Raw genomic sequence first — 117,340 nt, 5'->3', positions numbered from 1 at the left:
TTGATAATGTGCCACAGAGAACATTTAAGGGACAGTACTCAATGTATCATACCCAGAGACCGTAATACTTGGATGTGCTAGTCATACAAGACTTCTGTTGAAGTAAATTGCACCAGTATATATCATCTGCAAGTCTTTTCTAATTTTATCCTTTCTGAGTAAGGTGTAGGATATTGGGGGGAAATTGCAGTGGGTCAATCCAGAGTCAATCAATTAATGCACAGCAGACTTCAGTGAGGCAAGAATTTCAATGGGGTGAGATAGACTGGAGCCAAAAATTGTTAGGTAAAACAGTAGATGAGCAATGGTTAACTTGACAGACAAGATGGTTTGGGTGCAGTAAAAAGTATATTCCCTCAAAAGGAAAAAACAACAGCAATAAATTGAGAGCCCTTGGATGATGATTTTATTTATTCTTTTGTGGAATATCGGTGTCACTAGCTAGGCCAGCATTTATTGCCCATCCCTAATTACTTAGATGGCAGTTAAGTGTCAACCATGTTGCTGTAGATCTGGAGTCACATGTAAGCCAGACTGGGTAAGGATAGCTGTTTCCTTCCCTAAACAACATCAATGAACCAAATGAGTTTTTCTGATAAGCTACAATGATTTCATGATCATGGAGGTAGAAATTTAAGTTAGAGAAGAAAATGTGTGCTTATTATCAAGTGTCGGGTACAGTCTGAGAACCAATCTCAATACAGAAGCTACAGCAAGGAGTTGGAAAAGCAAGCGTAAAAACCAAAAAAGAATTAATGTGAAAAGTCTGGCAGCCAACAGGAAGGAAAATCCCAAAGTCTTCTACGAGCACATCAATTATAAAAAGGGTGGTGAGGAAAAGAAGTAAGGTAATTAGAGACCAAAAGCTGGACTTTTACTTCAAAGCAAGAGATATGGCTGAGGTGTTAATGAATGTTCTTGCCTTTCTCTCTGAGGCAAATGCCACTCAGACCACAGTGACAAGAAACTCAATCACTGGAAGGATTTAAGTTGATAAGGAGGGCCTATTAAATAAGCTGTCAGTACTTAAAATTGATGAGGCACCAGGATTGGCTGAGATGTGTCCAAGAATATTGAAGGGATATAAACACAAAAATTGCAGAGTCACTGGCAATAATCTTTTGGTATTCCCTGAATTTTGGGTGGTGCCGGAGGATTAGAGAATTGCAAACATTTATTGTTAAACAGTTGTAAAGAGCTGTACAGCAATTACAGACCAGTCAGTTTAACTTGTGTGATGGGGAAACCTCTGGAAACAATTATTCGGATATACTTAATCATCTTGAGTATTGATTTTTGGAAGAGTCAACATGGATTTGTTAAGGAAAACTAATATCTGAGCAACTTACAGGAACTGTTTTGAAGAGGTAGCAGAAGTTACCTCTTCAAAACAGTTCCTATAAGTTGCCCAAGATAATGAGGTTGACGAGGGTGATCTTATTGGTGTTATGTACATGGATTTCCAAAGGTGCACATTGCATGCCATACATTAGTTTTGTGAGAGAAGTTATAGATCACGGAATGAAAACTATGTGTGTACAGAATTTACTGACTGGGAACAGAGAGCAATAGTTAATAGGTATCTTCTGGACCGGGGGAAGGTTTGTAGTTTGGAGTTTCCAGTAACATAGAAACATAGAAAAATACAGCGCAGTACAGGCCCTTCGGCCCTCGATGTTGCGCCGACCGAAGCCTACCTAACCTACACTAGCCCAATAACCTCCATATGCTTATCCAATGCCCGCTTGAATGACCATAAAGAGGGAGAGTCCACCACTGATACTGGCAGGGCATTCCATGAACTCACAACCCGCTGAGTAAAGAATCTACCCCTAACATCTGTCCTATACCAACCTCCCCTTAATTTAAAGCTGTGTCCCCTAGTAACAGCTGACTCCATACGCGGAAAAAGGTTCTCACTGTCAACCCTATCTAAACCCCTAATCATCTTGAACACCTCCATCAAATCTCCCCTAAACCTTCTTTTCTCCAATGAGAACAGCCCCAAGTACCTCAGCCTTTCCTCATACGATCTTCCTACCATGCCAGGCAACATCCTGGTAAACTTCCTCTGCCCCGTTCCAGTGCCTCCACATCCTTCCTATAGTATGGCGACCAAAACTGTACACAATACTCCAGATAAGGCCGCACCAGAGTCTTATACAACTGCAACATGACCTCAGGACTCCGGAACTCAATTCCTCTACCAAAAAAGCCCAGTACGCCATATGCCTTCTTCACAGCACTATTTACCTGGGTGGCAACTTTCAGAGATCTGTGTACATGGACACCAAGATCCCTCTGCTCATCCACACGACCAAGTAGCCTACCATTAGCCCAGTAATCCATCTTTTTGTTACTCCTACCAAAGTGAATGACTTCAAACTTAGCTACATTGAACTCCATTTGCCACCTTTCTGCTCAGCTCTGCAACTTATCTATATCCCGCTGTAACCTGCCACATCCTTCTTCACTATCCACCACTCCACCGACTTTCGTATCATCCGCAAACTTGCTCACCCAGCCTTCAAGCCCCTCCTCCAGGTCATTTATAAAAATGACAAACAGCAATGGTCCCAAAACAGATCCTTGTGGAACACCGCTAGTAACTGCATTCCAAGATGAACCTTTACCATCAACTACTACCCTCTGTCTCCTTCCAGCCAGCCAATTCCTAATCCAAACCTCTAATGCACCCTCAATGCCATACCTCGTAATTTTTGCAGTAGCCTACCATGGGGTACCTTATCGAACGCCTTGCTAAAATCCATATACAGCACATCTACTGCTTTACCCTCGTCCACTTCCTTAGTCACCTTCTCAAAGAACAGTAGTTGCTATTGAGATCCTTGCTTTTTTAAACACATATTATTGAATTAGATCCTATTGTACTGGTGATAATTTCAAAGTTTGCAGGTTATTTAAGACTTGTAAAATGTCAGGAATGCAGTGTAGAACTCCTAAAGGACACAAACGAATTGGTGGAGTGGGCAAATAGGTGGCAATTTACATATATATAGCTGCATAGAATACAATACTAAGGAGGTCTGGTGGACCTGTATACGGCACTGGCGAGAGCCTGGCTGGAATATGAAAATGTGATATTAAAGAGTTAATTTGCTCTGCTGACCTGCAGGAAATTGAATATCCCGAGGCTAGGGAAAGATGCCTCTGACTAACAGGTAAATTGTAGGGAACTTACATTCTCCTTCCTTGCCATTCAGAGCCATTTACATGGCCATATCCTATTATTCAGAGATAATTTACATTTGCATCATCATCCTTTTCAGAAATCAATAAGAACATGACAGTTGGAAATTTGACTACATCTTGTTGTTGAAAAAAACGAATTGCAACAGATTTGACCATTTAAGGGATGATTTACATTATATTGTTCAAAGTTAGTGAGAAGATTTGTAGCTTGGGTGTTCGTTGTTGTGGTGGTTCTGTTCGCCAAGTTGGGAATTTGTGTTGCAGACGTTTCGTCCCCTGTCTAGTTGATATCCTCAGTGCTTGGGAGCCTCCTGTGAAGCGCTTCTGTGTTGTTTCCTCCGGCATTTATAGTGGTTTGTCTCTGCCGCTTCCAGTTGTCAGTTCCATCTGTCTGCTGCAGTGGCCGGTATGTTGGGTCCAAGTCGATGTGCTTGTTGATTGAATCAGTGGATGAGTGCCATACCTCTAGGAATTCCCTGGCTGTTCTGTTTGGCTTGTCCTATAATAGTAGTGTTGTCCCAGTCAATCTCATGTTGCTTGTCATCTGCGTGTGTGGCTACTAAGGATAGCTGGTCATGTCATTTCGTGGCTTGTTGGTGTTCATAGATACGGATCATTAGCTGTCTTCCTGTTTGTCCTATGTAGTGTTTTGTACAGTCCTTGCATGGGAGTTTGTACACTGCATTGGTTTTGCACAAAACACTACATAGGACAAACAGGAAGACAGCTAACGATCCGTATCCATGAACATTAACTAGCCACGAAATGACACGACCAGCTATCCTTAGTGGCCCACGGATGTGCCGTTGATTTGTTCATATATTTGGTTGTTGAATGTGAAGTGTGTTGTGAGGCACAGGTCCAGTAGTTTGAGTGTGCAGTCTTTGTTGATAGGTTCCCTGTCTTGTTGTCTGTTCTGTATGTCCAGCAGGTTGGCTATTGTTTCTCTGGGAGAAAGTGAGGACTGAAGATACTGGAGTACCAGAGTTGAAAAATGTGGTGCTGGAAAAACACAGCATGCCAGGCAGCATCCGAGGAGCAGGAGAATCGATGTTTCGGGCATTAGCTCTGAAGAAGGGCTTATGCCCGAAAAGTCGATTCTCCTGCTCCTCAGATGCTGCCTGGCCTGCTGTGTTTTTCCAGCACCACATTTTTCAACTATTGTTTCTCTGGCTAGGGTTTTGTTGATTAGAGATGAACAGTGCCATTACATCAAATGAGACCATAGTTTCTTCCTTGTCTATGTATATATTTCTGATGATGTCCAAGAATTCCTGTGTTGACTGACTGTATAGGGTGTCTGGATCTGCTGATCAGGTGTTTCAGTTTCTGTTTCAGTATCTGTTTCAGTATCTGGGTCAGATATGTGGATAACACTTTTGTAATCATTAAAAACACAGAAATAGAAATCACACACCAGATCATCAACGCCACACTCACAGGAATCTGATTCACTAGAGAGGAAGAAAAGGACAACCAACTCCCATTCCTAGACGTGATGGTACAGAGAACACCAAACGGAGAATTCACCACAAAGGTATACAGGAAAGCCACACACACAGACCGAGTCCTGAACAACGAAAGCAACCACCCCAACACACACAAAAGAAGTTGCATCAAGACACTGTTCAAAAGGGCCACAACACACTGCAGCACACCTGAACTGCAAAAAAGAGAAAGAAGAACACCTCTACAATGTATTCACCAAAAATGGATACCCCCGCAATTTCATCAACAGATGCCCAAGGGAAAGACAACAGAATGAGGACATGCCACAACCCAAAGGACTAGCCATGTTACCATACATCAAGAACATTTCTGAACTGACAGCCAGACTACTACGACCACTAGGACTCATAACAGCACACAAACCAACAGCCACCCTCAGACAACAACTCACCAGGACAAAGCACCCGATACCCAGCATGAGCAAAACCAACATGGTGTACAAAATCCCATGCAAGGACTGCCCAAAACACTACATAGGACAAACAGGAAGACAGCTAACAATCCGTATCCATGAATACCAACTAGCCACAAAATGACACGACCAGCTATCCTTAGTAGCCACACACGCAGATGACAAGCAACATGAATTCGACTGGGACAACACTACTATTATAGGACAAGCCAAACAGAGAATTCCTAGAGGCATGGCACTCATCCACAGATTCTATCAATAAGCACATCAACCTGGACCCAATATACCGGTCATTGCAGCAGACAGCTGGAACTGACAACCGGAAGTGACAGAGACAGGCCACTACAAATGCCGGAGGAAACAACACAGGAGCGCTTCACAGGAGGCTCCCAAGCACTGAGGATGTCACCTACACAGGGGACAAAACGTCTGCAACACAAATTCCCAGCTCGGCGAACAGAACCATCACAACAACATTTATATTGTTTCTGGAAATGATGTGGTCACTGCATTGTGTCTGTGACTGTGAAGGAGTGACTCGGGGGTTGTCTTGTGAGCATTAGTGACTGAGATGTAAAGATTTTGTATAAAGGAAGGACTTTCGTTTGTTCAGGGAGACCTCTTGACATGCTGTGCAAGAATTTCTCCACAGCTTTTACTGTACTGGCTTAATAAAATTTGGGTGTTGTTCACAGAAGTTGGCATATTACAGTTGCATCAAGTGTGTAAGAATCTCAGAAAAAACAACTTAACACACAGATTCCAGGCATCACACTATAGGGAGGGTGTGAATGAATTGGAAGAGATTATGAAAATGGTTTGAGGGACGAGAAACTTCAGTTATGATGAAAGACTGGTAAAAATGAGACTTTTCCTTGGAGAGGAGAAGGATGAGGAGAGATTAGATAGATATTTTAAAAATCATGAGCGTTATGGACAGAGTAGATGGAGAGAAACTGTTCCTATGGTAAAAGATCAAGTACTAAATTATACAGTGTGATGTGGATATTTTTAATATAATTTATTTTGGACTTTGAATTTTAAACTAGGATTGTAGGATTTGAGGTGCGTGTATATCTGTGGAGGAATTTCTTAGAAACAGGCCATTTAGCCCATTGGGTCTACACCAACCCTCCAAAGAACATCCACCTTCCCACCCACTTCTCACCTCTCATCACTGTAACCCTGCATTTCCCATGGCTAATCCACCTAACCTACATGTTCCTGGGTACTGTGGCAATTACGATTGGCCAATCCATAAAACCAGTAGAAGAAACCTGAGCACCCAGAGAAAACTCATGAAGACACGGGGAGAATGTGCAAACTCCACACAGACAGTAGGCTGAGGATGGAATCAAACCCAGGACCCTGGCACTGTGAGGCAGCCTTGTTAGCCACTGAGCCCTGTGCCACCCTAATGATTAACCTGCAAGTTATTCTGTAGTCATCATGATTTCTGTCCAAGTGCAGTATTAGAGATACAGTTTTTGGAGACTAATGGAAATTTGTTTGCACTGGAAGAGTTTTTACAAGTGAGCAGAGTAAACAGTGTAGGGCATTAGGCTTCAATTAGAAGCATCTGGAAATGTTTTATTTTGACTTGTGGGAAATAGCTTGAAGAAAGCATTTTGGTTTCAGTTTGCAGAAGTTTTGTTTGAAACTAGATATGTAAAATAATTTCTCCTGGAGAAAGGAAATCATTTAGAACTATTAAGAAATAGGCTACCTCAACATAAGAAATTTAGTTTGAAAGTTCCAGACAAGTATTTGATTACATCCCAGGAGGGCTTTATTTGAAGCTGAGAAAATTCAGTTGTATGAAGACTAACAAAAAAAGCTATAGGATTCTCAAGACCAGAAATTCAAGCATCTGTAGAGTTAAATTCTATTCATGTGATCAAGAATAGAATTCTCTCTGATGTGAATCCTGTAAAGGGATGCTGTTTGGACTAATTGAACGTATTTTACCACGTGTTTTGAAATCTTTGAACTGTGTTTCATATAAATAGTTTGGTTTATTTTAATTTTTTCTTAATTTCTTTTGCAAATTAAACCTCAACCTTATTGTTAAAACCAAATATGCAGCATTGCATATGTGTGTTTTAATGAGTGATTACTTCATTAAAACCAACAAAGAACAAAATCAGATCTATTGAGCCAGATTCCAGTCTGGGATCTGACTTATTCAGTAATGACATCAGCTGGAATCACGACAACAGTTGTAAAGTGTTTTGCAAAATAATCAAGTGCAAGGTGAGAGAAAAGTTTTCATACAGTGAGTAGTTATGATCTGGAATACACTGCCTGGAAATGTGGAGAAAGAGGTTCAATTTAACACTGGAAAGGGTATTAGATGATTATTTCTCTTTAAATAACGTGCAGTGTGACAGGGAACAGGCAGGAGATAATCACCAAGTTTAAAATACTCAGACAGCCAGTGTAGATATAATGAGCTGAATCGTTTCCTTCTGTACCTTCTGTCTTTTGATTCTGTGAAAAAGTTGCTGCACAAGGAGAGTTTATTTCAGGTAGTATATTAGTGTGGACAGAGAATCGCCTAAGAAAATAAGAGTTGTAATAGATGGATAGTTTTCAAGTTGACAAACCGTAAATAATGGGCTTCAACATGGATCCGAGCTGAGGCCTCAACTGTTCGTAATCATTTAAAGACTTGGATGAAGGACAGTCTGTATTGAGTTCTGAAATAAAAGTCACCAAACTAAGAACATTAACTCTACTTTCTCTCCACAGATGTTGCCAGATTTGCTGGGTTTCTCCAGTCATTTGGAGCAGCAGGTGGCTCAGTGGTTGCACTGCTGCCTCACAGCACCAGGGTCCCAGGTTCAATTCCAGACTCGGGCGACTGTACATTCTCCCAGTGTCTGCGTGGGTTTCCTCCGAGTGCTCCGGTTTCCTCCCACAGTCCAAAGATGTGCAGGTTAGGTGGATTGGCCATGCTAAATTGCCCGTAGTGTTAGGTGCATTAGTCAGAGGGAAATGGGTCTGGGTGGGTTTCTCTTTGGAGGGTCGGTGTGGACTTGTTGGGTTGAAGGGCCTGTTTCCACACTGCAATGAATCTAATCTAATCATTTATGTCACTGTTTCAGATTCCCAGCATCCGCAGTTTTTCTTTTATTTTGTATTGTAGCTATGTTTGCTGATGATAAACAATAGGTAGGAAAGCAATTTGTGAATAGGATACAAGAAGTCTACCAAGATCTATGCATAAGTTGGGCACAAAATTGGCAGTTAGAGTATAATGTGAGAAAATGTGAAGTTGCCACTTTGTGAGAAAGAATAGAAAAGCAAAATTATTAGTTAAATGGAGAGAAACTCCATGCTGCAAGGTAGTGGGATTGAGTGTCCTGGTACATGTGCCACAGGAAGGTAACAGATAGATAGAGCGTGTATTTAGGAAGGTAAAATTGGCTTTTATTGCAAAGGAACCAGAGTAGAGAAGTATTGGTACAACTGCACAAGGCATGAGCACATCTGAAGAACTGTATTGTTTTGGTCTCTTTACGAAAATGAGGGATATGCATGCAATGAAAGCAGTTCAGACAAAGTCCCCTTGACTGATTCCTGCAATGACGGGGATGTCTTATAAGGAAAGATTGAGCCTATGTTCGGTGAAGTTCAGAAGAATGAAACATGATCTTGCAGAAATGCTAATATAAGATTCTGAGGGGGCTTGACAGGGTGGATATTGAGAAGATGTTTACCCCTGTGAGGGAATCTAGAATTAGGAGACGCAACCTAAAGATAAGGGGCCCCCTATTTCAGTTGAAGATGGGGGCGATCAAATCAAAGCTGAGCTAGATTTTTAATCAACAATGGCCAGCATGGACAAGTTGGACCGAAGGGTCTGTTTACGTGCTGTACATCTCTATGACTATGACTCGAAGAACAAGGGAGTCAATAGTTATTAGGGTTGGGGAGGATGGGTATAGGTGGGAAAGTGGAGTTAACACCATGATCATAGTAGTTGCAATCTTATTCAATGCCAGGGCAGATTCAAGGAGCCAAGTAGTTTACTGCTGCTGTTGTTTATTACGTTATCAGGATCATCCTATCCAGAAAATGCTTTAGCAAATCTTGCAGAACAAGGAACAATGTCAGGATTTGTCTGCGGAAATCCTCCTTGCACCATTGCTCAAAGAGGAGGCAATGGGCCATGAGCTACTGAAGACTCTTCTTAGCAAGTGGTAAGTCCCACCCCCACAGCCTGGTGTATGGAACCATCAGGAGATATCACAGGGAATGCTGCAAACTTGCTTTTGCACTTTGTGAGATTCAGATGTTTCTTGCTTGCAGAGCCACTTTATTAGATTATGTCTATATATCTCAATGCTACTGAGATGGCTTAGTGTGTCCTTAATGGTGAGTTATAAAGGAGATGCTGGGGTCTTAGGGACAAACTCCAGTGAGCAGTGAGTTGCTCCAGGAACAGCGTATGGGAAGATGGGACAAAAATCAAACATGATTCTCACCGCAAGGCTAAATAATTAGTATGGCCAATTTGGTTACATACGGCAAAAGAACTTGGTGAGCCTCATGGCAAGTTGCTCCACAGAACTCAACAGCCTCACACTTTGACAAGAAACTGCAAGAGTCCGCATAAAATGGTTTGATTAAGGGGAATGGAAAGAAACAAATCCTGGAAGACTGCAGCAAATATTGCAAAGGTTTTTAAAAAGCATCATCTATAAAGTCATGATTATAGAATACAAATACAAGCATGTTCCACCAAATCTTTGTAAACCACTGGTTATGCCTCTGGGAAGCAGTGTACTCAATTCTGAACTGGATTGCCAGCTGTTGCTTCGTGTGTAGCATTCTCACTGCAGACTACACAGATCTGAGTTCAAATCCCATTCCACTGCTGGAGCACAGAAATCAAGTCTGATGCTTCAGTGTTGGACTGAGGGAGTTAAAGTGAAGATGCTATATTTTTGATATTACATTAAGCCATTTGTCAGCTCAGGCAGAAGTTAAAGATCCCAAGGCTCTGTGTTGAATACAAGCATGGAGATCTTCCAAAATGTATCCTTCAATCAAATCAAACAGGTTTTTTTGGTCATGATCACATTGCTGTTTGTGGGAATTTGACTATGACAATTGGCTATAATGTTTTACCCCAGTGATTTTATTACTTTCAAAGTGGACTGGTGAAATACACCATATTCTTGTTTTTCATCATACTTTTAGAGAGGATGACAGAGTCTTGAGTTGAAATCAGGACTATCAGGAGGACAGTGTGGAGCTTTGAAAGGACACAGAAGTCAGTGGAGTTGGGCAGATGAGGTGCAATGTACAAAGAAGCCTGATGCACTTTGTATTGTCTTTCAGTGTTTTTCCAACCAAAGAAAGAGGTACATTTCTAAAGGGGGTGCTGGAGCAGAGGAACATGGGTGTAAATGTGCATAGCTCATTGAAGGTGGCAAAACAGATAGCAAGAGCAGTTAAAGTATAGCGTGTCTGGGGCTTTATTAATGGGGAGCATAGAATACAAGATCAAGGAGCTGAGGTTGAACTTGTATGGGACACTTGTTAGATCTCAGCTGGAGTAACGTGTACAGTTCTGGGTATCTCATTATGGAAAGAACGTGAATGCATTGGAGAGAGTGTGGAAGTGTAGAAGTAATTTACACAATCGTTCCAGAGATGAGAAAGTTCAGTTATGAGGATAGATTGAAGAAGTTAGGACTACTCTCCTTCGAGTGGAGAAAGCTAAGCAGAGGAGGTCTGGTAGAACTTTTCAAAATCATGAGGTGACTGGATAGAATAGATAAGGAGAAACAATCCTGCTCATAAAACATTGATTTTAAGTAGAGAAATTATTTTATTTGGAGGGTTGTGAACCTTTTGATTCTCTCCCACAGAAGAGACTGTAGAAGCTCCGTCTTTGAGTATGCTTAAAATAGGGGTTGATAGATCTCTGATGGTATACATGGTTATGGGGATGGAGTAAGTAAAATGCATTGAAGTGTTCGATCAGCCTTGATGATATTGTATAGTGGGGCAGTTCTGCTAGGCTAAATGGTCTACTTCTGTTCCTATGTTCCTAAAGCAAATTTGTAAAATAGCAAATTTGAAGTAAGAGAGCATTATCCACAGTGAGTACTTTCAGTCTGAAATATATTGCCTGGAAATGTGGTGGCAGGTTGAATTGAGATATTCAAGAGGATATCAGTTGACAATTTGAATAAAAGTAATGTACAAGAGTATGGGGGAAAAAGCAGGAGATTGCCAATAGATGGTGATTCTTATTTGAAGAGCTGGAGTAGATATGATGGGCCAAATGGCCTCCTTCTGTGCTGTAACACTTCTGTGATTTGATGAAGTCTTTTGGGGACAGTGGGTGGGAGTGGTAGTGCAGAGGAATCAAGTCCCATTATTCCTGAAGTTGTTATCACAAAAGTTAGTGATTGTACAAAATACACAAAGTTTCCCCAATTTAACTGTCCTTTTTCCCTCCAGTGTCTAGATATCATGAACCAAGTTTCTGTACTGTGCAAGAATCGCTATTTGTTACAAGTAATTAGGTTTGGCTACAGTTCATATACTCTCAGCATATAACACTATTAATTAAAACTCTAATCCTCTTATCAGCTCTCAGAAAGACAGACAAACAAGGCAAAGTAGATTTTGGGCAGAAGTGTAAAACAGGAAAGACAGATCAGTGATCTCTGTTCCCAGGAGATGATCTTTATGACATCTACTGGCTAACACATTGTTTTAGTTGTCTTTCTCTGGATGCTTCCATTAGTTGGTAAGAGACACAGGACAGTTCATTTATAAAGAGTCTCTGACATATCAGTTAAAACTCACAATTTACAATAATTGTCAGAGGAAAGATAAACTGATTTCTTTTCCGGTTACAGCGTGCTTTGAGAGAACCCTTCCGAGCTAGGGAAGAACTTAACATTTCACTTTCTTTCTGCCTACAACTTGTTCCCAGCTCCAAACTGGGAACATGTCAGTCCCTGAGAACTAACCACGCAGTTGTTGGTGGGCAAAACGTTGATCTCATCAATACTGGTCTCTAGTCCTTGGACCAATCAACTTCTTGTTCCACGAAAAGCTGCATCTGTACATCCCCTTAGCACCTAATCATCTGCAAATCAAGTTTCAGTTACTGCCTGTTCCAGCAATTGTTTACAATACTTTCCATTGCATGTAAAGTCACTTGCTTCTTTAAACTGCAGCCACCTTTTTGAACACTGGTTTTTAAAAAACTTTCCCATCTCAGTCCACCATTTTTTTTTAAAAATCAGAGTAATACAGAGTGCTAACACATATTCAGTGTAGTCTGTTTACTCAGTTAGCTCTCTGTACAAAGTACACAGAAATAGGACTGTGTGCATCTGTGCTCTTGTAGCTGTGTAAATCTACTGTTGTAAGTGTTACGTGTAAACTTCATGATATTTGATTCAAAATGAACATTATTACATAGGCTAACGTACTGAATATTATCAGGTTCTACAACAACAAGACAGAATACAAGAAAGCGAGGGACAGCTTAGAGCATGACATCAAAAAGGAGCTGGTTATCAACTTCAGGGAGTGGAGTGGAGGACACACCTCTGTATCAATGGTGCTGAGGTGGAAGTGGTCAAGAGTTTTCAGTTCAATAGACAATAGACAATAGATGCAGGAGTAGGCCATTCTGCCCTTCGAGCCTGCACCGCCATTCAATATGATCATGGCTGATCATTCCTAATCAGTATCCTGTTCCAGCCTTATCTCCATACCCCTTGACTCCACTATCTTTAAGAGCTCTATCCAATCCTTTCTTAAAAGAATCCAGAGACTGGGCCTCCATTGCCCTCTGGGGCAGAGCATTCCACACAGCCACCACTCTCTGGGTGAAGTAGTTTCTCCTCATCTCTGTCCTAAATGGTCTACCCCGTATTTTTAAGTTGTGTCCTCTGGTTCGGCACTCCCCCATCAACGGAAATATGTTCCCTCCTGCCAGAGTGTCCAGTCCTTTCATAAGCCTATACGTTTCAATCAGATCCCCTCTCAGTCTTCTAAACTCAAGGGTATACAAGCCCAGTCGCTTCAGTCTTTCCGTGTAAGGCAATCCTGCCATTCCAGGAATTGACCTCGTGAACCTACGCTGCACTCCCTCAATAGCCAGAATGTCTTTCCTCAAATTTGGAGACCAGAACTGTACACAGTACTCCAGGTGTGGTCTCACCAGGGCCCTGTACAGCTGCAGAAGCACCTCTTTGCTTCTATACTCAATCCCTCTTGTTATGAAGGCCAGCATGCTATTAGCCTTCTTCACGACCTGCTGTACCTGCATGCTTGCCTTCATTGACTGGTGTACAAGAACACCCAGATCTCTCTGAACAGCCCCTTTACCTAATTTGATACCATTGAGGTAGTAATCTGCCTTCCTGTTCTTGCCACCAAAGTGGATAACCAGACATTTATCCACATTAAACTGCATCTGCCATGCATCTGCCCACTCACCTAACTTGTCCAGGTCACCCTGTAATCCCCTAACATCCTCATCACATTTCACCCTACCACCTAGCTTTGTGTCATCAGCAAATTTGCTAATGTTATTGCTGATACCATCTTCTATATCATTTACATATATTGTAAAAAGCTGCGGTCCCAGCACGGATCCCTGCGGTACCCCACTGGTCACTGCCTGCCATTTCGAAATGGAGCCGTTAATCACTACCCTTTGTTTCCTATTAGCCAACCAATTCTCTATCCAATCTAGTACTTTGCCCCCAATCCCGTGCGCCCTAATTTTACTCACTAACCTCTTGTGTGGGACTTTATCAAAAGCTTTCTGAAAGTCCAGGTACACTACATCCACTGGATCTCCCTCGTCCATCTTCCGAGTTACATCCTCAAAAAATTCAAGAAGATTAGTCAAGCATGATTTCCCCTTCATAAATCCATGCTGACTCTGTCCTATCCTGTTACTATTATCCAGATGTGCCGTAATTTCATCCTTTATAATAGACTCCAGCATCTTTCCCACCACTGAGGTCAGACTAACTGGTCTATAATTTCCTGCTTTCTCCCGCCCACCCTTCTTAAAAAGTGGCACAACATTAGCCGCCCTCCAATCCTCAGGAACCAACCCCGATTCTATTGAACTCTGGAAAATAATCACCAGCGTATCCACGATTTCCCGAGCCACCTCCTTTAGTACCCTGGGATGCAGGCCATCAGGTCCCGGAGACTTATCAACCTTCAGACCTAACAGTCTCTCCAACACCAAATCCTGGCAAATAGAAATTCCCTTAAGTTCAGGTCCTTCAGCCACTGTTACCTCAGGGAGAATGCTTGTGTCTTCCCCAGTGAACACAGATCTGAAGTACCCATTTAATTCCTCTGCCATTTCTTCTTTCCCAGTAATATATTCCCCTGCTTCTGTCTTCAAGGGCCCAATTTTTGTCCTAACCATTTTTTTTGCCTTGGACATACCTAAAAAAGCTTTTACTATCCTCCTTTATATTCTTGGCCAGTTTACCTTTGTACCTCATTTTCTCTCTGCGTATTTCCTTCTTACTAATCCTCTGTTGTTCTTTAAAAGCTTCCCAGTCCTCCGTTTTCCCGCTTATCTTCGCTAAGTTATACTTTTTCTCTTTTAACCTTATATGTTTCTTTACTTCCCTTGTCAGCCACGGCCGCCCATGTCTCCTCCTGGGATCTTTCTTCCTTTTAGGAATGAACTGATCCTGCATCTTCTGCATTATACACAGAAATATCCGCCATTGTTCCTCCACGGTCTTCCCTGTTAAGGTATTAAACCATTGAACTTTGGCCAGTTGCTCCCTCATAGCTCCATATTTCCCTTTATTCAACTGAAATATTGTCACTTCAGATTGTACCCACTCCCTCTCAAATTGCAGATTGAAGCTTATTGTATTATGGTCACTACTTCCCAATGGCTCCTTCACTTCGAGGTCACTGACCAATTCTGGTTCGTTACACAATACCAGATCCAGAATCGCCTTATCCCTGGTCGGCTCCAGCACCAGCTGCTCTAAAAATCCATCTCTGAGGCACTCCACAAAGTCTCTTTCTTGAGGCCCGATACCATCCTGATTCACCCAGTCTACCTGCATGTTAAAATCCCCCATAACAACTGTAGTAACATCTTTGCGACAAGCCAATTTCAGCTCCTGATTCAACTTACCTCCAACATCCAGACTACTGTTTGGGGGCCTGTAGATGACTCCCATGAGGGTCTTTTTACCCTTAGTGTTTCGAAGCTCTATCCACACTGACTCTACATCCCCTGACTCTAGGTCCGCCCGCGCAAGGGACTGAATATCCTCCCTTACCAACAAGGACACCCCACCCCCTCTGCCCGTCAGTCTATCCTTACGATAACACGTGTAGCCTTGAATATTCATTTCCCAGGCCCTGTCCCCATGAAGCCACGTCTCAGTTATCCCCACAATATCGTATCTGCCAATTTCCAAAAGAGCCTCAAGCTCATCCACCTTGTGTCTAATGCTTCGTGCATTCATATATAGAATTTTTAATTTGTTACTGCTCTCACCCTTCCCCTCAACCCTTATTTCGCTCAACTTTACAGCATGATGCCTTTTCCAGTTTTCTGCTAACTTGATACAGTTGTCTTTCTTGACTTCTCTTGTTCTAACTACCCCTTCAATTTCCTTTTTAAACATCCAGCTTGTCCCCTCCCCCCCGCTACTTAGTTTAAATGTAGCGGTGTTGCAGCAGAAAACCTGCCTGCCAGAATGCCGATCCCTGTTCTATTAAGGTGCAAGCCATCTCTCTTGTAGAATTTATGGTTACCATAAAATATACCCCAGTGATCCAAGAACTTGAAACCTTGCTTCCTGCACCAGTTCCCCAACCACACGTTCAAGTCCATTATCTCCCGGTTTCTGGCCACACTAGCCCGAGGAACTGGAAGCAAACTGGAGATAACCACCTTGGACGTCCTGCTTTTTAGCCTTCTTCCTAGTTCTGCGAAGTCTCGCTGTAGTATGTTCCTCCTCTTCTTCCCGACATCATTTGTGCCGACGTGTACCACCTAGGTGTAAATATCACCAACAATCTATCCTGATCCATCCACCTCGACGCTGAAGTCAAAAAAGCACACCAACATCTCTACTTCCTCAGAAGGCTAAAGAAATTCAGCATGTCCACAGTGATGCTTAGAAATTTTTGTAGATGCACCACAAGAATCGTCCTATCTGGATGCATCACAGCTTGCAACTGCTCTGCCCAGAACTGCAAGAAATTCCAGAGAGTCAAGACTGCAGCCATTCCATCACAAAAACTAGCCTTCCTTCCATTGACTCCATCTACACTTCCCTCTGCCTCGGGAAAACAGCCAACATAATCAAAGACCCCTCCCAACCTGGTTATACTCTCTTCTACCCTCTTCCATTGCATAGAAGATACAAAATTTTGAAAACGTACCAATCAATTTTAAAAATAGCTTCTTCCCCATGGTTATCAGACTATGAACAGACCTCTCTTACATTAGTTGATCTTTCTCTGCACCTTCTCTGCAGCTGTAACACTGTAGTCTGCATTCTGTTCTGCTACCTCAATATACTTACGTAAGATATGATTTTATAGAACATAGAAAAGTACAGCACAGAACAGGCCCTTCAGCCCACGATGTTGTGCAGAGGATTATTCCTAATCTAAAATAAAATAACCTAACCTATGCATCCCACAATTCACTGCTGTTCATGTGCATGTCCAGAGTCACTTAAATGACCCTAATGACTCTGCTTCCATCACCAGCGCTGGCAACGCATTCCATGCATTCACAACTTTCTGCGTAAAGAACCTACCTCTGACGTCTCCTTTATATCTTCCTCCTAATATCTTAAAACTATGACCCCTTGTGCCAGTCAATCCTGCCCTAGGGAAAAGTCTCTGGCTATTTACTCTATCCACGCCTCTCATTACCTTGTATACCTCGATCAGGTCTCCTCTCTTCCTCTTTCTCTCCAGAGAGAAAATTCCGAGCTTGGTCAACCTCTGTTGTTGTGGTTCTGTTCGCCGAGTTGGGAATTTGTGTGGCAGACGTTTGGTCCCCTGTCTAGGTGACCTCCTCAGTGGTTGGGAGCCTTCTGTGAAGCACTTCTGTGATGTTTCCTCCGGCATTTATAGTGGTTTGTCTCTGCCGCTTCCGGTTGTCAGTTCCAGCTGTCCGCTGCAGTGGCCGGTATATTGAGTCCAGGTTGATGTGCTTATTGATAGAATCTGTGGATGAGTGCCATGCCTCTAGGAATTCCCTGGCTGTTCTCTGTTTTTGGCTTGTCCTATAATAGTAGTGTTGTCCCAGTCGAACTCATGTTGCTTGTCATCTGCGTGTGTGGCTACTAAGGATAGCTGGTCGTGTCGTTTCATGGCTAGTTGGTGTTCATAGATACGGATCATTAGTTGTCTTCCTGTTTGTCCTATGTAGTGTTTTGTGCAAAACCAATGCAGTGTACAAACTCCCATGCAAGGACTGTACAAAACATAGGACAAACAGGAAGACAACTAATGATCTGTATCTATGAACACCAACTAGCCACGAAATGACACGACCAGCTATCCTTAGTAGCCACACATGCAGATGACAAGCAACATGAGTTCGACTGGAACAACGCTACTATTATAGGACAAGCCAAACAGAGAACAGCCAGGGAATTCCTAGAATCTGTGGATGAGTGCCATGCCTCTATCAACAAATACATCGACCTGGACCCAATATACCGGCCACTGCAGCGGACAGCTGGAACTGACAACCGGAAGCGGCAGAGACAAACCACTATAAATGCCGGAGGAAACATCACAGAAGTGCTTCACAAGAGGCTCCCAATCACTGAGGATGTCACCTAGACAGGGGACCAAACGTCTGCAACACAAATTCCCAACTCGGCGAACAGAACCACAACAACGAGCACCCGAGCTACAAATCTTCTCACTAACTTTGGTCAACCTCTCTTTGTAAGACAAGCCCTCCAGTCCAGGCAGCATTCTGGTAAACCTTCTTTGCACTCTCTCCAAAGCCTCCGAATCTTTCCTATAATAGGGCAACCAGAACTGGACACTGTATTCCAACTGTGGTCTTTCCAGGGTTTTGGAGAGCTGCAGCAAAACGTTGCAGCACTTGAACTCGATCCCCTTGTTAATGAAAGCCAAAACACCATATGCTTTCTTAACAACCCAATCCACTTGGGTGGCAACTTTGAGGGATCTGTGCACTTGAACACCAAGATCCCTCAGTTCCTCCACATTGCCAAGAATCCTGTCTTTAATCCTGTACTCAGTATTCGAGTTCGACCTTCCAAAATGCATCACTTCACTTTTATCCAGGTTGAACTCTATCTGCCATTTCTCAGCTCAGCTCTGCATCCTGTCAATGTCTGCAATATTGCAGCCTGCAATAGCCCTCGATACTATCAATGACATCTCCAACCTGTGTGTCATCAGCAAATTTACTAACCCACCCCTCAATCCCCTCATCCAAGTCGTTTATAAAAACTACAAAGAGCAGAGGCCCAAGAACAGAGCCTTGCGGGACCCCACTCAACACTGACCCTCAGGCAGAATACTTTCCATCTACAACCACTCTCTGCCTTCTGTCAGCCAGCCAATTCTGAATCCAGATAGCCAAATCTCCCTGTATCCCATACTTCCTGACTTTATGAATGAGCCTACCATGGGGAACCTTATCAAACTTTGGCAAAATAATACTTTTTATTTACATACATGTAAAAATAATACACCAAATAGGCAGGAGGGTTGGTAACCAGAAGATTCAGATTTAAAGTAATTAGCAAAAGAACCTGAACTAAGATGAAAATGTTTTGCACTGTCTGAGAAAGTGAAGCACAGTCAAAGGGGAATTGGAATAAAATTCTAATGAAAAGGAAACAAATTACAGACTTTGGGGAAAGAGGGTTTTTAATTTGTGCAGAAGGTGTAGATTTTGCTGGCTTGAGCAGCAATTGTTGCACAACCTTAGTTGCCCGAGGTGTTGGTGAGCTGCCTCCTTGAACCACTACAGCTATAGAGTCATGGAGTCAAGATTAGAGTCAAACTGGAAAAGTACAGCAGGTCAGACAACATCTGAGGAGCAGGAAAATCAACGTTTTGGGCAAAAACCTTTATCAGGAATAGAGGCCTACAGCACTGTAAAAGGCCCTTGACTCCATCAAGTCTGTGCTAGGCAAGAATAAGTACCTGGAGGAGGAAGATTGAGAAGCAATGTTCTGATCAGCAAAAGGATGATATCGGCAAACCCTATGGACAGGGACCACTGAACTGTCTCTCCCTCTGCCCAGAATACCCATGGCTTTTGTATTTGTCTGTGTCTGGCCATATGTATCCAATGGGGAAGTTTTACAAGGGGGTTTGAGTTTTGTATGTTAGAGTTATATGTCTATAGCTCACAGCTGTTTATCTGTAGTTAGAATCTGTTTATTTGTAATAAATAGGCACTATTGTTAAGGACAGAAACCTGGTCTATTCTTTCTGACAACCTGGGTCTAAATCACCAAGCAGATGAGGGAATTATATACTTCCTTAAAATCTTTAACTTTTGTGATGACTTTGGGAATAGGAGCTTGATTTCCAGCTTGCAACTCCAGTGAGGGATAACAGTGAAATTCAACACCTCCTGGAGAAACATCACCTCAATTTCCCCTTGGTACTTCACAGCCTTCAGGACTCAACACTTGAGTTCAGCAGTTTCAGAACAAGAACGCTGACTTTCATTTTGATGTGAGCAGAAGGCTGAACCAGACAGAGGCTGGCAGCCTCCAAGTATTGCTAAATTCAGTGAGTGCCAAGAAGGGATGTATGTCAGTGTCAGCATAAAAAAAGTCCTAATGAGGATGCATGAGATGTTTGTGTCCCCCTATGTACAATGTGATTTAGTAAAAGCATGCACGTTCCTGGTGTCTGTCATCTCTGAAATAGTGTTAAAGGCCTGAAGTGGTGTCTGAGTTGGTAGGAGAGCAAGCATGATGTGATGAAGATGTTGGTTTAACAACGGGGAGCTACATGGATAAAGGGTCGGGGAGGATTAAAGATCCTTAGCTTTCCTGCCAAATGCCAACAGGAACTTATTTAAATAAACAAACAATATTTATGAATGATTTTCAATGTCACCTTTTATTTAGGAAACATACAATAAACATTTCAGTTTGTGCTATAAATGCACAATGTGTTTTGTACAGCTTCCTCAATTTTCAAACAAAGCTGACTGTATGGTCATAGTTTAATTTTCCATGACAGACCAGAGCCAAGATAGCATCAAGACTGATGGAACAGTGCTTGGACACCTTAACAATGCACCTGAAGGTGCAGACCTCAGCAATTAATTATCTGATTTTTTTTGGAATAATTCACTGATGGCTTAGTGTCAATTGTGCTGGATGTAGTTAGTGCTCTGCTGACACCAGAAGTTTCTGCTATGGCACAGTTATAAGCAACTATGTCATGGAGCAGTCTGGTGGAGTCATACGTAGATGAACTGCACGTGCGAAGAACCAAAATAATATGTGATTGAAATGGAGTTTGTGAAGAATGAGGCACCTCTCCACCACCATAAACTCCACCCCTTCGGAGGAGAGAGAGAAAACCGGGAGAAAAGAGAGAAATCCCCAGGATCTGAAGAAGTGTATCTCCAGATTTTGTGGGAGGCTGGGGAGGAAATTGCAGGGCCCCTAGTGGAGATATTTATATTATTGACCGCTTCGGGTGAATTGCCCAGGATTGGAGGGTGGCTAATGTTGTGCCATTATTTATTAAAGGCTTGAAGGAAATGCTTGGGTAGTACAGACTGGTGAGCCTAATGTCTGTGGTGGATAGGATGTTAGAGGGATTCTGAGAGGCAGGATCTACAGACATTTGGAGAGACAAGGACTCATTTGGAATAGTCAGCATGGCTTTGTGTGTGGGAAATTGTGTTTCATGAATTTTTTTGAAGGGGTGAACAAGAAGGTAGATCAGGGCAGTGCAGTAGAAGGTGTCTATGTGGACTTTAGCAATGCCTTTTACAAGGTACCGCATGGTGAGCTGTTGAAGTAAGGTTAAATCTTATGGGATCCAGGAAGAGGTGGCCAATTTTGATGCAAAATTGGCTTGAAGGTAGAAGACAGAATGATGGTAGTTTTTCAAACTGGAGGCTTGTGACCAGCCACAGAGATTGGTGTTGGATCTACAGTTATTCGTCATTTATATAAATGATTTGGATGAGAATTTAGGAGGTATGGTTAGTAATTTTGTGGATGACACCAAGATTAATGGGGTAAGGGACAGTGAAGAAGGTTATCTTAGAATACCAATGAGATCTTGATCAACTCAACCAATGGACTGAGGAATGGCAGATGGAATTTAATTTAGACAAATGCAAGGTATAGCATTTTGGTAAGGCAAACCAGGGCAAAACTTAGTCAATAGTGGGGCCCTGGGGATTGTTATGAACCCATATCCCTTGATCTCTTTTTTTGTTCTACGTCTCCTTGAAAGTGGACTCACAGGTGGATAGGGCGGTGAAAATGCTTTTGGCACACTTACTTTCATCAGTCAGAGCACTGAGTGTAGGATTTGGAATGTCTAGTACAAGATGTCAGTAAGCTATGTTTGGAGTATTGCATGCAGTTCTGGTTGCCCCACCACAGAAAGGATATTATTAAACTAGAAAGAGCCCAGAAACTATTTATCGGGATGCAACTTGGACTGGAAGATTTGATTTATTGGGAAAGGTTGGATAGGCTGGGACTTTATTCCCTGCAGCATAGGAGACTAAGGGGTGACTTTATAAAGCTGTATAAGATTATGAGAGGCATAGATAAGATAGATAGCCAACACATGGTAGCAGAATCTAAAACTACAAACTAGGTTTAAGGTGAGTGGGAAGAGATATAAAAGGGTCCTGAGAGACCATTTTTTTTTTCACACAGTGTAGTGAGTGTCTATTTAAGAAATATTTGAACAGGTGCATGGATGAAAATGGTATGGAGGGATATCTACCGATGCAGCAAATGGAACTGGATTAATTGTGAAAACTAGGTGGATGGACAAGTTGAGTCTAAAGGCCTGTTTCCATGCTATAAACGTCCTACAAAATAGGAGGGGATGGTGGATGGATGGAAATGGTGAGGAGTGAGACAGGGATGTGGGGGTGAGGAGTGATGACTGGGTGTTGAAGGTGGTAAGGGGTTAGGGCAGGGGGTGAGGACTGAAGACAAGGGAGGTTGCCTCCAGTAAATATATATAGTGTCTGTGGGTATGGTGTTAGGCGTGGCCATCCAAATAATGTAACATTGAAAGTGTCACAATAATTGCATGGAGAGCATCCTATCATTGGCAGGGAGATAATTATGACAGGAGGTGGACAAAGGGTCCATTGTAGGCTTATAACAAAGACAAGTGTTTCAATGACTGGTACCAATAGTTGGACAAATGATATGATATTATCGAATTTGCTTATTTCCATTTCCACTTCCTCAGGTCAAGAAGAGTTTTGATATTTTTCAGACGTAATTTGTATAATATGTGTAAGAACTTGGAACAAAATATTACACTGCACCTTTCAGTTAAAACAGCTGTGATATGGTCATAGTACTTTAGAATTCTGTCACTGTACAATTTGGACTAACATCACTGCCTTGAAATGAATCACTTTGTATAATATTTATGTCTCAGAACTTAAATATGACATGAAATTATTTGGCTATAAAATTTCCTCTGTTTTTGATGTAAATAATAAATCATTCTTCTCAATGAAACAGCTATCTGTTGATGTTTCTGAATGGAAAATATTTGGCCTCAGTTGCATTCAGATTTATTTATTTCAATGTTATTTTCTGTTACCAGAGGCTGTTCAATGCAGGATTTGTGGAATTGACAGCATTAAGAAACCAGTCGTGAACAGCTTCCTTGTTTTCATTAACCCATCTGATATTAGCCTTGGTACTCTCCAAAGCTTGTTCTAGTGCCCGAGTCCCAGAACCAAATCCAACATCCTCGTTTTCTGTCTTAAACTGCTCAAGCTGTAAAGAATGAAAATAATAAAGCAAATGAATTAACATATGTTGATTTAAACCAAGCATGGACATTATTTCTCATTACAGCAGTCTGATGTCCTTCCAGAAAGTGTAATCCTTAATATTTAACATTGTTAAGAACTTTGGAAAATGCTAAGGAATGAGAAATTCATTAAATTGTTCACATTTTGTTTTCACAGATTTAAAACTTTTAAAATACAGACAATCCTTTTCCTAATCATGATAATGACATTTTTAATATAATATAGCACTTCAGATCTAAGGGGATATGGAAAGAAAAGCAGAGATACAGTGGTGCCAATGCAGTGATTTAGGTAATGGTTTGCTGGTATGATAATATGATCTCTACACTAATGTACTCAATAATATTAGATTAAGGGAAACTATTTCCTTTGCTGTGAATGTAAAAAACAAGGTCATACAATCTCAACACTACAGGCAGGCCGTGCAGTAATGAAATCAGAAAGCATTTATTTTCAAAAAGGTTAGTAAAAACCTGGAATTCATCTCTTAACGGGCTGTGGAAACTGGGTCAATTGAATATTTTAAGGCAGAGGCATCGATTTTATATTGGATTCCGCGTAAACGTAGAACTATGGCATTGAGATTCAGATAAACCAAAACTGACTTTCATTGAATGATGAAGGAGGCTAAGTGACCTCCTCCTGTTTAATTTGTGTAAATGGTGAAAATTGGGGAAATTTCCTTCAGACGTTTCAACTATGGTTTACAAAAATATTTCCAGTCAATCAAATGTTCTGAGTCCTACATAAAAGTGCAGTTAACTTATTTTCCTTTCTCTACTGAGTTTCTTATTCTAAGTTATTGTCTAGTGTGTTCTGCTAAATTGCTGATTTCTTGATGGAAATTTCAGGAAGTATTTTATAATTCCTGGACTTCTTAAAAATGTGAAGCCATATTCTAAGCAAAATGACTTTTTAATTTCAAATGTCCTTTACAATCCCACAAAATCCCAAAATGCTTCAAAACAAATCAAATACTTTTGAAATATCACTTTTGCAATGCAGGAACTATTTCATACAATCCGAATACAGCAAGCTCCCACAAGCAGCAATGTTATAATAAGTAAACTGTCTATTCTAATAATGATGATTGTGAGATAAATAAGTTCCTGAGATACTGGGGATAAGCTTGTTTTTCATAGTGCCAGAGAATGCCTGAACATCAAATTGTCTGATCAGCAGCTTGTTTAGCATAGCAACTGATTTAAACTGAATGATTAACCTAGTTTATCTGTGGTGTCGAAGTGAGTTTTACCCATGAATTGAGAGCAATTAAATTGTAACCAAGGAACCAACAAAGTTAACACCAACCTGGCTTAGTTCAAATTCTGTGGAAAATCGTTGTGTCACTCCCTTGATCAATGATGAGAATGAAAATGATCCACCACCATATCTAAACAGTGAAATAAGTCAAGTATTAATCCTGTCATAACAGAGAAATTATAATTGTACTGTGAATGAGGAAAATTCCAACAACACTGAAGAAGTTCAACATCATCCAGGTCAAGCAGCCCACTTGCTTGGTGTCCTAACCGCTTTAAACATTGACTCACTCCATCACTCATGCACGTTGGCAGCACTGTGTACATGTGCACACACAAATATAAGTGATAAGAGCAGAAGTAAGCCTGCTCTTACCATTCAATATGAGTTTGGCTGCTCTGTATTTTAGAATTCCAATTTCCCATCTACACACAATAATCCTCAATTCCCTTGACTAACAAGAATCTATCTACCTTTTGACTTAAAAGCATTAAACTATCAATTTCCCCTGTTTTTCATTCTTCTTGCTAATCTTCTCACCATTCTCCTTATCTCCAGATTTTTGTCCACTCAATCCATCTTAATCCTGCAAGCTCCGATTGTCTTCACAATATACTTTCCTACCTATGTTAATATTGTCTGCAAAAATATGAGTTTTGCTACTCCTACCTAAATCGTTAATGTTAAATGTAAAAAGTTGAGACCACATATCTTTTGTTGTGCTCCACTTATCACATCTTGCCAATAATAAAAATACTTATTGCCCATATTCTGTTTTCTGCCAGCCAACTAGTCCTCTGTCTATAATAATGTGTTACCTCTTATACCAAGAGCTGTTACTTTCCACAGAAACCTTTGCTATACACCCTATCAAATGACTTTTGAAAATCCAAGTGCAATCTGTCAACCAGCGCTCCCTTAATGTGCAAGGATTAATAGGCACAGGAGAAGCACCTAACTTGTGAAAGAGTGAAGGATTTATGCTAGTCACCAGCTTAGTCTTACTTTAACTTTTGTAATTTTACTATAAAGTAAGCTTAAGGTATGGCAGAGCAATTCAGCCAAGCAAAATTTCCTATCTTGTAGCATGTAGTGTGTCATGGACACTTAACGTGACCTAGATGGACCCTTGTGCAGGAAGTGTTACATGTTGCACAAGCTTGAGCTATGAATTTCAGAACTCAAGTGGTAAACGAAATCACTGAGGTGCATCTGAGAAGCAGAAATCTACATGTTTTCAGAGGTGGTCTGACCACACGGTAGTGGCATGCAGGCTGAGAAGGAATGGATGATTTCCCCAGACAGTCTAAGGGTCTGGATGTAGGTTTGCTCACTGAGTTGGAAGGTTCATTTTCAGATGTTTCATCACTCTACTACTTAACGTCTTCAGTGGGCCTCCAGACAAAGCACTGCTGGTGTTTCCTGCTTTCTATTTATATGTTTGGGTTTACTTGGATTGGTGATGTCATTTACTTGTTTTTCAAAGGGTGGTAAATGGGGTCCAAGTCAATGTGTTTGTTGATAGAGTTCCAGTTGGAATGCCATACTTCTAGGAATTCTCGTGCAAGTCTCTGTTTGTGTTGTCCCAGTCAAAATGGTGTCCTTTCTCTTCTGTATGTAAGGATACTAGTGACAGAGGGTCATGTCGTTTTGTGGCTAAAGGTTTTTCAGTTCTGGCCATTGATGAAGGAGATGGTTCTTTGAAGGATTACTCAAAAGCCAAGCACATAGCAATACCGATCCCTTAGGGAACAAAAAGAGATGGACAGCCATAGTGATGAGGGGTTCTTTTAGGTCGAGGAGCAGTCAGGTATTTCTGTGGCCATTACCATGACTCCAGGATAGTATCTTGCTTTTCTGGTGTTAGAGTCATGGATGTCACAGAGTGGCTGCAAGAGATTCTTGTGGAGAGCGGGTGAACAGCCAGAGGCCATGGTCCACATTGGAACCAACACATAGCTGTGAAAGGGGATGTGGTCCTGCAATGGGAATTTAGGGAGCTGGGACTGAATATCATTTAAATAGAGAAAGACTGTGGAGTAGAACGCAATAGAATGGAAGGAGTTTGGAGTCCTTATTCATGAACCACAAAAAGCTACTATCCAAGTTCAGTTGGTGAAATGGAGGGCAAATGGAATGTTGGTCTTTATTTCAAAGAGACCAGAGTATAAAGATAGGTTTGCTAAAACTATACAAGGCATTAGTCAGGCCACAGCTGGGATATTGAACAGTTTTGGACCCCTTTTATCTGAAGAAAGATATGCTAGCATTGGAGGCAGTCCAGAGAACATTAACTGAGCAGATAGTAGGTAGGAACGGAACTGCCTTATGAGGAGAGGTTGAATAGATTGGGCCTGTACTTGTTGGAACATAGAAGAATGAGAGGTAACCTTGGTGAAACAGTATTCTTGAAGAACTTGACAAGGTAGGTGCAGAGAGGTCATTTCCTCTTGTGGGAGAGTTAGGACCAGAGGGCATAATCTCAGCCAAAGCAGTTGCACATTTAAGACAGTTAAGGGAAGGAATTTATTCCTCAGAGTTGTGAATCTACGGAATCTTTTACTACAGAGGGCTGTTGAGGCTAGGTTATTAAGTATATTCAAGGCTGAGATAAAGTTTTAATCAGTAAAAGTGTCAAGAATTATGGGGGAAAGGCAGGAAAGTTGAGTTGAAGATAATCAGATCGGCCATAATCTCTCTAAATGGTGGAACAGACACCATGGGCTGAAAGGCCTATTTCGGCTTCAAAGGCTTTTGGTAGAAAACTAACAAGTAGAGCCTCTAAATGCAGTAATCCCAGTACTACAGGTAAGTATCTACAGAAGTATTAGGATAAGGTAGACAAATAAATACTAGAAAGATAGTGCAGGAGGAAGGGCTTTTTGTTAGGACACGAGTTGTGGGGAAGATGGACCCTGGACAAGCTCGATGGGCTGCATCTGAACAGAACTGGGATTGAGTTCCTTGTGCTGTTGGGGAGTTGGTAAGGAAAATTGTGTCTAACTAACTTGCAGATTTTTTTTTTGAAGACCTACAGCGGTGGTGCTGACAGCAATGCTTTTGATGTGGTGAACACTGAAATTCAAAAGGCATTTGATACAATGCCACATGAGAGAAGTTATCTTCTGAGAGAAGTTATAATTCAGGCAGTAAAAATACCAATAACAACGCACTTAGGGACAAGATAGAGTAATGGCTGATGGAATATTTTGAGAGAGCTGGAAGTAAATTTGTAGTGGAGTTGTATTGGAACTCTTGCTTTTTTCTGATATCTGTAAATGAATTGGATATTTGTTTACAGGGGACAATTTCAAAGTTTACAAATAATAGAAAACTTAAAAATGTAAACTGAGGAGAACAATGTAGAACAATGTCAAAAGGACATTGACAGGTTGGTGAATTGAGCAGATATGTTGCAGATGAAGTTCCATGCAAAGAAATTTAGGGTGATACATTTTGGTAGGAAGAATGTTCAAAAGACTTGGCTTTATTGGTCAATGAATTTGGTATAAGAATTGGGAGGTCATGTTGCAGCTGTACTGGACATTGGTTAGGCCACTTTTGGAATACTACGTTCAGTTCTGGTCTCCCTGCTATAGGAAGGATGTTGTGAAACTTGAAAGGTTCTGGAAAGATTTACAAGGATGCTGCCAGGTTTGGAGGGTTTAAGCTATACTGAGAGGCTGAATAGGCTGGGGCTGTTTCCCTGGAGCATCAGAGGCTGAGGAGTGAGATTATGGAGATTTATAAAATCATGAGGGGCATGGATGGGGTGAATAGCCAAGGTCTTATCCCCATGGCAGGGTAGTCCAAAGCCAGAGGGCAGAGGTTTATGGTAATACAGGAAAGATCTAAAAGGAACTTCAGGGGCACACAGGTGGTGGTGTATGTATATGGAATGAGCTGCCATGGAAATGGTGGAGACAAAATATTCTGCAGATGCTGGAATCCAAGGTAGATAAGCAGGAGGCTGGAAGAAGACAGCAAGCGAGTCAGGAGGTGGAAAAGTCAACGTTTCAAGTATAACCCTTCTTCAGGAAATAGTGTAGGCTAGTACAATTACAATATTTAAAAGGTTTCTGGATAGGTATCTGAATAGGAAGGGTCGAGAGGGATATGGGTTAAATGCTCGCAAATGGGATTAGATTAATTTAGGATATCTGGTTGGCATGGATGAGTTGGACCGAAGGGTCTATTTCCATGCTGTTCAGCTCTATGACTCTATGACAGTATCAAATAAGGGATACTATTCTGAAGGGTATGGAGGAGCAGAGGGATCTGGGTGCAGATGTACATTAGTAATTTAAAGTGGCGGGACAGATCGAGAAAGCAGTTAATAAGGCACACGTTTTTCTTGGTTTCATTAATATAATTATACGGCACAGAAACAGACCTTTTGGTCCAACTCGTCTGTGCCGACTAAGTTTCCCAAGCTAAACTATCTCGCTACTCTTGAACTCTACACCCCCTTGGCAAGTGGGAGTAATATTGATCCTAGGTAGGAATACTGGTTAGACCACAGCTGGAGTCTTGTGTGTGGTTCTAAGTATCACGCTTGGAAAGAAGGTGAACACATCAGAGTGCAGAGCAAGTTTATGAGAGTAGTTCCACTGATGAGAAACTTCAGTTCTGATGATAGGTTGGAGAAAAGAAGGATAAGAGGAGATCTGACAGAACATTTCAAAACTGAGGGGTCTGCATAGAATAGGTAAGGAGAAACTGATCATGCTTATAAAAGAAACTAGGTAGATGGGTAGGAGGTGTGGAAGTGTCGGAGCTGTTACAAGAACAAATATCAAAGATATAAAAGATTTTGCAAAAAAAGGAAGTGCAAGGTGGGGAAAAAATTGTTTTTAGACAAATAGTCCAGCTCTGGCATTTACTGTCTGGAAACAAGATGGAGGCTGGTTCATTTGAGGCATTCAAGAGGACACTGGCTGATTATTTCAATCGAAACAATGTGCAGGATACAAGAAAGAAGCAGGAATTTGGTGCTTTAAAGATACTCGGGGAGCTAATGCCTGCAGATTGAGCTGAATATTCTTCCCTTATATTGTATAGTTCTGTGTTACTTCTCTAATAAGTTGGTTCATTTTGATTTCTTCTTCTCAAAACCATGTGAATCCTCCTGATCACCTTGCATTTTTCTAAGTGTTTACTATAATCCCTTTAATGTTCAGTTTTAACACATTCCCACAATATTATCAAGCAAACTGGCCTGTAGTTTCCTGATCCCTGCCTCCATCTGTGAATAGCAGAATTATATTTGCTAGTTTCCACTTTGATGAACCTTTCTAGGAACTAGCAAAAGGCCATGTTTATTGTGAATGTCACCATCATGTTGAAAAATGAGAGCTCACACACATAGGAGCATTGCTTCACAAGCACTTTTGTATGAGCAAATAGATCCAGGCAAGGGAGAGCAGGGGTGGGATAGCAGACAGGAAAGCAGCCCTGGCTGCTGGTTTTGGGCTCAGTTGCAAGCTCTGGAAACAGCTCTTCCATGGCAGCATTGTGCTTGAGGTGCCCTACCCTACCAGACACCAGCAGGGAGAGAGACCTCCACCTTATCAGCCCCTGCTTCCACCTCTACTTCCCCCTCATCCCCTGTCCTCGCCTCAACCCGTGTGGTATTGAAACTGGCACATGTGTGCAATTTGGCATTATACATAATTACTCAATTTGGAAAATTAACATCAATGCATCTACTGCTTCATTAGCCACCAATGTAGACATGAAGAACATCTGGACCACCCCAGCAGCTTGCTTATGATTGTTCCCTTGTGATTGTAATTTCATCAAATTATTTTCTTCCTCACACCTCCTGATTGACAGCTATTGCTCTTTTTCTTTTGCTTTTTTTGTAGTGAATGTTTGGTCTTTTAATTGTCATTTCTTTATTATCTATCAGTTGTCCCATTCTAAACTCTTTAGATGCGCTGCAGTAATTCACAAAGTTTCCTTAGGTAGCACCTTCCATACCCACAACCATTTCTATCTAAAAGGTCAAAGGCAACAGATACATGGGAACACCACCACCTTCAAGTTACCCTTCAAGCCACTCACCATCTGGCTTGGAAGTACATCACCATACTTAGTGTCACTGGGTCCAAATCCTGAAAGTCCCTCCCTAACAGCATTGTAGGTGTAGCTATGTATCAAGGTCTGCAGCTTACAACCACTTTTTCCTGAGGCAATTAGAAATGGACAATCAATGCTACCCCAGACAGCAATGCACACATCCTATGAATGAATAACAAAAATCAAAACAAACCATGGACATTGGTAATTGCCATGTCATATGAGTGGTATTCCCTGCACAAGTTGCAGAATGTGAATAAACACAGTGATCATTCAGATGTTTCAGTGACTCACTGCTCAAAGATAAATCTCCAGTTTGCTCTGACAAAGTCCCAGGCCAGAGACTGACCAATCACGTTACTGGCAATGGAAGTAATGGTCGATGTAGCATCTTGCTTTCTAATCTTGGTTGAATCCAAAGTATAATGAAGATATCTACAACATGTTAAAGAAAACATAAAATAATAAGAATTCTTGCATAAATGACCAGCTCCTGATACATTGCATTTCATTTATTATAATATTGTTTAATTGCACTCACTGTGAAACTCCATCCAAATACTCATTTCTCAACCTGGAATCTCAACATGCTGGGGTTTGGTGGGCTCTTCCTGGGATAGTGTTTTGAGGGAGTGTGGATGCAAGAAGTTCTAAGAAATGCAAATGGTTTAAATCTACTTGGGTCACTTCTGACCTAGCCACTCCATGGTTGTGTTACCACGGTAACAGTATCTAAACATGCTAATTGTTATTTATTACAGTCTTGGAAGTGGAAAAATTATTGAAGAGGAAGTGTTTGCAGCGTGAGGAGTGGGGCTATTTGGAGCTCCTTCATCTTGAACCAAGTGACCTCTTCATTGCTCTAAGAGTGTAAGTGATCCCCCTGTGCCCGTTGCAATGCTGTGGGCATCAATTAATGACTCACTCACCTATCACCCAGAGGAGATACAGTGGAAAACAGGAGTGGAGGCAGGTAAACGAGTTTAGCTGAGGCAGGTTTTTAAATTATAATGTATTTTGTGCAATGTAGATATCACTGGTTATGTCAACATTTATTGGTGATCCTCACTTGACCAACAGGCAATTAAGAGTTAAATAATCCAAAGGGGTTTTACAAATATATTAAGGACAAAAGGGTAGCTAGGGAGAGAATAGGGCCCCTCAAAGATCAGCAAGGCGGCCTTTGTGTGGAACCACAGAAAATGGGGGAGATACTAAATGAATATTTTTGCATCAGTATTTACTGTGGAAAAGGATATGGAAGATATAGACTGTTGGGAAATAGATGGTGACATCTTGCAAAATGTCCAGATTACAGAGAAGGAAGTGCTGGATTTCTTAAAACAGTTAAAGATGGATAAATCCCCAGGACCTGATCAGGTGTACCCGAGAACTCTGTGGGAAGCTAGAGAAGTGATTGCTGGGCCTCTTGCTGAGATATTTGTATCATTGATAGTCACAGGTGAGGTGCCGGAAGACTGGAGGCTGGCAAACGTGGTGCCACTGTTTAAGAAGGGTGGTAAGGACAAGCCAGGGAACTATAGACCAGTGAGCCTGACCTCGGTGGTGGGCAAGTTGTTGAATCCTGAGGCACAGGATGTACATGTATTTGGAAAGGCAAGGACTGATTCGGGATAGTCAACATGACTTTGTGTGTGAGAAATCATGTCTCACAATCTTGATTGAGTTTTTTGATGAAGTAACAAAGAGGATTGATGAGGGCAGAGCAGTAGATGTGATCTATATGGACTTCAGTAAGGCGTTCGACAAGGTTCCCCATGGGAGACTGATTAGCAAGGTTAGATCTCATGGAATACAGGGAGAACTAGCCATTTGGATACAGAACTGGCTCAAAGGTAGAAGACAGAGGGTGGTGGTGGAGGGTTGTTTTTCAGACTGGAGGCCTGTGACCAGTGGAGTGCCACAAGGATCGGTGCTGGGCCCTCTACTTTTTGTCATATGCTCGCATCCAAATCATTTATGTATAAGAGGTACAGTTAGTAAGTTTGCAGATGACACCAAAATTGGAGGTGTAGTGGACAACGAAGAGGGTTACCTCAGATTACAACAGGATCTTGACCAGATGGGCCAATGGGCTGAGAAGTGGCAGATGGAGTTTAATTCAGATAAATGTGAGGTGCTGCATTTTGGGAAAGCAAATCTTAGCAGGACTTATACACTTAATGGTAAGGTCCTAGGGAGTGCTGCTGAACAAAGAGACCTTGGAGTGCAGGTTCATAGCTCCTTGAAAGTGGAGTCGCAGGTAGATAGGATAGTGAAGAAGGCGTTTGGTATACTTTCCTTTATTGGTCAGAGTATTGAGTACAGGAGTTGGGAGGTCATGTTGCGGCTGTACAGGACATTGGTTAGGCCACTGTTGGAATATTGCATGCAATTCTGGTCTCCTTCCTATCGGAAAGATGTTGTGAAACTTGAAAGGGTTCAGAAAAGATGTTGCCAGGGTTGGAGGATCTGAGCTACAGGGAGAGGCTGAACATGCTGGGGCTGTTTTCCCTGGAGTGTCGGAGGCTGAGGGGCCACCTTATAGAGGTTTACAAAATTATGAGGGGCATGGATAGGATAAATAGGCACAATCTTTTCCTTGGGGCCGGGGAATCCAGAATTAGAGGGCGCATAGCTTTAGGGTGAGAGGGGAAATATATAAGAGAGACCTAAGGGACAACTTTTTCACGCAGAGGGTGGTATGTGTATGGAATGAGCTGCCAGAGGATGTGGTGAAGGCTGGTACAATTGCAACATTTAAGAGGCATCTGGATGGGTATATGAATAGGAAGGGTTTGGAGGGATATGGGCCGGTTACTGGCAGGTGGCTCTAGATTGGGTTGGGATATCTGATCGGCATGGACGCGTTGGACCGAAGGGTCTGTTTCCATGCTGTACATCTATATGACTCTATGATTCTATATTGCTCTGGATTTGGAGACACCTGTTGGTCAGACCAGCAGATTTCATTCCTCAATAAAAGAATCAGTGAACAATTAGCATTAAGCTAGCTTCGTATTTCTGACTTCTATCAAATTCAAATTTCTCCAGCTGCCGTAGCTATATTCGACCCTGTGTCCTAAGAATATTAGCCTAGAGTTCTGGATTGTGAGTTCAGTGACATTACCAGTGCCTTTTCCAGAGGTCAAGGATGAAGGGGGTGAGTGTTATGGAACTTAAGGGTATAAGGACAAATACAAAATTCATTCTGTAACACGAGAGAAACATTGAGCAAACAATGGAGCAAGGATCTGCCTTCCGTACATGAGCTATTCTTTCCTATACCCACGTGCCCTCCCTGAGGTACCTCATCCACTAGAGATCTACAGACTTTAATCACTCCTTTTTTAATATTACTTCCTGATTTCTTTTCTTAATGTAAATTTCCACATATAGTGTAAAGCTATGTATTTAGGAACTTTACAATTTGTCTTTTGTCTTTGAATGGCACGCTATTAATTTAACTTAGACTTCCTGGAAGGAAATGGTTTCAATCTGGGTCAATATTCCTGACAAAGGTAACAATAGGTTTTCAGCATTCACAGAATCTGATTAATGACCACAATTCTTACCGATTGAGAAGCCAAGTATGTTTAGTACAAGCCATGGCTGATCGCAGTTTGTCTGCCTCTGTGGCTATTTTAGCATTTTGGAACATTTTCCATGCAAAGTTCCACTCTGCCTCATTCCCTGAAGCAATTGCACTGCAATAAATTGATGTCTTCAGATTCACAGGAATTCTATTTATCAGAAACAATGTTATAGTATTAGCAAAGAAAATGAAATAATGAATATTTACGTGAAAAATCAGATATCGTCAATATTTGATTTCTAGAATACAATGGCCCAGATCTTCCAGTTAGTATCAATGCTGCCTGGAGCAGGGCTGTGCTGTATGTATGTGTCAGTGTGTGTGTCCACGCGCACACAGGCGTGCATGTATAGGTTTGTTTGTTTGTTTGGACTGATCCTGACAGCTGCATGACCCTTTACAGCACTCGTATTGCTTTCCAATGGAGAGCATAGCCTAAGTCTCTGGTCAGTAAGGAGTGATTCCTGCTGTAAAAAAGGATTAGTGTTCATTCTTCATCAATTCCCACCCATGGGAGATAGGGGAAGGGAAGGGACTGAAGGAAGGGGAGATAGGGGTCAAACTCAACTCCTTCTAGCTCATCGTTACTACTGAAGTCACCCCTCCCTGCACAACAACCTGCACCTTCATCCTGGGTCATACCAAGTTTGAGGCATTAAAATAGAAAAAAATTGGGAAGTACTACATGTCTTAGTTGTAACTTCCAGCTGATATTTGTGGGTAACTCACTAGCACAGGTCTCTGACTCTGCTGGGCAATTTCAGCTATTATGCAAGCATAAAGGCCTCTATAGGGATCTAATGGGCGCCCCCAATTTACATCACATCGCCAATGATCAGAAAGTTGGACCTGTTATGTAAATTATTATTATTACATTTTATCAAACTCTGCTTTGATATTCCCATTTGTGCAAAACACTTACGGATTATCATTGGGGTTTGCCATCCATTGCGAATAAAATGTTTTTGCCATAGTTTCACAGTCCTGGAGACCATATCCACAAGCAACGCGCACTGCATTAATCTGATTATATCTACAAAACAACAGGTTTCAATATCTTTATTTGAATAGGGGTTAAATTACACAAAAACTCATGTAAAATGTGCACAATTATAGTCTTGACAGGTTGAAATTCAGCTGATCTAAGCTGATCCCTTTATTTTACTGAGGTAATTAAGTTCATCTGTACAGTCTAAATTTAAGGTGCTTATAGATGACATCCGTAGGGTCGAATTTCTCCCAATAATTACATTGAAGTGTTGGCAGTTTCTCTGGAGTTTCCTTGCACAGGATGTACAAGGAGAGTGGTGAGAAAATTTAATGGATCAGGACCCGAGAGCCACAAGACTAAAACTCTGATCCTTCCCAAACTACATGGAGATGGTGAAAATACCTCTGATACTCTTGGAGTTTTATCAAACCTTTCAGTCTGTAATGTCAAAGGTGGAAGAACAGATCTGAGCCTGATGCTAACCCAAGACACACTGAGAAGGAAATGGTGACCTGAAGGAGCACCTGATCTGTAAGCAGTGGCCAATGTGAGTGATGCTCAACTGGGTAAAGGCAAGACAAGTCATGAAAGTCAGATCGAAAGTCTGGAACGAGGAGAGTCAGACAGGCCGAAGTGATGAGGGCCATACTGAATGGAATGAGAGGGACATGCAGTCTGGAATGAGGAAGGTCAGACAATCCGGGCAACTATCGACATCACAAATATTTGACAGGCTGGAAAATTCTAAAGACTTTAGCTGCTAAGTGAAGGAGTAAAAGGTCTCTGCACAAGCAGGATACTTGAATTTTAGAGATATTATAATGAAGATTTCAGAGATGCAGTCAATATGCACTGGCCATATCACCAATCCTCCTATACTATTACAAATGCATCTCTGCACTAAGAGTGTGGCCATTTGGAATGGCTGTGTACACAAAGATGAATTAACCCTGAGCCTACAGGTCAAGAGCATTTGGATTGAAAATGGATACTCACTGATCCATGAGACTATTTGGATGTGTCCAGTTCTTGGTGAGATTTTCAAAGTACTTGTACAGTGGGGTCACCTGTTGCAACATGTACTTCTGCAATAACAAAATGTTTGTAATAAATCCAAGATCAATATCAGTGGCAGCTACTTCCAGAGATACACCAAATAAAATGTTAGAAGTCTAAGCAACACACAGCCTCCAGTAGTTCAAAACGGTGAATTCTCACCAATTTAGAGGGCCATTAGTGATGGGCAATAAATACTCACTGTGTCAGGTAGATAGATTAGATTACTTACAGTGTGGAAACAGGCCCTTTCGGCCCAACAAGTCCACACCAACACTCCAAAGAGTAACCCACCCAGACCCATTCCCCTACACTTACCCCTTCACCTAACACTACGGGCAATTTAGCATGGCCAATTCACCTAACCTGCACATTTTTGGACTGTGGGAGGAAACCGGAGCAGCCGGAGGAAACGCACGCAGACACGGGGAGAATGTGCAAACTCCACACAGACATTTGCCTGAGGCGGGAGTGCCAGCATGTCACCCCAGAAGATTGGCGGAAACAAATGTCCCCTTGTTCAAGAAGGGGAGTAGGGCAACAGGCCTCCATTTTTCGGGAGCAGCCAGGGGTGTGGGGCGTGAGAGAGAGAGATAGAGGACCAGGGGCTGCCAGGAAAGTAAATTTCCCACTTGAAAGGTGCTTACCTTGAGAGACAGGCCTCCTTTTGCAGCAGCAGTGGGAGCAGTGAGAGCGAGGAGCCAAGCTAGACCAGGGAGAGTAAGGAGCTGAGCTGAGCTGAGCTGGACCAGGAAGAGCTGAGCTGAGCGGGAGCGGGGAGAGCAAGGAGCTTTGTGGAAGCAGTCAAACTGCATTCTAGGAAGATGAGTGAACTGATATATTTGTGCAGTGGCTGAACCCAAGACACTGTAGTGTCTCCCACCCGCCTTCCTCCTCTAATAGAAAAAGGACTCTGGTGAATTGATAAAGTAAGGTTTTTCTTTTTTTTTATATTATTGTGTGATTAGTAAAAACTTTTTCTTTCCTTTTTCATTTATCTAAATTAAGCTTGAGATTAAAAATGGCAGGAGATCTCAGACCCGTGTTATGCCCCTCTTGCGCCATGTATGAACAGTCAGTTATCGTGGTGCATATAGGCACCAATTATATAGGTAAAAAGATGGAATGAGGTACTACTAACAGAATTTAGGGAGTTAGAAAACAAGTTAAAAAGTAGGACCTCTGTAGTAGTAATCTCAGGATTGCTACCAGTGCCATATGCTAGTCCGAGTAGAAATGAAAGAATAAACAGGATGAATGAGTGGCTTGAGAGATGGTGCAGGAGGGAGGGGATCAGACTTTTGGGACACTGGGATGCATTCTGGGGGAGGTGGGACTATTACAAATTGGATGGTCTACACTTGGACCTGACTGGAACCAGTGTCCTTGGGGGTGCTTTTGCTAACACTGTTAGGGAGGGTTTAAACTAATGTGGCGGGGGATAGGAGCCAAATGAAGAGGTTAATGGACAGTAAACAGGTAGTAACTAAAGCCTGTAAGGAATTAGATAATGAAGTCAGTGAGACGCAGGGGAAGAGTAGGCAGGGAGCAGATGATGAATGCAAAGGGACAGGTGGTCTGAGGTGCATTAGTTTTAATGCAAGAAGTACAGTAGGTAAGGCAGATGAACTTAGGCCTTGGGTTAGTACCTGGGAGTATGATGTTATTGCTATTACTGAGACTTGGTTGAGGGAAGGGCAAGATAGGCAACTAAATATCCCAGGATATCGATATTTCAGGCGGGATAGAGAGGGAGGTAAAAGGGGTGGAGGAGTTGCATTACTGGTCAGAAAGGATATCACAGCTGTGCTGAAGGAGAACACTATGGAGGACTCAAGCGGTGAGGCGATATGGGCAGAGCTCAGAAATAGGAAGAGAGCGGTAACATTGTTGGGCTGTCCTAGAGGCCTCCCAACAGTGAGCATGAGATAGAGGTACAAATATATGAATAGATCATTGAAAGATGTAGGATCAACAGGGTGGTGGTGATAAGGAGATTTTAATTTTCCCAACATTGACAGGGATTCGCTTAGTGTTAGAGGTCTAGATGGAACAGAATTTGTAAGGAGCATCTAGGAGGATTTTATAGAGCAGTATGTAAATGGTCCAACTCGGGAAGGGGCCACACTGGACCCAATGTTGGGAAATGAGCCCGGCCAGGTGGTTAAAGTTTCAGTGGGGAATTACTTTGGGAATAGTGATCACAATTCCGTAAGTTTTAGAATACTCATGGACAAAGGCGAGATTGGTTCGAAAGGAAAAGTTCTAAATTGGGGGAAGGTTAACTATACCAAAGTTCAGCAGGAGCTGGGGAATGTAGATTGGGAGCAGCTGTTTGATGTGTGGGAGGCTTTTAAGAGAGGTTGATTCAAGTGCAGGAGAGATATGTTCTTGTGAAAATTAGGGATAGAAATGGCAAGATTAGGAAACCATGGATGACAGGTGAAATTGTGATTCTTGCTAAGAGGAAAAAGAAAGCGTACATAAGGTCTAGGCACCTGAAGATAGACAAAGCTTTGGAAAAATATCAGGAATGTAGGATCAATCTGAAACAAGGAATTAAGAGGGTTAAAAGGGGTCATGAAATATCTTTAGCAAACAGGGTTAAGGAAAATCCCATATCCTTTTATTCATCTGTAAAGAGCAAGAGAGTAACTAGAGAAAGGGTTGGCCCGCTCAAGGACAATGGTGGAAAGTTATGCATGGAGTCAGATAAAATGGGTGAGATTCTTAATGAGCACTTTGCATTGTTATTCATCAAGGAGAGGGATATGATGGATGTTGAGGTTAGGGATGCATGTTTGATTACTCTCAGTCAAGTCAGCATAAGGAGGAAGGAAGTGTTGGATATTCTAAAAGGCACTAAGGTGGACTGGTCCCCAGGTCCAGGTGAGATCTATGCCAGGTTACTGAGAGAAGTGAGAGGAAATATCTGGGACTTTAACAGATATCTTTGCAGCATCCTTGATCATGGATGAGGTCCCGGAGGACTGGAAAATTGCTAACGTTGTCCCTTTGTTTACGAACGGTAGCTGGGATAATCCAAATAATTATAGACATGTGAGCCTGACGTCAGTGGTAGGGAAGCTGATGGAGCAGACAGTGGGAGATAGAATTTATTCCCATTTGGAAGAAAATGGGTTTATCAGTGATAGGCAGTATGGCTTTGTGCAGGGAAGGTCATGTCTTACAAACCTAATAGAATTCTTTTGAGGAAGCGACAAAGTTTATTGATGAGGGAAGGGCTGTGGATATCATATAAACGGACTTTAGTAACGTGTTTGATAAGATTCCCATAGTAGGCTGATGGAGAAGGTGAAGTTGCATGGGGTCCAGGGTGTACTAGCTGGATGGATATAGAACTGGCTGGGCAACAGGAGACAGAGAGTAGTGGAAGGGAGTTTCTCAAAATGGAGAACTATGACCAGTGGTGTTCCACAGTGATCTGTGCTGGGATCACTGTTGTTTCTGATATACATAAATGATCTGGAGGAAGATATAGGTGGCCTGATTAACAAGTTTGCAGATGAACTAGGATTAGTGGAGTAGCAGATAGTGAAGGGGAAATCAGAGAATACAGCAGAATATAGATAGATTGAAGAGTTGGGCAGAGAAATGGCAGATGGAGCCCAATCTGGGCAAATGCGACGTGATGCATTTTGGAAGATGCAATTTAAGAGCAAACTATACAGTAAATGGAAAAGTCTTGGGGAAAATTGATATACAGAGAGAGCTGGGTGTTCAGGGCCTATTGTTCTCTGAAGGTAGCAACACAAGTCAGTAGAGTGGTCAAGAAGGCATACGGCATGCTTTCCTTCATCAGATGGGGTATTGAATACAAGAGTTAGCAGATCATGTTACAGTTGTATAGGACTTTGGTTCGGCCAATGTTGGAATACTGCGTACAGTTCTGGTCACCACATTACCAAAAGGATGTGGATACTTTGGAGAGGGTGCAGAGGAGGCTCCCTAGGACGTTGCCTGGTATATGAAGAGAGGTTGTGTAGAGAAGATTATTTTCATTACAAAGGCAGAGGTTGGATGGGGGGGGGATTTAATTGACGTCGACAAAATTATGAAAGGTATAGAAAGGGTGGATACCAAGAAACTTTTTTCCCCCCAGAGTGGGGGACTCAATTACTAAGGGTCACAAGTTCAAAGTGAGGCGGGGGGGGGAAGTCTAGGAGAGATGTGCGTGGAAAATTATTTACGCAGAGAGTGGTGGGTGCCTGGAACGCGTTGCCAGCAGAGGTGGTAGGGATGGGCACGCTGGCTTCACTTAAGATGTATCAAGACAGATACATGAATGGGCAGGGAGCAAAGGGATACAGATCCTTAGAAAAAAGGTGACCGGTTGAGATAGAGGATCTGGATCAGCACAGCCTTGGAGAGTTGAACAGTCTGTTCCTGTGCCTTAATTTTCTCTGTTCTTTGTTCTTAGGGACAACCCTTGTAATTATAGACCAGTTTCTTTATTCAGAGAGCAGTAAAGGCATGGAACGTCCTGCCTATAACAGTGGTAAACTCTCCAACTTTAAGGGAATTTAAATAGCCATTAGATAAACATATGGATGAAAATGGAATAGTGTAGGTTAGATGAGCATCTGATTGGTTCGGAGGTTGGCACAACATCCAGAGCTGAAGGGCCTGTACTGCACTGTAATGTTCTAAGTTCTAAATGCCATAATTGAATTTCTTACAGCTGCATCAATAAAACTGCATTAGTCACACAACACCAGGTTATAGTCCAACAAGTTTATTTGAAATCTCAAGCTTTCGGAGTACTGCTCCTTTGTCAGGTTCACTATAACTATAACGTGGTGTTATGTGATTCCTGATTTTGTCTAACCCAGCCCAACACTGGCATTTCCACATTAAAACTGTATTAGAAACCTCTTGCTAAATTGTTTAAAAGCCTCTCAGATAACGACAGTACTGTAACTTGATTATATTTTTCAGTAAAGGCAATGAGGTGCATGTTGCGTATGGAAACATCCAAAAGGGGTTTGATAAAGTACCGCATAACAGGCAGACCAACAGAACTGATGCCCAACTATTGCATGTATCTAGTTTATAACATTGTGATGTTTCAGGGGCTGCCTCTGAAGTAATATGGAGGAATGAGGGATGTCACATGAACTGTTTCGAATTCTACCTGTAAATAAGCTTGGGTGATTTGGTTTTTCAAGGTTAAAGGATAAAGGTTTTTTTATTCATTCACAGGATATGGACATCACTGGCTGGGCCAGCATTTATTTCCCATCCCTTATTGCCCTTGAGAAGGTGGGGATGAGCTGCCTTCTTGAACTGCTGCAGTCCATGTGCTGTAGATAAACCCACAATGTCTTTAGAGAGGATTTTGACCTCGTGACACTGAAAGAACAATGATATATTTCCAGGTCAGGATGGTTAGTGGCTCAGAGAGAAACTTGCAGGCGGTGGTGTTCACATCTGCTGCCCTTGTCCTTTGAGATGGAAGTGGTCATGTGCTTGGAAGGTGCTGTTGAAGGATTTCTGAAGTGCATCTTTTAGACAGAGCACACTTCTACAACCGAGTGTCAATAGTGGAAGGAATAGATGTTTGTGGATGTGTTGCCAAGCTTTGTGACTGCTGTTGGAGCTGCATTCATTCAGGCAAATAGTTCGTATTTCAACATACCCATGATTTGTGGTCTTATATATGGTGGACAGGCTTTGGGAGTCAAGAGATAAGTTACTTGCTGCAAGAGACCCAGCGAGCTGCTGTTGTCACCAAAGTATTTATATGGTGATGAAGGGTTTTTGCCTGAAATGTCGATTTTTCCTGCTCCTCTGATGCTGCCTGACCTGCTGTGCTTTTCCTGCACCACACTCTTGACTCTAATCTCCAGCATCTACAGTACTCAATTTAGCCTATTTATATGGCTAGCCCAGTTCAGTTCCTGGTCAATGGTAACCTCCAGGACAATAGAAAATTGAATGTCAAAGGACAATAGTTTCATTCTCTCTTGTTGGAGATGGTCAATGCCTGGTTTTTACTTGTAAATTGTAAGCCCAAAGTTAGATAATGTCCAGGTTTGGCTACATTTGTACTTGAACTGCTTCAATATCTGAGGCTTCATGAATGGTGCTGAACATCGCACAATCATCAGCAAACATCTCCACCTCTGTCATTATGATGGAGGGAAGGTTGCTGATGAAGTAGCTGAAGATGATTGGGTCTAGGATCCTACCCTCAGGAACTCTTGCAGAGATGTCCTATTTCTCAGATGACTGCCCTCCAACAACCACAACCATTTTCCAGTGTGCCCGGTATGACTCTAAATGGAGAATTTTACTCCTGTTTTTCATTGTTTCCAATTTTGCTAGGACTCCTTGATGCCAAGGCTGTCATTCTCCCCTCCCCTCTGGAATTCAGCTCTTTTTTCCATGTTTAAACCAAGGCTGTAATAAGGTGAGGAGTTGAGTGGCCCTGGCAGAACCCAAACTGGGCGTAACTGAGCAGATGCTGGTTGATAGTACTGTTGATGACACCTTCCACGACTTTACTGATGATTAACAGTAAATGGGGTAGTAATTAGGTGGGTGAGATCTGTCCTGCTTCTTGTGTATAGGACAAAACTGGGCAATTTTTCACATTGTCAGGTAGATGCCATTGTTGCAGATTTATTGTAACAGCTTGATTAGGCATTCAGCTAGTTCTGGAGTACAACTTTTCAGTACTATTGACAGAATGTCATTAAGGCCAATGGCACTGGATGCTACCAAGGCTTTTAATAATTTCTTGCTATCTCATGGAGTGAATTGAATTGGCTGAAGACTGGTATCTGTGATGCTGGGGTCTTCCAGAGGAGGCCAAGATGGATCATTCAAACAGCACTTCTAGCTAAAGTTTGTTTCAAATGCTCCAGCCTTCCCTTTTGACTGATGTGTTGGGCTCATATGTCATTGAGGATGTATATTTGTGAGTTGACTAATTCTCCACAACTCCGTGTGGGAGGATTGAAGGTATAAAGAGCAGTAAATATGTATGTTGTGTAGGTATAATATGGGTTTGGTAATATAGAGATCGATATTCTGTAAAATTGGACATAAATAAGTCTATATTGTGGTATCATAAAATTGTCATTCAAGGCAGAGACAGAGATACAGCAGCCTCTGAGTAGGTACAACTAGACTCAGAGAGTAACCTCTATAGTGCAGAATAGAACTCTACACCAAGATATCATGGTCAGTAGAATCCATAGTGACAGAACCACGCCACCTTATATCAGTTACTTTACAATGCTCCCAACCCACAAAGCCTCAGTGTTTACTGACAGAGTGCAAAAGGCCTGGAAAAAAAATTACTTTTTCAGAATTCCATACCTTCATGGGCCCAAAAACCTCTGTACGGTCAAACATGAGCTCAAAATATGCCAGGTTATCGAGGGCAGCCTGCCATGGAATATATTCCAACTCACTGACCAGGTATTTTGTTGTGTCTAGTGCCGCTGTGGTTTCACGATATTTTGCTCTGTCAGGGACAAAAAATGTTCATCAATTAGATTTATAGGGAAGTGCCTTTGAAAGTCAGTTGGCTATAAAATATAATACTTTTCACTGTTTCACTGTCTTTGTATATCAATATGGAATTGATATACTTGTAAAACAAGACAGCTTATTTCAAGGCCAGAATCTTCTCAAGCCATGAATGACATGAGTTTTGGTGAGAAATATTGGAAAATCAGGTGAGGTGTCGAGCAAGGTCCTTCTCAACACTGAGATCAAAAGGTTGCATTTTCCAACCAAGTCTCAGACAGAGTTGATATTTTTGCTAGTGGGCAGTGAGGGACTTATTAACATAGTCATTATCACTCTCATTTCGAAACAACCTCAGCTCATTAATATGCACTCACCCACCCACCAAATAGAATCTAGATTCTGAGAATTCCCAACATAAAGGCCGAAGCAGGTACCTGGCGACTCCAGGTCACCAATTACTCCTCCGGGCATTCATTTTCAATACCTAGCACTAACATCTCAGGCCTTGCCTCATGAGCAGCATCTGCATGTACTCAACAAAAGTATTCATTGGCGTCTGACACACCAGCCTCTCTGCATCATCATGGCATATCTCTAGTCCATTTACAATACACTTCTGCAGTGCATTGCTGCACTTCACAGCTTAGCAGCATCTTTCATTGCCATGCTGCTGCGGGGATACTTTGTACACAGTTCGTGGACTGGACTAGGCTGCACCTCCAGGGCTGCATACTCTGTCTCTTTGCACTCCCTCACTTTTCAGCCTATCCAATGTTCAAAGCATCCTGACTTGGCGCCACTTTGCCCTCTGACCTGCACCTCATACACTCTGTTTGGCCTGGCTGGTTAGTGCAACACAAAGCCAGGAAGCTTGTCATGGTTATCAGCAGTTTTCAGTCAGTAGCAGAGGCAGAGTGACTGTGAGATGGCAGAGAGATGCCAGTAGTTACCCTGGCAGAGTGGAGCAGGTCTTTCAGAATTGCTGTGCATTCCTTCAAACCATCAACACGACCCTGATCCAAGGGGCAACTCGGATTGAGCTGGCAGGGTCCTTTTTATAATTCATTCTTTTATGTTCTCTTGGCTGTGGCCAGCCAGCTCTGAGTCAGTCCTCTAAACTGAGGAGATTCTAAATCTCCTGTGTCACAAAGCTAGTCCCTTTTTTTTTCTAAAAGCCGATCCTTAGCTCAAAGAAATCTATCCTTGATATTTTTCAGAGGGACAATAAACCGGGCTGGGCTCTGATCAGTCTGGTTTAGTACAGAGATGAAAAGGATTTTGAGAGGCCTTTTGTTTATATGTAAACAGATGAGACCTCAGACCGAACTGGTCATGTTTTAGAAATGACCTGTATAATGAAAAGGGAGTGGTCAGCTCTTTAGCTGGGCTGAGCAGTTTTAGTTTTGTCTTGAACTGGGAAGTTCAACAGGGAGCTGTGTGGAAAGTCTCTCTCTCTTTTCTGCCCTTCAACTTCAACCTGTTAGTATGTGTTCCATTTATACTGGTTTTTAAAGGGAGTTTGCTTATTGGGACCGTTGTGTATATTCGGAACAGCATAATTAAGTCTAGTTGGATAGGTCGAGTCCTCTAGGGGTTCTTTATTCTTTTGTGTTTCTTTGTGTTTCATTGTGTAATTTTTTGAATAAATGTCAGTTTTGAAATCTAGTAGTCAACCTAGCTATCTTACTCCGGGTAATTTTCACTGTTCACTTACCAAGATAAATTGCAAAGTTATAGTCTGGGGCTGTCTGTTTAAGAATGTTTTTTGAGTGGTCTGGCCTAGTCCATAATACCTGGTTATGTATTTTTTTAACTGGCTGTGGATAACCAGCTCAAAATTAGTCCTCTGAACATAGGAGATTCTAAATGCCCTGTTTATATTTTTGTTGTTGTCGTGTGTGTACAGGAGTAGGACACAGTGAAAAACTAGTGCATAAATCTTTATTCATATTCCACCACCAGGAAGAAAGGAAACATCTGAATGGCCAGTGACAAACATTGCCCTCCTCAACAAAGTGATCAAAAAGTGAAGGGGGATGCAGTGATTAAATCAGAATGGAGTCAGAGGGGGAAATAAAGCACTCCACACCTCGCCCTGAAAACCTTGAGGGGTCTTTTTATAATTCATTTGTGGGATGTGGGTGTGGCTGATCAGGCAAGTTTTTATTGCCCAGTCCTAATTGCCTGGAGAGGAGTTAAGATCAGCCATACTGCTGTGGATCTAGAGGGAGGCATCGGCCAGAGTGAGTAAGGACAGCAGTTTGCCTTCCTAAACAGTATTATTGATTTTAGATGGGTTTTCACAACAATTAGTAGTGGTTATACACGGTCGCCATTAAGTCAAACTTTTATTCCAGGTTTTTTTTTAAATCAAATTCATATTTCACCATCTGCTATGTCCCTAGAACATTACCCTTGGGTTCTGGATCACTAGTCCAGTGACATTACCAAAATGCCACCATAGTCCCAGAGGAGCATAGGGTTGCTCTGTCATCACCAAAGATTGTTGAGATATTTTCTGACCAACCTCTTCACAGATGGTATATTACACCCCGGAACAGTTGGAAGTTGAGAGGTAGAGACACTACCACTGTGCCACAAGAGGCCCCCTGAGGTTGGTTTAGTCTGAGGTTGACATGGATCTTCATGGTAATCTCAACAGGTGCGGGAATCAAATCCACAATATTGATCACTTTGTAGCAATAGCATGGCTTTTTGTAGGGGAAAGTCATGCCCCACAAACTTGATTTGAGTTTTTTGATGAAGCAACAAATATACTTGAGGGTAGGGCAGTGGATATTGTCTACATGAACTTTAGCAAGGTCTTTGACAAGGTCCCTCAAGGTAGTCTGATATAGAAGATGAAGTCACATGGGATTCACCGTGAGCTGCTAAGATGGATACAGAACTGGCTCGTCATAAAAGGCAAGTCATAACAGGGTTTTTCTGACTGGAGATCTGTGACCAGTGGTGTTTCACAGGGATCAGTTCTGAGACTTCCGTTGTTTTGTCATGCAAATAAATGATTTGGAAGAGAATGTAGGTCATCCAATTACTAAGTTTGTAGACAATGTATAGATTGGGGGAGCTGTGGATAATGAGGAGGATTGCCAGAGGATACAGGCTCGAGATTTGGATGGAGAAATAACAGTTGGAGTTTAATCTGGACAAATGCAAGGTGATGCATTTGAAAAGATCTAATGCAGGAGGGAATTATACAATAAATGGCAGAATCCTTAGAAGCATTGACATACAGAAAGATCCAGGAACCATAAGTGGATAGGGTGGTCAAGAAGGCATTAGGGCATGCTTGCTTTCGTTGTCTGGCCATGATGTGGAGGTGCCAGTGTTGGATTGGGGTGGACAAAGTTAAAATTCACATGACACCAGGTTATAGTCCAACAGGTTTATTTGAAAGTAGAAGCTTTCAGAGCAGTGCTCCTTCATTAGGTAACTGGTGGGGCAGAATACATGGATACCAAACTTGGCAAGTTACATCACATTGTAAACTTTTGCTGCAAATTCTGTGTATTGCAATCTTATACTCCACAACCACCTGACAAAGGAGCAGCGTTCGAAAGCTAGTGCTTCCAATTAAACCTGTTGGACTATAACCTGGTGTTGTGTGATTTTTAATTTTGTACACCCCAATCCAACACTGCCGTCTCCAAATCATATTTTACAACAAGAATCATATTTACAGCAGTGTTAATAATGTTACCTTTCACTGCATGATTAAATTTGCTGATTTTTAGATCCATGCAAGTTGTACGCGACTTACCTTGCAAGATTAAATGAGTCGGCCATTATCTGTGCTCGATTAATGACTGGTAAATGCTGTAAAAGAGAAATGTAAAACATTTTAAAGTTGAATGGTATCCCTAGACTGGGTATTGTGTACTAACTTACAATCTGAGTTGAGATGGAACATATAAGTAATGGTGAATTGTTTTGAAGCCCTTACTATTAAGGTGTCTGAAATATTAATCTTGAAAATAATTGACGTGACATACTTTGATATCTTGGACTTTTTGAAAAGAACACTCTATGAAGAGACCGGCTGCAACTGGGAAAACACTGGAATTGCAAAGAACACAATCTATTCGACTGAGATTGTTGAGCCTTATTCTGACCAGTTGAGAAGAACAGGGCTGGCTCCTTTCGGTTCAGTTTCTTCAGCTGGTCATAACAAAGGTTTCAGTACTTTTTTGCATAAGGTTATACTTCTCTCTCATTTAAAAAATTCAAGATTTTTTTTCAGGATCATGGGACACAGAATTTATAGTAAAAGATCAAAGTATCACAAAGAACAAAGACAGACACACATATACACACAGGGGTGTGAGGGTCATGGAGCAAGATTCGTCGGCGAAGAGGATGAGAAGTCCAGTGGGGCCTAGCATAGAATCCCTACCAGTTGTGTGGAAGCAGGTCATTCAGCCCATTGAGTCCTCGCAGACCCTCTGAAGAGCATCCTGACCAGACCTACCACTTCCTCCCCTATCCCTGCATTTCCCATGGTCAATTCACCTAATCTGCAAATGTTTGGACTCTGGAGGACAACCAGAGCACCCGGAGGAAACCCACACAGGCATAGGGAGGATGTGCAAACTCCACACAAACAGTAAAGTCCCTGGCGCTATGAGGCAGCAATGTTAACCACTGAGCCACCCTAGTAAATATCTTAACAAGATATTCAGTTCAAAGACCATGATTATTCTTTCTGATTACCTTGGGACTTTCCACATGTCCAGCCATAATCTCTTCAATGATCTATTCTCGCACCTTCCTGATGACAGATGTAAAACTAACTGGCCTACAGTTTCCCATTTTTGGCTTCCCTCCCTTCTTCAAAAGATGCTACTTTTGCTCCATTTGCTACTTTCCAGAATCTATCAAAGTGTTCTAAAATGCACACTTACATATCCACTATCTCATTAGCCACTGCTTTTTTTAATTCACTCATGGGACATCTGTGTCACTGACCAGAATTTTTTGCCCACACTTAGTTGCTCCTGAAAAGATGGTGGTGAGCTGCTTCTTGAACTGTTATAGTCCATTTGTTGTAGTCTGACCCACAATGCCATCAGGGAGGAAATTCCAGGATTTGATCCAGCAACGCTGAAGGAATGGTGATATATTTCCAAGTCCGGATGGTGAGGGACTTGGAGGAGAACTTGAAGTGGTGCAGGTATCTGCTGCTGGCCTTGTTCTTTTCAATGGAAGTGGTCATGAGTTTGAAAGATGCTGTCTAAGAAGTCTTAATGAATTTCATCAGTGCATCTTGTACATGGTACACATTGCTGCAACTGAACGTTGGTGGTGGAGGGAGTGGATGCTTGAGTATATGGTGCCAAACACATGGGCTGATCTGTCCTGGATGGCGTCAAGCTACTTGAATATTGTTGGAGTTGTATTCATCCAGGGCAAGTGGGGAGCATTTCATCACACTCCTGACTTTTGGTTTGTAGATGTGGACAGGCCTGGGGGAGTCAGGATGTGAGCTATTTAGTAAAGGATTCCTAGCCTCTGACCTGCTCTTGCAGACAGTATTTACATGGCTTCATACCATATTTACATTAATAATATAAATATTTAATATTTTCAATGTTGAGTTCAGTTTCTAGTTAGTATTGAAAGGCTGCAGCAGGGACATTTTGCACAGGGGACAGGCACCCGAGCGATGACCCACCTCATTAATATTCCACTTTCTAATTTACAAAATGTTCCAAATGAGCTCAACATTGAGAAAGCACAATATGGAAGTCAAAGCAGGTATCATACACACTGACTGTGAGGAGTGTCCATGTTGTTCAGTACCAAACAGCACTTCAGAGCACAATCTGCAACTGTACACACTCCTCGTCTGACTTTAACAACCTCTCATGCCCTTCAAGGCATCTCTGATCCACTTGCAGGATGCTCAGGAAGCATAGACCTGCATTGTAGGGCATACCAGAGCAAGCATTGAGAGGCTGCTGCAAGGATGCTGAACAGAGATAGGCATCTGACTCATACAGTGAACCAAGCTGCATCTTGGAGCCACTGACTTGCTCGCTTAATACTCACTTGTACCATGCCTACCTAGATGCTCTCAGGATCCTCCCTTGCCACACCAAGACTGTTAGCGCACTGGAGCTAAAGCCAATCAAAGACACCCAATAATGCCATTTTGATGTGCTCTTCAGTGCAAACACACAGGTAGTCTGGTTGTCCTGAGGGAGTAGTACTGGGTGCAGCTGACCATTGCTGTACAATACATTGAGACAGCAATCTAACATCTAAGGTATGTGCTAGCTGTCTCTGTGGCAACAAAACTACTCATGTATTCAACCAAATGACCATGTTGGACAATGAGTGGGTCATGACCTCGGCCAAGACAGAGGGCTGCAGGTGGGGTGAGACACATTTTCAATCCGTGGTTCCTGGTACCCATTAGTCACAGGCACGGTATATGGCCATGGTCACTTGTCCACTCAGGTTATTGATGGGCAGAAATCTGTCTGACTGCTGTCCCAGGAGTGGGCAGCAGTCAGTCCCGTAGGACCAGCAGCAGCATAGAGTCATGGAGATGTATAGCATGGAAACAAATCCTTTGTTCAAACTCGTCCATGCCGACCAGATATCCTAACCTAATCTAGTCTCATTTGCCAGCACTTGTCCCATATCCCTGTAAACCCTCACTATTCATATACCCATCCAGATGCTTTTTAAAAGCTGTAATTGTACCAGCCTCCACCACTTCCTCTGACAGCTCATTCCATACACACACCACCCTCTGCATGAAAGCATTGCCCCTTAGGTTCTTTTTAAATCTTTCCCCTCCAAATTTGGACTCCACTACCCTGTGGAAACGACCTTGGCTTTCACCCTATCTGTGCCCCTCTTGTTTTTATAAACTATCACCCCTCAGCCCACGACACTCCAGGGAAAATAGTCCTAGCCTATCCAGTCGTTCCCTATAGTTCAAACCCTCCAATCCTGGCAACATCCTTGTAAATCTTTTCTGAACCCTTTTAAATTTCACATCATCCTCCCTATAGCAGGGCAACCAGAATTGCACACGGTATTCCAAAAGTGGCCTAACCAATGTCCTATACAGTCACAATATGACCTCCCAACTGCCCATCAATGACCTGAGTGGACAAGTGACTATGGCCATATACTGTGCCTGTGACTAATGGGTACCAGAAACCCCGGATTGAAAATGTGTCTCACCCCACCCGCAGCCCTCTGTCTTGGCCGAGGTCATGACCCACTCAATGCACTGACCAATAAAAGCAAGCATTCAAGGAACTATGAACCTGCACCCCAAGGTCCTTTTGTTCAGCAACACTCCCTAGGACCTTATCATTAATTGTATAAATGCTGTCCTGATTTGCCCTTTCCAAAATGCAGCATCTCACATTTATCTAAATTAAACGGCATCTGCCGCTCATCAGCCCATCTGATCAAAGTCTCGTTGTACTCTTCAATATCCACTACACCACCAATTTTGGTGTCATCTGCAAACTTATTAACCATGCCTCCTATATTGACACCCAAATCATTTATATAAAATGAAAAAAGCTGTGGACCTAGCACCAATCCTTATGGCACACCGCAGATCACCGGCCTCCAGTCTGAAAAGCAATCCTCCACCAATCTGTCTCCTAACTTCAAGTCAGTTCTGTATCCAAATGGCAAGTTCTCCCTGTATTCCATTTGATCTAACCTTGCTAACCGGTCTACCATGCAGAACCTTGTCAAATGCCTTACTGAAGTGCATATAGTTCACATTCATCACTCTGCCTTCATGAATCCTACTTGTTAATTCTTCAAAAAACTTAGTTAAGTTAGTGAGACGTGATTTCGCACACAGCAGAGAGAAATCAAATAATCAGTTAGAGGGAGCTGTAAACATAGTGGTAGAGATCTGGTCAGTCATGACCAGGGGTTCCTTGTCAAGGTCAGTCAGATGTCTGGGGCAAATAAAGTCCGAGCGATTTTTTTTTCATTGATCATTCAGGAGGCAGCAAGGGGCTGTTGGTGCAGGGAGTGAGTGGTTTCACTGCCAAAAGAGATGGGGGAATTGAGACTGAGGGAGAAAGCATTTGTAAAGATGGGAACAAAGACATTAATGGGTTGAGCTTATGGTGTATGGCGGGAGGCTTTGCTGAACAGACTTGGAGTGCTTGGGACCCATTAGAAGGGTGTTATTGGCAGTGCCCAACTTCATGACCTCCACTGGGAAGCACAGAGAATCAGGGTGGGCGCCCTTAGGATGTAAGAGCGAGTTTCAGGGGATAGTGAAGAAAGTTCTGATGAAAGGTCACTAAGCATGAAATATTAACTCTGCTTTCACTCCATAGACACTGCCAGACCTGCTGAGTTTCTCAGGAAATTTTTGTTTTTGTTTCAATTGGAGGCAAAATTCAATATGATGCGTCTCCACATGAAGAGAATGAATGGAAATGGGCTGTCCGGGTAATACGAGGTAAAAGGGGACTTGCAGGCTCAGGTGGTGGGGACTACATAGTGACCAGGGTGAGCAAGCGCTGATGATGTCCACCACCAGCTCTGACCACTGTCATTATTTGCCGTTCTCACAATGTGAGGTGCAACTGGAAAATGGCTGAGAAATGTCCAGGGTCAGGACAAAAGACTGGGCTGGATAGTGAAGGAGCAAATACATGAAGCAGGTATGTGCAAACTCCAGTTACATTTAATTTGGAATTACTTAATTGCCCATTTGCAAAGCACGCAGAGTGAACATGCTTAGGGGTCAAATGCTGGTGAAAGGCAATTTGTACGAAAGGCAAGTTGCTCCTTGCAACTTGAATATTGGCATCTGAATGATACTGGGTTAGCAACAAAGACTTTACATGATTAATTGAGCAGCACTGTCATCTTTTAATGTCCAAGGATGCTGTGGGAGTCACATGCCATCACTTCAGTACCTATTGTGTAAGTTTAACTATGGAAATTTGCTAATGCTATTCAGAAGGGTTTAAACTAATTCAGCAGGGGAATGGGAACCTAACTTGAAGTTTCAGTGTCCAGGAGGTTGAGAGTAGTGAGATCAGAAATAAGGCTTCAAGGTCACAAGACTTCACCAGCAAGCAGGAAGGTGGTTTGAAGTGTGTCTACTTCAATGCCAGGAGCATCCAGAATAAGGTGGATGAACTTGTAGCATGGGCTGGTTCCTGGGACTTCGAAGTTGTGGACATTTCGGAGACATAGATGGAGCAGGGACAGGAATGGTTGTTGCAGGTTCCAGGATTTAGATGTTTCAGTATGAACAAGGAAGGTGGTAAAAGAGGGGGAGGTGTGGCTTTGTTAAGGACAATATTACGGTAACAGAAAGGAAGTTTGAGGACTTGTCTTTTGAGGTAGTATGGGCTGAGGTTAGAAAAAGGAAAGGAGAAGTCACCCTGTTGGGAGCTTTCTGTAGACCTCTGAATAGTTCCAGAGACGTACAGGAAACGATAGCAAAGATAATTCTGGATAGGAGCAAGAGTAACAAGGTAGTTCTTACTGGGGTCTTTAACTTTCCAAATATTGACTGTAAATATTCTAGTTTGAGTATTTTAGATGGGTCAGTTTTTGTCCAGTGTGTGCAAGATGGTTTCCTGACACAGTATGTAGACAAATCAACAAGGGGCGAGGCCGCATTGAATTTGATACTGGGGAATGAATCTGGCCAGGTGTTAGATTTGGAGATAAGTGAGCACTTTGGTGATAGTAACCCCAAATTCGGTTATGTTTACTTTAGTGATGGAAAGGGATAGATATATACCACAGGGCAAGAGTTATTGCTGGGGGAAATGTAATTAGACAAGATTTAGGATGCATAGGGTGAGGAAGGAAACTGCAGGGAACTGGGCACGATTGAAATGTGGAGCTTATTCAAGGAACAGCTACTGCGTGTCCTTAATAAGTATGTACCTGTCAGGCAGAGAGGAAGTGGTCAAGTGAGGAAGCCCTGGTTTACTAAAGAATGTGAATCTCTTGTCAAGAGGAAGAAGAAGGCTTACGTTAGGATGGGATGTGAAGGCTCAGTTAGGGCACTTGAGAGTTACCAGTTAGCTAGGAAAGACCTAAAGAGAGAGCTAAGAAGAGCCAGGAGGGGACATGAGAAGTCATTGGCAGGTAGGATCAAGGAAAACCCTAAAGCTTTCTATAGGTATATCAGGAATAAAAGAATGACTAGAGAAAGATTAGGGCCAATCAAGGACAGTAGTGGGAAGTTGTGTGGAGTCCGAGGAGATAGAGGAAGTGCGAAGTGAATATTTTTTGTCAGTATTCACACTGGAAAAAGACAATGTTGTTGAGGAAAATACTGAGATACAGGTTACTAGAGTAGACGGGCTTTGACGTTCACAAGAAGGAGATGTTACCAATTCTGGAAAGTGTGAATATAGATAAGTCCCCTGGGCCGGATGGGATTTATCCTAGGATTCTTTCAGAAGCCAGGAAGGAGATTGCAGAGCCTTTGGCTTTGATCTTTATGTTGTCATTCTCTCCAAGAATAGTGCCGGAAGACTAGAGGATAGCAAACATTGTTCCCTTGTTCAAGAAGGGGAGTAGAGACAACCCTAGTAATTATAGACCAGTGAGCCTTACTTCAGTTGTGGGTTAAGTGTTGGAAATGGTCTAAGAGATAGGATTTATAATCATCTAGAGAGGAACAAGTTGATTAGGGATCGTCAACACGTTTCCTGTTGCATTATCTTCAGGTTCTAATCTATAAGCAGTTTTCTTTCGATTTGAACTTTGATTTGGAAATTGTGAAGTGTTCTGTCAGTTCCTTAATAACGAGTACAATAGTGTAATTGAAGCAAAGGAGAAAGATTATATTCACCTCGTGATTTGTTAACAATAGATTCACAAGTTTCTTCCAGTTCGTCTCATCGTAATTCACTCTGTAATATCCCGTAACATTAATATTGGCCACCAGCCACTCCTTTCCATCCAATTTCATTTCCAGAATGGTTTCTATTGTTACAGTTAAAACATATTCATTAGGGAAACGGTCCATGCCGAGAGAGCACCGCACCGTCGGAAGGTCCGTGCCAAGGGAGTGCTGAGCCACCTGATGGTCCATGTGAGGGAGCGCCGCACTGTCAGATATTTTGTTTTTTGGATGAGATGTTAAACTTACCTTTACATGCATTCACCATGTGCTGCTCTAAAATGGTAAGTACAATCCTAAGTACATGATGGGAAAATGATGTAGGCAATAAAAAGGCCTGACCTTGACTGGAATCCTGTAGAAAGTGAGAACTGCAGATGCTGGAGATCAGAGCTGAAAATGTGTTGCTGGAAAAGCGCAGCAGGTCAGGCAGCATCTAAGGAGCAGGAGAATTGACGTTTCGGGCATGAGCTTCTTAGGCTCATGTCCAAAACATTGATTCTCCTGCTCCTTGGATGCTGCCTGACCTGCTGCGCTTTTCCAGCAACACATTTTCAGCTGGAATCCTGTAGAGCCAGGAATACTTGAGAGTGGGGAGAGTAGGCCCCAGTTTTGCAAGTATTGGGCTGTTAGGCATTTTCCATGATTGTGAAATTACAGTTGTGCTATTTCCATTTAACAAGTAGCCTCTAATCTGCCACAATTTACTCAGATTGTTACTTATCTCTGTAGAGTATATGGAAAATTCATACTTTGGGAATCCAGTAACCAAGTACTGTTCTCTATTCCTCCTTTCATCCACGTAATTGGTACAATCCAAGTGTAACTGAAATACACAAAAAAATGAATTTGTCAAAAATACTCTTATTGACTTGGGAGTATTTGTCATTCTTAGCACAGCTCTCACCATTGAAGGCTGTGAAAGTTCTTACACAAACTGATTACCTTGGAGTGACCTGCAAAAAGGAAAGGATGATTGATGCGTGGGAGAGATTTGCTCTGCCATCCACTGCCTGTAACTGGCCCTTTCTCTTTTTTTCTCATAAACCCCCACACCTCTACCAAACAGCACTAGTCCTTATTTATTCCCCAGCACCCATGTTTTGTGTGTGTGTGTGCGCGTGCGCGCGAGCAGGTATACTACACAGTGAAGAACAACGAGTGCAGAAATCTTTATTTATAATTTTATCACCAGGAAGGAAGGAAACACTCGAGTGGCCAGTGACAAGCAGTGCCCTTCACAACAAAAGGCAATGCTGAGTGATCAAAGGTGAAGGAGAGGTCAGGAACTAAATCAAAATAGAATTGGAGGGAGAAATAAAACATTCCATGCACCGCATGCCCACCTCTCCCTGAAAACCTTGAGGGTGTTGGTAGACACTGTGTGCTCCTTCCCCAGGGACACCCAGGCCCAGAAGTGACCCCCTTTCTTGGTCAGGTTCAATTATTCATTGATTTTATTTCAGTTAAAACTGCAGTCACCAACATCATAACAAGGGAGCTGCTCATTCATGACATTGCCCTATTTGAGACCTGACTGAGCAGTCTGACTGTCACATTTGTTAAAATAATACCCAAGTTCTCGCATTTCCTAGCAAACTGTTTGAACTGATGAGTTTGTATATGGCTCTACATAAATACAAATTTGTTTTTGTACTCATTAATTATAAAAAATACCAAGAGTTTTCAACTCCATTTAGCAGTGAGTTTAACCTTGGGTGGTGTCTGCTCGAAAAATGCAAAATGTTACATTTTAATTTCTAATCTGCATTTAAAATTCTTTTTCACAATGTTATGTTCAATAATTACTGTTAAAAAATCAGAACATTTCGCAGACTAAAATGCCTTCAATTTCCTGATCAGACTTACTTGAATTTTGAAGGACGAGTCACAGTTGAATTTGGATCAAGAAGAAAGTGTTTTTGGGTAACAGTTCCAGTTGTCGTATCTATTGTAATAACTGGAAAACCCATCTGTAGTGTCCATCGACTCATAATTTTACCAACTGTTGTGGGCAAATTGATAGAACTATCAACAGCCTGAAAAAGAAAATGAGATTCAGTGTCATGGTCATCACTCAATAATGTCTGAACAGGAGATTCACATCCAGCTTGATTATTTAGATTAAATTAAATTGGCCCTTCAGCCCAACAAGTCCACACCGACCCGCCAAAGCGCAACCCACCCAGACCCATTCCCCTACACCTAACACTGTGACAATTTAGCTTGGCCAATTCACCTGACCTGTGCATTTTTGGACTGTGGGAGGAAACCGGAGCACCCGGAGGAACCCACGCAGACACGGGGAGAATGTGCAAACTCCACACAGTCAGTTGCCTGAGGCGGGAATTGAACCCGGGTCTCTGGTGCTGTGAGGCAGCAGTGCTAACCACCGTGCCGCCCACAATGTTACACAAAGCTAACATTCTGGTTCAGGATCATCAGTAGATTCTTAATCCAGATTTATTTTTCAATTCAGATTCCACCATCTGCCATGGTGTGATTCAAATCTGGGGTCCCCAAAACATTAACTGATTTTCTGGACTAATAATCTAACAATAATACCACTCAACGATTGCATCACCCTCTGTTCACTTCCATTCCTTTGTTTAGACTTTGCAGCAGTTTGATACAACTTCCTCAGCTACTTCAGAGACCTATGAGTTAAATTTGTTGTTGTGGGTTTAGGGCAGACCAGGTAAAGATGACAGATTTCCTTCCATGAAGGGCATTAGTGAACAGGTAGGTTTTTATGATAATCGAATCATTATATGGTCCCCATTAAATTAGCTCTATAATTTCAAAATTTACTGATTCAAATGTTCCCATCTGCCATGATGGGTTTCAAACACAAGTCACCAGAATATTAGTCTGGAGTTCTGGATTACTAGACCAGTGACATTACCACTGTTTCCCCAAACTGGAGAGCTCCAAAAATCCCTTTAAATTTGTTGAATTTGGATGCTGGAGAGTGAAGTAATAACTAAAGGTAATAATAATGAGTAACAATAACTCTGTTTAACACAGTACAAGACACTAGCCACTATTAAAAATAGTTGTGTGCTATCTTTCTTTAAATGGAAATTTGCAGCACCTGTGTTTTCAGTCATAAATGTTGCGAATAAACATCATTTTGTTTTTAATTATTTTAGTCTTTTCAAATACAAACCTTCTGCAGATGCTCAAAAAGGTCTGTGTATATCGTGTTGCCATATGAAAATTGACGGAGATAGGTCTATAAAAAAAATTAAATTATGAAAATTTCAACAACTAAAACATGTCAGATTAATTGATAAAATTAAATAAAATTTAACATGGAGACTTACATTGAGTCCTCTGACAAATATTTCTTCAGTCAGAAAGTCAGAAAGCATGCGAAGGACAGATGCTCCCTGTAGAGAAAACCAGTCATACATTTGTTAGAGTCACAATAACCAAGTTACACATTCTACAAGAAAGATTCACTTACCTTACTGTATGAGATTGCATCAAAAAGCTCATTAATTTGAGCTGGTGTGTTAATATCAGTTTCTTCAGAGGAGAGAGGATGAGAGGATGCTAAAGCATCAACAGCAAAAACTCTGTAAATTTCATCCAGTACAATTAGATCTTTCTGTGGAAAGAGAAAACTACTGTCAATCATTTAAAAAAAAGGTTTATTTCTCATCTCAGTACAGTTTGTAATGAGGATTCTTAAGATTACAGGAATCTATTCAACAATATTTATTCAACAAACTTGTTCTAAATGGTAAATTTAAAAGATTAGGAAATTGTACTGTGACTCAGGAAAAGCGAAGAGTTTTGAAATGAGAAAAAAAGTAGTTTTTGTTTAATTCCCCATATTTTGAATGCATAGTTCTGTTGGCCATGCTGGGCACATAATGCTCTCTAGATAATGGGAACATGAATCCAATAATGCCCTATAGATAATGGGAACATGAATAAGTAATGCAGAGGTTGGTGCTGGAGTGAAATTTGTTCAGTCCTACAGACCCGACCTCACTGTGAACAAGGATATTGTCAAGGTGTAGCCTGTTAGTATTAAGTGTTTCTCTCATAATGTAGTTATTGTCATGATCCACTTTGGGGAATGTGTTGATTGTCAAGTCCCATTAGTCCTGAGGTCACTCTAAGAGTTAATGATTTAATTATAGAATGCAAAGACCTTGATTTACCTGTCTGATGGAATCAGATTAACAGAAAACATTCACCAATTTCTTGTACTTAACGAGAATTGCTGTTTATTATAAATAAGTAAATTCTGATCACAAAGTAAATAGCAATGAACTATCAACATATAGTTCTGCTGGGTGATCTCTTACATTCTACTCTCTCCTTGTGGTAATCTAAAACTCAGCGGCCTGTGACCTACCTCATACCAAGTCATGTTGCCTCATTGCTGTGTGCTCTCTCAGCTTCACTCATTCATAACCTACTAACATCTTGATTTAAACATTCTATTCTTTATTTTGAATTCCTTCAGGGCTTTACTACTTACTACCTCAGTAACTTCATCCCGATTCAACGACGTTTGGATGCATCCTACATTCTGGCCTGCTGTGTCTCCTTGATTACGACTGATCTACCATTGTTGGCTGAAGGTAAATTTGCTTTTCATTCTTTCATGGAATGTGGGCGTCAGGGACTGGGCCAGCTTCTACTGCCCATTCCTAGTTACCCTTGAGAAGGCTGCCTTCTTAAACAACTTCAGTGTTCCGTTTGCTGTAGGTAAACCACCAATGCTGTTAGGGAGGAAGTTCTAGGATTGTAACTCAGTGACACTGATGGTCCAGCGATATATTTCCAGTCAGGTTGGTGAATGTCTTGGAGAGAAACTTTCAGGTGGTGGTGATCCCATTCACCTGCTGACCTCGCCCTTCTCCTTCATGGTAGTGATTGTGGGTTTGGAAGGCGCTACCTAAGGAGTGTTGATGAACTGTTGCAGTGCATCTGTTGAAGTAACTCCATGGAAGCCAGTATCCCGCTCCATGTCACCTTCTGCTTACACATGGCAAGTCTTTGACACTGGTCCAGCTCCCTCAGAGCCAGCTCTGAGTGTCAGAATGTTTCACACTCCTCTTTTTATTTTATTAAACAGTACAAAATACAAACCAACAGTTAACATGAGCAGGAGAAAGTGAGGACTGGAGATGCTGGAGATCAGAGCTTAAAAATGTGTTGCTGGAAAAGCGCAGCAGGTCAGGCAGCATCAAAGGAACAGGAGAATCTACGTTTTGGGCATAAGCCCTTCTTCAGGAATTCTGAAGAAGGGCTTCTGCCCGAAACGTCAATTCTCCTGTTCCTTTGATGCTGCCTGACCTGCTGCGCTTTTCCAGCAACACATTTTTAAGTTAACATGAGCAGCCATATACAAGAAACAGCAAGGGGAAAGGGGCAGCAAAGCCAGACCCCAAACCCAACCCTGCAACCAGTTCACAGGGAAACAAGGGCGAACCTCGAATCCCACCTTACATTATCAAAAATGAAACAGTAAATGCAATCACATACAAACAGTCCGATAAACCAAACAATAAATCAATGCCTATAGCACAGACATCCTTTTTTTTTGGTGTGTGTGTGCAGGTGTGAGACACAGTGAGAAACACAAGGTGTACGAATCTTTATTCAATTTCCACCACCAGGAAGATAGGAAACATCCTCTTTTTTTAAAAATTTAACCCCCACACTACCACCTAACTGTGGTAGTGCTTATTTTTTCCCCTGCACCCATGGTGTGTGTGTGCAGGTGTGAGACACAGTGAAAGACACAAAGTGCACAAATCTTTATTGAATTTCCACCACCAGGAAGATATGAAAAACACCCGAGTGGCCAGTGACAAGCACTGCCCTTCAAACCACAGGGCAATGCTGTGTGATCAAACAGTGAAGGGGAGGGTAGGGACTAAATCAAAACAGAGTTGGAGGGGGAAATAATACACTCCACTCCCTGCGGCGCCCACCTCTCCCTGAACAACTCCAGGGTGTTGGTGGAGACCACGTGCTCCTTCTCCAAGGACACCCGGGCTCTAATGTAACCCCGGAAGAGGGGCAGGCAGTCGGCCCTAACGACCCCCTCCACGGCCCGCTGCCTGGACCTGTTGATGGCCAGTTTGGCCAGGCCCAGGAGCAGACCCACGAGGAGGTCCTCGGACCTGCCCTCCCTCCTCCGTACCGGGTGCCCGAAGATCAGGAGCGTGGGACTGAAGTGCAGCCAGAAACAGAGGAGAAGGTTTTTAAGAAAATCAAAAAGGGAGTGCAAACGCCCACACCCAATATATACATGGTCCACGGACTCCACAGCGCCACAGAACAAGCAGTTGGGCTGGGAGTCCGTGAACCACCGCAATCTGCGGTTGCAGGGGACTGCTGCGTGCAGCACCCTCCACCCCAGATCCCCGAGAGAAAGGGGGAGGACTCCCGCATAGAGAGCCCTCCACTGGGGATCCCCACCGCCCGGTGGCAAATGGGCACGCCAAGGCGTGTCCGGACGGTGGATGAGGGAGAAGAGGTGGACGGTGTGCAGCAGCAGTCGATACAGGGCCTTCCTTTTTATGTCCCTGAAAGCAACAAAATTAAAATTCCGGAGGCGGCTCAGGTTGTGGGGCACAGGCTCCCGCGGGAAGTACGGGACCTTGGGGCCAATGTGAAATTCCGTCCGGGCCGGGGTGAGCGCGGACGGGATCCCACCGCACACCTGAGCGTCCTCCAACCGGTGCACTACGTCGGAGCCGAGCACCGCCGTTTTAAGGCGTCGGATGGCGGTGGCCACGTACCGGACGTCTACCGCTGCCCTGCTAGCTATGTCCTGCGGCAGCGTCCAGCCCAGGCCCCCCGGGCACCCAGCACGTCCCCGACCCTGGTCACCCTCGCCGCCACGGCCCTCCCCTCCGACAGCCACTCGAACCCGCGAGTACGGAGGTGCGGATTCCTGAGCAACGGCTCCCTGACGACAGCCGCTACTCCAGTCGGAGGGTAGGCGCGACGCGATTCGACCATGTTCCAGACAGTGATCAGGTCCTGGTAAAAGACAGGCAGCGTCTTGAGGGCGACCTCCAAACCGTCACGGTCGACGAACAAGAGCTGCGTGTCGTAGTTGAGGTTACGCACCTGGCGGAAAAAAATACGTCGCCAGGGCGCACCACCTAGGAGGAGGCTCGACGTAAAGGTATCGCCGCAAGGCCTGAAGGCGGAACGTCGCGACCTGGGTGCGGACGCACACCAGCGACTGACCGCCCTCCTCAATAGGGAGACTCAGAACCTGCGCGGCGACCCAGTGCATCTTTTTGTCCCAGAAGAAGTCGACCAACGTTCTCTGGATGTCAGCGACAAAGCCAGGAGGAGGGACCAAAGTGACCAGCCGGTACCACAGCATGGCGGCCACCAGCTGGTTTAACATCCTCTTTTTTTTTCCCTTTTTTTTTACCCCCACACTACCGCCTAAGTGCGGTAGTGCTTATTTTTTCCCCAGCACCCATGGTGTGTGTGTGCAGGTGCGAGACACAGTGAAAACATCCTCTTTTTCTCTCTCAGCCAGGAATCCCTGATTGGACCAGATTAACGATCTCAAACAGGGAATTTATGTTCAATGAGGTCCACCTGGCTGATCTTGTTACAATCACTACACTGTAAATGGGGCACTCTGCTGCTACTGCGCATCAGTGTCTAAGGGAGTAAGTTTGAAAATAGTGGATGTAGTGTCAATCAAACAGGCTGCTTTGTTCTGGATAGTATTGAGCTTCCTGTCTGTTGTTGGAGCTCCACCCATCCTGGCAAGAGGGGAGTATTCTATCATACTCCTGACTTGTACTAGAGTGGAGAGTCAAGAGTTGAGTTACTTGCAATAGAATTTCTGTCCTCCGACCTTTTTTTTAGCTACAGTATTTATATGGTAATCCAGTTTCTGATCAGTGGCCTAGGGAATTCAGTAATGGTAGTGCCATTGAATATCAAGAGAGATGGTTGGATTCTCTTGTTGAAAATGGCCATTGATGTCATTTGCCACTTGTCAGCCCAAACCTGGATATGTCCAGCTCTTGCTGCATTTTGACATGTACTGCTTCAAATATCTGAAAAGTTGCGAATGGTGATGAACTTTATGCAATCATCAGTGAACATTCTCACGACTGACCTTATGATAGAGGCCAGGTCATTGATGAAGCCACTGAAGATGGTTGGGCCTAGGACACTACCCTAAGAAACTCCTGCAGAGATATCCTGGAGCTGAGATGACTGACCTCCAACAACCACATCCATCTTCCAATGTGCTAGATATGACTCCAGTCAGTAGAGACTTTTCTCCCAATTTTCATTGACTTCTGATTTGCGAGGGCAAGTTGCCTGGATCCCAAGCTTTGGAATATCTATAATTTATCTCTTCACATCTCTATCTCATTTTCCACTTTTAAGACACTCCTTAAAATCTACTTTTGTTCCTAGCATTTGGTCATCTGTCCCAACATTTCTTTCTGTATCTCAATTATCATTAAATGTTGCAATAATATAAGGAATTGAATATGCTACCTGAAACAATCAAACAACTGTATCACTCACAGACACTTCTAATCTTGACCCTTTAATCCAAGGTCATGAGCACAGCATTGACATTATTTTATTTTCTACCAGATTTCCAAATGATTTCATGGATATTCAATGATAAAACACAAGTAGCCTTAAGCCACAGATTCAAACTCAGTAAGAACTACATTAATCTCTTCTCAAGCTCAAGAGTCCAGGTCAGACTTTGCTGTAAACACTGAGCAAACAGTGGCTGTTTGACCATTCATTGAGCTGTCTTTGCCCACAGACATTCTGTAGGTTTTTTTTTAATTAAACAAGCCCATTGGGGGATCCAAGATGGCGGCAACCCAGCAAGTCTGAGTCTATAGTGCTCCTCCCAAGACTTGGGCAAAGTGGGTCACTCACCCCCATCGCACTCACCAAATCATTTATAATATCTGTTTAATTTAATTAGTTGCTTAGTATTAAATTTAAACAATCTAATATTTAGTAAAATTGACCAGAGAAGGGAGCCCGCAGCTCTCAGCAGGCAGGAACCCCTCCCCCACCCTCTCCAGTGGAACAGAGGCGTCCACAGCCACCCTGGGGACTTACCTACGGTGGCGAGCCTCGTGGAAATCATCTCTAAACTGGATGTGAAGATCGACGCTTTTATTGAAGAATCCCGAAGCCGATGGGACTCACTCTCGGCCACGCTGCAAAAGCACGACCAAGACATCAAAGAAATCGAGCGCCGAGTCGGAGGGGCGGAGCTAAAGGCCACGACCTCCGAATCTACAGCTCAATCGGCCGTGGATCAGGTCCGGACTCTCGAACAGCGAGTCGGGACCTTAGAGAATCACATTGACGACCTCGAAAATCGAGGTCGTTGAAAAAATATTCGTTTGCTGGGCCTTCCCGAACGGGAAGAGGAAGGCCAGCTTACAGCATTCCTCGAGCAGTGGTTGCCATAGCTTTTAAATCTGGAGGCTGGATCATGCCAGGTAAGGGTGGAATGGGCCTACCAGGTCGCAATACGTGGGCCAGGCTCGAACCAGCGCCCTCGCCCAGTCCTGTTCCGGCTGCAGAGCTATAGAGAGAGGCAGATACTCCTAGAAGCTTCTAGAAACCTTGGAAAAGACCCCCAAGCTATGATCCATGATCATGTTATGCCAGGACTTTTCCCCAGTTCTGGTCCGAAAGAGGAAGTCATTCGACAAGGCGAAGAAGTGTTTAAGGGACTTAAATACTCAGTACTCCTTACGCTACCCAGCGACGCTAAGCTTTAACCATGACTTCGGATCGCCAGAAAAGGCTAAGGAATTCTTGGACTCTCTTAGATAAATTGTAAGAGATAATGGATGTTGGTTTTCCTTCCCCCCCCCCCTGCTTTGGTTTATATCCCCCCCTTTTTTTCTTTTTTCTTACCTTACTGTTTAATATTATCATGGGGGGTGGGGAGAGGGATTTGATTTTCTCCCCCCTCTTGGGGTTGTTTTCTTTTACTATTTTATGTATATATGTGGGTATGTATATAAGCCGAGGGGTTTGGTTAATGTTGGTAGGGGGAGGTGGTTACCATATTCTATTTTACCTCTGTCTCTAGGAGCGGGGTTGTTTCTCCCTTGTTATTTTGTATTTTTTATTATGTATTATTTTGTATTATTATATTTAATTATTATTTGTCGAGGTTGTAATTTTATAGTTATATGTTTATACATGGTATTAACATTACCAAATATATCCAGGTGTTGGTGTGGGGGGGGCGGGGGTAGGGTGCTCACTGTTAATTCTAGCTTTGTGTTATATCTGAATTCTCCTCATTTTATTGAGGAGCACCTGGGTCAAGGGTGGGGCATTGGTTGGGAGAGGATATGATGGACTTTTGAAAGGAAGTGACACCCCCTGGGAACAAGGGGGAAAGTCTCCACTTAAATACGTTTTATTTTTTTTTATTATTTAGAAATAGTTTTTTATTATACTGTTGTGAGTGTATTAGAGAGCCTTTATTTTTGTGAATTTTATATGCTCTATGCTCGGGATGTTCTGGATAGGGTTTCCCCTCCCGAGGGGTTTCGGATTTGCCCGGATCATTATGGTTGATCAGTCGGTTAAGTGGTGCACCTGGAATGTCAAGGGGAGTAATTCGCCAGTCAACAGGAAGAAAATATTCTCAAAATCTTAAGAAAAAAAGAGTTGATATAGCTCTTCTACAGGAGACACACCTGCTGGATAAAGAACACTTGAAACTACGACAGGGTGAATTTGATCTGGCCTTTTTTTCTTCTTTTAGCTCAAAAAGCAGGGGAGTTGTTATTCTTGTTCGGAAGAATTTCCCTTTCAAAATCCTAAATCAGATAAAAGACGAATCTGGACGATATATTCTGATTAAAGCCCTTATAAATGGAGAGGAATATGGGATTGTAAATTTGTACTGCCCCCCGGCACACCCCTTTAAATTTATAACGGAAGCCTTTTCAAAATTGATGGCTTTTGGTGCCCGTCATACAATTATAGGGGGAGACTTTAATTGTATTATGGATCCGGAAATAGATAGGATTCCCAAGAGTACTGCAGGAGTATCTCCCAGATCTAGACAATTGGTAGATCTGAACAAAGAATTAGGATTAGTAGATGTATGGAGATGTCTTCATCCACAGGGCAGAGATTTTTCTTTCTACTCCAATCCACATAAATGTCATACCAGAATTGATATGTTTTTTGCCCCCTCGATTTTTTAAAAATTCCGTATCATCCTGTAAAATAGGTAGTATAGCAATTTCCGACCACGCTGCTGCATATATGGAAATCAAGGCGAGGAACAACGGGACATCCCCTCTGTATTGACATATGGACCCTTCCTAATGAAAGATAGTAAATTTGAAACTTTGAATTTAAAACTTTTTTAGAAATTAATTCAGGTACGGCTAGCAACCCATCAATGATGTGGGAGACCATCAAAGCTTACACGCGAGGTTTGATCATCTCCTACTCAGCAACCCAGAAAAAATTGAAGGGAGAACAACAGCGTCTGCTTGAAGCTCGCTTAAAAGGGGCTGAAACAGCATACACTGATAGACCTTCTATTATTAATTTGCAAAGGATTACGGCCCTTAGGACAGCTCTAAACACCACGCTTACTCAAATGGCTAAGAGGGAAATATTATTTGCAAAACAAAGGTTATATGAATATGGCGACAAACCGGGTAGATACTTAGCATTTCTTGCAAAGAAAAAAAAGGCTTCTCAGACTATTACGTCTATCAAGGAAAGTATAGGTATTTTGACTCATGATCATAAAAAGATTAATGTGATCTTTAGAGAATTTTATTCTGAGTTATATAAATCGCAGGATTGTGAAGATAGGACTAGGAGGATGCAATCGTTTTTTAAAAATTTGACCTTTCCAGGCCTAACTCCGGAACCGGTATCGGTCCTAAATGCTCCTCTAACAGTCCAAGAAATACTTGATGCAATCAGGCAACTTCAGAGTGGTAAGGCACCTGGCCCAGATGGTTTTCAAGCTGAATTCTATAAAGAATTTACAGAAATATTGGCTGTTCCACTTATGGACATGTACAACTATGCACAAAGTCAGGGCTGTCTCCCGCCTTCGCTGAAAGAAGCAAATATCTCTCTTATCCTTAAAAAAGGAAAGGATCCAGAAGATTGTACGTCACATAGACCAATATCTTTGCTAAATGTAGATTTTAAAATTCTTTCTAAAACGTTAACATTGAGACTAGAAAAGGTACTGCCACATATTATAAAGGAGGATCAGACGGGGTTTATTAAGGGCCGTAGATCATCCAATAATATTAGAAGGGTTTTGAATATGATTCAAGCCTGTCATCAGGGAAAGATACCAGGAGTAGTAGTTTCATTAGACGCGGAAAACGCATTTGATAGGGTTGAATGGTCATATTTGTTTTACACATTGGAAAGGTTTGGCGTTGGACAGGTGTTTACCAAATGGGTCTCAACATAAAGTAGTTGTGGTTACCAATGGATTAGGTTCGGATAGCTTCAGTGTGGGTAGGGGCTGCCGTCAGGGATGTCCTCTCTCGCCATTGTTATTTACGTTAATAATTGAACCACTACCAGAAGCTATACCGGCTGATCCTAATATAACGGCCCCGAGGATTGGCACAGGTAAACATAAAATTACCCTTTATGCAGATGATGTTCTTCTATTCCTCAGTAATCCTCTGATGTCCGTTCCATACCTCACCTAATCCAAGTTATTCATACATTTAGCGCATTCTCAGGCTATAAAACTAATTTTTCAAAATCGGAGGCTATGCCAATGGGTGGCCTTGCTATAATACCCCACTTAGTGGACGGATCCCTTTTTCCCTTTCGTTGGTCCCTGGAGGGTTTCTTATATTTAGGCATTTTTATTACCCCAGTATTTGGTCAGTTATACAAAGCTAACTTTGTGCATTTACTGGAGAGGATAAGGCAGGACCTCCAGCGATGGGGAGACCTTCCAATTTCCTGGCTGGGTAGAATAGCACTAATTAAAATGAATGTCCTGCCCCGTCTCCTATACCCTATGAGAATGCTTCCGGTGATGCTGCCGAGGATGGCTCTACGTAAATTATATGGCTGGCTGGGTTCCTTTATCTGGAATCATAGCCCCTCATTAAGCTGAAGAAGCTACAGCTTCCACAGGCAAGAGGAGGATTGGACATCCCAGATTTTTGGAAATATCAGTTAAGTTCCCTATTAAGTTACATAGCTGATTGGGTCTTGTCTGATCCACAATCAATCTGGTTGGATATCAAGGCCTCTCAAGTAAAATACCCACTTATTAACCTTTTATTTTCAGACACGAGGAAAATCATTACAGATCACTGTAAAAATCCTATAATACTAAACACAATTAAGGCTTGGAATATATGCTCCGATAGTGGGAGCATGGGGATTCCAACCGGGGTTTACAAATGCCACTTTTAAACTCTGGAGATCCAGGGGTATCTCATGTCTAGGGGACCTATTTAAAGATGGGGTCCTGATGTCTTTTGAACAGCTGCGTCAGAAATTCAGATTACCTAATGGAGACTTCTTTCGATATTTCCAAATTCGAGACTATACAGAAGAAGACTACGTTATTTGGTAGTCTTTATAAATCAGATAGAGAATGTAGTGTCCTACGACTAGTGGGAGTATCTTCCGTCAGTACTATTTATCATTTACTACATGATGAAGTATAGGGAGATATGGACAATCTGCTTAAAACATGGGATCAGGATTTGGGACTAGAAATCTCTATAGAAACATGGAATGATATTTGGGAAAACACTAGAAGAATTACTATCTGTAACAGAACTATCCAGCTGAAGATACTTCATAGGGCCCATATAGCACCGGTTCGATTGGCAAAATTTAAGGCAGGAGCATCTCCAATGTGTCCCAAATGTAAAATAGAGGTGGGCACTCTTGTACATTGCCTATGGACCTGTCATAAGATCCATAGATATTGGACTAAAGTAGCAAGTACCCTGACAGAAATTTTAGGAACGGAAATTAAAGTGGGCCCTGTATCTCTCCTTTTGAGCTTTTCGAAATTTCCCTCCCTGGACATGTACGGGAAGAGACTATTTTCTATTCTCTCTTTCTGTGCAAGGAAAAATATTTTGGTGAACTGGGTGGCTGAATGCCCCCCTGGACTTTCAAATTGGCACAGATTAATTATGGAATGTATTCCCCTTGACCTCCATACAAATATGGTGCACCGAAAGACCGAATTATTTTATAAAATATGGCAGCCCTTCTTGAATTACATAAATACAGATATTTCGGCTCCTAAGAAGGGCTTTTATTTAATTGAGATTACAAACCTGGCTGGTCCGGGGCCCCTTAGGAGAGGAATCCCACATGAATACGGGTTTTATTACATTTGATGTTAACACATTCCGAGCATGTTAGAGACTTAAATATACACTCTGGTTAGTTGTAGGTTAGATTAGTAGACAGTGAGTTTTGTTTTTTCTTCTTTTTTGGTATTTTTTCTTTTGTTAAATTTTGGCTATTGTATATTTGATTTAGTTGTATATCAATGTTTGTATTTGAGAGTATTGTTTATTTTTGTAAACTTGTAAAAATGTTAAATGTCTAATAAAAATATCTATATTTAAAAAAAACAAGCCCATGAAAGTACAATAGCTCATCACTGCACTGTCCCTAGCAATTCCTTAATCAATCAGCGCCTATTTGCCCCCAGCACCTTTTTCTCATGCAATATGAATGGTGATTCTCTTTGAGATTTGGTATTCTAACAACTGTGTCCTGATGATTGCAAACTGTCTCTTTTTATAGCAATATTCAAGCCCTGGATAGCCAAATGATTAAGTTGTTTTTGCTCAGGAAAAGTTGCTTTCCAATTTGTGCATAGATAATGATGGGTACTTTTTGACTCCCCATCACTTTGCAGCAAAATGCAGACCATCTAGCCCATCAATACTGATAGCTCTTTACCTTCTAATACCAAAAACAGTCTTAAAGTCACAGAATCACTCAACCAGTAAAATGAATTTGATTTGAGTGTGTACCTTTTTTTGATAACTGTAAGGCAACAATTTCTTTAACTGTTGAGCATAATGTTAATAACTATTCATCACATCAGTAGTTACAATAGAAGGTGAAAATAATCTGTAAATTGACTAACTTTGAGAATTATCAGTCTTGGATCTCAATAAATCAGTTCAATCAGGATAATGCTATCAGATTCAAGTCATTTTTATCTTTTATGAGCAACTTAATGTTTTATAAGTTGCTCATAAGAGGTCTTTCTCTAACAATTCTGAACCTGATCATCTTACCACACCCCACTCTGGCTCAGCCTCATCTGCTCCTAGGTATTCAACATAAGAAGCAAATCCTTCATTCAGCCACAGGTCATTCCACCACTTTATCGTTACCAGGTTTCCAAACCACTGAAAGAAAGAAAGAGTTAACATTAGAATGTATAAATTTTCCCATAAACTGCTGTAATACTTCAGGAATGTAACAGACTCATTCTCAAACAAGCGGTGAGTGACAGTATCATTTTACAAGACAAATGTGTTATTGCAAGAAAGTGTAGCTATATTATTCAATAACAGAATGCTATTTCAGAAAACAGTATCAATTTTATTTCCTTCATGGAATGTACATCTTTGATCAAGTTTCAGGCCCAATCTCCTAAAATCTTCTTCATTGGTTCAATATTAGTTTTGTCTGGTTGTATCTATATGAAGCATCTTGCAATGTCTCTACACTATTAGCACTACTTAGATTCAAATTGTTTTTGTTGTGCAGCTCAAATAGCTCTAACTGTATGTTAGAAACTATGCCAACGCTGCAGAACCAAATAGATCTTAACTGGTGACAGGCCAAAATTATTCAATTTATCATTCATTATCACAACTGAGGTTTAAATCCCTGCTCATAATAGTTGCAGCTGAGTTTCACTGCATTGACTGCTCTTGTAGTGGTGCCACGTCTGGTCACCCCTACAGAGCTGATGGGGGTTCACAGTCCAACCTCCAACTACTTTTTACTGTCATGGTTTACCCAAGTCATTTTCTCTCTCTACCTCAGCACTCCTTTGGGCTAGAGATTCCAACAGTTTAGCACTGCTTCAGTACTGTCCCTCTTACAGTACAGCACTTCTTTGGGCCTGATACTCTGACAATGTAGTGCCCCTTTAGTGTTGAGTACCAGTTCACAAAAGAGTGGAGGGGGTCATATCATAAGCAACACTAGACATACCTAAAATGAGGTGTCAATCTGTTGAAGCTACAATGTTAATATCTGATTTAGAAACTTCACAAAATGATTCATTTTTTAAAATTGTGGCATATGGGCATTTGCCCCTAGTTGCCCCTGAGAAGATGGTGGTGAGCTGCCTTCTTGAACCGCTGCAGTCCATCTGCTGTGGATTGACCCCAATGCCAGTAGGGAGGGAATTCCAGGGTTTTGACCAGATTTTGACTGTAGGAACTGCAATACATTTCCAAGTCAGTTTGGTGAGTAGCTTGGAAGGGAACTTATGTTCACATATATCTGCTGCCCTTATCCTTCCAGATGGAAATGGTCAGGGTTTGGAAGGTGCTATCTGAGAATCTTTGGTGAATTTCTGGAGTGCATCTTGTAGATAGTACACATTGCTGCTACTGAGCATTGATGATGGAGGGAGTGGATGCTTTTGGTAGAATGGTAGTTCCCTAAGACTGAGCCAGGAGACCTGGATTCAAGTTCTGCCAGCTCCAAAGTTGTGTAAATAATATCTCTGAACAGATTGATGTAGGAAACATGTATGAATAGAACACCTGATACACTTGAAGGAGCTGTAAGACTGAATAGTTAACAAACCCTATCCAATAAGAAACGTGTCTCAATATCTGCCTCACAACTGGCTTGGAAATATATCAACATTAACAGCAGAGGATGGTTGGCTAGAGATGATGATTGGAAACTTCGGGATTTTTTTAGACCACAGATCATATTGTTAGTTACTTTTAAGAAATGGAGATGCATATGTTGGACTAGGGTGGACAAAGTCAAAAATTACATGACACTGCATTATAGTCCAACAGGTTTATTTGAATCATAGAATCCCAACAGTGTGGAAACCGGCCCTTCAGCCCAGCAAGTCTTCACCAACCCTCCGAAGAGTATTCCCCAATTATTCCACATTTGTCCCTGACTAATACACCTAACCTCCATGTCCCTGCACACTATGGGCAATTTAGCATGACCAGTTCACCTAACCTGCACATCTTTGGATTGTGGAAGGAAACTGGAGCAGCTGGAGGAAACACACGCAGACACTGACAGAATGTGCAAACTCTACAAAGACAGTCGCCCGAGGCTGGAATCGAATTAAGGGATACGAGAAGAGTGCAGGTAATTGGTGGTGAAATGCCCCTTAGCCATGATTGAATGGTGGAGAGGACGCAATGGGCCGAATGGCCTTACTTCCACTCCTATTTCTTATGGCACCCAGGTCCCTCACACTTGAGCTGCGAGGCAACAGTATTATCCAGTGAGCTACCATGTTGCCCTAAAAGCCACAAGCTTTTGGAACCCCTGCTCCTTCTTCAGGCAGCTAGTGAGAGAGCTAGTCAGACACAGAATTTATAAGTAAAAGATCAGAGGGCCATACAATTTATGTAAATGCCTTGAACAAACCTAGATGGCTATTAAGTCTTTAGTCAGTTAGAATGAATGTGCAGATTTCGATCGATTAATATATAAATCCCAGAATTTCTTTCAAGTCACTACCCCAAGATAAAACCCAAAGTTACCAGAATAAAGGTGACACCTCAGGTGAGACAATGTATTTTAAGTGCGAAGCCATGTTTCAGTCTGTTTATATGTCATCCAGGAGCCAGACCGGTTTTATTTCCAAAGTAGGAATTTATAAAATGCCACAGTGACTGACTGTCTACAGACAGTGTTTTTTAAAAGAAATATAATGGATCTGCAAATTCAAATCTGCAAATGCAAATTCACCCCATAGATATATATATATATGTATGTGTGTGTGCGTATGCACACGCACGCACATGTGTGAAAGAGAGAGAGGGTGTGCGTGCTTAAGAGCAAGTGAATGTGAGGGAGTATATGTGTGCGAGAGTGTGTACAAATGTGAGGGAGTATATGCCTATGAGACAGGTCTGTGAGAGTGAGTGTGCATATTTGTGAGAGTTTATGATGTAGTGGGGTCACCTGTGTGACATGAATTCCAAATCCCTGTTGAGATCATCCTCATGTGTATCAAACATGGCTATCAGCCTCTGTTCGGCAACTCTGTGTTGTTGCGTGTCCTGAGTCCACCTTGGAGGATGTTTACCTGAAGATCAGAGGCTGAATGTCTTTGACCTAGGTTTGTTCAATACATTTGCAAAAGTTGTATGACCCTTTGACCTTTTACTTATAAATTCTGTGCCTGATATATTGTCACTCACTAGCTGCCTGAGGAAGGAGCAGGGGCTCCATAAGTTTAGAGTTTCAAATGAACTTGTTGGACTATAACCCAGTCTTGTGTGATTTTTGACTTTTCAGAAGAACCATGAAAACAAATGTAAAAGTTTAGGATATGGTGGCATGGTGGCACAGTGGTTAGCACTGTTGCCTCATAGCGCCAGAGACCTGGGTTCAATTCTTGCCTCAGGAAACTGTCTGTGTGGAGTTTGCACATTCTCCCTGTGTCTGCATGGGTTTCCTCCCACAGTCTAAAAATGTGCAGGTTAGGTGAAGGGGTAAATGTAGGGGAATGGGTCTGGGTGGGTTGCTCTTCAGAGGGATTTGTTGGGCCAAAGGCCTGTTCCTACACTGTAGGTAATCTAATCATGATATACTGTGAAGTTAAATTTTATCAGTAGAAAAATAAAGTGGTTATGCTGAAAGAAGACCTAATAAATTTATATGAGGCATGATCAGACTTTGGTAAATGTAGAAAGCGCTTGAAGTGAATAGCTCAGTGCTTTAGAAAACAGAGTAAAAGAGAGAAAGAATAGGTTGTTGCCTAGCCACAAGGTGTCCTATGATATAGGAGACAAAAACAAGTTTACTTTTGAAAAGGTGAGACCATCAAGATGATTTGTGAGGGCAGGTTTCTTTCAAAGAGAGAAACAGGTCACTCAGAGAGAAAGGGGTTGAAATATCAGGAGTGCACTTTCACAGTCACCAAACAGACAGCAGGAGAAAAGAAGTCCTGAGTGGCTTAGAAGTTCATAAGAAAAAGCTCCAGAAACAGAAGGCTTTAAGGTCTCAGAGGAAAACATCCTACAAGGATGTTGAATGCATGGGTTTAAGAAACAAATGCGATTGAGTGAGTGAATTGTGTTAGCAGTTTAAGGGTCTTGCAAAGATACATTAATTAAAGAAGAAAACATTGAGCAAATGCACAATTCTTCCAAAAAGAAACCAGGTACATCGTACCAACCGAACAAGGAAATTCGAAGTGGAAACATATTAATGCTCACTAAGGTTTGAGTATTTATAAGGTTGATGCTGAGGGTCAAAGTCTGAATCAGTATTTTTGATATTTGTAACTGATATCTGATACAACCAGTTCTCCTACAGTATGAAGTAGTTTCTTTTCCCTTTTTTGTGGAATAAAGTTTCAGGTTCTTTTAATTCAAAGTAATAGTGAATATGTTGAGTGACTGACAACAACGGTATCAAATTGCAAAAATAAAACTTATGATCTGTAGGCCAGGTCTCATTCTGGAATCTAACTTGTCCCGTGCTACAAATTGGCAGGCAATGCGGCTCAATTCTGATACCTTGGGAATCTCTTCCTAGTGAGAACAGAGATCAACAATAATGAAATTTAGCATCATCTCCTGTGTACCAGCGGATCCTTCTTCATTGGCTCAGAGTCAGATGATTTTATGACAAAGCCCTCAAACCAACACTAAGCTCATGGTCTAGAAGGCTGTATTGAGAGATTCAAGTTGGCAACAGTCTGCTGTGTTGGGCTCTATGCCATACCCTAGGCAAGCACCTACCCCCACCCCCATTAGTCACCCCTGAGGAAAGGGAGCTAGGGGAGTGCAGCAGGCAGGGCACTCCCCTACTATGTTGGGCACACCCACAGCTGTTACCTCGACTGCCGTGGCAGCATCCTCAAATTCAGTGGAGCAGCAGCAGTTACTAAGAGTTTACAAACCTCTGTGAAAAAAATGGAGGGAACGCTGGAGCCAATTACTGCAATGCTGACAAAGCATAAGCAGGAGATCCGGGCCTTGGATCAGTGCGTGGAAGTAGTGGAGCAGAGGACCGCAGCCTTAGAGGCCGCGACAGAGAGCTCCAAGGGGCGGGTGCGAACCTTGGAAGGCCAGGTTCAGACTCTGCAGGAACAAGTAGACGACCTCAAAAATCAAGGTTGGCGAAAACATCTATGGATCTTGGGCTTACCAGAGCATGAAGAAGGTGAAAATCTTGCTGATTTTCTCGTGAGGTGGCTTCCGGAGTTGCTGGGGCTGGAGATTGAGTCAGGCTGGGTGAGTGTGGAGCAGGCATGCCGGATCGCAATGCGCAGGTCTGGGCCAGCCCAGCGCCCCAGCCTGGTCCTAGGGCAACTCCAGCATTACAAGGAAAAGCATTTAATAGTAAAAACAGCCAGAAGACTGGGAAGAGATACACAGGTTTTGACTTATAAAGGTTCAAAAATAATGTTTTTTCATGACTTTTCTGGGGCCATAGTTAAGAAAAGGAAAACCTTTGATGATCTTAAGAAAAATTTAAGAGATTTAAACATTCAATTCTCCTTGAGGTACCCGGCAGTGGTACATTTCAATTATAAGTGATTTGTCTGCAACTTTGACTCAGTGGAAAAAGTATAAGAATTTTTGAAGTCACTGAAATGATAGACTTTGGTTGAGGAGGAAAAGAGGCATACGGACAATGGCATAATATAACTTGCTTTATAGGCTTGGTATTGCTTTGGGGTAAAATCTGATATGTTTTATATCATATCTGTTTGGAGGTTATTAGTTATTTTATTGTTCTGTTTTGCTGGGTGATGGTTACTCCTTTGTAAAGATGTGTGGGGTTGAGATGTGGAGGGGGAGGGGTGGGCATCCATTGTTAACTTGTAGCAGTATAAATAATATGTTTTTTTTACCCTTGCTTGGGTTTGGGGTGTGGCCTTAACTGGGAGATGCTCGGATGGTTGTGAGGTTGGGAGTGAATGCCCCCTATGGGCAAGGGTTAGGGGAGCGGTCTCTGGAAATTTGTGCTTTTTGTGTTTATTTGTTTAAGTCAGGTGTAGAGGTTAGTTTTTTCAGTTTTAGTAGTTTTGACAGTGTTGTTAGGAATAGTCTTTAAATTTGATAAAGTCTTTTTTTTTCCACTTGTCGCACACTGACTGGGCTTCTTCCTCTTGGGGGACTGCAGTCTGTAGTGTGCGGTCATGGCTAGTGATTTGTTTAGGTGGTGCACCTGGAATATAAAGGGGAGCCATTCCCCCATTAAAAGGAAAAAGATGCTGTCAAATCTTAAGAAGGAAAGGATTGACATTGTGCTGTTGCAAGAGATATGTTTGACTGATCTGGGACATCTAAAGTTACAGCGGGGGATGCAATATGGAATTCTTTTCTTCTTTTAACTCCAAAAGGAGAGGAGTGGCTATACTGGTATTAAAGAACCTCCCATTTCAGGTGACCGATCAAATCAAGGATGAGTATGGACGGTTTGTCATTCTCAAGGTTTGTCATTCTCAAGGTGCTGAAGAAGAGTATGGCATCCTGAACGTTTACTATCCCCCGGCGCACCCTCTCAAATTTCTAGTTGATGCAGTCTCTAACCTAATGGCTCTTGGGGTACACCATACAATTATAGGAGGGGACTTTAATTGTCTCATGGACCCTGGTGTAGACAGTATGCCAAGAGGACTGTCGGGTACACAATTAGTGAACTTGTGTGAGGAGTTGGAGCTACAAGATGTGTGGAGATGCCTCCGCCCGAATGGGAGGGACTTTATCTTTTACTCCAACCCGCACAAGTACCACACAAGAATTGATATGTTCTTTATTCCGTCAGTTTGTTTGGACTTGGTATTACCCTGCAGAATTGGGAGCATAACTATTTTGGACCATATGGCAGTAAATTTGGATGTTAAGACCAAAGGTAGTGGAGTAGGCACGTGGCAGTGATGCATGGATCCATTTCTGTTGAAAGATGACACCGTTGTAGAGTATATCACAAGGGAGTTCAGGGCTTTTTGGGACATCAATTGGGGTATGGCCAGCAATCCATCAGTGCTCTGGAGACCACCAAAGCATCCTTTAGGGGAATGATTATTTCATACTCGGCAATGAGAAGGAGGCAGAGAAGAGAGCAGCAGCAGATCATTGAGCCCGGCTGAAGGCAGCCAAATTGGCATATTATACCAGGCCATCCTTGGTCAAATTGCAATGAGTCGCAGCTCTCCAGGCTGCTCTGGACTCAGTGCTCACACAAGAGACGAAGAGAGGGGTCTGCTTTACAAAGCAAAGGCTGTTTGAATATGGGGATAAGCCAGGTAGAAACCTGGCTCATCTGGCTAGGAAGAAAAAGGTGCTCTACAGTCCATTGTGTCTATCAGGGAGAGAACTGGTAATGTCACTTGTGGAAGATCAATGCCAGATTCCATGAGTTCTATGCAGAGTTATACCAGTTGGAGGGCTGTGGGGATGGGGATGTGAAAATGGAATCCTTTTTTGAAAACTTGACCTTCCCCGGTAATAAAACAGATCAGGCCTCCCTTTTAAATGCACCTCTGACAGTACAGGAGGTGCAGGAGGTGGTAAGGCAGCTCCAAGGTGGTAAGGCACCTGGCCCAGTTGGATTCCCGAGTGAATTTTACAAGGAGTTCAAGCACACGTTAGCTGAACCACTACTGGAGATGTACAGTCATTTGTATAGACAGGATTGCCATCCGCCTGCTCTTAGGGAGGCTAATATCTCCCTTATTTTAAAGAAAGGGAAAGACTCCAAGCATTGCGCATCGTATAGACCCATCTCGTTGTTAAATGTGAATATTAAAATTCTATCAAAGGTGTTGGCTCTGAGGTTGGAGAAAGTGCTGCCCATTATTATGAAAGAGGACCAGATGGGTTTCATCCAGGGCTGCAGCTCCTCCAACAATATCAGGCGGGTGTGGAATATAGTGCAAATATGTCAGCAGAGAATGATTCCGGGTTTAGTGGTCTCCCTGGAGGCAGAAAAGGCTTTTGATGGGGTGGAATGGTCATATCTCTTTGCTGTTCTAGATCATTTTGGTCTGGGAGGGGCCTTCGCCAGGTGGTTGGCAGTGTTATATAAAGACCCCAAGGCGGCGGTTATCACGAATGGGATTAAATCAAGCAATTTTGGTGTGGGAAGGGGCAGCCGACAGGGATGTCGCCAGTTGCCACTATTGTTTGCCACCACTTACACACACAACTACCAAGAACCTGAACCACTGGTGGAAGGTATCTGAAAAGACTCTGAAATAGTAGCACTGAAGGTGGGAGTTGGGGAACACAAAATCACTCTTTATGCAGACAATGTCCTTTTGTTTTTGGCTCACCCGGAAAGGTCCATAACCCGGCTAATACAAAAATTTAAATTATTCAGTAGCTTTTTGGGATACAAAATAAATTTCACAAAATCAAAGTCATGCCCATGGTTTGGGGGGGGGGGAGGGGAGCGGCTGTGGGGTTTAGTGGAGTATCGAAAGTGGAGGACGGAATGCAGTTTCCTTTTAGATGGTCACAGCAAAGTTTTCTCTATCTGGGAATTTTTATTGCCCCCTCACTTGGCAGCTGTACGGAGTGAACTTTATGCAGCTGTTTGAGAGGATAAAGCAGGACTTGCAGCAATGGAAGGGACTACCCATATCATAGCTTGGGCGTGCAGCCTTGATTAAGACCATAAGACATAGGAGTGGAAGTAAGGCCATTCGGCCCATCGAGTCCACGCCACCATTCAATCATGGCTGATGGGCATTTCAACTCCACTTACCCGTATTCTCCCCTGTTCGCCGAGCTGGGAATTTGTCTTGCAAACATTTCGTCCCCTGTCTAGGTGACATCGTCAGTGCTTGGGAGCCTCCTGTGAAGCGCTTCTGTGCTGTTTCCTCCAGCATTTATAGTGGCCTGTCTCTGCCGCTTCCGGTTGTCAGTTCCAGCTGTCCACTGTAGTGGCCGGTATATTGGGTCCAGGTCGATGTATTTGTTGATAGAGTCTGTGGATGAGTGCCATGCCTCCAGGAATTCCCTGGCTGTTCTCTGTTTGGCTTGCCCTATAATGGTAGTGTTGTCCCAGTCGAATTCATGTTGCTTGTCATCTGTGTGTGTGGCTACTAAGGATAGCTGGTCGTGTCGTTTCGTGGCTAGTTGGTGTTCAGACCAGCTATCCTTAGTAGCCACACACACAGATGACAAGCAACATGAATTCGACTGGGACAACACTACCATTATAGGGCAAGCCAAACAGAGAACAGCCAGGGAATTCCTAGAGGCATGGCACTCATCCACAGACTCTATCAACAAATACATCGACCTGGACCCAATATACCGGCCACTACAGTGGACAGCTCAAACTGACAACCGGAAGCGGCAGAGACAGGCCACTATAAATGCTGGAGGAAACAGCACAGAAGCGCTTCACAGGAGGCTCCCAAGCACTGAGGATGTCACCTAGACAGGGGACGAAACGTTTGTAAGACAAATTCCCAGCTCGGCGAACAGAACCACAACATCCCTCAGGATTACCTGACAAGTACAGTGCACCACGGAACAGAACAATTTTATAAGACGTGGCAGCCCATTCTAAACTACACAGACATGAATCTGTCAGCAATATTGATTCAGGCCTTTATATAGCCACGAGAGCTGTATATGGTAGTCTGGAGACGTGGGTGTGGGGGGTGGGGGGGGGGGGGGGGGGGTGGAGGCTGCTACATACGGGTATAATCACAGTTGGGTGAAAGTGAGGACTGCAGATGCTGGAGATCAGATTCAAGAATAGAGTGGTGCTGGAAAAGCACAGCAGGTCAGGCAGCATCCGAGGAGCAGGACAATCGACATTTCGGGCAGAAGCCTTCATCCTGAAGGACTTTTGCCTGAAACATTGATTTTCTTGCTCTAATCTTGACTATAATCATTGTTGCTCCAGTGGACGGCAGCCTTGATGAAGGTGCAGCGAGTGGAGTAATGTAATATAGTACAATGTAGTGTAATTTAAGTTTAGTGGATGATAATTTACTTTAATGATATTTTATTTAATTTGAGTTTGTGCTAACTTGGTTTAAGTTAAGGAAATATGAGTCGATTGTATCTTGAAGAAGATTATTATTAGCATTGAGTCACAACATGGTTGAAGAGCTTCAGGGCAGAGGAAATGAGCTGGGAGTTGCAGTGGGAGAGGGACCCCCTGAGATTCTTGTAGAGAGAGGAGGAAAACTTCTTCAAAGCAGGCATCCTTGCAAGAGGATTTATAACATAACAGTACAATATTATTCCTAATTTTCTGTACTTTTATAACTTTTTGTGGTTAGTGTTTTTGTAAAACAGTGAAAACATTTTTTCAATAAATATATACATTTTAAAAAAGCAGGTTGTATTGTTACCTGCCTTTGTGTGTGCATTGAAACCTGGACAATGTGCAGAAGACATCTTCAATCCTGATAGAAATATCATCAGTGTGCCTTTTTAAACTGATGCAAATCCAGTGGCAGAATAGACTCCGGAATCAGAACCCTGTCTCATGCTGACACTATCAGCATTGAGGCACTGATGGCTGTCAATCATCTTCATTGGGCAGGCCGCACTGTCTACATTCCGAACAGAACTTCCACGTGCCTTATACTGTCATGACAAGTGATTACCAGAAGGACACAGGGCACACTTCAAGGACTGTCTTGGCAAGTGGGGAATATTCCATCACACTCCTGGTTTGTGCTTTATAGATGGTGAACAGGCTTTTGGGAATCAGGAGTTGAGTTACTCATTACAGTATCCCCAGACTCTGACTTGTCCTTGTACCTGAGTATTTATATGGCTAGTTCAGTTCAGTTTCTGATCAATAGTAACTCCCAGGATGTTGATATTGGAAAAATCAGTGAAGGGAGTGTCACTGAATGTCAAGCTAGCGATAGCTAGATTCTCTCTTATTGGACACTGTCAATATCTGGCATTTGTGTGGCATGAATGTTACTTGCCACTTATTAGCTTAGACCCGGATAATATCTAGCTCTTGCTGCATTTGGATATGGATTGCTTCAGTATCTGAAGAGTCCCAAATAGTGCTGAACATTGTGCAATCAACAGTAAACATATCCACTTCTAACCATATAGTGAAGGGAAAGGTCCTGTGTTATGATCCCAGCTTGTGTTATTACAGGACAAGCCCAATCCCAAAAATTAAAATATAGATTTGGTTTTAGCAATATAGAGCAGATATTTATTACATAAAAGAAATTAAAATAAACCAAACCAAGTTCTCTAAATACAATACAGCTTAAAAGATTTTAAAACAAACAAAATCCCACTTGCTTCCAAATCTTTATAGTCAGTCAAAATCCAGAGAAATTCCTTCTCTATCAAATCTCCGAGTTTAAATTAAATGCTTTTCCTCAGTTCTAGCCCTGTGCTGTGAGACATTTTCCATTGACTGTTCATAAGAATGAGAATGTAGACTTGGCCTTTGTCACAATCTGCGAGTACTAACCAAACTCTTTTGTTCTAGAGGTTTCACAAATTACATGCTTTCACCGAGATAACCTATTTCCTGAACTGCTCTGAATGATCTCCTTTTTCCGAGAGAGATTGTACTTCAGTCAGATCTTCAAAGCTATGATTAATGCTTAACTCTCCTAAACCCAAAAACAACATAATATCTTTTAATGTTTTATCTCTCCTGTCATAAACTCCCAAAGTGTGCCATGTATCACAGCCCTACCTTTGGAGCAGAAGGCCTGAGTTCATGTCCTACCTGCTCCCTACATTTCTGAACAGATAGATTAGAAAATATCTAAACCCCCACAATATAAACAAACTTTCATTAACACTCCATGGTCCTTGATCAAATCCTCTCTGCCACGAACTAGTTTAAAAGCATGGTTCCAGAAAGACCAACCTGTCAAAAGCTTTCACAAAAATCCAAACTTAAAAACCTGACATGAATATAAACATACAATTAATATTAACGTAAGGCACACGCATCTCATCTCAATTGATAAAACAGCTGAAAATGATTGGGCCTAAGACACTCTCCTGAAGCACTCCTGCAGAGATGTTCTGTCAGAGGATTTGACCTCCAACAACCACAACTATCTTCTTTTGTGCCAAATATGACTCCAACCAGTGGAGAGGTTAACTCAAATTCTCAATGATTCCAGTTTTTCTTGAGCTCCTTGACACCTCACTGTCAAATGCGGCCTTGATGTCAAGAGAAGTCAACTCTTACCTCACCTCTGGAATTCAGCTGTATTGTCACTTTTTGATCGAAGACTGTAATGAGGCCAGGAGCCAAGTGGCCTTGACAGAAACCAAAGTGAGCATCAGTGAGCTGGATATAGCTGAGCATGTATTTCTTTATTGCATGACAACTGCCTCTATCACTTTGCTGATTATCAAGCATAAACTAAGATAGCAGCAACCAGTGGCAAGTGCAGAACCCTCTCAACACTCAGAGTGCAGCAATCCCTCAGTAATGACCATTCAACAGTGCAGCACATTGTCAGTACTGACCCTCCGACTGTGCAGCGCTCCTTCAGCACTGACCCTTTGACAGTGTAGCGCTCCCTTGATACAGTTAACTGTGGTCAAATCAGTTGAACTTTCCAACTCAGACTAAGAGTACTACGAGTTAAACTAATGCTTGATTAATCTCATTTTATGGCAGAAAATGGGAAAGAACATTGTACCTGATGAGCCAGTTCATGTGCAATAACCGTTACTACTCTCTCCTTGTTTCCAATAGATGACAGGTCGCGATCATACAGGAGAGCAGTCTCACGGTAGGTGATAAGACCCCAGTTCTCCATTGCGCCAGCATTAAAATCAGGAAGGGCAATCTGATCTATTGGTAATTTAAGAAATGTAAAACACTCTAATTATTATCTGAAGGAACATGAGAGATTCACAGACTATGTTCAGTTCATTGCTGTCTAATAATTCATGTTCCAGAGAATCTTTGATATGTATTTGCAATAACTCTATAGGTTGGAGAGCTTATAATTTATTTCTTTATAATTTCATCGAGCATCATCTTGGTAATTTTTGAAGAGGAAATGAGCCTGCTACAGATGGCCATGGAACTTCTCCATGACCCATTTGAGGAACTCCAGCAGTGCCCGAATGAGCAGAGTCTCAGATCCACAGAGATGTTCTTGGATTCTGTCCATAGAGGAGAAAGATGGCAAGAGAGACTTGCCTATGTGGGACATCAAATTATCAGAACAATAATTCAAGCTTTCCCTTTTAACGTGTTCTTATAAATGATTGAACTGAAATATTAGATTTTCACAAAACGTGGTTAAGCCTCAATTTCATTACATTTCCCTGTGTGAACCCTAGAGACTTTTCACATGCAACATTACCCTGCTCACCTCACTATATACTACACCTCCCCTTTCGCACTATCTTGCACAAAGCAATATTCCATGGTCCTTGCAGCAGGCATGTTTAAACCATAGCAATGTAATGGATTAAGCATAGCCCACCCCAGGTCACTTTAGTGCCCACAATGCTGAGGTCAACTACCTTCTCTGCCCCATAAACGGAAGTACCATCATCTTTCTGCATTACCTTCTACTCACCCTAACTCTGCCACTGCACCAACTCCTCGGTGCCTCTCATCATTAACCTTGCTATTCATTCCCCTGACTGCTCTGCCCCTTCCCCTCCACTGCACGCTCCCCTCTCATTCCAGCTCACTGTTACTGGTATAGCCACTTGACCAGTTACATTCACATTTAATAGATTATTTTGCTCTTGAGAGCTAGTGAACAAAGCTGATGGAATCTGAACATTTTATGAATAGACATAGAGTGTAACCTGAGAGAATACTCTGGCACCATCTCCAAGCAGCTAATCTTTACTGATGACAGGTGGAACTGACTGACTCTCTCTGCTATGAAAGTAATTCCAGTCAAGCATTGTCTCTGGGCTGAGAAACAGAGTTGAAGTTTATGGGTTATAATCTTTCATCGAAACTCAGAAAATGTATGCAAGTGTACAGTAAGGAGGGGGATGGTGGAGGGAAAGGACAGATAGGATGCTGTGTGGTCGGGTGAAAGGTAGCAGCAATTAAATGCTAGAAGGACTTGATGGTGCACATCAAAAGAGGGCAACAATGAAAGAAACATGGGTTCTTGAGAAGGAGAAAATGACAAAGACTGAACCACATATTTCCTTCAGGGGATTTGTACGTAGAGGGTCCAGGTCACAGCGAGTTTCCTGCCCAGATGCAGGATCACACACCCCCACCCCAGCCTTGACCTCTGCTGGCATTGGAACCACAAGCAAGTTGGATGTGGAGGTTTTGGGCACCTTGGACTGTGCTGAGAGGAAAATTGTGGGGCTTCCTGTGTGTGGCTTCTCCTCCATATGGAGGCATGCTGATACTACCCTGAGTCTCTGACCTATCACAGTCCCTTGTTTCCTCCCCCTCAACTTCTATTTGATGCTCAGCACCAGGTATTACATCAATGGAGTGCAAGTCCATGCACCTATCCAGCAGACAGTGTGCTAGAATTGGTTCTCCATAGCACTGCCAACATGGACACTGAGGCAGCCAAAAGTGCACTGACACCAACTGATTACATCAGTGGACTCCTCCATCCTACAATCTATTCACCGATTGGCTCTGAGAAACCAACCGGTTTGTGTCTGGTTGTACACCATTTGCTGGATTCCACCAGGACCATGCTGTTGGGCAATTTGTGGCTCAGGAGCTGAGGGTCAAACATGGTACCAGTGGGAATAAAAGTACCAACAGGGCTACAAAATTCCATTCCCGCCCCCCCTCACCCCCCCTCACCCACCCCCTTACCCACCATGGCACGGTGTGAAGATGGGAAATAAGGTGCTAAACAGAACAATCACATAAGAATGGTCACCTTCCCATTATCCAGAGTGAGTCCCCAAAATGACAGTTTGCCAAACATTTAGAAATTCAGCCAAGTTTCTGGCTGCAAAAGGATTTAGGAAAGAAGGAAAATAGAGTATGATCACACTGAACCGAAAATATTGTCAGTCTGATTTGCAGAAATGAACACATTTAAAACAAGAAACTGGATTGCTTCGACACCTGGTTATGAACAAATATAAAACACTAAAAGCTGAATAAAAACTGTCCTACCTGATTTTGGGAGTGGATAGAAAACATTGTAATAATTTTCAAAAAATTGTAGAATTTTCCCAGTAACATTTACTGCGTATTTTCCTTGATCTTCCTCAATTGCTTGCTTTCGTGCCCAAATGCGGATCTTTAAAAAAAGGTTTAGAATTGCTTCTTGTCAAATGAGGCTTTCATTTCAGACACCATCTCTCAAAAGAATAGACATAGCAAATATAGCTCTGGTCTTGCATCAAGACAAATATACTGATAGAACCTTCTGGATTAGTGGTGCTGGAAGAGCATAGCAGTTCAGGCAGCATCCGAGGAGCAGTAAAATCGACGTTTCGGGCAAAGGCCCTTCATCAGGAATACAGGCAGAGAGCCTGAAGGGTGGAGAGAGAAGTGAGAGGAGGGTCTCACTTCTGTGGGTAACAGACAGTGAGGATTGGACAATAATCCATACACAGCCTGGGAGCCTGCAGCTGTCACTGGAGCCAGGACAGAGAGATTTGGGGCATTTCATCCCCCAATTCCAAAGATCCCTTTATGAAGGCTATGCTGGTAAGAAAGGTTTGTTTCCTGCATTAATATTACCCCTGAATCATTTAGATCCAGGACTAAGTGTCTCAGAAAGCACAGCTGACCCGGATGCTCTATCTGCCTGATATGGCTGGCTCCACAATGGGTTTACAATTGACAATAATATTACCTTTTTCATGCCCAGCTTCTATCCTATGAAGATCAGCAACAACTACCTCACATCACCATTCCAGAATTTAAAAGCTCTGAATTCATGAGCACCAATCAATGATTTACACCCATTACCTTATTGCTCTGTTCAAATCTCATCCTTCTTGCCCTCTGACTTCCATTATTTTTCACTGCTGGGTTTTTATCAGTGCAGCTGTATGTTCAACATTGGGCAGCTGAGTGGTCTCTGTGACACTCCCAACTATTCCCACCTTTAGCTAAGTTAGTTCCCTTTCATGATTCCAATGAGGGTATTCCAGTGATTCCAGTGCCCATCACTGCAGGCAACATTCTATCTCAGAATCTTAACTTCCATAAACAATCCATATTTTGTACTCTCTCTTTCCTAGTTTCTTTTCCTCTTCCCAGTTTCTGTGTCCTGTTTTCTGAGAGTTATTTTAAATAAAGACAAGAGGATCATGAAACTACATACAGCATTACCCAGCACCTTAGTATTGCATATCTAAATGACTGCATTTTATTGGTGTTGTAAACATTTGAGTGCCTGGGTGAATCATATAGAACAGAGACTTCATCAAGTTCTTCAACGCAAAAGATGCAGCATTAGGGCTGTGCACTATTACCCAGAGAGTCTACCATAAGAGACTGAAAAACTTCCCCAACTGCCCCCAGCCCTTAGACTGTAGCTGGTTGCCAGAAAGATTAGCCAAGCTGAACACTAAAAGGTCATCTCCCAACCTGGAGCTTTGCACCCAAGGTTTAAAATTCACACATCAGTGTCGAATGGATTTGAGTACATCGTTTATGGGTTGTTGAGTAGCAGGGTCATTTGAGATCTCAAAGGGGTGGTTGCCATGTCTTTTTGCAAGCTACTCCAGACCCAGCTAAAGAACCTTGTTCAAAGTCATGAGCCCTGGTCAATAGCAAAACCAGCAATTTATTTTATAGTGACGGTGGAATAGTAATAGCCTCAAGAGAACTGCAACTTCTAAGCAGAGGACCTTTCTGGAGGAGGATTCACAGAATTTCCGAATTATCACAGTAGAAAGAAGCCATTCAGCATGTACCTCCTTTACACAAGCAGAGGAACAGGGCTCGGCCTGTTGAGTCTTTTCCATTATTTAATACAACTGTGACTGATGAGGAAGGCAATTGGAAACCACCTCATTTATCCTTTTCATCATCATAGCATTCATCGAAAGGGGTAATGAAATGATTTTACAAACAAATGAACAAAGGACCACACCTAGGGTACATAACCACTATTTACAGAATTGTTGATCCTATCACTACTTAATGCCAATAGTGATGAGACTCAAATATCTCAATATCAGAGATTAAGATCTATTGACAGTGTGATTGTGAAGCATTCACTTTCTTACATTCCCACCAGATTGCTGGCTGAAAAGTGCCACTATTTTAGTTTCTGATTACTACATCAAATGCCACTTTCGATGTCCAGAAGGTGAATATGGTGTTGCCTCCATGATACAGAATAGGGAGAAGTGACAGAATTGTTTTTTTACATCACAGCAGTCAGATACAATGAGTCCAAGCTGAAGACAATCAAACACCAACTCTTCATGGGAATAATTCCCACCCACGTAAGTTACCCCAAAGGAAGAAGAAATAATTCCATGTAAAAATAACCAAGTCTGATCTCTTACCTCAGTATCACTTGTATTGTCATAATCATAATCGAAGTCAGAAACAATAAAAGCAAGCAGGTAAGTAGACATCTTCGGTGTCTTTTCAAAGCTAGTGATTATCCACGTCATGTCATTATCATGTATAGTTGTCCTTTCTGAAATAAAGAATCAAACATTTTTGTGTTTAAATTAAGAACTTAAAAGTGCTTAATTATTTGTAATAAATTACTTTGAAGAAACTGGTAGTTTGGTACCTGCAGCAGCAACTCAATGCACAAAAAGATCTCTTTAACAGTTTGAGGATAGATCAAAACACATGCTCATTTTGATAGAATTATTTAGAGTAAGGAATTGTGGCCAACTTTCAGAATTTATCCAAATTGTCCTGAACAGCTTTTTAAACAAATAGTACATTTAATTTTCTGTAAATCATTCAAAATTATTTAATTTGTTTTTATTTGATGTGATTTTCTTGACCATTCTATCTCAGCAAATTCCATGTATCCTCATTAAGAGCGAGAGTAACAGGATGGTTGTTATTCCCCAATATTGACTGCGAATACTATAGTTCAAGTAGTTTAGATGGGTCAGTTTTTGTTCAATGTGTGCAGGAGGGTTTTCTGACACAGTATGTAGACAGACCAACAAGGGGCAGTGCCATATTGGATTTGGCACTGGGGAGTGAACCCGGTCAGGTGTTAGATTTGGAGGTAGGCGAGCTCTTTGGCAATAGTGACCATAATTCGGTTATGTTTACAATAGTATTGGGCAGGGATAGGAATACTGCAGGGATGGACACACTTGAAATGTGGAGCTCATTCAAGGAACAGCTACTGTGCGTCCTTGATAAATATCTACCTTTCAGGCAGGGAGATAGTTGTCGAGAGAGGGACTCATAGTTTACTAAAGAAGTTGAAACTCTGTCAAGAGAAGAAGGTAGCTTATGGATGTAGGTTTGCTCGCTTAGCTGGAAGGTTCATTCCAGATATTTTGTCACCCTACTAGGTAACATCTTCAGTGGGCCTCAGCGAAGCAACGTACATGATTCCTGCTTTCTATTATATGTTTGGGCTTCTTTGGGTTGATGATATTATTTCCTGTTATGTCATTTCCTGTGGTGATGTCATTTCCTGTTTTTTCCTCAGGGGGTAGTAGATGGGGTCTAGCTCGATGTGTTTGTTGATAGAGTTCCGGTTGGAATGCCATGCTTCTAGGAATTCTCGTGCGTGTCTCTGTTTGGCTTGTCGTAAGATGGATGTGTTGTCCCAGTCAAAATCATATTAGCCACCAGGATACATGAACACCAACTAGCCACAAAACGACATTACCTTCTCTCACTAGTATCCTTACATACACATAAGGAAGGACACCACTTCGACTGGGGCAACACATCCATCTTAGGACAAGCTGAAGATGTTACCTAGTAGGGTAATGAAATGTCTGGAAATGAACCTCCCAGCTCAGTGAGCAAACCTACATCCAGAACGTCAACCTGAGCTACAAATCATCTCAAAACCCGCTAAGAAGGCTTATGTGAGGACGAGGTGTGAAGGCTCAGATAGGGGGCTTGAGAGTTGTAAGTTAGCCAGGAAAGGTCTAAACAGACGACTAAGAAGAACCAGGAGGTAACAAGAGACATTGTTGGTGGATAGGATCAAGGAAAATCCTAAGGCCTTCTATAGGTATATCAGGAATAAACAAATGACTAGAGTAAGATTAGGGCCAATCAAAGATAGTGGTGGAAAGTTCTGTGTGGAATCTGAGGACATGGGGAAGTGCTTAATGAATACTTTTTGTCAGTATTCACATTGGAAAAGAACAATGTTAGTGAGAATATGGAGATACAGGCTACAAGATTGGATGGGATTGAGGTTGACCAAGAGGAGGTTTTAGCAATTTTGGAAGATCTGAAAATAGATAAGACCCCTGGGCCAGATGGGATTTATCCTCTGATTCTCTGGGAAACCAGGGAGGAGATTGCAGAGCCTTTGGCTTTGATCTTTATGTCAACAGGAGTAGTGCCAGAAGACTGGAGGATAGCAAACGTTGTTCCCTTGTTTAAGAAGGGGAGTCGGGACAACCCTGGTAATTATAGGCCAGTTAGCCTTACTCTGGTTGTGGGTAAGGTGTTGGAAAAGGTTATAAGAGATAGGATTTATTATCATTTGGAAAGGAATAATTTGATTGGGGATAGTCAACACAGGTTTGTGAAAGGTAGGTCATGCCTCACTAACAATATTGAGTTCTTCGAGAAGGTGACAAAACAGGTGGATGAAGGTAAAGTAGTTGGTGTGGTGTATATGGACTTCAGAAGGCATTTGATAACGTTCCACAAGATAGGCTATTGCATGGAATTTCGGGATTGAAGGTGATTTAGCGATTTGGGTCAGAAATTGGCGAGCTGAAAGAAGGCAGTGGGTGGTGGTTCATGGGAAATGTTCATCCTATAGCTCAGTTACCAGTAATGTACTGCAAGGATCTGTTTTGGGTCCACTGATGTTTATCACTTTTAGAAATGAGATGGATGTAAAAAGAAGTAACAGGAATGCGGAGTACTGGGCTAATGGTAAAATTCTTGGCAGTGTCGATGAACAGAGAGATCTCAGTGCCCAGGTGCATAAATCCCTGAAAGTTGTCACACAAGTTGATAGGGTTGTTAAGAAGACATAGGGTGTGTTGGTTTTTATTGGTAAGGGAATTGAGTTTCGGAGCCAAGAGGTCATGCTGCAGCTGTACAAGATACTGGTAAGACCACACCTGGAATATTCCAACAGTTCTAGTCACCGGATTATAGGAAGGATGTGGAAGCTTTGGAAAGGGTTCAGAGGAGATTTACTAGAATGTTGCCTAGTATGGAAGGAAGGTCTTATGAGGAAAGGCTGAGGGAACTGAGGCTGTTTTCGTTGGAGAGAAGAAGATTGAGAGGTGTCTTAGTCGAGACATATAAGAAAATCAGAGGATTAAGTAGGGTGGGCAGTGAGAGCCTTTTTCCTCGGATGGTGAAGGCTAACACATGGGGACATAGTTTTAAATTGAGGGGTAATAGATTTAGGACAAATATTAGAGGTAGTTTCTTCACTCAGATAGTAGTAGGGGGGTGGAATGCCTGCCTGCAACAGTAGTAGACTCACCAACATTAAGGGCATTTAGAACAAAGAACAAAGAAACTTTACAGCCCAGAAACAGGCCCTCAGCCCTCCAAGCCTGAGCCAATCCAAATCTACTGTCTAAACCTGTCGCCCAATTCCTAAGCAGCTGTATCCCTCTGCTCCCCACCTACTCATGCATCTGTCCAGATGCATCTTAAATGAATTTACCGTGCCTCCCTCTACCACCTTTGCTGGCAACGCGTTCCAGATGCCCACCACCGTCTGTGTGAAGTACTTGCCGCGTGTATCTCCCTTAAACTTTCCACCTCTCACCTTGAAAGCGTGACCTCTCGTTCACCCTGGGGAGAAAGCTGATCTCTATCCACCTTGTGTATACCCTTCATGATTTTGTAGACCTCAATCAGGTCCCCTTCAATCTCCTTTTTTCTAATGAAAACAAACCTAACCTACTCAACCTTTCTTCGTAGTTAGCACCTTCCATACTAGGCAACGTCCTCATAAACCTTCTCTGCACCCTCTCCAAAGCATCCACATCCTTTTGGTATTGTGGCGACCAGAACTGTACACAGTATTCTAAATGCGGCCGAACCAATGTCTTGTACAATTTTATCATGACCTGCCAGCTCTTATACTCAATACCCCATCCAATGAAGGCAAGCATACCATATGCCTTCTTGACCACTCTATCCACCTGTGCAGCAACCTTCAGGGTACAATGGACCTGCACTCCCAGATCTCTCTGCCCATCAACTTTTCCCAAGGCTCTTCCATTCATTGTATAATTCGCTCTAGAATTAGTCTTGCCTAAATGCATCACCTCACATTTATCTGCATTGAAATCCATCTGCCACTTTTTCACCCAACTCTCCAGTCTATCTCTCCAGTCTATCTATATCCTCCTGTATTCTCTGACAGTCCCTTATGCTTTCTGCTACTCCACCAATCTTCGTGTCATCTGCAAACTTGCTGATCATACCAACAGTGCCCTCTTCCAGATCATTCATGTATATTACAAACAACAGTGGCCCCAACACTGACCCCTGTGGAACACCACTGGTCACCTTTCTCCATTTCGAGAAACTCCCTTCAACTACTACTCTCTGTCTCCTGTTGTTCAACCAGTTCTTTATCCACCTCGCTAGAACACCCTGCACACCATGTGACTTTACTTTCTCCATTAGTCTACCATGAGGAACCTTGTCAAAGCCTTACTAAAGTCCATGTATATGACATCAACAGCCTTTCCTTCATCTATCAACTTGGTCACTTCCTCAAAGAACTCTATTAAGTTGGTAAGGCAGGATCTCCCCCACACAAAACCATGTTGCCTATCACTGATATGCCCATTCTTTTCTAAATATAAATAGATCCTATCCCTCCTTCTCTAGCAACTTCCCCACCACCGACGTCAGGCTCACTGGTCTGTAGTTACCCAGAATATCCCTACTACCCTTCTTGTACAGGGGGACAACATGAGAAACCTTCCAGTCCTCTGGCACCTCACCTGTATTTAGGGATGCCACAAAGATATCTGTCAGGGCCTTAGTTATTTCTTCTCTCACCTCCCTCAGCAATCTGGGATATATCCCATCCGGTCCTAGGGATGTGTCCACCTTAACAACCTCTAGCCTACCCAACACATCTTCCCTACTTATGTCAACATGATCCAGACTAATCAAACTTCTATCTCTAATCTCAAGATTCATCATGTTTCTCTCCTCGGTGAACACTGATGCAAAGTAATCATTCAGAATCTCACCCATTCTCTCAGGTTCGACCCACAGCCTTCCTTCATTATCCTTTAGTGGACCAATCCTTTCTCTAGTTACCTGCTTGCTTCTTATATAAGAATAAAATGCTTTTGGAAATCTCCTTAATTCTTGCACTAAAGTTATCTCATGACTCCTTTTAGCCTATTTAATTAGGCATTGGACATACATATGGATAATAATGGAACGCTGTAGATTAGATGGGCGTCAGATTAATTTCACAGGTTGGCATTATGTGAAAGGACTGTACTGCACTGTAATGTTCTACGTTCTATGTTTATAGATTTGTACAGCACAGATGCCTTTGATCCCACTGAGTCTACGTTAGCTCTTTCAGACAGCAGCCTAGTTAGATCCACTTCTCTTTTGCCCATATTCCTGCAACATTACTCTACTTTAAATATTTATTCCTTTCCTTACTGAAAATTATAACTGAATCTGTCATCACCACCAATTAGGTAGCACATTGCAAATGCCAAGTACTCATAAACAAAAAATTATTGCAAATACTGCAAATCTAAAATAAGAAAAATAGAAAATGCTGGAGAAACTCAGACAGACAGCACCAATGGAGAGAGAAGCAGAGTTAATAGGCACAGTTCTCCAGAAGCAGGGATTATTTAATCAGGCAGGAGAATGCCAGGTGGTTTCTGCTTCAATTAAGTCGATGGAGGAAAGCATCTTCCTCTTCCATCCATTGAGATCTTCAAATGGACAATGTCTCAGCCTAACAGCAGTGGGCAGACTACAGGGGAGTTCTTGGAAAGGGGATTTCTTCATTCAACAGTCAATTCCTCACTCCTCTCCAGCAATCTCTTTCCCACCTTTACTCAGCTGCAACCTCATCTCTTCAATGAATGTCACCTTTCATGGGTATATCACTCCTCCTGACACTGCCTGCACCGTAGAACTGCTGACCTCTGATTGGGAGCTCCTTGATTCCTCGAAAAGACCATCCCAATGGAGGCATTCAAAGACTCTCATTGTTCTCGAACCAATAGGTGAGATACCCATATCCTTAGTGTGACACAGTGGCTCAGTGGTTAGCATTGCTGCCTGATAGTGCAAGGGACCTGATTGTTCTCGAACCAATAGGTGAGATACCCATATCCTTAGTGTGACACAGTGGCTCAGTGGTTAGCATTGCTGCCTGATAGTGCAAGGGACCTGGGTTCAATTCCACCATCAGGTATTGTGCAAACTTCACACAGACATTCTCATTGTGCCTGTGTGGGTTTCCTCTGGGTGCTGTGGTTTCTTCACATGGTTCAAAGATGTGTAGGTTAGGTGGATTAGCCATGGGAAACATAGGGTTACAAAAATGGGTGGGATGCTCTTCAGAGGGTCAGTGTGGACTTGTTGGGATGAACAGCCTTTTTCCACATTGTAGAGATTCTATGATCCTATATTAAATATCACACAAACAGGTTTGTGAGCTTTTATCAGTTCTGGGTGGTTTTAGGCATACCTTCTCTTTGTTTACTCTCAAAGGGTAGAATTTTATACTCTACTTGCTGCCAGGCTTGTAGGTGAAGTTGTGGAAGGATGTAATGTTACGTGGTCAGCCTTCGGACTGCCCTCTGACTTGAGCTGGACCTATCTGTCGTGTTAACTGGGCGGGCGAGGACAAAGGTACCATTCTCACCCTCACTCTAGTTGAAGCCCTTAAGCAGCTGGGCCCCAATTTTGAAGCTGCTGAGAAGACTCCAGGGGATGATGGATGATTTGGTGCAGTCGGCTGTTCAGGCCATGGGCAGGAACAGAGTGCCTAATACAAAGAGTCCCCTTTTAACAATGGGCACATTCCACAAGGTCTACCTCCACGAAAGCTCTCTCCACTCTCCAACCTTTCTGTCAAGTCCCCAGCCACATGTGCCTGCCCACCTACACCTCACCCCACCCCATCTTCAACCCCCTACCAGCTATCACTTCTTTGTTGTATAGTCATTAGAATGTTAGAAAGCTTACAGTATCGAAAGAGGCCATTCAGCCCATCCTGTATGCACTGACTAAGTAAACTTACTGCCACTCTAGTTCCACGTACTAGCACCTTATCTATACCTTCAGGGGCAGATTCAAGTTCCACTGAATTAAGTAGAAGATTCCTGCCTTAACCATCAAACGAGACAGTGAATTCCAGTCACTCAGCACCCTGAGTGAAAAAGTTTCTTGTCACGTCCCCTCTGATCCTGCTACCTATCACCTTAAATCTATGTCTCCTGATAAACGACCTTGCCACTGAGGAAAAACAGTTCTTACCTCTTCGTGGAGTCTGAGGAGATAGGGGAAGCGCTAAATGAATATTTTTCATCAGTATTCACATTTTAAAAAGACAATGTTGTCAAGGAGAATACTGAGATACAATCTACTAGACTGGACGGGATTGAAGTTCACAAGGAGGAGGTGTTAGCAATTCTAGAAGGTGTGAAAATAGATAAGTCCCGTGGGCCGGATGGGATTTATCCTGGGATTCTCTGAGAAGCCAGGAAGGAGACTGCTGACACTTTGGCTTTGATCTTTATGTCATCATTGTCTACAGGAATAGTACCAGAACACTGGAGGATAGCAAATGTTGTCCCCTTGTTCAGGACGGGAAATAGAGACAACCCTGGTTATTATAGACCAATGAGCCTTACTTCAGTTGAGGATAAACTGTTGGAAAAGGTTATAAAAGATAGGATTTATAATCATCTTGAGAGGAATAAGTTGATTAGGGATAGTCAACACACTTTTGTGAAGGATAGGTCATTCCTCACCAACCTTATTCAGTTCTTTGAGTTGGTGAACAAGCAGGTGGATGAGGGTAAGGCGGTTGATATGGTGTATATGGATTTCAGTAAAGCATTTGATTGGTTCCCCACTGTAGGCTATTGCACAAAATACAGAGGCATCGGATTAAGGGTGATTTAGTGGTTTGGATCAGAAATTGGCTAGTTGAAAGAAGACAGAGGGTGGTGGTTGATCGGAAATGTTCATCCTGGAATTCAGTTATTAGTGGTGACTCACAAGGATCTGTTTTGGGTCAACTGCTGTTTGTCATTTTTATAAATGACCTAGATGAGGGCATACAAGGATGAGTTAGTAAATTTGTGGATGACACTAAGGTCTGTGGAGTTGTGCATAGTGTGGAAGGATATTGCAGGTTACAGAGGGACATAGATAAGCTGCAGAGCTGGGCTGAGAGGTGGCAATTGGAGTTTAATGCAGAAAAGTGTGAGGTGATTCACTTTGGAAGGAGCAACAGGAATAAAGAGTATTGGCCTAATGGTAAGATTCTTGGTCGGGTGGATGAGCAGAGAGATCTCATTGTCCATGACCATAGAACCCCGAAAGTCGCTACCCAAGTTGATAGGGTTGATAAGAAGACATCCGGTGTGTTAGCTTTTATTGGTAGAGGGACTGAGTTTCAGAGCCATGAGGTCATGCTGCAGCTGTACAAAATTCTGATGCAGCCAGTTCTGGTCACCGCATTGTAGGGAGGATGTGGAAGCTTCAGAAAGGGTGCAAAGGAGATTTAGTAGGATGTTGCCTGGTATGGAGGGAAGGTCTTATGAGGAAAGGCTGAGGGACCTGAGGCTGTTTTTGTTTGAGAAAAGAAGGTTGAGAGGTGACTTTATTGCGACATATAAGATAATAAGAGGGTTAGATAGAGTGGACAGTGAGAGCTTTTTTCCTCAGATGGTGATGGCTAGCATGAGGGGATATGGCTTTAAATTGAGGGGTGATAAATATAGGACAGATGTCAGAGGTAGTTTATTTACTCAAAAAAGTAGTAGGAGCATGGAACCGCCTGCCTGCAACAGTAGTAGACTTGCCAACTTTAACGGCATTTAAATGGTCATTGAATAAACATATGGATGAAAATGGAATAGTGTAGGTTAGATAGGCTTCAAACTGGTTCCACAGGTCGGCACAACATCAAGTGCCGAAGGGCCAAACTGTATTGTAATGTTGTGTTCACTCCTCAGCCTCCTTGAAGGAAAACATTCCCTAGCCTATTTAACCTTGCCTCAAACCACAATTATCCATGCCTGGTGACACTTTTGTCAATCTCTCTCTAGAACAATTCTGTCCTTCTTGTAATGTGGTACAGACCTGTATGCAAAACTCCAGCTGTGAACAAACTAGTGTTTTATACAGCTGCAACGTTCTCTTCCTGCTGTTACATTCAATACTGCACCCAATGAAGGCATTCGTCTCATGCAACTTCTTTACCACCTTATCTACCTGTTCTGCCACTTTTAGGGACCCATGGACATTGACTCAGGTGTCTAACTTCCTCTAACCCTCTCAGTCCCCTTCCATTTATCGTGTATTCCCTTGCTTTGTTTCCCTCTCATAACGTTCTGAAAGAGTCACAGTGGGACCTGCCAGAAGCTGATGATGTCACACAGTCTCTGGGTGGAGGAGAGCCTGACATATTGTCTCTGATAGTCTTTGTAATTATGGTTAACTTGCAGCTATTGCTATTTTGCAATAAACTGCAACTTGTTATTAAGATAAGCATTTCATCTCATTAAAACTCAGTTGTAGTTCATCCACCAATAATTAGACAGGCTGTTAGCACAGAGAGAATGATTTGTGGCAGCTTGATCCCAGCCCCACCTCGTCAGTCATAGAGAAGTTCAGTAAGGGAACAGACCTTTCACTTCAATCATCGATGCCAACCAGCTATCCTAAACTGATCTAATCTCATTTGCCAGCATTTAGCACATATCACTCTAAACCTTTCTTATTCACGTACCCATTTGGATGTTCTTTAAATGTTGCAATTGTACCAGCCTCCACCACTTCTGGCAGCTCATTCCATACACACACCACCCTATGCATGAAAAAGTTCCTCCTCAGGACCATTTTAACTCTTTCTCTTCTCACTTAAACCTATGCCCTCTAGTTTTGGACTCTCCTACCCTGGGCTATTCTCCCTATCCATGCCTCTCATGAGATTGTAAAATTTTCCAACGTTCTTTCAGCCTCTGACGCTCCAGGGAAAATAGTCCCAGCCTATTCATCATCTCCCTATTGCTCAAATCCTCCAATCCCAGCAACATCCTTGTAAACCTTTTCTGCACCCTCTCAAGTTTAACAAATTCTTCCCTATAGCAGAGAGACCAGAATTGAAAGCAGTATTCTAAAATACACCAATGCCCTGTGCAGGTACAACATGACATCCCAACTCCTATAATTAATGCACTGACCAATGAAGGCAAATATGCCAAATGCCTTCTTCACCTGCGACTCCACTTTCAAGGAACTATGCACCTGCACCCTAGGTTTCTTTGTTTGTCCACACTCCCCTGGGCACTATCCATTAAATGTAAAAGTTCTGCCCTCGTTTGGCTTGCCAAAAAAAAAACACACTTCACATTTATCTAAACTAAACACCATTTGCCACTCCTTGTGGTTGACAAAGCAACATGAGACACCAATCCCTCCTGGTTGTAGAATCCTGCACATTTACATGGTCCCAGACTCCAGGACTTTGAATCCATGGACTGCTTGTAGTTCCAGTTCTGGCATAGGAACAGGAGTAGGCCTTTCAGCCCGTCAAGCCTGTTCCACCTGGAATGAAATCATGGTTGGTACATATCCTTTAACAACTTTGCTAAGGAAAAATTTATCAATTTCAGATTTAAAGTTAATGGCTGATCCTGTATCCATTTCCATTTATGGAAGAGAGAGTTCCTACTGTGTGTAGAAGTGCTTCCTAACATCTCCCCTGAATGGTCTAGCCCTAATGCTCAGACTATGCTCTCCAGTTCCAGAATCCCCTATCAGTGGAAATAGTTAGTGGGCGGCACGGTGGCACAGTGGTTAGCACTGCTGCCTCACAGCGCCAGAGACCCGGGTTCACTTCCCACCTCAGGTGACTGACTGTGTGGAGTTTGCACGTTCTCCCCGTGTCTGCGTGGGTTTCCTCTGGGTGCTCCGGTTTCCTCCCACAGTCCAAAGATGTGCAGTTCAGGTGAATTGGCTATACTAAATTGCCCATAGTGTTAGGTAATGGGTAAATGTAGGGGTATGGGTGGGTTACGCTTCGGCGGGGCGGTGTGGACTTGTTGGGCCAAAGGGCTGTTTCCACACTGTAATGTAATCTAATCTAGTTTATCTTTACCAACCCTGTTTTTCCTGTTAATATCTTGAAGAGTTTGATCAGCTCATTCCTTCACCTTATAAACTCTAGAGGAAACAGGCCTAATTTGGAAAAACTCGCTCATTACTTAACCTTTGAAGTCTACGTGTCATTTGTATAAACCCACATTGTACTCCATCCGAGGCTAATATATCCTTCCTGAAATGTGGTGTCCAGAGTTGATTTGATTTATTATTGTCACATGTACCAAGATACAGTGAAAAGTATTATTTTCCATGCTATCTAGATAAATCATACCTTACATTAGTACATCAGGATAATAGAACAGAACGAAGACTATAGTGTTACAGCGACAGAGAAGGTGCAGAGAAAGATCCACTCCAATATATGAGAGGTCTGTTCACAGGCCACACAGTCATAAGTCTGATACCAGTGGGGATTCTGTTGATACCCGTTTTCAAACTTTTGTAACTTCTGTCTGACAGAAGAGGGTAGAAGAGAGTATAACTGGGGAATGTTTGACTATGTTGACTGCTTTCCTGAGGCAGAGGGAAGTGCAACTGGAATCAATGGAAGGAAAGTTGGTTTTGGTGATGGACTGGGCTGCAGTCATAACTCTTTAATTTCTTGCAGTCCTGGGCAGAGCAGTTGCCAGACAAAGCTGAGATGCATCCAGATAGAATGCTGCCTCTACAAAATTTGGTAAGTTACTGTGGGCATGCAGAATTCCCTTTGCCTTCTGAGGAAATATAGCTGTTGGCATGTTTTCTGGATTGTAGTGTCAATGTGGACAGACAGGATAGATTGTTAGTGATATTTACTTCTCGTAACTGGAAAATCTCGACCACCTCTACCTCAGCACCATTGATACAGACAGGGGTGTGTCCTCCACTCTGCTTCCTGAAGTCTATTACCAACTCCTTTTTTTTGCTGACATTGGCTCTAATCTGTCAGTCATCTTCTTGAACTCTGTCTCATCGTTGTCTGAGATCTGACCCACTACAGTGGTGTCATCAGCAAATATATAAAATGGATTTAGAGCTGAATTTGGCCACACAGTTGGAGTGTATGAGGAGTTGGCAATTATTGTGGAGTAAATACTGTTTCTTATCCTTACTGATCTGTTCACATTACATCAAGTGGAGTGTAACCAGGGTTTTGTATAACTGTAGCATAACGTGTGCATCCTTATACTCCAGTCCTCCAGATAGAAAGGCCAGCATTCTATTAGTTTTGCTAATTATCTTCTGCAGCTGTTCGTGACATTTTAAACATCTATGCATCTGAATCCCCAAGTCACTCTAGACACCCACTGTAGTTAACTTCATACTATCGAGAAAGCTTTCTAACCTCACCTTCATTAGTCCAAAGTAGATCATCTTACACCTGCTTACATTGAACTCCATCTGCCACAGTTTTGCCCATTCACTTAGTCTATCAATAAATCTTTGTAAGTTTATGCTATTATCTACACTGTTAATAATGCCATTTAATTTTGTGTCTTCAGCAAATTCAGATTTATGACTTTCTATTGCATTATCCAAGTGATCAATAAATGATGTGAATATTCAAAGCCCTAACACAGATCCTCATGGGACACCACAGGCCACATTCTGCCAATTTGAGAACCCACCCCTTGGTCCCACTTTGTTGCCTCTACTTAACCAATTTCCATGTCAGTAATTTTCCCTCAATTCCATGGGCTTCTACCTTAGTTAACAGTTTCTTATGTGGGATTATATCAAGTATGTTCTACAAGTTCCTTATAAACAAGATCCATTGACATTCCCTTATTCACTACCTTAGTCAACTCTCCATAAATTCAGTGAGGTTTATCAGCATGACCTACCCGTTATGAATCCATGCTGGCTCTTCCTGACTACTGAATATGTTTAAAGTGTTCAGTTACCCATCCTTAATTAGAGGGTCCAACAATTTTCCCACCACAGATATTAGACTAACTGGTCTATAATTCCTGGTTTTCCATCTTTGTTCTTCTTAAAAAGTGGAATGGCATGTTCAGCTTTTCAATCCAGCAGGATGGCTCCTATATCCAGATAACTCTAAGATTATAGTTAGGGTATCTCTAATGTGCTCCCTTACTTCCTGAACACCTTGGATGGAAACCATCAGGTCCCAGGGATTTGTCACTCTTTAATTTCATCAATATAGATCTGTTACTTTTGTTAGTTTAATTTAGCCCCCATTTCTGATTCACTATTAATTTCCTCAGGATATTTGGCAAGCTAACCTCCTTTGCTGGGGGTGGGTGGTGGGGCAATAGAGCAAGGGGTGGGAGAATAGGAAAGTTTGCAGATGACGTGAAGATTGGTCAGGTGGTTGACAGTGAGGGGAAGGTCTATGGGAGGATATTACAAGCTTTGAGAAGATTTGTAGCTCAGGTTCTGGTTCTGGATGTAAGCAAAATTGGCTGAGAGTGGATTTGTTTGACATATGTAGGTTATGAGGGCATGGACAGGGTGAATAGAAACATGCAAGAACTGTAACAAACACTACGTTGGACAAACAGGCAGAAAATTAGCCACCAGGATATATGAACATCAATTGGCCACAAAACAACATGACCCTTTCTCACTAATATCCTTACATACAGATAAAGAAAGACACCACTTCGACTGGGACACATCCATCCTAGGACAAGCCAAACAGAGACATGTACGAGAATTCCTAGAAGCATGGCGTTCCAACCGAACTCTATCAACAAACATATTGAGTTAGACCCCATCTATCAACCCCTGAGAAAAAGAACAGGAAATGACATCACCACTGAAAATGATGTCACCACAGGAAATTATGTCACCAACCCAAAGAAACCTGAACATATAAATAGAAAGCAGGAATCATGTATACTACTTCACCTGAGGCCCACTGAAGATGTTACCTAGTAGGGTGATGAAACATCTGGAAATGAACCTCCCAACTCAGCGAGCAAACCTACATCCAGGATAAAAACAAATTGGTCAGATAGGCAAATCAGGGGTAAATGGGATGTAACCCTGATAAATGTGAGGTGATGCACTTCGGAAGAAGGAACAAAACAACCGAGTACACAATAAATGGCAGGACAACCAGAAGCTCAGAGAAACAGAGGGATCTTGGGCTACTTGTCCGCAGATCCCTGAAACTGGCAGAAGTAGTTAACAGAGTAGTTAAGAAGATATACAGGACACTTGCCCTTATCAGTCATGACATAGATTATCAGAGGAGAGAGATTTTGTTGTAGCTGTGCAGAACTTTGGTCAGGCCACAGCTGGAGAAATGTGTGCAGTATTGGTCATCACACTGCAAGGAGAATGAGTCTGCACTGGAGGGATTGTAGAGGAGATTCACCAGGATGTTGCCTGGGACGGAGTGTTCCAGGGATGAAGAGAGGCTGGATTGGGTACGGTTGTTTTCTTTAGAGCAACGTTGGCTGATAGTGGACTTGATTGAGGTATGTCGTTTATGAGGCATGGATAGTGTGAATAGAAAACAGTTGTTCCCTTAGTTGAAGGATCAATAACAAGAGGCATCATTTTAAGGTGAAAGGCAGGAGGTTAGAGGGTGGTGGGGGCCTGGAAAGCATTGCATAGGAGGACAGTTGAAATGGGAAACCACACAACCTTTAGAAAGTACATGGAAAAAGCACTTAAAATATAATGACATTCAAGTCAATGAACGAAGTTCTGGAAAGTGTAGACTTAGAGTAATTTTTTTGTCATTATAAACTTAATGGACTGAAGGACCTCTTCTGTATTGTGTGATTGTATGCTCAAACTTTAATTCTAGATTTTTATTGAATATGAATTCCAGCACAGCAGGGTTCAAATCCAGGTCCTCAAAACATTACGTGAATCTACGAATTTATAGTCAAAAAATGTGGCATTGATAAATCACAGCAAGTCGGGCAGCATCTGAGAAGCAGGAGTTTAAATGTTTCAGGCATAAGCCCTCAGAGGAAGGACTTATGCCCAAAACATCAATTCTCCTGCTCCTCAAATGCTGCTTGACCTGCCGTGCTTTTCCGGTGCCACATTTTTCGACTCTGATTTCCAGTTTCTGTGGTCCTCACTTTCCTCTATGAATTTATAGTCTAGTGATCACACTACTAGGTCACGATCATTAGGTGGGGACAGAAAGTCATGCCTCTAGCTGGTTTAACACACTTTGTGGTGTTATGATTTGGAGGTGCCGGTGTTGGACTGTGGTGGACAAAGCTAAAAATCACAACACCATAACCTGTTGGACTATAACCTGGTGTTGTGTGATTTTTAACTTTGTGATGTGAAGTGACTCTGGAGCTGCTGTGAGCCATCCTGGTAGATCTCAAAGACATTACCTCATTCCTGGGTGTTGTCCCCAGAATTGAACTCAATAAAATCCAGCCAGTCACAGATTTACATCTTTCAGAATATTGTAAATGGCAACATTCAATCACAAATGTTGAACGTGATGTATAAAAGAGCCAATGGGATAGATTCCAATCAATCAAAATGATGATATCTGAAAACAATTAAATACAAAGATTTTCCCATGGAAAATAAATTATCAAATTCACAAGTTAGTCCCCGCTATGGTTAGCCATTCTAGTCTCCTCATAGCCTCATTGAGTCCCCACATACTTTCAATGTCTCATTAATCTAAACTTCCAATACCAGCCAATACCCTTGAGTTTAGAAGACTGAGAGGGGATCTGATTGAAACGTATAGGATTATGAAAGGATTGGACACTCTGGCAGGAGGAAACATATTTCCGCTGATGGGGGAGTGTCGAACCAGAGGACACAATTTAAAAATACGGGGTAGACCATTTAGGACAGACATGAGGAGAAACTACTTCACCCAGAGAGTGGTGGCTGTGCGGAATGCTCTGCCCCAGAGGGCAGTGGAGGCCCAGTCTCTGGATTCATTTAAGAAAGAATTGGATAGAGCTCTTAAAGATAGTGGAGTCAAGGGTTATGGAGATAAGGCTGGAACAGGATATTGATTGGGAATGATCAGCCATGATCATATTGAATGGCGGTGCAGGCTCGAAGGGCTGAATGGCCTACTCCTGCATCTATTGCCTATTGTCTATTGTCTATTTCCACCCATTTGGGAAGTTCTTCACTGTCTGATTCTCATCCCTATCCTGCCCAAGTTGTGACCTCTGATTCCTTTTCTGAGAATCTTCTGTCAATTTGTCTCGCATCAAATGGAACAAATTACCATTGTCACTTTTTTTTTATTCACTCAAGTGATGTGGGCATCAAAATTTAAAGTAACTGACAGAACTTCAAGCTGTACGTTATTATATTCATTCACATCTCCAAGCTCAGAGGGTGCTCCATATTTTAGGAGCTAGTGGGAACAAGACTATTACTGACTGCCTTATTCATGGCTGAGCCTAGCTCCAGTTTCACAATGATCAATTCCCTCCACATATTTTTGATTCCTGGAAACCATGCATACATGGCCATAGCATGACAATGACTCAGTTCTGCACCCTCCCTACTGCCTTCACCACTTTTACCACACTGTACACAACCCTTGCAACATTTACAAACACAGCCTGTTATGGGCAATGCAAATCATCAGGGATATGGTTGAGGGTAAGGCAGGGACTAAATCAAACTACAGTTGGAGGGGAAGTTAAAGTGCTGTATCCCCCGCAGTGCCCACCTCTCCCTAAAAGCATCAAGAGCATTGGTGGAACTGCGTGCTCTCTCTCCAATGACAGCCTGGCTCATAGAACATAGAACATAGAACAATACAGCACAGAACAGGCCCTTCGGCCCACGATGTTGTGCCGAACGTTTGTCCTAGCTTAAGCACCTATCCATGTATCTATCCAATTGCCGCTTAAAGGTCACCAATGATTCTGACTCTGCCAATCCCACAGGCAGCGCATTCCATGCCGCCACCACTCTCTGGGTAAAGAACCTACCCCTGACATCCCCCCCCCCCCCCCCATACCTTCCACCCTTCACCTTAAATTTATGTCCCCTTGTAACACTCTGTGGTACCTGGGGAAAAAGTCTCTGTCTACTCTATCTATTCCCCTGATCATCTTATAAACCTCTATCAAGTCACCCCTCATCCTTCGCCGTTCCAATGAGAAAAGGCCATGCACTCTCAACCTATCTTTGTACGACCTATTCTCCATTCCAGGCTACATCCTGGTAAATCTCCTCTGCATCCTCTCCAAAGCTTCCACATCTTTCCTAAAATGAGGCGACCAGAACTGCACACAGTACTCCGAATGTGGCCTTGCCAAGGTCCTATACAGCTGCAACATCACCTCGTGACTCTTGAATTCAATCCCTCTGCTAATGAACGCTAATACACCATAGGCCTTCTTACAAGCTCTATCCACCTGAGTGGCAACTTTCAAAGATCTATGAACACAGACCCCAAGATCCCTCTGCTCCTCCACCTTACTATGAACCCTACCGTTAACCCTGTATTCCGCATTCTTATTTGTCCTTCCAAAATGGACAACCTCACACTTGACAGGGTTGAACTCCATCTGCCACTCCTCAGCCCAGCTCTGCATCATATCTAAGTCTCTTTGCAGCCGACAACAGCCCTCCACCAATCTTCGTATCGTCTGCAAATTTACTGACCCACCCTTCAACTCCCTCTTCCAAGTCTTTAATAAAAGGCTCGAATGTAACCTTGGAAGAGGGGCAGGCAGTTGGCAGAGGTGACCCTCCAGAGCCCACTGCCTGCACCTGTTTATAGCCAGCCTGGCCAGGCCCAGGAGCAGACTTATGAAGATGTCCTCTGACCTGCCCGCACCCTTCTGCACCAAATATCCAGAGATTAAGAGCATGGAGGTGAAGTCCAAACAAAAACACAAAAGATTTTAATGCACAGCAGTTTTATCTGAGGCATTTAATTCAAAGCATTAATAATTAGCTTATAGAAGTTGTGAAACTGACCGTATTCTGGCATGTTGGAGATTGCACTGTGTTCCTCTTTATGATACAGAGTTATATTGAATGTTGCTTTCATTGCTGGTTCATCAAAGCATGGAAATGCTTTTCTGGCATCAGTAGGCTGCATCTGAGTTGTTGCAATAACTCTGTATTAATAAAGGAAGCAGATCAGACATTAGTCATTGCAGGGAAATTCAAAATTATGATGTTGTACTTTATATTTATCTTATGTTTGCAATAACCATTTTCTCCCAAAGTTTATTTATTATTTTAAATGGCAGTCATTGAATGATTGGAAGGAGACTATTTTCAGGACCCACCAGATAACTGATCCCCAACAGCTTCCATCAACTACGGCATCATTCACAGATCTGGGTTCCTTTCCTCCAGCCTGTTGGAAGCCTGTTGCCAACACTCGGTGCAGCCTTGATGACCAACTTGAAAAGCATTTAAATTAGCCCAATGTAACTGAATAGCAAAGGATGAGGTAGGATTTACAGTTTTATTCCTGAACATCTCGCAATATTCTGAGACAATCTGCACTTTATACTTTGGGATAATGGTTGCCGTGAGTGGGAAAATGTTTACCAAATCCACGTATTTTCATCAGATGCAATAATTCATGGGCTAAGGATTTCTTTTTGAACTGGCTGTGGGCCTAGAGGAGCAGGAAGCCCTTTTTTTAGTTTTTTTGAAGGTGCTTTACATTTTGGCACCTTATGATTCCTGCACCAGGAGTGGATTGTGGGGATGGAGTCAAAGGAGACCCTTTTTTGGTCTGTATATTTATTTATTTTTATTCTTCCCCAGAATAACATGGACTTTAGTTTTGTTCAAGAAATTCGGAAACTTTTTTCTGTTTCCATTGAGTAGACTGCACTTTACTCTGTATTTTACCTGGTGCTGTCCCTATCCAAGGGGACATTTGAGATGTCTTGACTTTTTCTTTTCTGTCTTTAATTTTAAAAAAGAATGGAAGAACATTCTTATCCACATTCATCTCATCCCATGCCTTTCCCATGCCCCCGTCCCCATTCAAGAAAATGCTCTCCTCTCCCAGGTGAAAAGTGCAGCATTTTACCGTTTTCAATCACACTCTTTCTTCCTTCCTCCTCCCCACCTCCCCCCCCCCCCCCCCCCCAACCACCACCCTCTCATCCCCATTTCACCTTCTATTAAATTAAAAATCATTATATAAACATAACTCGTTGTTGTGCTTATACCTTCTGTAATCCACAATGGCCTAAAATTTGCTGTCGCAGTGATGTAGATTCTAGTGGCATCACACTAATTTATGAACAGATCGAACTATGAATTCAGGTGAGCACAGTTTTATGGTTAAACAGATAAACCCAAAAATTGCATTCTGAGATCCAATGTAATCTAATTTATGAGATCCATTAGTTCCACCATTAGCTTTGGGACCATGGAATGCTTTGTGGAGGAAAACTAAATGGAATTGATTAATATAGACACTTTATTGTTCAGTTTCTGGTAAACAATTGGCATTTATATTTGAACAAATTCATGGCTGTCTTTCTAAAGATGGTTCATGTGTCTCATTAAAATTTTCTATCATCATGGTCAAAGTTTTGAATTTCATATTCACCAACAGCAATCAGGCCCAGTCTGTTCAACTTCTCCTCATAATAGAAATTCATCTCAGGAATCATTCAAGTGAAATTTCTCTAAACTGTTTTTAACACATTGAAATCCTTTCTTAAATAAGGAGATCAAAACTGTACAAAGTTTTTATGACCATAAGTTCTATCTTATGGTCTTATTTCCAATTGTGGCCTCATCAAAACTATACAATTGTAATTAAACATTTATTTTCCATTCCTTATTGATAAACAACAACAATCCTTCTTGGACACTTGCTATATGTGTATTCTGTTTTATTTACTGATCTGCTCTGAAACTCAAAATTATTTTGAGATGAATCACAAGAGCCTCCAAACTGCAGGCAGAGTTGAGCTGAGCCATATGATTCGCTGTTAGTCACAGTGAGATTTGGAGGCTTTGCAAAGAGACCTGAACGTTTAATCTCTTTTAATGGGAGTGTATCAGTATTATAAAGTTCCCAAGATTCAAAATTCTCCAGATCCTGGAAAGTTATTACTGGATTGGAAAATGACAAATGTAAACACCTCTATTCAAGAAAGGAGGGATAAAGAAACTTTTGTGCAGTTGGTCTAATATATGTCATTTGGAAAGGTACTGTGTTTAGAGGGTTGTGGCATATTATAGAAGAGTATAAAGGCAGTAGGAGTATACCTAAGAGGGAAATCAGGAGGGTAAAAAGGGGACATGAGATAGCTTTGGCAAATAGAATTAAGCAGAATCCAAAGGGTTTTTACAAATACATTAAAGACAAAAGGGTAACTAGGGAAGAAGGGCTTATGCCCTAAACATTGATTCTCCTGCTCCTTGGATGCTGCCTGACCTGCTGCGCTTTTCCAGCAACACATTTTTCAGCTCTGATCTCCATCATCTGCAGTCCTCACTTTCTCCTAGAGAATAGGGCCCCTCAAAGATCAGCAAGGCAGCCTTTGTGTGGAGCCGCAAAAAATGGGGGAGATACTAAACGAGTATTTTCATCAGTATTTACTGTGGAAAAGGATATAGAAGATATAGAATGTAGGGAAACAGATGGTGACACCTTGCAAAATGTCCATATTACAGAGGAGGAAGTGCTGGATGTCTTGAAATGCATAAAGGTGGATAAATCCCCAGAACCTGATCAGGTGTACCCTAGAACTCTGTGGGAAGCTAGCCATTCTTTAGAGAAGTGATTGCTGGGCCTCTTGCTGAGATATTTGTATCAACAATGGTCATAGGTGAGGTGCCGGAAGACTGGAGCTTGGCAAACATGGTGCCACTGTTTAAGAAGGGTGGTAAGGACAAAGCCAGGGAACTATAGACCAGTGAGCCTGCCGTTGGTGGTGGGCAATTGTTGGAGGGAATCCTGAGGGACAGGATGTACATGTATTTGGAAAGGCAAGGACTATTAGGGATAGTCAACATGGCTTTGTGTGTGGGAAATCATGTCTCACAAACTTGATTGAGTTTTTGAAGAAGTAACAAAGAGGATTGATGAAGGCAGGGCAGTAGATGTGATCTATATGGACTTCAGTAAGGCATTCGACAAGGTTCCCCATGAGAGACTGGTTAGCAAGGTTAGATCTTACAGGGAGAACTAGCCATTGGATACAGAACTGGCTCAAAGGTAGAAGACAGAGGGTGGTGGTGGAGGGTTGTTTTTCAGACTGAAGGCCTGTGACCAGTGGAGTGCCACAAGGATTGGTGCTGGGTCCTCTACTTCTTGTCATTTACATAAATGATTTGGATGTGAGCATAAGAGGTACAGTTAGTAAGTTTGCAGATGACACCAAAATTGGAGGTGTAGTGGACAGCGAAGAGGGTTACCTAAGATTACAACAAGATCTTGACCAGGTGGGCCAGTGGCCTGAGAAGTGGCAGATGGAGTTTAATTCAGATAAATGTGATGTACTGCATTTTGGGAAAGCAAATCTTAGCAGGACTCATACACTTAATGGTAAGGTCCAAGGGAGTGTTACTGAACAAAGAGACCTTGGAGTGCAAGTTCATAGCTCCTTGAAAGTGTAGTTGCAGGTAGATAGGATAGTGAAGAAGGCATTTGGTATGCTCTCCTTTATTGAGTACAGGAGTTGGGAAGTCATGTTGCAGCTGTACAGGACATTGGTTAGGCCACTGTTGGAATATTGCATGCAATTCTAGTCTCCTTCCTATTGGAAAGATATTGTGAAACTTGAAAGGGCTCAAAAAAGACTTACAAGGATATTGCCATGGTTGAAGAATTTGAGCTATAGGGAGAGGTTGAATAGGTTGGAGCTGTTTTCCCTGGAGCTTGGGAGGCTGAGGGGTGACCTTATAGAGGTTTACAAAATTATGAGAGGCATGGATAGGATAAATAGACAAAGTCTTTTCCCTGAGGTGGGGGAGTCCAGAACTAGAGGGCATAGGTTTAGAGTGAGAGGAGATAGATATAAAAGGGATCTAAGGGGCAACTTTTTCATGCAGAGGGTGGTGCCTATATGGAATGAGCTGGCAGAGGAAGTGGTGGAGGCTGGTACAATTACAGCATTTAAAAAGGCATCGGGATGGGTATATGAATAGGAAGGGTTTGGAGGGATATGGGCCAAGTGCTGGCAAATAGGACTAGATTAAGTTGCGATATCTGGTCGGCATGGATGAGTTGGACTGAAGGGTCTGTTTCTATACTGTACATCTCTATGACTCTATAACTCTAAGAATGGTTCCAGAAATAAGAAACTTCAGTGATGAGGATAGTTTGTAGAAGTTGGGACTGTTCTCCCTGGCGAGAAGAAGGCTAAAGGGATATCTGACTGAGGCTTTCAACATCATGAGACTGGCAAAATGAAGTAGGTAAAATGAAGCTGCTCTCATTCACAAAAGAAAACAGAAGAAGAAGACAATTTTCTGATTCAGTATGTGGATGTACTCACTAGAGAAGGTGCAAAACTTGACCTACTCTTGGGAAATAAGGCAGAGCAGGTGACTGAGGTGTCAGTGGGGGAGCACTTTGGGGCCAGCGACCATAATTCTATTCATTTTAAAATACTGATGGAAAAGGATAGACCAGATCTAAAAGTTGAAGTTCTAAATTGCGGAAAGGCCAATTTTGACGATATTAGGAAAGAACTTTCAAAAGCTGATTGGAGCAGATGTTCGCAGGTAGAGGGACGGCTGGAAAATGGGAAGACTTCAGAAATGAGATAACAAGAATCCAGAGAAAGTATATTCCTGTCAGGGTGAAAGGGAAGGCTGGTAGGTATAGGGAATGCTGGATGACTAAAGAAATTGAGGGTTTGGTTAAGAAAAAGAAGGAAGCATGTGTCAAGTATAGACAGGATAGATTGAGTGAATCCTTAGAAGAGTATGAAGGCAGTAGGAGTATACTTAAGAGGGAAATCAGGAGGGCAAAACGGGGACATGAGATAGCTTGGCAAATAGAATTAAGGAGAATCCAAAGGGTTTTTACAAATATATTAAGGAAGAAAGGGTAACTACAGAGATAATAGGGCCCCTCAAAGATCAGCAAGGCGGCCTTTGTGTGGAGCCACAGAAAATGGGGGAGATACTAAATGAATATTTTGCATCAGTATTTACTGTGGAAAAGGATATGGAAGATGTAGACTATAGAGAAATAGATGGTGTCATCTTGCAAAATGTCCAGATTACAGAGGAGGAAGTGCTGGATGTCTTGAAATGGTTAAAGGTGGATAAATCCCCAGGACCTGATCGGGTGTACCCAAGGACACTGTGGGAAGCTAGAGAAGTGATCACTGGGCCTCTTGCTGAGATATTTGTATCATCGATAGTCACAGGTGAGGTGCCGGAAGACTGGAGGTTGGCAAACGTGGTGCCACTGCTTAAGAAGGGTTGTAAAGACAAGCCAGGGAACTATAGACCAGTGATCCTGACGTCAGTGGTGGGCAAGTTGTTGGAGGGAATCCCGAGGGACAGGATTTACATGTATTTGGAAAGGCAAGGACTGATTAGGGATAGTCAACATGGCTTCGTGAGTGGGAAATCATGTCTCACAATCTTGATTGAGTTTTTTGAAGAAGTAACAAAGAAGATTGATGAGGGCAGTGCAGTAGATGTGATCTATATGGACTTCAGTAAGGCATTCGACAAGGTTCGCCATGGAAGATTGATTAGCAAGGTTAGATCTCATGGAATACAGGGAGAACTAGCCATTTGGATACAAAACTGGCTCAAAGGTAGAAAACAGAGGGTGGTGGTGGAGGGTTGTTTTTCAGACTGGAAGCCTGTGACCAGTGGAGTGCCACAAGGATCGGTGCTGGGTCCTCTACTTTTTGTCATTTACAATAAATGATTTGGATGCGAGCATAAGAGGTACAGTTAGTAAGTTTGCAGATGACACCAAAATTGGAGGTGTAGTGGACAGCGAAGAGGGTTACCTCAGATTACAACAGGATCTGGACCAGATGGGCCAATGGGCTGAGAAGTGGCAGATGGACTTTAATTCAGATAAATGCGAGGTGCTGCATTTTGGGAAAACAAATCTTAGCAGGACTTATCCACTTAATGGTAAGGTCCTGGGGAGTGATGCTGAACAAAGAGTGCAGGTTCACAGTTCCTTGAAAGTGGAGTCACAGGTAGATAGGATAGTGAAGAAGGCGTTTGGTATACTTTCCTTTATTGGTCAGAGTATTGAGTACAGGAGTTGGGAGGTCATGTTGCGGCTGTACAGGACATTGGTTAGGCCACTGTTGGAATACTGCGTACAATTCTGTCTCCTTCCTATTGGAAAAATGTTGCGAAACTTGAAAGGGTTCAGAAAAGATTTACAATTATTTTGCCAGGGTTGGAGGATCTGAGCTACAGGGAGAGGCTGAACAGGCTGGGGCAGTTTTCCCTGGAGCGTCGGAGGCTGAGGGGTGACCTATAGAGGTTTACAAAATTATGAGGGACATAGATAGGGTAAATAGGCAAAGTCTTTTCCCTGGGGTCGGGGAGACCAGAACTAGAGGGCATAGGTTTAGGGTGAGAGGGGAAACACATAAAAGAGACCTAAGGGGCAATTTTTTCATGCAGAGGGTGGTACGTGTATGGAATGAGCTGCCAGAGGATGTGGTGGATGCTGGTACAATTGCAACATTTAAGAGGTATTTGGATGGGTATATGAATATGAAGGGTTTGGAGGGATATGGGTTGGGTGCCGGCAGGTGGGACTAGATTGGGTTGGGATATCTGGTCGGCATGGACAGGTTGGACCAAAGGGTCTGTTTCCGTGCTGTACATCTCTATGACTCTAGGTTTAAAGTGATGTGCAAACAAAGCAAGAATGATGTGAAAAAAAAGTCTTTTTACCCAGTGAGCCACTGTGGAATGGGAGGAAACTGCCATCCTTACCTGGTCTGGTATGTGACTATCGAACACATCAAAGTGGTTAACTCTCAACTGCCCACTGAGTAATGAAGGTAAAAACAATGACTGCAGATGCTGGAAACTAGATTCTGGATTAGTGGTGCTGGAAGAGCACAACAGTTCAGGCAGCATCCGAGGAGCAGCAAAATCGACGTTTCGAGCAAAGGTCCTTCATCAGGAATACAGGCAGAGAGCCTGAAGGGTGGAGAGAGGAGGGTGGGGGTGGGGAGAAAGTAGCATAGAGTACAATAGGTGAGTGGGGGAGGGGATGAAGGCGATAGGTCAGGGAGGAGGGTGGAGTGGATAGGTGGACAAGCAGATAGGCAGGTGGGACAAGTCATGGGGAGAGTGCTGAGTTGGAAGTTTGGAACTAGGGTGAGGTGGGGGAAGGGGAAATGAGGAAACTGTTGAAGTCCACATTGATGCCCTGGGGTTGAAGTGTTCCGAGGCGGAAGATGAGGCGTTCTTCCTCCAGGCGTCTGGTGGTGAGGGAGCGGCAGTGAAGGAGGCCCAGAACCTCCATGTCCTCGGCAGAGTGGGAGGGGGAGTTGAAATTTTGGGCCACAGGGCGGTTTGGTTGATTGGTGCGAGTGTCCCGGAGATGTTCCCTAAAGCGCTCTGCTAAGAGGCGCCCAGTCTCCCCAATGTAGAGGAGACCGCATCGAGAGCAATGGATGCGATAAATGATATTAGTGGATGTGCAGGTAAAACTTTGATGGATGTGAAAAGCTCCTTTAGGGCCTTGGATAGAGGTGAGGGAGGAGGTGTGGGCACAGGTTTTGCAGTTCCTGCGGTGGCAGGGGAAGGTGCCAGGATGGGAAAGTGGGTTGAAGGGGGGCGTGGACCTGACCAGGTAATCACAGAGGGAACGGTCTTTGCGGAAGGCGGAAAGGGGTGGGGAGGGAAATACATCCCTGGTGGTGGGGTCTTTTTGGAGGTGGCGGAAATGTCGGCGGATTATTTGGTTTATGCAAAGTTTGGTAGGGTGGAAGGTGAGCACCAGGGGCGTTCTGTCCTTGTTACGGTTGGAGGGGTAGGTTCTGAGGACAGAGGTGCGGGGTGAACGAGATGCGTTGGAGGGCATCTGAGTAATGAATGCTGGCCTAGCCGGTGACACCCCCATCCTATGAAAGAATAAAGAAAAAAAAGATACTGCCTGAAAATGTGCCAAAAGCAGGTTCACCCCAGGCTTTCAAAAGCCCACTGGATGATCATTTGGATAGGAATTGTCTGCAGGGATATGAGGAAAAGGCAGAAGGTTGACATTAGATGAGAGAAAAGGAGTAAAAACAATGACTGCAGATGCTGAAAACCAGATTCTGGATTAGTGGTGCTGGAAGAGCACAGCAGCTCAGGCAGCGTCCAAGGAGCAGCGAAATCGATGTTTCAGGCAAAAGCCCTTCATCTAGATGAGAGAAGCAGTGCAGGAATGATGGCCAAAAGTGTCCTGCTCTTTAACTATTCTGTGATTGTGTGGAGATAGGGACCTCCCGTGTCAGACTGAGGTGGTAGTGAATACCTTGTCTAAAAGGGTCTTTGGAGTTCTCATCTCGGGAGAGCAGTGGAGGCTGGGTCACCAAATAAAGTCAAAGCTGAGTTAGACGAATTTTAAACTGACACGGGTGGGGGCCAGGGGTTTGTTTGGGACTATGGAGCAGGCGAGTGGAGTTTAGATGACAAAGGCAGCCATGATCTTATTGCATAGCGGAATGGGCTGAATGGCCTCCTCCTGTACAGGATCGACCAGGAATTTCTCCGAGGATTTGTCCTGTCCTGTCTTCTGCTAAGGCAGCAAACGAATCAATATTTGAAACAATGGAAAAGGGTTACAGCAGAGAGAACCAACAGCGAGGTTCAATGGAAACTCTCTGTACATCGGAGTGTTGTTTCCAAGCGTTATACCGAGTTCGGTTCGCTCCCGAATATCTCTGCGGTGGCAATTCCCCGAGCAGGGTTCGGTGCCGGGATCGACTTGGGTCGGAGACCAATAGGTTGGGGCTGGTGCTGGGGGTGGAGGTGGATAGAGCAGGGTAGCCTGGATTGTATGGGCAGGAGAGGAGGCCGAGTGGTCTCCTGTTATCTCACTACTCCCAGCGAAATAGCCTGGGATCGGAGCCAGGAATTTCTCCTGGATATGCCCTTAGATTTTACTGGGATTTTCCACTGCTCCATTCATTGGGAACAGAACCGGAGCAGATGGGCCGAGCGGGGTCTCGGAGCCTGGACACACTCACCTGACGTGGCCGGTTTCATTGACATAATTGCTCCGATAAAATCCCCTCAGATCATCCGCCAAGGCGCCTTCGAACTGGGTATGGAGAGAGTAGTGGTTCCCCTTGGAGAGCGGATTGGACAGTTCGATCACCAGGAACTGGGTTTTATTGTGGAGCCACCAGCGGTGCAGGGTCGGGACAGGAGGGGAACCGGCCCCTATAGCCCGCAGCTCGGGGTTAATCACCTTCAACTTGTGGCTGTGCACAAGGATCAACTTCGTCGCCTGTTCGCAGCGGAAATACACCGTGGAGTTACCCGTGAAATAGTAACCTTTCACCGGGTCCTCGTCCAGCCGCGGCCACAAGGTCACCTCATAGTGATCGGGAATCAAGTCCCCGGGCAGGCGGTACCTGTCCCAGGGCTCGGTGCCCGGTGCCGGGGTCTCGGTGCCCGGTGCCGGGGGCTCGGTGCCCGGTGCCGGGGGCTCGGTGCCCGGTGCCGGGGGCTCGGTGCCGGTCCCGGGACGGTCGGGCTGCTGTGCCTCCGAGTTGTTGGCCTTCTCCTGAGCATAAACCACGGCCAGGGCGATGATGGTAACGGCGGCTGCGGCAGCGAGCACGACTCCTGTGAACAGCACCGCCTTACTGATATAAAACCCCTTCCCCATCCCGGGCCACAAAGTTAAACACAGCAGGAGTGGGGCTGCAGGCTGCTGAGCGGACGGTTGGCTTTTATTGGAAACTGGTTAATGGTTGAGTGATTAAGTAGAGAGTGCACTGCTGTGGGCTGAACTTGGGAAACATCTGGAATCACTTTCTGACAGTCTGAAACTTGAACCCGAACAACAACTCATTGCAAGCGCCTTGTGCAAGCTGAATGTGGTCAGGGGGGAGGGGGAGAAATAGGACTGACTGCGCAAAGGCTAGAAATCCCAGGGGTTAGGGTGAGAGTTTGTGGGATATAGGTGTCTCTGGCTGGCCCAGTATTTATTGCCTGACCCCAGTCGCACCTTGAGAAGGTGGGGTGGAGCTGCCTTCTTGAACCGCTGCAGTCTATCTGCTAAATAAAAATGGAAAGAACTGCAAATGCTGTAATTCAGAAACAAAAACAGAAGTTGCTGGAAAAGCTCAGTAATTCTGGCAGTATCTGCAGAGACAAATCAGAGTAAAAGTTTCGGGTCTGCTGACCCTTCCTCAGAACTCAATTCCCGAAATTCTGACTTCTTTTAGCGGATACTGCCAGACTTAGTGAGCTTTTCCAGCAACGTCTGTTATTGTATCGTCCAGATCTTGTTGCATGTGAACATGAACTGCTGCATTATGTGAGTAATTGGGAATAGTGCTGTCATCTGCGAATATTCCCACTGAGAACATAGAACATTACAGCGCAGTACAGTCCCTTTGGCACTTGATCTTGCGCCAACCTGTGGAACTAATCCGAAGCCTATCTATCCTACACTATTCCATTTTCATCCATATGTTTATCTAATGACTATTTAAATGCCCTTAAAGTTGGTGAATCTACTACTGTTGCAGGCAGTGTGTTCCATGCCCCTACTACTCTCTGAGTAAGGAAACTACCTCTGACATCTGTCCCGTATCTACCACCCCTCAATTTAAAGTTATGTCCCTTCGTGCTAGCCATCACCATCTGAGGTAAAAGGCTCTCCCTGTTCACCCTATCTAACCCTCTGATTATCTTATATGTCTCTATTAAGTCACCTCTCAACCTTCTTCTCTCTAACAAAAACAGCCTCAAGTCCCTCAGCCTTTCCTCATAAGAACTTCCCTCCATACCAGGCAACATCCTAGTAAATCTCCTCTGAACCCTTTCCAAAGCTTCCATATCCTTCCTATAATGCGGTGACCAGAACTGTATACAATACTCCAGGTGTGGCCACATCAGAGTTTAGTACAGCTGCAACATGACCTTATAGCTCCAAAACTCAATACATCTACCAATAAAAGCTAACACACCATATGCCTAAACAACCCTATCAATCTGGGTGGCAACTTTCAGGGATCTATGTACGTGGACACTGAGATCTCTCTGCTCATCTACACTGCCAAGAATCTTACCATTAACCCAGTACCCTGTACTCCTGTTGCTCCTTCCAAAGTGAATCACCTCTCACTTTTCCACATTAAGCTCCATTTGCCACCTTTCAGCCCAGTTCTGCAGCTTATCTATGTTCCTCTGTAACTTGCAACAACTTTCAGCACTGTCCACAACTCCACCGACCTTCGTGTCATCCGCAAATTTACTAACCCATCCTTCTACGCCCCCATCCAGGTCATTTATCAAAATGACAAACAGCAGTGGCTCCAAAACAAATCCTTGAGGTACATCACTAATAACTGAACTCCAGGATGAACATTTCCCAACAACCACCACCTTCTGTCTTCTTTCAGCTAGCCAATTTCTGATCCAAACCGCTAAATCATCCTCAGTCCTATGCCTCCGTATTTTGTGCAATAGCCTACCATGGGGAACCTTATCAAATGCCTTACTGAAGTCCATATACACCACATCAACATCTGACCTTATGATGGAGGGAGGCTGGGTGAGAACACTAGCCCGAGGAACTCCTGCGGAGATGTCCTGGAGCTGAGCCAACTAACCTCCAACAAACACACCATCTTCCTATTTGTCAAGTATGACTCAAAACAGTAGAGTTTACTCCTGAAACCCATTGATTCCAGTTTTTCTGGGGCTCATTGATGCCACACTGAGTTGAATTCAGCTTTGATGTCAAGAGCTGTCACTCTCAGCTCACTTCTGGAATTCAGCTCTTTTTGTCCATGTTTGAACCAAGGCTGCAGTGAGGTCAGGAGCTGAGTGGTGTCACTGACCAGATTATTGCTGAGCAGGTGCTGCTTGATAGCAGTGTTGATGACACCTTCCATCACTTTACTGATGATCGAGATTAGAGTGATTGGGTGGTGTTTGGCTGTGCTTTTTATGCACAGGACATGCCTGGGCAATCTTTCATATTGTTGGGTAGATGCCAGTGTTATAACTACTGGAACAAC

General features: G+C 42.7%; 1 protein-coding gene across 1 annotated transcript; it reads right to left on the bottom strand.

Annotated features, from left to right (window-relative positions):
* Positions 1–20,250: 20,250 nt before the first annotated feature.
* anpepb.1 (alanyl (membrane) aminopeptidase b, tandem duplicate 1) lies at positions 20,251–115,105 on the bottom strand. Its single transcript, XM_072565462.1, has 20 exons — positions 114,329–115,105; positions 105,135–105,277; positions 87,257–87,393; positions 84,900–85,026; positions 82,462–82,616; positions 69,896–70,009; positions 58,045–58,188; positions 57,902–57,967; positions 57,745–57,810; positions 56,445–56,614; positions 55,328–55,401; positions 54,525–54,658; positions 47,463–47,518; positions 43,526–43,673; positions 36,119–36,207; positions 35,054–35,164; positions 34,112–34,279; positions 30,831–30,971; positions 24,504–24,585; positions 20,251–23,154 (listed from the first exon to the last, which is right to left on the bottom strand). Exons 1-20 carry the CDS (start codon positions 114,973–114,975, stop codon positions 22,972–22,974), a joined length of 2,955 nt encoding a protein of 984 aa, XP_072421563.1. The 5' UTR covers positions 114,976–115,105; the 3' UTR covers positions 20,251–22,971.
* Positions 115,106–117,340: the final 2,235 nt, after the last annotated feature.

This window comes from Chiloscyllium punctatum, chromosome 48, assembly GCF_047496795.1.
Source record: "Chiloscyllium punctatum isolate Juve2018m chromosome 48, sChiPun1.3, whole genome shotgun sequence".
Lineage (NCBI taxonomy): Eukaryota > Metazoa > Chordata > Chondrichthyes > Orectolobiformes > Hemiscylliidae > Chiloscyllium > Chiloscyllium punctatum.
This window is presented reverse-complemented; position numbering and strand designations above follow the sequence as displayed.

What these genes read in the sequence shown, in the direction of transcription:
- anpepb.1 (XM_072565462.1), bottom strand. Translation starts at nt 114,975, where the DNA reads ATGGGGAAGGGGTTTTATATCAGTAAGGCGGTGCTGTTCACAGGAGTC. An exon ending in CTATCCACTCCCAAAATCAG is followed by an intron (nt 82,617 to 84,899) that starts GTAGGACAGTTT and finishes AATTACCAATAG; the next exon opens with ATCAGATTGCCCTTCCTGAT. An exon ending in CACATGAACTGGCTCATCAG is followed by an intron (nt 70,010 to 82,461) that starts GTACAATGTTCT and finishes TCTTTCTTTCAG; the next exon opens with TGGTTTGGAAACCTGGTAAC.